A 144179-nucleotide genomic window follows, 5' to 3' on the forward strand; every position below is an offset into this window, starting at 1 on the left:
GGGGTGGTCCAGATGATTGAACAACATGCTGAGCCCGTGCTGTGCAGCCCTTCTGCTTCAACAGTGGTTATTGGAGGAAGTGTCGCATTGGTTAATTAGCTTCCTCAGCGTGGCCAGCAAGTTCTCAGCTGACACCACGCTCCACTTTGACTGGCCTTAATTTCCTACACTTTATAAGGGCACATCTGGGAGAGAAAAATGAACCTACCAACCCAGAAAGACAATTGTGGGAGAGAAGCTCCCATGTGGCAGAGAGAATTTTCTGGCAGAACTTTCTCATTTGGGAATTGCACGCCACCCCCACCCCTGGGTGTGGGCTCCTGGAGGGTGGGTTTCCTCACCATCATTTCCGGTGCCCGTCAGGTGGCAGCATCCGGAATGCGCAGGTGAATCCAGGGCTGTCCCCCGATACCCATGGTGGACGCTCCCAGGGCTGAGATGCCCTCTGTGGTGAGTAAAGCCCCATAGTGATTGCCCCACAATTTGGCACACACTATCCTATTCTGCTGTGTTCTGAGTCTCACTGTATTTCTTACCTTTCTCATTTAACATGGTTTTTGAGATCTATCCATATTCCTAGATGTAAATTATGATTTCTGATGGCTGTATAATATTTCATTGTATATTGATACCAAACTCTCCAGAGATAGATGGATACCTGGATTGCCTCCAACAAACTCCCCTTCCTGGCCATCACCTCGCCCAAAGTACATCCTTGTACTTGTCTTCTTCCGAAATGCAGTCTGTCTTTACTTGTTTGGTGGTTCCTCAAACGGTTTCAAGCATTCATTCTTTGCTTTCTTAGCTAGTTTGTGAGTTCCCCTTGAGCAGATAATCGTAGTATCTCCCTCATAGGGTGGTCGTGGGTGTAGATGAGATCATGTGTGTGAAGGGCTTAGCATATTATCTGGCAGGCAGAAAATTCCCCATAGGTGGTATTAGCCCCCCAGAGCCTGGAACAGATTAGGACTTTAATAAATACCAATTACAATAATGAACGTTTAATTACATCTGGTGATCTGGGGTCTCCTTCCCCATAAAGCTAGGTCCCAGAACACATGAAATGTGAAGTGTTCGAGACATAGAAATTATGAGAGTCACCATTAATCCTCCCAAATTATTCCCCTTTTACAGATGATAAAACTGAACTCCGAGAGGTTATGCATCTTGCTTATGATTATTCAGCATAGTTGGTGCAGAACTGGGGCTTAAAGCCTGGTCTAACTCCAAGGCTTTTATTGTTAAGTACTCTGCTATATTGCCACCTCCAAAGAAGTGTGCTTCGATTATTACTATGTCAGCTTTTGTTTCCTCTGTTTGTGTGTGGGTAACAAAGAATTTAAGATTCAATTAATGTTTACTGAGACCTAACATGTGCCAGGCCCTGCCAGGACAATTGTCAGAGTACATTGGTGCAAACTACTGCAAGATGCTCCCTCTGGGTGGATACAGCTGTGGGCACATGGCTTGGTCAGTGGAAGCTTTGCTGGACTCTGGTCTCTGCTTGTCCTCTAACCTGGGCACCTGTGTGCAGTGCACAGACTGCCCAAGTGTATGCTGTGCCCCTGGGAACTTGCTGTGTGTTTCCTCCATGCCATGCCCTTGATCTTTTCCCTACAACAGTCCTATCGGGCAAATACAATTCCATTTGGCAGATGAAGGGACTGAGGTTCAGAGTTGTGACATTTCCAAGGCTGCATGGTCTCAAGGTGCAGATCCAGTGTTCAAATTGGAGTCCTTTGACTTCAAATCCAGAGACCGATTAAATATAAAGCAGAGTGATCTGGGGGGTCACGCTGTAGGAGAGGAAAAGAAACTCAGGAATCATTGGGCGGAACTTGCCAAGTTTGACAACCACTGCTTGAATGAACCTCATGCTTTGATGTAGCTGCCTCTCTGGTGAGCGACGGATGTGGTCCCCCACTGGAATTCCAGAGGAGATGAAGTTCCAGGCAGGCGGAAGCCCTCTGGTGAGAAATCACCAGTGAGCTTGGGGCTGTGGAATGTGAGTGCTTGAAGGATGCTGTAAGCTCCTGGAATAAGTTTCAGGTTTCAGTGCGCACACTGCTTCTTCTGCACAAGGGATTAGTAAATATAGCTGCATTTACAGAGTGGCACATGCTCAACCAAGGGCCAAGAGAGCTGCCAGTGGCTGAGTGGAGCAGGACAGGCTGTTGGGCAGGGTGGTTAAGATGCTGGCCTCGGGAGAAAGCCAGACCAAGGGTTGCCATCTGCCTTGGCACTTAGGAGCCAACCTCATCTCCTCCCTTATTCTTCTGTGACTTTTCTAGTCCCTTGGAGACTGATTTTTTGATTTCCCTGAAGATACTTCAATGCCCCAAAGTCAAATCAGGACCTCTCATTTTAGAATGTTCTACAAAATCATTATCTCAAAGAGATATCTGCACCCCCACGTTCATAGGAGCAATAGTATTCACAATCGCTAAGGTGTGGAAACAACCTGTATCTGTTGACAGATGAATGGATAAAGAAAATGTGATGTATACATAATGGAATATTTATTGTTCAGCCTTAAAAAAAAAAGAAGGAAATCCTGCCATTTGCCATAGCATGCATGGACCTGGAGGGCATTATGCTGAGTGGAATAAGCCAGCCAGAGAAAGACAAATACTGCATTATATCACTTATATGTGGAATCTTAAAAAAAATTGTTGAATTCATAGAAATAGAGAGTAGAAAGGAGCTGGGGGGGTGGGGAAATGAGGAGAGGTTGGTAAAAGGGTACAAACTTTCAGCTATGAGATGATTAAGGTCTGAGCATCTAATGTATAACGTGGCGACTATAGTTGATAACACTGTATTGTGTAATTGAAATTTACTGAGAGGAATTTAAATGTTCTCACCAAAAAAAAAAAAAGTGAGGTGATGGATGTGTTAATTAACTCTGTGGGGGAATCCTCTCACAATGTATAGTATATGAAATCATCATGGTATACACTTTAAATATCTCACAATTTTATTTATCAATTATACCTCCGTAAAGCTGGAGAAAGAAAAGACTGTTCTAAAGCACGGAGGATTTTGCTGCCAGTGGAGGAGATGTATATTTGGATGGGCTTTTCTCAAGTTGCGCTTTGTAGGTATTCCTTCCCTCCAGTGCTGGGGACTTTTTTCCCCTCAAAAAAACTGTGCCAGGTGCTAGAAATATCATAGTAATATTCCCTGCTTCGAGTGAGTTTACGTCTAAAGGGAAGCAGGCTAATGAACAAGCATTTATAATCCAGTATGATAAGAGCTAAAATAGGCACTTCAACACTTGAGGAATCAGAGAAGGCTTCCTGGGGGAAGTGATATCTAACCTGAGCCCTGAAGGATGAGTAAAAAGTAGAGTGGAGAGAGAGTTTCAGGTGGAAGGCACAGTCTGTGCAAAGGCCCAGAACAAGTCAAAGCCAACCTGTGTGAGGAACAGAAAGAGCGGGAAACAAAAGACCAGGCAGGGTTCTTTTAATTAAGTAATTATTTTTAGCTGCACTCATACATTTGGGCTTTATTCTGGGGGCAATAGGAGGCCTGGAAGGAGTGGGACAAGGATTAACCTGCTCTGAAGTTGAGAAAGACCACTTTGGCTGACGGAGAAGGGAATGGGGGTGGGGCGGAGCCCGCGGGCAGGGAGATCCGTTAGAAGGCTGTCCAGACATGGCGTTTTTCAAGGAAACCTAAAACCCCAGTCTGACTGTGCCTAGGAGGAGAAAAGCCGCTCTTCTTCACCCCAGAGCAGTTACCTCCGGAGTCTCTGAGGCCGGCGAGAGCCCACAGTGCTCCTGGCTCCCAGACAATGCTCGCTCTAGGGCTTCCCTGTCTCTTTCTCTTCCAGGAACCAGTCCCTGCCCCTGCAGCTAAGCTCTCCTTCCCACATCCGCGTGGCCTCCAGATCACGCATATTTCTTCTATGCCCTTTAGTTTCTCTTCTGACTCTCCTCTGACCTTCTCTTGGCCTCCCCGGGGCAGACGCAGAGATAAATCTGTTGGCCTCTTGGCCGAGGAGCCTGGTCTCATTTCCAGCTCTGGCCTGACGCTTGCCCTTGCTCAGCAGGGCAGAGGCAGCGGCTTCGCCCTGGCCTGGAACCCGGCAGAGGGGCAGTGACGGAGCCTGGTCGCTGGAAGGTCTTGCTTTAGATTCGAAGAAGCAAAGAGGAACTGATGCTGGGCTCTGACATCAGTAGCGTGGTGCCCTGTCTCAGTGGTTCTCAACTAAGGCTGCGAGACAGAATCACCTTCCGGGGCCTTTAAGAAAAATTCCTGGGGCCGGGCCCGTGGCGAGTGATTCAAGGTCCGCACACTCGGCCTCGGCGGCCCCGGTTCGCAAGCCCGGGTCCCGGGCGTGGACCTACCCCACTCACCAGCCATGCTATGGCGGTGTCCCACATAGAAAACAGAGGAAGTCTGGCACAGATGTTAGCTCAGGGCCAATCGTCCTCAGCAGAACAGAAAAAAAAAGAGCCAGGTTCCCACCTCAGAGATTCTGACTTCATCGCCATGGGAAGAATCCAGCCCTCCATAGTTTTAGAAGCTGCCCAGGTGATTCTAATGCGTAGGCAGGATGGAGAATCACAGCTCCAGGATGGAGAACCTCAGCTCTCTTAGCATCACCTTTCAGAGAGAAGCTCACTCTAGGCCGAGTGTCAGCTCTGGCAATGTTTTTGCTGGGCTTACCTTGGGCAAATCATAGCCTCTCTGAGCCTCACCTCTTTCCTCCTCTGTACCGGGAGGTTAATAGCACCTACCTCTTAAGATGGTTAGGAACCTGCCAAGTCAAGCATTTGCATTGCCTGGTACAAAGTTAGTGCCAACTATGAGCACTGACTGGTTATTTTTCTTCTTATTATGCCTTCAGGTTAGGCATTGCACTGTCCCTCCGGTTCTTTTTTCATGTCCTGCTACTCTAGTGTGACTTAGACGATCAGATTTCTAACACTCATCTGTGAGAGGAGATGTACTAAATGAGGGAGAAATGTGCAGGGTTAAGATTCTTGCAAAATGATTAAATAGAATAAGTTTGTCTCCAGGGGCCCCACTCCCATTTCCTCCCTTGCCCTTGGATTTTAGACAGGATTTGAGGCCAATGGAGGTCCTTCAGTACCAAGCACGCATCCTCAAGGAGGATGGAGAGAGAATCTTCCAGAAAATTTTCCTTTAATAAGTGGTTTCAATGCCATCATAAAATAAGACTTTCCATAGCTTTCCTGCCAAAGTGTGTTCCGTTGGTTTCTAGATGATTCCATCCCTCCTGGTGGCCTGTGTGGTCTTTTCCTATGTGTGGACTCTCAGAGTCACCTCCTACTTCATCTTCCTTCGGGTGTGATTAAGGGGCTAATGATATCTGGTGTGGTGGGGGTGGATGGAGGAGTGAGTCCTCCCGGACACAGCTGGCCCTGCGAAGAACTCGGTCCTCGTACTCCTGGTAGCACAGACGTGTTTGCTGGTACAGCAGAAATGTCAATGGGAGAGAGAGAGGTCAGTGCAAACCTATCACTACCCCGGGACAAAGAGCTCACAGCACACTCTTCGTAAGGAAAAGAGCGATGTGTCTCTCTGGAAAGACGGGAGACTCGGAGATAGGCAGTGGTGCTCCGGGACGGCTGAAACTCAGTTCCAGAGAGAGGCAGAGTCCAAGCAACAGCTGATAGGAGAAGCCCGTGCCTTCATGGAAGTCACAGTAGATTCTAACCCAAGGATGTCCTGTTGCCTTTCCGTAAAACCCTGCTCTCTATTAAGATGGAAAACAAACAATGGTTTCAAATATGAACTTTAAATGGATTAAGCTAAAGAGCCTAACAGTTCAGTTTCTGAAAGGTAAGCTATTTTAAAAAGCAGTACATTATCCCAAAGAATTTTTAACTGCTGTGACAGCACCTGGGTGTCCTATGTGTTGGATCACTCCCTAATTGAACAAACGTCAGTTGTTCCGATGAGCGTGTTTCTTCTGCTCTACCACAAACGCGTCATAGGGGCAGACCTTCCAGATGGCTGCACGGCTGGGTGATTGAACGGCCTCTCACACGGCAGCTCCACAAGCAGCATCACCCAGGGAGAGCAGCTGCCTGGCTCTAACTGTGTGTCCTGGAGAACTGAGTGACCAATTCACGGTATAAAGAAACTTGAATGCAAAATTAAGAAGTCCATAGCTTCGTATTAATTTTTAACAATTATAAAAAATTATTATGACTTCATTAATTTTTATTGTTTCCATTAAACTTTATTTAATGATGGTTAATCATTTCTACTGAGCCAACCTGATGACACAGTTAGTGAGAGAAAATATGTCAAGTGCATAGTGACAAACAGTTAAATAAGCAGACAAGAAATGATTGTTTTCATTTTATCATGGGAAAATTATAATTTTTCCAAAAGATAAAAGCATTTTGGGAAAACCTAATTTTTTCAAAAGAGAGATAAAAATGGTGCTAGTCTAATGGCTAGTCTGATTATCTAGAAATCACAATATCCATGAAGTTCAGGTCTAGATATCCATGGACACTGTCGTTTTGATTGGTTTTGCCCTTTCTTGAATAACTAATATTATTAGCAGCAACTACTACAACTATTACTATTATAAGTATTAATATTAGTAGTAATAGTGGTTATAATTTTAGTTTGCATCGTTGTTTTTGCTTGCCCAGTATCCCAGCCCCCTGCTTTTGGTAACATCTAGATTTTCATTCGGATAATTACCCCTCCCTATTGGGTTTGGTCTTGGTTGGGTTGCCAAAGTGTACACCCTCCTTTGGAGGGTGACTCAAAGATGGTAGAGCTGATTCCTCCTGGCAGCACCACCTTGGAGATACCATCATTGGTTCCTGTGACTTAGCTGGCGGCTCTCCTGACTCCTGTTTCCTGGTTCCTTCCAGATCTTGGCCATTCAATTTATCCTTTGATTCTGTCAGTTATCTTAGAGCCACCCAATAAATTTTCTTTTCTTTCTTCATAAGTTAACCAGAGGTGATTTGCTTTGCTTAGTAATCAAAGAACCCTAAATAATACTTGGGAGGTAATATTAGTAATCATAGCCATGATTGTCAGTGTCATCATTTTCAAAGTCATAGTAGGAATAACTACCATTTACTGACTGTTTATTATGTTCCGGGCACTATTCTAAGCATTATCTCACTGTACCCTCATAACAACCCTGTGAGGTAGCAGATACACACCATCGTCACCCCTTGTGCAGATGAGAAAACTGTGGCTTGGACAGATCAAGTAACTTGCCCAGAGCTAGTAAGTGATGGAGCCAAGATTCAAATGCAGCATCTCCAACCCTGGCACTTACACCCTAGATCCCTATACCGCTTCTCTACTAAATGGCTCAGAGGGGATGTGCCTGGCAATGTGCTGATCACTTTACATCAATCGCCTCATGTAATTTTCACAAAACATCAAGTTTCAATGTGGGTTCTAGATGCAGCTTTCAGATGAGGAACAGGGGCTCAGGTAGGTTAAATGCTTTGTGCAAGGTGACTCTGCTACTAACATTCCAGAGCAAAGCCCTCGAGCTGAGAAAGGTCTGAACCTGTTGGGAGAGGGATGAAGAAAAGGGTCAGGTCTGCCCAGACTTAACCTCACTCACTGTTAACAGAACAAAAGATCCCTTAAAAGATGCCGAGAATCAGACTGCCTTTGGACGATTCCCAGGTGGTTTCAGCGGAAGGGGAAACTTCCTTGTGCTGAGATAACTTTGAAACCCTCATTTCTAGGCCAGTTTGGTTTTTTTCCCCTTTTCTTCTTTGAGAATTCCAGGCCTGATTAGATCATGCTCTGGACTGGAGTCGGCCAAAGGCCGTGGTTTAAATCACTGTGATCCTGATGACCCTCAGGAACATCTTAAGAGGATAAATCTATTTGTTTTACACTGAGATAATGGAAAATAAAGCAACTCCTGCTCCTCTCCAGGAGACCTTGCTTGCCAAGATGGTTTTCATAACATACTTTCACAGTTGATTTATCTTCTCTGAAAAATGAGATTTAAAAACTAAAAAATAAAGAAGCCCTTACTAGTGCTCACGCCGAAAACGATGCAAGCCAAGAGCGTTGTCATGGACCTTGTTTATAGAATCAGCAGGTTGATGTGTTTCCAGACATGAGAACAAAGACCCCAAATTCTGTTGAGTCTGGGGAAACTTTTAGTGGCTGTATTTTCACGGCTGTGTTGGGAAGTGGATGAGGTGGAAGACACTTATGTGGCTGCTGTTTGGCGTCCACCAACAACGCAAATCCCATCAGCGTTTACGGCCCCCACCCTCAAACTTCTGGGTCAAGTGGGGTTGGAAATTTGAAACTTATGCCCAGGAGGTAGACAGGGCCATTTTGAGAGGATTATCTGGCTGGGATGATTTTCTAGAGGATGCTGATGGGGGTGCTGTGGGGAGTAATCAAGGTGATGGCAGAAGAACAAATGATTTCTGCTTTGCCTTTTTTAGCAGTTATTTCTAGACCAAAACAATTTTTTCATTACTTTCAGAAGCATGCAAGGATGGGATTGCTATTGGCCTAATGTCTCTGTGCCTCATTTTCTCTTCTGTAAAATGGGGGAATCTAGTGCCTAACTCAGGCTAGATGGGGGGATTACACGAGATAATGCATGCACAGTGCCTAGCATAGGGTAAGTGGCCAATAAACGGTAAGCTCTAATTGTCATTACCCCACTCCCAGCTGCGTCCAAGCTCAGTCACTCTGGCTTCTCATCCGTGGCCACTGGTCTGCCTTTAAGGGCTTATGCCTACTTAGATTATCTCTAAATCCCTTCCTGTGCTAATATTCTATTACCCAAGTCCATTCCCCTCATTTTATAGGTGGGGAAAGAAACTGATGCCCAGGGGTGAAGTGACTTGTTCAAAGTCACACAATTAGCAAATCTAACTCTATTGCTATTCTTACGTATTAGTTATCTATTGCTGCATAACAAATTATGCAAAACATAGTATAATTACCCCCAAACATAGCATCTTAAAACAACAAACGTATTATCTCATGCAGTTGCTGAGGGTCAGGGGTCTGGGAGTGGCTTAGGTGTATGGTTCTGGCTCGGGGTCTCTCGTGGGGTGGCCGTCAAGGTGTCGACCAGACTGCAGTCATCCAAAGACGTGAGTGGGTTGGGGAAGGTGCTTGCACGCTCACTTAGCTGGCTGTTGTAAGTTCCTCGCCATGTGAGGCTCTCCAGAGGGCTGCTCATGACGTGACTTCCCCCGTGCGAGAGATGCAAGGGAGCGTGCAGATGGAAGCAGCAGCGTCTTCTGTAACCTAATGCAGAGGTACCATGGCTTCTCTCATGTGCTGCTGGGCACACAGACCGACTCGGGACGCTATGGGAAGGGACTGCACATGGGCATGGCTGCCAGGAGGTGGAGATCACTGGGCACCATCTTGGAAACTGGCTACCACTTAAGACTGGCTATTCCACAAGACTTAAGGACAAAACTCCTTAACGTGGTCCCCAGGGACCTGCTTACCTCCCCAGCCTCTGCTCAGCATTGCTCTCCGGGCTCCCGTCTACACTGAGCGTTTTTCGGTTCCTCACATACACACACCATGTTCCTTCCCGGTCTGCCTTTGCAAGCGCTGCTGCCTCCACCAGGAACACTAATGTATCCCTCTCTGTCTTGCCAATTCCTCTTCATTCTTCGAAGCTCACCTCCCCCACCATGTCCTCCAGGAAGCTTCCCTGATCCCCTAGACTAGGTCTGGTCTCCTGTCACATGCACTGTACTGGTAATAACTGAGTCATCAATTAATTAACCATAATTAATAGTTACAGGAGTATATGGTCTGATTGGCACTCTCTGGGGCACGAGCAGGGAGCACAGATCATAAAGTCAGGCCCAAATTCCGGGTTTCTTCACTCAGAATCCTGGGTCCATACTCTTCATAACCACTTTTTAATCCCTATTCCTAGGAGGAGAAAAATAGCTGTTATTGTACCTTGTCCTTCTACAGGCTCTTTTCATTAGTTCTAAAAATAGGATCATGTTGATTTTCCAGACTGAGCATCCAGCCTATATGTTTGCTTCCAGGCCCCCTACATTAACCACAAGAAAGCACTTTCTTTACAGTACATTTTTTATTCCCGTGTCAATTTGATTCTTATTTGTCAGCAAGTACAGAGTTTTAAAAGTCACCAGCTGCACTGTTTGTCACAGGTTTTCTTTGGAGATAAAATCCTGCTTCTAGAATACATCAGGGGGAAGAGTTGGAGAAGAGAATTCTTTATTTTTACCCAGTTTTGCGGTTTGGCATACTGGACAAGCCACTTGGAGCAGAGCTGTTAGTCCTCTCGTCTTTCACTCAACATACACACACACACACACACACAGAGGCACACACACTCCTCTGATTTATTTGCTAGGATGATGTAAATGGAAATTACAGACTCATACATATACGTGTACGTGTGTGTGGGGGGGGCAGTGGGGATGTCTCAGCTGAGCCTGGAATGGAATTCAAACATGTCTGTGTGAGTGGTGGGGGGACCGCCAGGAGGTGATTTGCAGGAAGACTCTCCCACCCCTCACTGGGAGGAAGAGGGGATGGGAGGACCCCATGAAGTCAGACACAGACTGTCTGAGTCCTGCAGAAACGAGGCTTCTAAGGGGAAGAATGAGCAACTGCTGGTACAACAGATTCTGTGATGCATAGGGGCAAAAGCAGGGCCTTGTGGAGGTCTGGGTGACCTCGTGTGACCCTGAGTCGGGGAGGGGCAATCACCTCACTTCAGAGTGGACCAGAACCTGTTGGCACCTGGGGGCCCAGCAGCTGTGGGAGCAGTGGCAGGTGGCACCTGCACGTGGACGTGGGCATTGAACTAGCAGCAGCAGCAGCTCGGAGACCACATGTGCGCTCTCAGGGGTTTAGAGGCAGGCAGCATAGGTGAGTGGGGTGGGAGAAAAAAACCCAGTGGCTGCAATGGATGCATTATCTGTGGTAACTGATTGGCTTGTAGGCACCTGGGAGACACCTCCAGGGGACACCAGGGTACAAGAGGCTGAGATCTCCTGGGGTGCTGATGGGTCCTCCAGATCCTATGGAAGAAGGAGCCAGTGATGTGTAGGAATGGCTATAATAGGTGACCTGTTTCTAGCCATAGAGCAGAGAGACTTGAGAACCTCGGATTTCTATAGGATAAACCACTGAAGTGAGAGGCTGAGAGGGACCTTAGCCATCATAAAGTCCTTCGCTTTACTAGGAGGAAGTGGAACCCAGGAAGAAAGGTGAGTTTTCCAAGGGCAGATAGCTAAGATGGAGATCTGAGTTCTAGCCTCGCTGTCCCTTGGTACCTAAGGGAGTTTCGGGAACTTACATATATCATGATATTCCCTTAAGACCACTGAGACTTGTGGGTGGACTGAAGAGCGTCAGTGAGTTGCACAACAGGGAGCCTCCCCACCTAGAGGCTGCAGCATCAGAGGCTGCAGAGCAAGCAGGCCTCCAGGTCGGGAGGCTCCTGTCATGCGACTGGAGGGACAGAAGAAAGCCAGCACGCCTGAAATGTCTCCCCTGATGGCACACCCTGCACTGGGGCATGCCCTCTCTCAGGGTCACTCCTTTGGTCTGAAGGTGTGTGCTTAGCAAAGACGCCTTTATTAGAGGAATTGGGCCCCACGAGTGAGCAGGGGCGAGGGGTTGGAGAAGGGAGCGGAAGCTCTGCAGCACCAGCAGAGGTGTTGGCAACTGTCCGAGATGGCAGGCCTGGGAGGGGCGGTCCCTGGAGATGCCAGGCAAGGCGAGCAGGTGCTAAAATGGTGGAGGGGTGGAAGTGGAGGACAGTGACCAATGGGCCACCTCCCGTTTTACCCGGAGGCCCCTGGCCCATTTCCCATGCCTTCTCTAGGCAGGGTTCCCTGGGTTTCAGATGGTCTGATGTGATCAGCCATGTGCTGAAAGACCCCCTTTCCCTAGTTAAGTGGTGTCACAGACAGACCTCCTGCTTAGGTTCTTGAGCCTTGCTTTGCCGTGCATCAAGAGGGGGGAAGAGGGGGAGACAAAAGAAAAGAAAGCGGGGAGGGGAGATGAGAGTGTGTGGGGAGGAGATGTACAGACAGACACAGAGAGAAAGAGCAGGCATGGGCCATAGATCGCTTCCAGGGTGTAAGGAAGCACAGACATCCCCTACCAGACCTTCTGGGGCCACTGTTGAATGGCACCCAGCAGCCTGGCTGCAGGTGGCCTCTCACCCGACTCCCATTAGAGCTCCTTGCCTCTGGAAACCGGCGTGATTTATGGGTCCCTCTGGGCTCACGGCCAGACAGCCACCCCTCACCCATCACATCCCAGCTGACCCCGCATTGCCCTTCGTCTTGCACGTGGTCCAGCAGGTGGATTTGAATTTCTAATGACTGCAGACACCTGTGTTTCCCTGAGGTGCTCGCCGTGGTGATGGAGAAAGACCCAGCCACACCCGGGAGGAAGAGCACAGTGGAAGCAATGCGAGAGACAGACTTGTTGGAGGCATGAAATATCACTGGAAGTGTGGACCCCATTAGGTTTCATTAACTGTTTACATTTTCCTGGCTGCATTCCACTGGTCACCTGCCCAGAAACACAATTGGAAACACAAACCTTAAATGAGATCAGATTTTCCAATGAAATATGATAAGAAAAAAAGGGTCCAGAGCCAATCACAGGTGAGTGGGCTCAGTCCATCAGGGCCCTTCACGGTCCAGCCTGACTGATGGTCGTTCTGAGGCTCTGGGAGGCCCACTGTGAAGGAGAAGGGTAAAGTAGGTTTGCAGAGCCCAAGGGAGGCCTGTGTGGACTTGAATTTAGGGGGGGGCCCCACCAGATCCCTCCCAACCTCCAACTCCTTTGGAGATTAGCATACCTCCCCCGGTTACAATTCTGTTGTAGCTCGTGGAAACCCAAGACTGCAAGTTGAAGGCCCGTGATCAAGCCAGCAGTGCAGAGGGAAGGGAAGACTTTATTATAAGTCCTAAATTCCTTCAGATTCAGCCCATTCATTCTGCTCACCTCCAAGCTGCTTAGCAAAGAGTAACCCCTTCATTCCCAGGGAGCACAGTTTGAAAACCCTCTCAATCAAGTCAGGCTAAATCCGTGGTGCCAGCTCTCAAGAGCCAGCAGTCACCTGTCGCTGCTGCTGCTCCTTAGGGAAAAAGTGGTCACTGCTAAAAACCTTCCTGACTCTCCTTTAGAGCCTGTTGAAAGAACTTTTCCCTCTATCAACTGGCCAGCCTATGACCTGAGAGGAGGTACCCTCTCCTCCTGTAAGTCCTTACTCCTCAAACTGTAGTACATAGACGAGCATCACTGCATCATCGGGATCACTGGCATCGCTTGGGTCCTTGTTAGAAATGCAAAATCTCAGGCTGCTGCCCCAGTCCTCCTGCATCGGAATAGTGCCGTATCCGGGGCTCAGCAATGGGCCTTGCTGCCTGCAGCTTGGGTATTCAGAGGTGGTGGTAGCTAGATTGGCTTTGGTAAGCAGCAGTCCAGGCTGTTGTGTCATGGAACCTCTATTTCTGCTACCATGGCCATTCTGTCCGTGTGCCCCTCAGGCCAGCTGTGGGTGGCTGCTGACAAATACTGGCTAATATCGACTGGCAGAGTCATTTTTGTCTACCTGGATCTTCAATGCCTTTTCCATGGTGGATGCTCTCTTGTCTGCCATGATCACATTTTCCGGTCATCCTTGGTGCCTGCTCCCATATGCCCATCCACATGCCTCTCCTCCAGACCTCCCTGTTTCCAATCATTCAGTCCTTTTTCCTTCAGGCTCATGGTCAGCTGGCGAGGCCATTTGCCACTGTCCATGAGTCTATATATACTCTCACTTCAGGCCACTTCTTCCACACAAAGCAGATGACTAAGTGCACCACTCAAACCTCTACCCATTGCAAAGGTTTTCCCTTAATACACCCACCATCCATTTTCAGCTTGTACTCACATTCCGAGATGTCTAAACCGAGCTTGGGATTTTTCTCCTTCAGCTAGTTGTATTGGGAATCCCCCCTAAACATCTGGTCATAGTGCTAGCTGATGCAGCCGTGGAGGATGGCATGGGATCTGGGGTTCCTGTTCATGATGCTTGATTGTACCCTCTGGTCCTGCTTGGGATCCATTCTGGATGTACCATTTCCATCAAATGTCCCATGTCCACCAGGGCCCAGTAACACTCTAGGATCTATTCCTTAAAAAGCAAATGCTGCAGATGACATGGCCTTGGTCCAGAACCCCAGGGGCCTATATTGTGACTCTCCCACTGGGGCTTGCTATAAGATCCTTACTGCATCTTTTTCCACCACTGACACCTCTAACACCGGAGGGTCTGCTGGATCATATGCTCCAAGTGGCAGAGAGGTACTTGTACCGTGGCCTGGACTGACTGCAGATCCCTTGCTCCAGGCCTCATACAAAGCTGGCTACCTTTCAGATTTCCTGGCATATGGGCTGGAGTAGTATTGCTAGATGTGGAATGTGCTGCCTCCAGAACCCAACCCAAAGAGGCCTGACGGACGTTGTACTTCATTCTCGGTGGTAGGGGATGAAAAATGTGGCAATTTGTCTTTTACTTTGGACAGAACTTTTCAGCATGCCCTTGATCTCTGGGCCCCTAAAAGCTTTACCCATGTGCCATGCCCTTGCATCTTCATAGGCTTTCTCTCCCACCATTTGAAGTGAGTTGTGTTACGAAGGCCCACAGTGTGCTAGCCATCTCATTCTCCCCCAGCTCTGTCATTGATGTAACGGATCAATGCGGTATTCTGCAGGATGTCCAGATGGTCCAGATTTCTTCTGACTGTATTGTGACGTCAGGAGAATTAACATAGACCTAGACAGTACCATAAATGCATATTATTGTCCATTCCACAAGGGAGTAAATTGTTTCTGATTCTCTTCTCTGATTGGGATTGAAAAGAACTTATTGGCCGCATCCTATTTACCCGAGTGCATGTTAATCTGCTCTAGCAAAGATACCATGAATGGCAAGACAACCATTACTGGAAGTACCTTTTGGTTGAGTATGTGATGGTCTACAGTTATTCTAAATTATCCATCTGGTTTCTGCAGGGACCTGACTGGTGAATTAAATTGAGATGAGGAGATATGAAAAAGACCACCACCACTGCATCATTTAAGATCCTTAGGGGTGGCACTAATCTCCACTATCCCTCAGGAATGTGATCTTGTTGTTGAGTCACTATCTTGGGGATGGGAAGGCAGTATCAGAGGCTTTTACTTGGCCTTTCTATTATGATGGGCCAAGGATCCCATGTGGAAGTTCAACAGCTGAGTATGTCAATCCCAATTTTATATTTGGAGACCAGGAAAATGGTCACTGGATGGGTCCATGGATCCACTGGATCTACTGAAAACTGGCCTTTGGCCAGGACTCAATTTATTAACTTGCTTCTATATGCCTCTAACAGGTAGCCGTGATGACATTTCAGGTCTCCAGGTATCGATGTCATCTTAGACTCTGTGTCCAATAAGCCTCAAAATGTACGGGTGTTTCCCTTTCCCCATTCCACAGTCATCTGAATAAATGGTTGGAGGTCTTTTTCGGGAAGGATCAAGGGAGTCATTATAGTATATTTTGGGGACCCATCCGCCTCTGTAGCCAACAGGTTCTGGGTATGAAAACTGGCTCAGGTCCAGGAATTGAGTAACATTTATGACTTCCTGTTGGGGTGACCACCCTCAGCCTCCTGCTCATCCACTCTTGCCTTTTTTGGTTGTATATTAAGCAGCACCCACATTATCTTCCTGTCTATTTTGTCCCTAGGGATACCATGTTCTACTAACCATCTCCACAACTCCTTGTGGGTCAAGCCCTCTTGGCTGCCCCTCCAATCTTGTTGGTTGTGATGGTAATTGCCCCCTGATGTCTGGTGATTAAACACTATCACCTTAACTCTATTCTTCAAGGCCTCGTCATTCCCATTGCTATTAGTAAGCCAAGGTCTGTGACATATTTCCTATGGTTGTCCCTAGCCTGTAGAGGAAAGCCACCACTGAATGTCTTAGTGATGGCTGTACCCATCCCATCAGCACATTCCTGGTGGCCTTGGCGAATAGTGTGTTCTCTGGGTCCTTCCATGGAATGAAATCTCTGATGGATCTTCTGTCCTCATATAATATATCCAATCCAGCATACCTGCTTCCCTGAGCCATTTAATCCCTCCATCTTCTATGGCATCTCAGGCGTTACTACTTTGGTCAGCACGGGCTATTGCTTTCTCCAGGTTTCTAAGAGTTACCTAGCACCAAATTTGCCCTTACCCTGGGGTTCTTGCCAGGGTATTAAATCCCATATTCCCGAAGAGTACTCCCAAATAAATGGGCTCTTGCTTATCCATTCTTATGTTCTGTGCTCCTTGATCAAGCACTCTCAAAATCCAGTCCCGTCGGTACTCCCTTGGCTCTTGCTGGTACATGCTAGCTAATTCTCACAGCTGCATTAGAGTTTGTCTCTTTCTTTCCTTATCAGACCCATCACTTCCTAAACTTGGATTACGCTGGGATTTAAACCTACTTGTTGGCCTGGCAGCTAGGACAGGCCTGGGGGAAAGTCCCGAGGAAGACACCTGTTCTCGTGCAGTGGAGAGGCCCGTGCTGTGTCTTCCCACAGGAGGGAGTTCTAGCAATTAATAGGGATGGGTGAGGCATCTCTGTAGGTTTGGAGGATTCAGGGAAGTCAGTGGAACTTCAGTCTTTGGGGGCATCCATCCAGATGACTCAATTTCACGTTCAGGAGTTCAGGTTTTCCAGCCAGGGCACTGATTTTAGCACGGTGAAACTGCCTTGACTAAGCGTCGACTCTCTCTGAAGCCTGGCGACTATCAATATCAGAACCTGAGTTTGCTCCTCAGCTCTGTCCACTCTCCTACTGCACTCTCCTAGCTGCCAAAGAGGACCACTCACTTTCACACTTAGTTTTTAAGTCTGTTAATTGCCCTTAGTTTCTCATTAACCCTCTGTGGGGCATCAGTTCAACTTTGTAACCAGCTATTTCCATTGTCCTTAAATGTAGCTCTTCCTCCATAGTGCTCAAAGGCCTGAATCACCATACCAGCCAAGAATTCCCCTCCACCACGATGTTCTTCTAAGTAACCACCTGTGAAATTTTTAGCAATTGGGTTGCCCCCTTGTGCCAGGAATTATCTGTGCCCCAAATACCATTTGGGATGGGGCCTTCCTTGCCAGCTGTATGGTGAATGATCCAGAACCCAAACCCCATCTTACCACCTCTTCTATTTGATCATTCCCGGTACCAATTATGTTGGTTGGTTCCTCTAAGCAGCAGACATCAAGCAGAGTTAGAAGTGCAAGACATAATTATTGGTGGTAAAGCCTGTGGAAGGCAATGGGGAGAGAGGGCGGGGGTAGGCAGGGAGAGCATTCAGACTGCTTTGCAGGTATGAAACTGTGAAAAGCAGGGGAAACAATGGAGGACTGGGGGGGAGAGCCTCAGACTGGTACAGCTTTTAGGACTTCTTGGCCCGCACGGTAGGGAGCTCTGGTACAAATGTTACCTATAGAGGAGCCCTGCATGGGGTAGAAATGGCCAGGCCCCTCTACCTTCATGGCCTGGGGGCTGCCTGGGAATAACGTGGCTTCATTAAAATGCGGGAATTACGTCCTTTTTGGGTAGGCTTCAGAGGGTCCACAAATATCCTGAAATTGTATGCAAAAATCAGTATGTGTGTTTATTTTTCTAGGATCTGTAGCTTTTCACTAAATTCTCAAAGGCTTCCCTGATGCCCAAAAGGTAATGTGACATTGATATGAAGCTTCACTTGATTGTCCTGACATTTTCTCCTGGACCCTTTGCTACTCCCTCTTGTTTGGGGGGTTGGTTAGGTACTTGTGTGCCAGCTACACCGGCCTTCTCTGTGCTCCTCAGGCACGCTAAGCTCATTCCCAACTCAGTGCCTCTGCACTAGCTGCCCCCTCTGCCTGAGCGCCCTTTCCTCGGGCTCTCACGGCTAGCTTTCCTTAAAGTCCAGACCTCAGCTTAAGTGTCACCTTCTCAGAGAGGCCTGCCCTGGTTCCACAAACTAAAGTACCTTCCTAGCCACTCTCTGGCCTTCTTCTCTGTTTCTTTTCTAGTGTAGCCCTCACCATCTGCTCTTTCCTTCTTTTTTTGTTCTATGTCCTTGCCTGGTAGTATGTAAGCTCCAGGAGACAGGAATCACTCTGTCTTGTTCACCAGGCTACTCCTACTGCCTGGAATGTGCCCGACATGTAGGAGACACTCAAAATGTTTTCTTAAAGAATAAAAGTTTGTCTTCTCTGTCCATTTGAAAATATCTTCCTGTGTCCCCCTCTTACATTTCCTTGTAGCTACTTCTTTATAGCACCATAAAATGTAGATGTAAGTATAAACAACCAAAGCATACAAACAATTCCATTCAATAACAGATACCTGTGTACTTGCCTGGAAGACAAACAGATGTTAACGTTTTCCGTCAATTGCTTCATATTTCTCCTTTGCTTCTTTTATATTTTAGCTAAAATTTCATACCCTATATTTTGTGACACCGTTTCTTTTCAGTGGTAACTGCTACCCTGAAGGTAGTGTATGTCATTTCTACATATAGTTTAACAATACGTGTTTGTATTCATAAACAATATTACTATTTTTATACGTCCTGAGATTTTATATAAATGCGTGCATGCTGTATATATCTTTAGGTAATTTGGACCTGGGTATTTAACATTGTTGTTGAGCCACAGAAGTAAACAACTCTGACTCCATTCCACCTGTGGACTTATTGCTATGCAAGATAATGAAATTCCTATTGTTGAAGCCACATGAACTGGGTTTGTTGCTATGTTGAGCTGAAAGCATCTTCACCGTGACAGTCTCGTTCTATTAACATTTCCATTGTCAAGTCCTCAAGCTGTGGCTGGCTAGCAATTTTCCACTGGCTGCAGGTTTACCAGGATATAGACAGTTTTACGTTCTCCCCGACCCAGATTGCCCAATTCACAAACCTTTTGTATTAGCAGTTCATTGCTGTGTAACAAATTTAGCACACACAACAACACAATTTATGATGTCACCCAGGGTCAGAGGGTCAGGGATCTGGAGCGGCTTGGCTGGGTGGTTCTGGCTGGAGGGCTCTCAGGAGGTTGTGGACAAGCTGCTGCTGGGGCCGCCGCCATCAGAAGGGCGGGAGGAGCTGCTTCCTGCCTCATTCGTGGGACTGTGGTCAGGAGGCTTCAGTTCCTTTCCACCCGAGACTCCCCAAAGGGCTGCGCACACAACATGGCAGCTGGCTTCTCCCAGAGCGCTGATCTGAGAGAGAGAGAGAATGAGGGGCTCCTCCAGCGCACCACTGTGCACCCGCCAACATCCACATGGGCGTCGACCAGGAGGCATCTGGGGCTGCTCTCTCACTGTTTCCTCCACGTCCACCACAATCACTGATCCCATCCTTTTTACCTCCTTCGTGCCTCTCACAGCAGGCCACTTCTCTATTCCACTGGATCCAGGATGCAGTCAGAGCGAGTCAGGTCTGCGGCGCAAATCTGAGCCAGTCACCGGCCCTCGCAGTGTTTCCCATTACCCTTAGAATACATCCTAGTTTTCAAGGCCTGCCTGCATCTCGGGCCTCCTTATTACATGGTCCTCCTCTTTCCTTGTCTTTCCCTCTCCCTTCCCTCCATTTTTCTTTGGTCTGAAGCTCAATGTCACTTTTTCAGGGAAGCTTTTCTGACTCTCAGACAAGAGTGCCTCCCTTCTAGAACATTCTGTCCTCATTCGTGTTGCTCATCACATTTGCTCAATGTCTCATTGCTGTCTAGTCTGTAAATCCACAAGGGGAGGGACCACACAGGTTTTGTTCACAGCCATACTCCAAGGACCTGAAATGCTGTCTGGCACATAGTAGACATGAAGTCAATTGTGTTGAATAGGTGAATGAATGATTTTTACCTGGTAAAATCAGTTGTGCTTTCTCCTTTACTTCTTTCCATGGAAGGACACAGGTTTCTTTATATACAAATCCTATTTATCCCAGCGAACGATGCAGCAAGATTGAACCAGACATTCACCACTAGGACCTTCCAGGGGTTTTTCTGGGTCCTGTGACAAAGACTCCTTTCTTCATCAAACTTCAGTCAGGCTTCTCTAATCATTTTTTCGACTTGGCCTCATCCTTGGGCCTTGTCCTCCAGAGCAAGAATCCTTCCTGCTAAGTCAATTTAGTGAGAATCCCCCATCACTGATATCTGATCACCCTTGACATCTGATCAAATTCCTCATCCCCCACCATCCCCCAGCTGATATCTGATATCCTGGCCTGCCTTCAGCAAGGACCTTGTCAAATCAGTTCAGCCAGAATCCCCCCTACCTCTGATGTTTCCTCTTAGTAATTGTCCATCCACTGATCCCCACCCTGCTCCTTGGCTATAAATCCCCACTTTTCCTTGCTGCATTCAGAGTTGAGCCCAATCTCTCTCCCCTACTGCAAAACTCCACTGGCGTAGTCCCCTGAATAAAGTCTTCCTGACCGTCTTTAACAAGCGTCAGAAGAATTGTTTCTTTAACACCTGGACAGGGTCCACTCAGGACAGGCCTCTCAATTTGTCTTCAGACAAATGCACATGCTCTCCCTAGACCTCCAATCAGAAGCATAAATGTACAAGGCAATATATTTTTCAGACGTGTATTTGCTTCAAATCAATATAGGAACACAACCTAACTTACATCACCAGACCTGAGGAAAATGGTACCTATTTAGTTTAATTTCAGTTAAATATCTAAAGAGAGGATTTTTTGAAAACTCTTACATGTTCATAGACAGTTAAAAAAATAGTCAACATTGATTGAGCTCCATGATGTATGTCAGCCTCATTTTAATCTTCTCACCAAAATTATAAGGTAGCTGTTACCTCCTTTTTACAGATAAGGAAACTAAGGCTCAGAGGGGCCAATGAACTTGCCCCAGTTCACACAGCTAGGAGGTGGGAGAGCCTTGATGCATACTGGGGTCTGTTGACCACAGTACTTTTTTTTGTGCCATGGTACCCTGTTGCCTTCTCTGGGAGATATTCTGCTTTTTGTTCCCTCCTCACCCGAAATGGCTCAACTGCGTGAATACTTGAGCTAGCCACTTGGATTGTGGATAAAATGTTTGCCAGTGTTCTTTGTAAAGCTCTGCAGTTCAGTTGCATGGCAGATGTTTTGTCTTAAATTGAAGTTTATAAATATACAGATGGCAGTCAAGAGCAGGTTTCCCAAGTGGTTCAGGAGCACATTGACTGTGAAGGAGGAAAGCTCATGGTGCTCTCAGCAATTTGCATGAAGAATGACATAAAGCAAGAAGAATGTGACCAGAGAAAGAACCACAGACGCACCTACCCCCTTGCCTGGCTCCCAGTGGAAAGGGAGTGGAGCTGAGCCAGACCTGGAGGCAGAACATTATTGCTTGCTGTGTAGGTGAACAGCCGGGATTCATTAGGGCTAGAGACTTCCATGGTGGGGCCAGTTAGAGCAGGCTCTGGTGGAAGGGCCCTTTGTCTTCTCCATCTGTGGCCCTGGTTGACTTGAACTGTGTTTCGTACAGCTGATGAAAACCACACTTGATTACAGCAGTCTGGGATGCCTCTCTCAGGTTCGCAGACCAGTTCCACCCCAGCTCTCTTTCCTCTGGCTTTCGCTCCGTATGCTTGCGGCTCAGCTGCTCATCTGCAGAGGTTACAGCTTGGAGACTGGGAAGCTGTTGGCATTCACCAACAGCCTTCTCCGCTGTTTCTTCCTGTGTATTCCCGTGCAACCAGCCTCCCCCGTGGCACTGAAAGGGGTACAGGTTTTGTTAGAGTGCCTCATCCTTTTATCTAAAAATTAGTGGATACTGTGACTTGTAATTAAGTGGGTGGCCTGACTCCATCTACTACAGCCAATTGTTGATTTCTGAGTGCTGATTATACATAGATAATTCTTAATTCCAGGTATCATTCCCTACTTCCCAGCATGACACTTTGCTTTTTTCATCCACAGCCTTTCTAGTGATTTTATTCCTTCCAGAGTGGGTGTAGAAGGTAAGGGCAGGAGGGGAGATAAACAAAACAGAAATGGCTAACGCTTACTGAGTGCTTAGCATATTTTGGGCACTGATCTGAGCTCTTTAGTCCAACCCTATGGGGGTGGGTACCGTTATTGTTCCCACTTAATGGATGAGGATACAAGGCCATCATAGGTGAAATCACCTGCCCAGGTGTACACAGGTAGCAAGTGGTCCAGCTGGATTCAACACTAGGCAGTGTTACCCAGAGAGAGTGCTCTTAAGGCAGAAATAGGAAAAAAAAAAAAGAAAAGATGGAGGGTCCTCCAAATATCCATTGTGCAGTTTATAGCCTAGATCCAACAACTGTATGCACAAAACCACTTTCCCCAAATCCAACAAATATTTGGTCAATTTTTCAATGTCAAGTTATGAAGATGAGTGATTCCAAAAAAGCTAGAGTTTGCAGATCCCCTTGAGACTTTGAAGAAGGTTATGGCTCCCTCTGACTCTGAAAATGCATGCAAAATTCTGCATATAATTTAGAGAGGTTCAAAGGCCCTCTAAAAACCCCCTCCCAATAGACCCATGGAACCCAAGTTAAGAAACTCTGATTTAGAACAATACTAAACTCTATCAATATGAAAAATTGAGTTGCTCATAATGGGAAGAGAGGAGGCTAAATTTCTGTAGAGAAATGGAAATTTGTGTAGGGCTGTACGGCCTCAGGCAAACTACTGACCTTTTCTGTGTCATAGTCCTAGCTTCCCTCCTCCTCCACCAGCCCAGGTTTATTGTGAAGTTCAACAAAGTAATATCTGATCACAGCTTTGAGTTCCCAGAGAAATGTGTTCTGCTCCTTTTTGAGAATTCCTTTCCAGGTTCTGTAGCCCTAGGAAATTTGCAAACCCAAATTAGTGACAACAAATTAGCAGGGACCAATTACTCCTGTGGACATCCCAGGAACAGAAGCGAGGGCCTTGTCCTTGCCCCTAAGCCTGGAGGAGCGAAGACCTGGCGCCAGGAACTTCTTTAGGGGGTAGCAGTCAGGTTTATCACTCCCCCCTACCCTGTCGGGGGTACAGTTGCTGTGGGGATGAGGCTGCTGGGTATCAACTCAGGGAGGCTGTGTGTGTCTCTGCCCTCCACCCCTTACATATGCTGCCCTTTGGTATTTTCTCCCCTTTTAAGGCTACTCTTAGTGCTTGTTCGAAAAAATTTCACCTGGATAGAGAAGTTGAGGGTGGGGAAGAAGGCCCACACCGTGGGATTTCCTTGGGGTTAGTCTCAGACAGATAATACAGATGGTGATTACTATTTACTGAGCATTTAGTATGAGCTAGGGCCTTCTGTACATAATCGCATTAAATTCTTCCAACAGTTTACAAAGTAGGTTTGATTATTATTCCCATTTTACAGATGAGAACATTGAGATTCAGAGTTAGCTTGTTTCAGGGCATATGGTCGGAAAGTGGTGAATCAAGGACTGGAACCCAGGTCTCTGACTGCTGAGTTCTTGCTCCCAGTCTCTGCACTGCAAAGGGCTGAGATGGAGGACTTTCTCCCCGAGAGGAGCATCTGGATCAGGGCTCCTGCCCATCCCGTGTGTGCGCTGAGTCCCGGGGATTCTCCCTTGTCCGGGGGAGAATGATTTCTCCCATTGTTTTCCTTTTCACTTGCATTGCTCACTCCTTGCTCCAGGCCTTCGTCCACAGCCCCAGCTGACCTCTCTGCCGGCCTGGGCTTCCTCCCTCAGCCTGGAGACCAGAGTGACTTTTCTTCCTAGGAGTCTGCTTTGGGCCCAGCACCCCCTGCTCCTCAACTGTCAGAGCCCCCCCTTAACTACAGAATAAAATCCAGACACCCTGAGCACACACTTCCACTTTTCCTGCTCTCTGCTATATCCAAACTATACGTACCGTTTATCCTCTTGAGTTGGCTTTTGTTCTGATATAGATATATTTTTATCAAAACTGTTTAAAAACTGTTTATATTTTTATCAAAACTGTTTAAAATGCATTTTAATGATATACATTGCCATGGATTCTTTGGGGAAAAGGAAAAATATAAAATTATAATATAGACATGTAAATACTCATTATTTCCCAGTGGCACTGGATTCAGACACACCCCCGCTCCCTCCACGGATTGAGACCCTACCTCTCTCTCAGGGCCCAGGTCGAGCTTCCCCAGCTCAGGGAAGCCTCCCCCTGCCCCGGGCCTGGATAATCACTCCTTCTTCCAATTTTGGTTCTTCATCTGATGGTACAAACGGGACCAAACGTGGTCCGAAGGCCCAGCGCTTCCCTGAGTTACACCCAGTATGAGTCCTGCTCTGCCTTTTCCAGTCAAGTGACCTTGAGCAAGTCTCTGAGTTAATCTCCGGCTCTTGGTTTCTGCATCCATGCTATGAGTACAATACCATCTATTGTACACGGTGACCATAATGGTTAAATAAAATGCTGCATACACAGCATCCTAAGAAGCAGTATAGCCTGGTGGCTAGGACCATAGCCTCTGGACCTAAGCTGCCTGGGTTCAAACCCTGGCTCTGCCACCTACTCACTGTGTGACCTTGGATGAGCTATTGAACTACCAATGACTCAGTTTCCCTGTCTGTAAGGTGGAGATGATAGATTTCTTGTGAGTTAATACATGTAAGGTATCTAGACGCCCGGCACAGAGAAATTGAGAATGTCAGCTATTATCTCGTAAAGCATCCTTCCTCCTCAATCAAGATGTCATTTGCTGTCTCTGTACCTAGACTGAACGCCCTCACAGTGGAGGCAGTGTCCTGTGTGTTTTTTATCCTTGACCCTAATACCAGGCTTGGCATGTGGGCAGGAACAGTTTATTCTGCTCAAGTCACCGTGATGGGCATCATGGAAGACGCATTATTCCAGCAGCCTTTAGATGCAGAGGATAAGGTTTCCAAACTGTGATCAGCGGAAGCAAAAGCTGAGAGGGGAGGAGAACTGGGGGATAGAGGTGGGGGGGAGGAAGGTTGGGTGGCTTTTTTATCCCATTCCCAGCGCCCCATCCCCCAAGGCCATGCTTTTAATCAGGCAGAGGCCTTCCCATCACAGGCTCCTGGTGGGAGTAGGGGGTGGAGGTGGGGCTTCAGGCATCACCTGGGCGGCCGCACAGCCCCGCCTACCTCTGCCCGCATTCAGGGTGCTGCCAGCTGCCCGCTCCCCCAACGCGGCTGAGGGCGTCCAGCCTGACCTGGGCCGGCCACCGCGCCCCGCAGCGTCCCTTCCAGCCACAGCCCGCGTCTCCCTGCGCGGTCGTACCTTCCGGCCCCGCAAGGGTTAAGGCGGAGAGGAGAGGTTCGGGCTGACGTCGCTCTGGCAGAGGTGGTTCCCCTCGGATGAGGATGGGAGAGCCTGGCCAGCTGAAACCCGAGCTCCCGCTCAGCTGGGGCCCGGGGAGGGCCCTGTGAGAGCCGCCCGCCCTGCCTCCGCGCTCCTCCCGGCAGTGGCGCGGGCACCGCCGCGGGCACGATGGAGCTGCGCTGGTGGCCGCAGCTGGGGCTCGCCTTCCTGCAGCTGCTGCTCATCTCGTCCTTGCCGAGAGGTACTGTGAGTCGCGTGCAGGGCCCCCAGGAGGAGGCATTCTCGCCTAGGTCTAGAGGGCAGGGGACTGGGCAGTCCCAGGAGGTGGTGCTGGCGGGCGCGGGGGTGGCTTCCTCTAGTCACAGTCTTGGGGGCTTGGCGGGTGGTGCGGGAGCGCCCGCCGCCCTCCCTGAGAATGTGACACTCTTTTGTCATCCCAGCTGTGGGGCTGGACTGCCTCAAGAAGGGGTGCCAGCGCCAGTGCTACTTGCTCCTTTTAGTTTTACCTCGTTAAGGCACACAAGTACCTCCGGGAACCTCTCCCGTCTGAGTTACCCACTCTGACTTGAAGAGCTGTTTCCCCTGCAACAGCCCCTCAGAGGTGAGCGGGAAGGAGAGACACGAATGCATGAGGATCAGGGCTTGGGCCACGGTGTTCCTCCCGGGGGTCTTGCTGCATGAAATGTCACAGTCACATCTTTTCAGCACAGACCCCAGTGTAGGAGATGTACCCATTCAGCATGGATTCACTTCCTTCCTGATAAGAAGGAGAAAGAGGAAACAAAGCCGGGGTTAAAAGTGTAAGTTGTTTCTGGGGACGCAGTGTTTGTTTAGAAAGAGTTCTGGCTTCTGTGTTTTTCACATGTCATTTTCTGAGCCACAAACCCCATGTCAAATGGGCTCCCTGGGCGAGAGAGGTTGAAAGGAGACAAGGAGCTCCTGGGAGTCTCTTGATGCAGCTGAGGGCAGAAGCCAGGGGCTGGCAGGCGGGGAAGTGGGGACTTCTTAGGGGCATCTGTCCTTCTATGGCGAGGGGCGAGGTGTCAGGTGCTCAGGTGAGACCTCATGAGGTAAGGGCAGGCTGACAAGTGCAGATATGACACAACGGGGCAACTTTGTGCAGGAGCAAAGAGTGTGGGAACCTTCGCTGCTCCCCTTGTGGGCTAGATACCTGTCACCTGTCTCTGCCTGAGAGGTGGGTGCTCTGTTGTTGCAAATAGCAGACAAGTGCCAGAGAAGGAAACAGGGTAACTGGGGTGGTGAGGGCTACTGTATAGAAGAGGAACTCCACCATAAGGCACATCCCTTCCGGATAAACAAAGAGCCGAGATACACAAAAAAACCCCATTTTGGTCAATACTTGCCATCTACCTGTCGCCTGCCTGCCCCAGGTGAAATCTTCTTTGGTGATTCCCTCTCAAGCTGGAGAGTGTTTTGTTTGAATTTTGCCTCATCTGGAGCAGCCCAAAGACAATAATGAAGGAAGAAGGGGCCCATGAGGGGCCTGAGGATCCATAACCCCAGACACTTGCCCTGGGGCATGGACACTACTTTGCGTTAAGACTCCGCCCTGCTCCATCTCTGCCTTTTGGAGCAGAACCTCTGGGGTGTGGTGGTCCTAGCCCAACTCCAGAGGAGCCTGGTCCCTTGCCAGAGCATCAGGGCTCAGAGGACCGGCTTCCTCATGGCTGCATTGATGCTCTCCTGTTGCTTTTTTTTTTTTAAATGTAGCAGGTGAGACAGCTCAACCCGGAAAAGCTAAAAACCAAAGCTCAGCTGCCGCCTTTTGTGTTTGCCCAGGATCTGAAAAACCCGTTTATTCCTGACCCGGGAATGTCTTTCACCTTTTGCTATGGAAAAGCTTCAGGGAGGGCGTGTGGTTTCTTGGCAGCCATGCTGCTGACTGAACCAGGGAGCAGCTTCATGCGTCTAATGAGGATATTTCAGTGATTGAGCGTTCTTATTTAGAGGGAAGACGGAGGAATGGAGTGGAGAAGGAAAATATTTCTTCAAGTAGTGAGCGAGTCCACTCCCTGCTGGAATTCTGAATCTGGCCCCGTCAAGAAAAGCTTGGAAGCATATTTCCTCTAATTACTTTTCTAAAAAGAGTATCTGATGCAATGTAAACATCCACTGGGGTGGCATGGGAGATGGTTGTTGTCCGTTGGCGTGGGATCCACGTGAGGATGAGAATCCAGACGCGAAGCCAGTGATAACCCAACACAGACAGCATGTGAGGGGAGAAACCCAGCTCCACCGCCTTTGCCACAGCGCGGGAGCCCTGCCAGGGGGATTCAGCCTAAGAGGAAAAACTCATCGAAATTATGTACCTCTCGAGAATGAAACCTTAATACGGATAACTTCACAAGTGTTGCTTCCAACAGACATTAGCTGGTGGAACGAACATCAAGTCAACTGGGGAAGATAATTTGAAGCACACATACTCCGTGGGCAGGAGCAGTCAGCTGAGAAAGGGAATGTGGAGAGAAAGCGAGGAGGAAGGAGTGCCGAGAAAAATGAGATGTTGGTTTATAATGGGATGTGTTAGCAAATTCCAAGGAGACAGCTATGAAAATTGGGCCTTCTTGGCAGGGGTGGATTTTTGTGGGGACCACGAAGAGGGTGTTCCCCTGATCTATATTCTTGATGGTGGGATCGTGGCTTTGGCGAGCTGGGAGTGACTTGAGAGATCACTGAGTTTGAGGACATTAGTTTCAGAGAAGGATGAGATTAAACATCTATGAGCATTTGTGATGTGGTCGGTCTTTGAGCCGAATGCTTTACGTGCATTAATTCTTAGACCGCCCTAATAAGTAGGAGTTATTATTATCCTCATTTTACAGATGAGGTTTCAGAGGGTCTGTGACCTGTTCAAGGATACACAGGCACAGTTCCTCAAAAAATTAAACATTTGATCTAGCAATTCCGCTTCTGGGTATACACACAGAAGAAGTGAAAACAGGGACTTGAACAAATATTTGCATACCAATGTCCATTGCAGCGTTATTCCCAATAGCCAAAAGGTGGAAACAATCCAAATGTCCATCAATGGATAAACAAAACGTGATGTATACATATAATGGAATATTATTCAGCCTTAAAAAGGAATGAAGTTCTGGCACGTGCTACAACATGGATGAACCTTGAAGACGTGATGCTAAGTGAAAGAAGCCAGACATAAAAGGACAAATACTGTATGATTCTACTTATATGAGGTACCTCATTTCTTGCCACTCCTTCCTCCTCGCTCGAATTCATAGAGACAGAAAGTAGAAAAGAGCTTACCAGGGGTTGGGGGGAGGAGGGATCAGGGAGTTATTGTTTAATGGGTGTGGAGTTTCAATTTGGGATGATGAAAAAGTTCTGGAGATGGATAGTGGTTATGGTTGCACAAGCCACTGAACTGTACACTTAAAAGAGATTAAAATAGTAAATTTTATATATTTTTTTTTTTTGCTGCAATAATGATAAAAAAGACTACATAGGCAGATTAGTGGAGCCTGGGGCGAGCCCAGACTGTCTAATTCCTGAGTTTCAGCTCCCCTGGTACCTGGCTGACTTAAAGCCACATGTCTCATCTATCAGATGCATTGATTATGCTGATACACATCTGATCTTGGCACGGCTTCAGGACGCACATGCTGGGGGAGAGTCCTTGCTGGCTTCAGTTTTGGTGGCACTGTTGCTCTATCTTGGGTGGCAGTGGCAAAGAGGGAGACTATAGAGCGGAAGCTCTGCCAAGTGGCAACCTTTAGATTGCAAGGCCTGCAGAAATATTTAGGACACAGTGCTTAAGAATGTTTGGAACCTGAACGCTTTGAGGCGGGCCAGGTCCTCTCTGTGGCATGACGCCCCACCTTCTCGACCCACGTGTGTGTTCCCTGCTGGTCCCTACTAGCATTTGAGTTTTTGATCTCCATTCCGGAGAGGGTCTGGGCAGAAAGGGAGAGTGAAGGAGAGAAGGTGGAAGCTGGGTGCTGAATGGGGAGAAACACAAGTGAGGATTGAGTAGCTGGCAGGACTTGTAAAAGAAGGAATGTAAATATGTTCTAATGAGTGTATTTTGTGGCACATAATCTCACCTCTGTGACCACCAACTCTTTGGTAAAATGTTTTTCTCTCCTGAATGCCCTTGAGAGCGAGATTTTCGTGAAAACTGAGGGTGAGGCTGGGTGTTACGTGGGGTCAATAAGCTGAGGACAAAGTACCTTTGGATATGGGAGCCCAGAGGCAGAGGTGACCTAGAGCGTGTAAGTCCCTCAGAAATATCCAGAAGTCTTAGGGAGGGCTTTGGAATGCCACTGACATGAAGTGCGGGTTTCACTTAAACTTATCTACAGCTGGGTTACACTGGCTAGACAGAAATGGCTGAGATAATGGTGTCTGGGGGACCTAATGCCTGGCCTTAAGTCAGAAAATTATTTCCATCTGCCCCACTAGGAGCGGCCAATCGCAATGCAAGAGAAAACTTCTCTACCTGCCTCCCCTGAGACCAGCTCTAGAAGCTGCGGTTATTTGGGGTGTGTGCAAACTGGGAAAAGTGCCATTTCAATGATAAGTGAGGGAAGATTGTGCCCTACTCCCCCCATGTGGGAGGATGTGTCACCCTCACTCTGTGGCTATTTGCAAGTCGCAATAGCCCAGTTCCCTCTCCTCTTATTTTATTTTAAAGGGGAGGGAAACACAGTGTTTACATATTCTGGTTCCTGAATTCCAGGGCAGAGGACCCAGGGCCAGCTGGAGCTTTGAAAGCTACCAGACCAGTGGCAGAAAGTCTATCAGGTTCCAAGCCTGGTCTATGTTTAAGAAATTCTGTTTGTCAGTCGTCATAAGGTCTGGGACAGAGCATTAGGTTTATAATAGAGAGAAAGAAGTAAAAGTGTAGAGAAAACCAAACCTCATACCTGTAAAGAACACCACTGAAGGAAGGCAGAGAAGCAGAGTTGGCTGGGGATATCCCACTTTCTTCATCAATGGGACTTTCTGCTACTTTCCACGCAACCCAGTCCTTTCATTTTTCTGGTTGCAATTATCTGTGAGACAGACGGAGAGCCCATGTGGGTTGAAAGTGGAGTAGGTCAGGGTAGGTGAGGTTGAGAGTGGAGTAGGTCAGAGTAGGCAGTAAGTTGAGAGTAGGTAGTAAGTAGGTCGGGGTTGCACATCAAATTCTTCACCCTCGATGATGGAAACACCAATGATGGAAGCCTCTTTGAGGGGCCTCCCATCCTATCATATCTAAAGAACTTGATCCCAAATAGTTTATTGAGTTTGTGGTGAATACCAAGCACTCTCCTATATGTTTTTACATGTATTTATTTAATCCTCACAACACCTGGGAGGTAAGTAGAAGTGTTATGATCCCCAGTTCACGCGTGGAGGAACTTAGGCAGAGAGAGGTTCAGTACTTGCCCAGGTCCCGTAGCTGGACATCTGTGTTTTGAACCCAGACAATCTGACTCCATGATGCGTGCCCTGAAACCCTACACAACTCTACCACAGTAAGCACTGGACCCAACTCTGGTAGATCTGCTGGCTGTATTTTGGCCGAATCAGAAAAGACCGTGGTGTTAGTAAAGAAATCTGATTATCTCTTGGACATTTCAAGTACTCAAAATGGCCTGAGTAAGGTCGTGTGCTCACCGGTGTGGAGGCATAGTGGATGCTGGAGAAAGGAGAGAGACAGCAACCCCCCGAGGTCACAGAGAGGGCCATCAACGTGTGGAACCCAAGAGGAGCCATTCCCTAAAGGAAAGAGGGATGCTAAGCAGACCAGAAAGCCAACCAGTTTCCGGGATAGCTGTCCACAGGCTCATGCATCTCACTCTGATTAGACGCGATAAGTGAGAATTTCTTTGTCCCATGGTCAACTTTTTAAATCAAAATCCTATGTCTGTTTGTCAAGGGACAGAATTAAGGATATGTGCTTCAAATCTGGCCCTGACACGATGTAGTTCTGCTCCTTTATGAATTGATTCTGTCAAGATCATCAATGTGTAAACTCTTAGGCTATGGAACAGGGGGAGCAGGCCTGGAACGAATAAGGGGAACCATTTTTTCTTTTTTGGCATAGCACAGTTGATGGATATAGCAGGGGACAGACACGATCCCCTTCCATTAATACTAAGATGGGTTTTAACCAATTCATTTCAACCTTGAATGAGGATGTACTGTCTACCAGACACTAATGTCCTGGGTCTTAGGTCAAGAGGTTAAGAGCAGTGCCCCCCTCGGCTGAACAGCAAATGAAGACATCTATTTCTGTCATTTGTCTTTCTCTGCAGTGGGGGAAATGCCTTTATTCCTGCAGAGGCTTGTCTTTATCACTGCCCTCTCTGAGGTTCTGGCTGTCTCAGAGGTTGAGTTAGTGGTTTGGCAGCAAGTATCTGTATACGTAGAAGTCTGGTCAGTTGGTTTGGTGATTGGAAAACCAGGGCTGCTGCTGCCAGAATAGAGTGAGGAACACATTCAGGCAACACATTAGCTCATGGGAGATACAGCGATTGTCCTCATAAGCTGAATTCATGATCAGTTAAAAAAATTTCCAGCCAATTTAATGGAAAACCACTAGATGGAGGGGGATATTGGCCTGATCTGCTTCAAATCAAGTGAATCATTTGAGGACTCCGAGGAACTAATGTGTCGAACTTCTCAAAGCCAGTTCCGTGTCCATTTACTTAATAGAGTTCCTTTGAAGGTGATCAATTAATCCCCCGTGTCTTGGGATCCCACCTCAGGAGTCAGCAGTGATGGTGGAGAACCCCTGAGATGTCCAAGGACAAGTTGCCTGAGCTTGGCTTCCAGGTGGTAACATCTTCTCCCATGTTTTCCAGTATACCCTCGGCTCACCTGGATGCAAGCAGAGGAAGGGCTTGGCTGGTGTAAAGAATTTTTGTTGCAGGACTTCTTGGTCTGGCTTTCTGCCTCCCAGTGGGTGGTTGACTGCCTGCTTCTGAATGGTGTTCGGCCTCCCTTCTATGGAAGCCTGGCTTCCCGGGCCAACTCACTGGTAGAACAGAACAAGTGAGCATCCCAAGCCTTTATGGAAATGAGACAGAAACTACGATAAACAAAATATTGAGCAATAATGGGCCCAGTGGATTCCCGGTACTGCGGAATAGAGACTTCAAGAGGTCACAGCAACAGACATTTCTAACATCAGTCTTTGTCACAAACAACCTTACCCTGAGAATCACACATGCTTCACATGTCCACATTTGTGTATTTATTCAGCAAACTTTATCAGGCACCTACCAGGTGCCAGGCATGATCCTAGGTGCTGGGGATACCATGATGGATAAGACAAAGTCCTTTTCTGTAAGCACTTGCAATCTGTCGAGAGAGTTTATGGTCCAGCCTGGCATTTCCCAAAGTAGGTTTCATGGAATACTAATCCTGGGAGATGTTCAGCAAAAATAAACAAAACCTAGGATGTTATGATGAAGTAAGTCTAGGGGATGTGGAGATTAACTACATACAAAGTATACTATAGACTCTGCAAAGCCGTGCAATAAAGAAAGCTGTCATTAGCATTTTACGAAGTTGTTTGGTCACAGAATCCTTTTTCGTGTAATACCTTATACCATCCAGTGGAATTAGTGCTCTGTGGAATATAGTTTGGAAAACTCTGGTCTCTTGCCTATAATGAATAAAACATTGAAGAATATATCATCGTTATATAGAGGATAGGGTAAGAAGGGAATTTGAAAGTCTGCAAAACATGGGCTTCTCTTCAGACTTCTGCTGAGGGATGGGTAGGAAGTCTGACGCCCTGGTCACTTAACGCTTGCTGAGATGTTGAAAGAACCATGGAGATGATCCCATCCATGTCGCTGTGAGCAAAGTCCTCACCAGCATTGACCTGCATGGTTCCTCAAGAAAACTCATTTCAAGTTACTGAAAGTAATGTGATTCGTCTGGGCTCATTGGGCAAACTGAGGCGTGGATCTGATTAATGAGCATGCATGGTGATGTGCCAGTTCTGGGGAGTGGTAAAAGCTGTGACTTGACTTCCCAACTAGATTTTATCCTTGGTGACAGTCATGCTGTCTCCTCTTCAAAAATAAGGAGAATATTTGAGCATCTTTCTAATCCCTGGAGGCTCTGAGTCCAAGTTCCATTCATCACCAGTGACCCTCCCCTCCCTCTTCCCCCAGCATGCACACACACACACACACACACACACAGAGAGGCTTGTCTCCAACCCCTTGTTATTTACCCTTGTGTTCTGGTATAGGCCAGTCACCGTGACCCTGATTTTCACAACCCGGAAGTGGTCTGGGCTGTTTACACTGGTGCTGTATCCATAGAGACAGCACATGACTTTGAGCTGTTCATCAACCCGTTGTTTGCTGCTTCTGGGAACTACTTTATTCCTCCCTTTGCTAAATATTGTTCTTGTTGTCATGCAACACAGCTTCTCCCTTGGCCCCAACATTGCCTGCCTCCTCTCTCTGCCCAGACTTGTTTTATATTGGATGACTACAGTAGCAATGGGTGAGGAATAAAACCAGCTGTTCCTTTAAAGGGCATCCTGCCTAAGGAGACTTGAGTAACCCAAGAGCTTCTCAGCAAAGATTCAGCCCTTGCTTGCCATATTTATGGAATTCATCTTTGATATAGGTGTCTTGGTATGGATGTGTTCAAGTTGAATATACATGTACACAGAAGAATAAAGTGTAGGTGTGGATGTGTATATATTTATGTGTGTGTCTGTATGAATATGTATATATATAGGGTGTAGAATATTATGGTTTAAAATATGGGCCAGGATTTGAGTCCTGGCTCTGTCATTTATGGCTGGTTTTCTTTGCAAGTTACTTAACCTCCTTAATGTGGCCTTACCACCTTCCAACCTGTAGACTGAGGATAATAGTGTCTTGATTATAGGTTTAGTGCAGATGTTAAATGAGATAATCTATTTAAAATGCTTAGTATAATGCCTTGCAAAGAAGGATTACTCAGGAAATGGAAGTCACCTTCTACTCCTCTCCTTTCTGCTATTTTCCCCACTGGCACACATTTCACGAGGAATTGAGGAGCACTGGGTGTCCTATCTAGAGTAGGGTGGAAGTTACATGGTCCTCTTGAGACCCACTTCACCGCAGTCCACAGTCCTATCCTATTCATCTGTGACTGTGTCAGAAAGAAAACTCCCTAAAGATTCACCGTAAGTTTCTCTCTTTGAGACTTGCCTTCTCCCCTTGGTTTTATTAAGCATCCACCTTCCAACCTTAGGGTAAGTGCCTTCCACATGCTGTGCCTTAGTTTCTCCATGTTTGAAATAGGACGAGTGGTAGTTTCTTGCAGGGGCTGAGGGGACGGTCTTGCAGAGGTGGTGATTCTGGTCGATGATGTTGCCTCCCAAACATGAGGTGTTGCTCGTGACCACCTGTTGTGATTCAAGGGCAGAGCCAGCCAGGAATCCTCAGGCAAAAAGAAGTTCCCCTTCATCTTGTCCTGGCTTGCAGAGCTGAGGGAAGCAACTATAAGAAGGGCTTGCCTGCTTGAAGCTGTTGCCAGCTTAGGGCTTAGCGAATCATCAGACATACCACTGTAAATGCATCACCCTCGCTCAGTATCCCTCCACGCTTGACATCTGCTGTTGGCCACCTGCCTCTGGTAGAAGAAAAATCTGGCTTCTGCCTGGCATCAGTGAACCTGGCTGTAAGACACACAACTCTGGAAGCTATCAGCGAGGAGGTTGATGTGGCCAACCAAGACTCCCTTGTAGCCCTGACACACTCTGACTCAGGAGGTTTTGCAAGTATGGAAGATTGGGGGCAGATGGGGTAGTTGATAGACTTCTTGGATCCAGGGAAATCCAGATTGGATTTTTAGGTGTAGCTTAAGTTTTATTGTTTTTAACTTAGCCATTCTAATGCTTTGGTTGATATAATATTTGCTGAGTTCTGTTGCTGAATACTTTTAGCTGCCTTATTAAATTATTTTTCTAGTAGCCAATGCTAATAAAAACTCAGATCTATTCAGCTTGTATCACACATTTGAAATAACCCAGAAGCAGCTGTCCTTCAAGGGTTTTTAGCACCACAGTTGTCGAGGATAATGGCAACTGGCAGCTCTTCCAAGAGGCTGAAGTTTGGGGTTTGTTCCCTTCAGCTATGAAAGTAGAATTTCTATTTCTAGAAGAGAAGCAGCAGGAGGTGAGGTATGTCCTATTTAAATAGGTGTCTGAAGAGGGGGTGTTAAAAAAAGAGACTAGGAAATCTAGAAGCAAGGGGAGGAGCCCAGAATGCCATGATTCAAATGCAAGCAGATGCTTGAACATGCCTTGTATGTGTGGGCCTCTGGAGGAGACATTACTACTCACCCCTTCGCTCCCTTAGCCATCTGTGTCTTAACCAAAGATGTGATGGTTTTTTATCCTGCAGAGAATAATGGTAATGTTTTGACAAATACGCACTTTTTCTTCCAAAGCCCTTTATGCTCATTGCCCTCTTCAACTGCAGGGACATCAGCAACCCCATCAATCCGTGTCCACCCACTTGAGGCTCTGGAGAAACAATGCAGTAAGGTGTTCTCTCTACAACTGTCCAGCAGCATAAAAGAGGGACAGAGTCAGGATTAAAATTTGGGCAGTCAGATTCCCAAGTGTGTCCACTTCACCGCTGCTGCATTCTTAATCTGTGAAGTCAGAGGCGTGAGCTCTCTAGAATCAAGGTAGTGTTTTGGAAGGAACAAGACTTTGGCCCCAGAAAGTGCTGGGTTCTGATCTTTCTTCTTTCATCTGAAAGCTGTGCCACCTGGGGCATTTCATTTACCCTCTCTGTTCCTCAGTTTCCTCATCTGCTAAATGCAGACAATAATACCTACTTGGAAGGGTGGCTGTGAGGATTCAATGAGCTGGACTGTGCCAAAGGCTCAGGTACATTCCCAGGGGGTGCTGGGACCCAGGGAGTAGAGGAGGATGAACGAAGAGCCACCGTGTGGAGGCGTGTGTGGAATAAAGGATGAGGAGGGAAAGGAAGTGACAACCTGATTTTTGCCTCCCTACCCCTCCACAGTGTACAAGTGTCTAAAAACCAGATTTCTAGGGAGTCCAATCCAAGTTTTATTACTCGCATACCCAAAGGGGGTGATGTAGGCCTTGACTCTCCAGCTGTCACTATCTCATTAACAAGAGGACATGTGAGAGGGGAAGACCGAGGTCACTGAGGTTGAGAATCCAGCCAGGCTGGAACTGAGGGTCCCTCAGTGGTGGGTTGGTTCTCAAAGGCTCAGGAGGAGATACAGAGTCACCAAGGGCCCCAGGAACCCTGACTCACAGTCCTTCCTGCCTGGGATTCGCCTGTCTGTCGTCATTGGCCCAGTGGAGTGGGCGGTCAGACCCTCAGGCGGTGGGGAATGTCTTGTGCTGGTTAGATATGATCTGGGGAGTTGGGATAGCACAGGAGGCGGAGTAAGTGCGGATGAGCAAGGAGCCCGGCTGCCTCATTGTATGTCTCTCTGATTCATACGGCTTTTTCCTCCCTCTGGGCTCAGGAGGTTTATAGAATGCAGGGTGGTAAAAACTCAGTAGAAATTTTAGTTAAATGTGGGTGTATGGGGGACTGTGGGGTTTTTGACAGGCAGAAAGGAAGAGTCTAACCTTAAGGAGGAGCGGTCACGTGATAAAAGTGCCCTTCTCTGCCACCTTCTGGGGTGGTCTTGGAACAACTGAACAGTCTTGAAACAACTGATGTTTCAGTCATGTATGGAACAGGCTGATCCTTGTTTTTATAAAGAATCCTCTGAGTTTTTTCAGATTGACCTTAACAGCCATCATGTCAACATATTTCCTTAAAATCTGGTGTTGAAAACGTGGTGCTTGGAGACTGTGCTAAGGGGACACCATTGCTCCCCCTGCCATCCTGTGGAGTTAAGATCCTGCTGTGTGAAGGAGGATGTGTTCTCCATCTCGTCAGCAGTAGAAATAGATCGGGATTGGAGCGCCTTAATGCCAACTGTCAGGCTGACGCGGGGCTGTGTGAAATAACCATGACGACGACAGCCACTTACACCCATCCACTCACTTGTTCACCACGTGTGTGGAAGCTGGACCTGTGCTGGTCGGTCCGCATTGTTGTCATTGCCTTGGATTCCCGTTGATGAAACAGGATGAAGAGGTTAAATGTCTCACATTTTCCAAAGTGAATTCTGGAAGAAGCAGAGCTGGACCAATATAACTGGACTGTCCACTCTGGATAGGAGCTAGGAGGATGGCTGCCCCTAAGCATGGCAGGTGAGAGAGGGGCTTGAGCAAAGCTTCTGATACCAAGGCACTCTGCAACTCACTTAATATTTGTTCACCCTGGTTAGAAAGCAGGGAGGGAGCCCTTGTAGACGTAGCACAACTATGCAGCAATTTAAAATCTCTTTTGAAGACTACTCAATGTCAAGAGAAATGTCTATGATCTAGGTAAAGAAAGAAAGCAGTTTCTAAACCAAAACCTAGAAAGAATGTCACCACTTCTGAGAGGTCAGAAGACAGTGTACACATCTACCCATATCTGCACATGGGTCCGTATGTCCCTGGAAGAGACAACTTGAAGGACGGTCAACAAGATATTAAGGTTACTTCTGAATGCTCTTTATTCCTTTATTTATGATTTTGTTTTTTGAAGCTTTCATAAGGAATCTTGTATATTAAAATGTGTAGTGTTTTATAAAGAAAAAATAATGTTTTATCCAATGGAAGAGTGAGGGATGAAGGAACGTGTGTGGTGCCGGGACTCTGGAAGCTCGATTTTGCTTTGTGGTTACAGGCATGTGCTTGACCGTTGGGTGCCTTGGTTAATCCCAGGGCGTGCTCGTGAGTTCTTCGTGCTTTATTCGTGCTCATTGCCTGGGAAGCACTGACGGGATAAAACTCATCTGCAGCGTTTGTAAGGCCTTGTTCTTTCTGTGCAAGGTGAAGTAAGGTTTGCTCAACTCCAGTAGCTGGGGAGGCTGGAGGTTGTCCTGGCCCCTGTCCCCCTAAGCAGCAGGCTTGCTCCCCTCCTCCCTAGGCCTGGAGTTCTGTGGGCCTCGCTTTCCCCCCAGAATTCATTCCCTAAAGAACTTCTTTGGCATTTCTCTTTGCTTCTTCCCTTCATTTTCCCCACTGGTAAAGTGAAGAGGTTGGACTAGATCACTTTAACCTAAAAGAATACGTGTTACCTGCCTCATTGGGTCATCTTGAAGATTAAACCGCGTAACCCGTGTAAAAGCACTTGAGCTAAACAAATGCCGAGTGCTTTGGCATACGTGTGTGAAAACATGCGGTAACTCCTGTTGCTGTTGGTATTTCTGTAAATCCTAGTGTCTGGAGCAGACCTTCAGCACCATATTGAAATTCCCTGATATTTGTACAGCTAAAGCCAGATGACCAATGTGTCCTTTCTGCAAATGTAATTCTTATAAATGGAGGAAAAACAGTCCAGGAGATTGCTCTTATCTGCTTATTGCATTTTTGAATCTCTTCAGCTGGTCAATTTTAGATATGTCTCATAGAATAGTACACTTATCTATTTATTTCTTATACATATATTTTGAGGGCACTTTTCTGTCTCTCTTCAAGCTGGGGGAGGATTTGCCAGACTAGAGGAGAAAGGGCTGAGTCACGAAACCATTAAAACTATTGCCTCCTCCATGCCTTCTATATTCCTGGGAAGTGGTGTTATCTTGGCAAATAGATAGATTTCTATCTGTGATTTTATTTAAATCCCTCTAATCCTGTGAACTTTGTAGATTTGATGCTGACGTCTCTTCATGACCATTCATTTGTTCTTGTAGCATCCTAAATTTTCCTCATCACAGTTAGTGATTATGTCATTGTGGGGTCATTTATGCAATGTCTAATCCTCTATGAAACTGTGAGTTCCATGAGGCCAGGGATGGCGTCTGCTTTTCTCCTCATTGTATCCCAGCACCGAGCGTCCTACCTGGGACATACTGGACACTCAATAAATACTTGTGGAATAAAAGAATGAATTCCTCAATTCACCCACACTCTTGACACTGTGCTCAGTGGGGAAACTGAGGAACAGAGTGATTAACTGACTTGCTGTGGGTTAACCTTTTTTTTTTTTTTGCTTAGGAAAACTCACTCTGAGCTAACATCTGTTGCCATTCTTCCTCTTTTTTTTTTTTTCCTTGAGGAAGATTGGCCCTGAGCTAACACCTGTGCCAGTCTTCCTCTATTTTGTTTATGGGTCACTGCCACAGCATGGCTTGATGGGTGGGGTAGGAACCTGGGCCGCCGAAGCAGAGCATGTGAACTTAACCACTACACCACTGGCCGGGCCTAACCTTTTTGAGAGGACATAGTGTATTAGTTCCCTACGGATGCTGTGACAATTACCATAAACTTAGTAACTTAACACTGCACGTTTATTGTCTTACAGTTCTGGAGGTCAGTGAAATGAGCCTTATGAGGCTAAAATCAAGGTGTCAGAAGGCCTGCGTTCCTTTGGGATGCTGCAGGGGAGGATCTGTTTCCTTGCTTTGTCCAGCTTCTAGAGGCGGCCTGCCTTCCTTGGGTCATGGTCCCTTCCTCCATCCTCAAGGCACATCCCTCCGGTCTCTGCTTCTGTCGTCACATGTCCTTTTCTGACTCTGACCCTCCTACCTCCCTCTTATAAGGGTCCTGTGATTGCATTGGGCCCACCCGGACAATCCAGCATACTCTTCCCGTCTCAAGATCCTTAAATTAGTCACATCTGCAAAATCCCTTCTGCCATGTTAGGTAACATTTTCACAGGTTCTGTGGATTAGGATGTGGACGTCTTTGGGGGCCCATATTCTGTCTACCACACACAGAGTCCTTGAAAAGGAGCCAGCTGGCTGACCTGGCAGATAGGATGTAAATGGGCTTCCCTGGGATCATTCCCTTTGGCTAAGATGATACAGTACTCTGGACATTACCTATAAAGTTAGTACAGAGAGCTAGGGAGGGCAGAGGTGGGCTTGCTCATTGAAATGAAGAGAAATGCCAGTGAAGGCATTTTAGGGAATTCCGGCGTAAAACGGAGGCCGACAGTATTCCGTGGCTGGGTCGGAGATGGACAAATCTGCTGTTCAGGGAGGAACAGGCTTTGCTCTCTGCTGGAGTGAAGCAGACCCTACTTAGCCTCCCACCTTTAAGAACAAAGTCTTACAAAAGTTGCAGATGACTTGTATCCTGTCAGTGCTGCCCCAACCCAGGAGTTATTACTATTTATAAGTTCTTAGAAAGCCTAGAAGGACGAAGGACGTAGTGCTTGCCCTGGGGTGAACGTAGGGAGGGAGTAAGGCGTGAGCCACACCCCACAGGCATAGTTGCTGATCAGAGCGGAGAAATCATGTGGCTGGACAAGGCGGGGCTGGAGCCAAGGAATTTGGACCCACGTCAGGTCACCTGGACTGACTGTGCTAGACACTTCACCATGGGATAGAAAGTGCCCCAGCTCTGATATCAGCAAACTGGGGGGCGAGGCCCGCTCCTCTGGCTCATAGCTCCGAGCTGGCCCCACTGGATGGAAATATTGGGCTATTGAAGGGAGGGTGGCCCTCGAGTTAGGGCCGATTCATTCAGCAAGTATTTATTAAGCGCCTCTTGCGTGCCAGGCCCTTCCCTAGCAGCTGTGAACAAGTTAGATGTGGTTCCTCCTAGCTTATGGTCATGCAAGGGAGACAGACTACAAGCTAGTAAATGGAAACATAGAAAACGATTATCAGTTGTGTTAAGGGCTGTGAAAGGAAACAAGTGGGACTCTGTGCTAGAGACGACCCTGGAGGGGTGGCGGTGGTGTGGGTTCAGGTGAGAAGGTCAGTGAGGACCGCTGGGAACAGGTAGCATTGACACGAAGGTCTAAAGCTTGAGACAGAGTCAGTGGGAAGGGCAGACGTGAAGGCCCTGGGGTGGGCAAGAGCTCGGCGTTTCGAGAAACTGATAGAAGGTGGGAAGCAGTGGCCAAGAGAACGTTGGAGGGGTCGGGGGTGAGGGGTTCTGTGGGCCATAGCAGAGCACTTGGGGTTCGTTCCAAATGCAGTGGGACACAACAGGAACATTTTAAGTCAGAAGTGGGTATGCCATCCATTTTAAACATAAGATCCTCGAGAAATGTGGCTGTTTTTCTTTTAAAGCTACTAGTTACTGAATGCTCACCACACATCCTGGGCACTGTGTTGAGCTCTATGTACATTATCCAGTCCTTGCAGCAGGCCTCTGAGTCGGATAAAATGTGCTCATTTCGCTGGAGAGTAAACTGAGGCTGAGTGTGTCCAGTAACTTAGTCAAGGTCATACACCCACTCGGTAGCAGGGGTGGCGTTCCAAACCCAGGTCTGTCTGACTCCAATGCTTGAGCCTTTAAGTATTTTGTTTTCTGTCACTATTTTTTTTTTTTTTTTTTTGTGAGGAGATCAGCCCTGAGCTAACATCCGCCAATCCTCCTCTTTTTTTACTGAGGAAGACGGCCCTGGGCTAACATCGGTGCCCATCTTCCTCCACTTTATATGGGACGCCGCCACAGCATGGCTTACCAAGCAGTGCGTCGGTGCGTGCCCGGGATCCGAACCGGCGAACCCCGGGCCGCCGCAGCGGAGCGTGTGCACTTAACCGCTTGCGCCACCGGGCCGGCCCCTCTGTCACTATTTTTTTACATTAAAAATCTGGTAAAATAAAAAATTTATAACATTTTATATGTGTGTAAAATTGGTAACATAAAATTTGTCATATTAACCATTTTAAGTGTACAATTCAGTGGCATTAATTACATTCACAGTGTTGTGCAACCATCACCACTATCTATTTCCAAAATTTTTTCGAGGCAATATTTGTCCTTTTGTGTCTGGCTTCTTTCACTTAGCATAGTGTTTTCAAGATTCATCCCTATTGTAGCATCTATCAGCGCCTCGTTCATTTTCATGGCTAAATAGTATTCCATATTCTGAATTGTATGCATATACCACATTTTATTTATTTACTCATTTCTCGGTGGACACTTGCGTTGTTTCCACCTTTTACCTATTGTAAATAATGCTGCAATAAACATTGGCATACAAATATCCATTTGAATCCCTGTTTTCAATTTTTTTGGGTATATATGTGGGAGTAGAATTGCTGGGTCATGCGATAATTCTACACTTAGCTTTTGAAGGGACTGTCAAACCACTTTCCACAGCAGCTGTGCGATTTTTCACTCCCACCAGCAATAGATGATGATTCTAATTTCTCTACGTCTTTGCCAACTTTTGTTCTTTTCCTCTTGTATATCCATCCTAGTACTGTGAGATGGTTTGGATTTGTATTTCCTCAATGACTTGTGATGTTGAGCATCTTTTCATGAGTTTAGTGGCCATTTCTATATCTTCTTTGGAGAAATGTCTATTTGTGCTATTTGCCCATTTTAAAAATTGGGTTGTCTTTTTGTGATTGAGTTGTAGGAGTTCTTTATATATTCTGGATATTAAACCCTTATCAGATATATAATTTGCAAGTCTTTTCTCCCATTTTGTAGGTTGTCTTTTCATTTTCTTAACAATGCCTTTTGTTGCATAAGTTTTTTTAGTTTTGATAAAGTCCAATTTATCTGTTTTTCTTTTGTTGCTCATGCTTAAGTGTCATATCCAAGAATTCACTCCAAATACAAGATCATGGAGATTTACCCCTGTGTTTTCTTCTGCTTTTCTTCACTTTTAACTGTTGAGTTCTCGTCTAGATTTTAGAAGTCATTTGCTTCATTTGGCCAACTTCAGGATCATGGGAAGCTCAGCTGAGCCAGGCCTGGCGTCCGTTCTGGAGGGGCACGCAGGGTAGTTGGGGAAACAAAACCTCAGTAGTGACAAGACTGCGATGATCTCTACCCCTCGTTCCCAAATGCCAGTGTGAGATCTTTCCTGGTCCACCAGTGTTTCTGGGAAAAAATGAGCACATTTTTCATAAAGCTAAATTTATTCCGTGTAAGGAACTGTCCCTTATTATGCAAGTGGTTCCTTTCTATAATGCTAAAATGTTCTTATGACCTGAGGGTGAGAGTAGGTGGTGACATTTTTTTTAAAGGGCTCTACTTGACAAATTAAGAATGATCAGCTCTGTGTCAGACTTCCAAATTTAGGGGAGGAAAATAGAAAATAAACTATGAAATTCAAGAGGTGAGAAGCCACCACAGTTGCTTGGGCTGGTTTCTGTGGGCCTACAAAGCATGTTGCGGATCCCTGCCTGGGCTTTTGAGGGAAGGCTTCATGGGGAAACCAGAGTCACTTTCTCCCTCCAATATCTGACCTATTTCTGCTTCAGTCATCATCTTTGTGCAGAATTTTTAGAAATGGCCAGTGGGGAAGAAAGAGAAGCAAATCAAAGCTAAGTCTGTTTCTCAGCCTGGATTCCTCTGGGCAGCCTCTGACAGATTCCTCTTATAGATTTTACCAGATGGTTTTCCTTTTTCATTTACTTAAGGTATATTTTAAAAAAGAAGAAAGAAAGAAATTCTTTCAGGAAGGAATTCATTTTTTCTCATGGGAAAGAACACTCAGTTGTATTTGGGGACTGAATGAAGTTCTGCCAATGAGTTCACCCTTGTAAAACATTGCACTCCTCCCAAACATACTAATTAAGATACCTTTTGTCTTTTCTGTTGGTTTTAGCTTTGAAGATACCATAAAAATGGCACACTGTGAAATCGACGAGCCAAGTTTGGAGGAAATGACGTGGTCCCTGCTTGGCAATCAGCCTTGCACTTGAATGGCCCAGTCTAGAGAGTGGTCTCCTTTTTTTTTTTGATGGCCCAAGTGCCTGGGCTGCACTGTACAGTTGTGCAGTTGAATAGTTCCTCCTGGAGTTGTCCAGTGCACGACCTAGGCGGCTGTAAGCAGTGGCCTGATGCACCCCTGCAAAAATAGAAATGAGCCTAGACACTTAACAGGTGTATACTTGTTTATAAATTATTTATGTGTATCAATCTATTTAGAGTATATATTGATAAGACATGATTTCTTTTCTTTCTTTTTGATTAAAGAATAAAAATAAATAACAATTCTAACAAATTTCATCTGTGTGCTGCTAGATGGTCTTAAACGCCTTTGAGGTGGCCACCCCACTCTGGAGATACTGGCCTAGGCAGAATTCATACAGTCTTCTCTGTCATTCGAGCAGGGCAAGGGTGCTTCTCAGCAGTGGGGTACTTATGGGTCTTACCCCTTCCTGCCAGGACCCACGTCCTCACCTGCTGGTTTGTTTCCCTTTCAGAGTACACAGTCATTAACGAAGCCTGCCCCGGAGCCGAGTGGAATATCATGTGTCGGGAGTGTTGCGAGTACGATCAGATTGAATGCGTCTGCCCTGGGAAGAAAGAAGTCGTGGGTTACACCATCCCTTGCTGCAGGAACGAGGAGAATGAGTGTGACTCCTGCCTGATTCACCCGGGTGAGTGTGGAATGGGGGACCTCAGGTTGCCTTCATGGTTCCCAGGGTCATGAACGGAAACAGGCTGGACAATGGGGTTCTGGCAGGCAGGCATCAGGAGGCTGTGATGCCATGATTATTGAAAGTGGCATAATTGACCTGTTCTGACTACAGGCAAAGGAATTGGAAGAGTTAGTACCCTTTTCAGTGTTAAACTTGTAAAGCTGTGAATTCATCACTCATTCATTCATTTAACAAACAGACTGACCATCTATGTACCATGTCAGGTTCTGGGAATGCAATGATTAAAAAAAGACCCATTCACGCCTTCCCAGAGCTTGTAGTGTGGTGGGGAGATGGAGGGGTAACCAGGCAGCTACGATACAGTGTGGTAGGTGCTGTGATAGAGAAGCACAGATACCCTGGGAGCACGGATGGGGCTGGGGTCGTGGGGGGGAGGTCAGTGGAGACTTACTACAGGAGGATGTGTGTGCTGAGATGGAAGCGACAACCTAAAAGGGTGAAGTGGATCTGGTAGACAGGTCAAGCCACAGGGGACAGCATGTGCTAAGGCCCTGTGGCAAGAGAAAGCATGGGATTTAGGGAATTGCATGAAGCTCAGTCTGGCCAGAGAAGTGTGTGTATGTGTATGTATATGTGTGTGTATATATGTGTGTGTATGAGTGTGTAAGTTGTATGAGTGTGTACATATGTGTGTATGAGTATGTATGTATGTGGATGTGTGGATGTGTGTGTGCTGAGAAACATGGAGAGAGAAAACAGATAGACAGACAAAGAAGATTGAGAGAGAGCAATCTGAGAGACAGAACAGGGGCCAGACCCTGAAGGGCTTTGCAAGCTGTGCTCTGAAGTTTCTGCTATATCTGGAGGGTATTTTAGCGACATTGGAGATCTTCGAGTAAAGAGGTGAAAGCCGCTGTTCTCTTGAGCTGCAGTATAGAGAAGGGATTGGCGGAAGGACACGGCTGGAGGCAGCGGAGGATAATGGAGACCTTAATGAACGCAGAAGCCTAGGGATGATGGATTTGAGAGATGAAAGAGAGTGGAATTGACACTTTGGGATTGGTTGGATGGGGAAGGTGGGGAAGGGAAGAGCAGAAGTCAAGGCTGGCGCTCTGGCTCTGAGCTGGACACTTGGGAGGTGGTCCAGTGACGAGGGAACATCTTAGGGTGAGATGGGACCTTCCCGGGCCACGGTGCCCATTCCTTTGCCTGTACCTCAGGCTGAACCTACCTTCTTCCACCTCTCCCCTCCCCCACCAGAGAGGGTCAGGGGTTGTCCTTTTTCGCTGAAGTGCCTGTCCGGGTGGAGGCCAGTGTGGACACTGATCATGTTTCCAATGGGATTAACAACTCATTGAACGTGTTCTTGGTGCTCTCGTGTCTGCTGCCTTGTGCATCCGACTTTTCCCAGGGGACTCGCAACTTTCTAGGCCAGACCAAAGGGAGGACATAGAGAGCTTCAAAAACACTTTCCTTAGGCTGAAGACTGAAGAATGTCACAAGTGTGCTTTGGCAATTTCTCTCATTTCTGCCTTTCCCCTTCTGAACACACATAGAGAATGACACACATTCCTACCCGGAGCTTTCTTTTGTGGGAAGCTATAGAAGAGGAGAAACTAAGGTGGCTCGAGTATACACGAGGTGCTTCTAAACCACCTTCTTTCTTGGAGGAGAGCGATGCCGAGCTTTACAGTAGACGTGACCTCAGAGTCGCCTTTGCACATTTGATCCAGAAAAGAAACCCACCGCCCAATTCCCTGGTGATGAGTGTGGTTTGTAGTGAAATCTCGGAGTAGTGCCTCCAAATTTTCTAAGGAAATTTTGAGAGCTGAGCCAGGGTCTCCTGATGGGGGCTCCTTGGCAGTGGTATTGAAGTCTTTGAATGATGTGCAATATTTTCAAAAGCCTAACGGTTACTGTTGGGGTGAGGGTGGGGCTGTGGTCTTACGGGATGGCAGGGGTCACGTGATAAGCAAGACCTGCACAGGTGGTGCCATGTGGTGCTGGTGGGGGAGGAGAGAGGTGGTCTGGAAGAAGCACCAGCACACAGGAGGCACCCACGTCACCACCGGGAGCCGTGCTGGGGGTAAGCTTTGGATGTCACTAGCGCAGAGCTGGCCCACCTCAGCCACTGCGTTACCTGGAAAGGAAAGGCTAGAGAAATTCCTTTTTTTTTTTTTTTTTAACTTATTTTCAAAATAGTGAGTTGATGCCTTAGCAGTCCCTGTTGGTGATCGGAGAGGTTTCTGTGTGTGTGGGTGTGTGTGTGTGTGTGTGATTATGAACTTAGGCATTTTTATTTATTCCTGTGATTTAATCCATTTCAGTCATTATTCATTTTAATGCATGCCTCATACTGTCTTAGGACACTGGGAGCCTCCTTATGTCCATCTTCTTCTGACATGACCACACTAGTCTGTGAAGACTGCCTTGATTTCTTGCATAACAGGATGTTTCAGACTCTTCTTGTGCATTTTCTGCCCCAGATCTGGAATCAGCCATTTCTCCAAGGAACTCTGTTTGGAGACCACAATCTGGGCACCTGAGGTGTTCCTTGCTGTTGGACTGGCGTTGTTACTAGATTTTGAGTTTTTTTTTAAGTGGATGGAGCTAGGAAATATGTATTTTTTTAAAAAACAAAAAGATGAGTTTATGCTGATACTTAAATTTAAATGCAATATTCCAAGGTTGTTTAATTAACTTCTTTGATTTTATATTTGTGTATCATTTCTCTCATGGTGAAAATCCTATTTTCTAATAATAACCTAATCACTTATTTGCTTTATCTTATATGATAACCTAGTATAATTGTACAAAATAACAATAGCACTATTAGTACTGACAATAAGACCACTGATGATTGGGTTATTATTGACCTTAGAATATGTCCCACTAGGTATGTGCATTCAAAATACTATATTTTAAAGCCAGTTGATGTAGTTCTTTTGTCTGTGGTGTTATACCACCTACCTGATATATAGACAGGTTTATGTTTTCTATATTTGACAATACAAGCAAATATGTATGTGTGTTTATATATCTTTCCCCTTCTCACACAAAAGATAGCATACTATTAACACTACCTACTGCCTTGCTTTTTTCTCTTAATATATGCTGGAGATCACTCACTGACAGTATAAAGCTGTTTTTTTCATTTCTTTTTACAGTTGCATATAACTGCGTTGTATGGATTACCATAGTTGGTGAGAATTTGTGTTGTTTCCAGCCTTTTGCTATTATAAATAATACTGCAGGGAATAGCCTCAGGCATCCATCATTTAGCATTTTTGCAGTGCATCTCCGGGGTAGATTCCTAGAAGACGGATTGCTGAGTCAAAGGAAGGGGCCTATGTCATCTTGCCAGCCTTTGCCGAATTCTCCTCCGTGCACTTGGCATTCACAGTGCCATGTGTGAGGGGACTATTTTCCCAGAGCCTTGCAACAGAATGTGTCACTTTCGCCAATCTCGAAGGTGAGAAATGGCATCCCAGCACGATTTTAGAATTTCTGTCGTTATGCTGGACAACTGTCCTTTTTGGTGCAGTGGTCGCAGGAGGATCAATGTCCAGGAGCGTGGTGGTGGAGTGTCAGTGGTGACTTTCAGTAGTGCCCGGCAGCGCTGGGGCCCTCGCTGGACCAAGTCTGCTATGTGTTTCCATGCGGTTCTAGGCTGTATAGCTCTGAACTCGGTCCTGTGGCCCTCCTGGCAATTCTGTGAGCTGCTTAGTATCTTTTTAACATAGCCTTGTTCCTCTTCATCGCCAGGCTGGTGTTTGTGGCTTGCACCTAGTGGTCCGGATGTTACTGTGCCAAGAAAGAGAGTTGGCAGGGTCGTTGAAGGCAGACTCGGAGCCCATTTGTCTCCTCAGTGGCACAGTGGATGAGGAATCAAAGAGCGGGAAGTGGCCCGTGGGTGAAGAGGGCCTTTAGAGGGCACAGTGACCCCACTGGGACCCAGTTATGAGCCACCTGACCTGCTGAAATTTGCTGACTTGTATTAGCAACTCTTTTTCTCTGGTGGGAGGAGGCGCTGGGAGAGGGAAGCAAAGTCAGGATGATGTGCAAAGAGAGGGCTACAGGTCTCTCTCCTGCAGAAACCACACATACCTACCCTGCGTATATACACGGTGGGCCAACCAAAACCTAATTTCAGCCAAAAGCAAAGTATGCTATCAGCTCAAGGAAATGCTAGTTATCTCAAACAGTTCAGAAACCTGGATTAGCAATCCATCCATCCATCCATCCATCCATCCATCTATCCATTTATTCATTCACTCAAATAATGTTTATTGATCACCTGTTATGTACCAGCTATTGAATTAAATGCTGGGAATATAATGTTGAACAAGATGCAGTCCCTGATTTCAGTCCCTTATATGAAAACAGATAATAGCCAGTTAACATTGAGCATACTATATGCAGTGGTAGTAATAAGCCAAGTGGAGGTATGGGAAAGCATAATAATAATAATATCCCATATTTTGGGGGTACTTACTATGTGCTAGGCCCTTTACATATGTTCATATAATTTTTAAAACAACTCTTTGAGGTAGGTACAATTTTTAACCCCAGTTTTACAGATGAGGACATTGAAGCGCAGAGAGCTTAAGCCGTTTTCTCAGGGACACACAGCTGGACAATAGCAGAGCCAGAACTTAGCTCTCCATTTTAATAAATGGGATTGGATTATCTCTGTCTTTCCTCACTATCCCCCACCCCTCAAGAGACCATGTTTTAAAAATGACCCTTGACTGGAAACTCCTTAACCCTCTCTAGCGTGGCCTGCAGGTGGGGGGCGGTCTGACACCTTCCAGGGTGAGCCCTTTATTAGGCAATACGGTTGTTTCCAATGGCATACTTGGGTTATGGAAGTATATGACATAGAAGAATATTTAATGGAGTGAGAAGATACTTACTATCTATTATTAAATGAAAAGGTAAGTTACAAAACCATAATGTACAGTATATGGTATAAGCCTAATTAAAAAAAAAATGCGTTTGTATATATAGAGAGAGAGTGTTACCAATAGTTTTCTCTCTCGGTGATGGAATTTTAGATGTTTTTAATTGAATTCTTTTTGCTTGTCTGAATTTTCTAAATATGCCACAATAAACATGTAATCCTTTTATCAAAAGGAAGGAATACACCATATTGATAGAGTCTACCTTTTACTACAGGTAATTTCATGTTACTTTAAAACATCAGCCACTAACTAGGAAGAGCGTTCAGACCGCCCTCCTACACCCTCAGTCGGAGGTCTGGTGACTCCAGCATCTTCCTAGGGATGAGCAGTGTTTCCCAGGGGCTTTGGCACCTTTCTAGGGCCAGACGCCCTTGGCTGAGACAAGGCTCTGAGAAGCTGCACGCTTTCTCTCATGCAGCTGGTCAGAGCCTGCAAGTGCTTCCTCTAATGCCCTTCTTCTTGGACGTGTCTCAGGTTGTACCATCTTTGATAACTGCAAGACCTGCCGAAACGGCTCATGGGGGGGCACTCTGGATGACTTCTACGTGAAGGGGATCTACTGTGCAGAATGCCGAGCAGGCTGGTACGGAGGAGACTGCATGCGTGAGTAGACCCTGAATGGCTCCTTCTCCAGTGCATGCTGTTTTAAAGGCTTGTAAGGGACTGAGGTTTGTCTTGTTGGAATCTGAGTTCTGGAAAGCTTGTGGCCAGAGGGCTTTCTAGGTAAGACTATAAAAAACAAAGATGTGTTTCCATCTGCTGGGTGTGAACTGTGGGCATCTGTTTGGAATTGGTCACAGGAGGTGTGTATCTGCTCTTAAATCTTCCCCTTTCTCTAAATGAAGCCAAGGCATTCTGCAAACAGCATGCTCTGTGTCCATTCCAGAAGCAGTTGCTTGGTATTATTGGTTAGCAAACAGTGAATAAAGCTTCAAAAATGCTAAGTCTGTGGTGCATTTTAAATATGAATTTCTATTGGTAAACTTCTGGAATCCTGAGTTAAATTCCTGAAACCCACATCGAATTGTCAGCATGCCACTTGTCCCAGGAAAGGGATTCTTTCTGGGTTCAACTTGATCTCCAAGAATTACTTAATTTTTAGTTTCAATAATCCTTTGAAAATGGAGTGGAAATCTAACCTCCCTCTCAGTTTAAGATTCCCCTCTGCAGTGCCCTGATGCTGAATATCCCTCTGAGAGTCTGGATCTGGAGCAGTGTACAATTGTTATTACTTTGTTAAGCCTATTTTACATGTTCCCTATTTGACTCAGAAGCAGTCAGGATGGTCTTACCATCTGAGCAAGTTTACACTGATGACTGATGTTCCCAGTGTACAGAGAGGGAGGATGGAGTGCTGTAGGTGTTCTTTGCCTGATCCAACCTGTGACAAAATGCCATGAGTTTCGAGAGTCTGGGCAAAGGGTGACAATGTAGTCTTCAGCTGAGGAACTCAACTGGACCTGGAGGAGAAGGGGTGTGTTGGTATTTTAGGATGAGCCTGGGAGTTAAATTATCCAGAACACAGATGATTTTTAAAGTGCTGATCTTGGTTGTAGATTTAAAACTTCAATGCCATTTTAGGTGGTTTCTAGGAAATTTAATTTAGTACATGGTAGATTATCTTCTAGGTAGCTTAGCTGCAGAATTTAACCCTGGTCTTCCTTTGGCAGCTCTTCTCTGGAGACAGTGTAGGATAGTGATCAGAAGCACAGGTTTGGGAATGACGCAGACCTGGGTTTAATAATGACTGTGCCAGTCACAAGCATGTGGCCTTGGCCATGTCATTTAACCTTGCTAATCCCAGTCTCCTCTTCTTTAAAATGGGAATAATGCTACCTACCTCTTAGAGCTGTTCCAAGAATTAAATGAGATAATGCACGTGAAGCACTTAGCTCTCTGCCTGGCACATAATAAAAACTCAACAAATGCAGTAAATATATCATTATGATTCCATATGCTCTTTAATCGCTGAGCTGGTAGGTGGTCTAGAAATACAACCACTTTCAGTAGAAGTTTAAGAGAGACATACTTATAGATATAATGCACAGTTTTAGGGTTCACATTGACATTTGGAGTATATAAGATAACTCCGGGGTTTTCTCCCATTTGGATATGGAAGGTCGCCCTTTCTCTGTGTGAGTGAATGGAGAAGGGGTGTGTGATGGGGTTGGAGCCATGGGCAGGAGCTGGATCATGCATGACCTCATAGGTAAACTAGGTAGAGTTTAGATGTTATTCTAATTGCAGTGGGAAGCCAAGGAAAAGTTGTGAGCTAGGGTATGGCTAAGTGCTCTGAGAACATGGACAAGAGAACAGTTGATCACAGGGAGTCAGGGATAGGGGAGGGTTTAGACAGGAGGTGATGGTTGAGCTCTGAGTTTGCTCAGGTGTGGGCAAAACAGGAGGCTGTCTATGTCTGTGTGCTTCCAGACCCCTTGTTCTTAACCACAGTACCACCCTACCTCTCCTCAAACAGCTCTATTTTCACTGAAAAGTGGGAACTGAAATCTCTACCGAGGGCAGAGTTAAGTGAGGCTGGGGCTTGAGAGTACAAGAGGTTTGGGACAGCCACATGAGGAGTTAAAGCTTGGACACCAAGCAAGACTGAGGACCCAGGTGAAGCTGGATCTCCCAGGGAGGTGATGCAGTCGGGACCGCCGGGCGATGATCGTCAGCAGCTTGGTAGTAGAGGTGAAGAAAACAGTCATTTGGTTGATCCAAGAGTTGACTAAGACATGATTGTCCAGGTTGGGTAGGACTTGAAACCAGAAAGAGCCTGGGAGAGAAAGAATGGGGCCTGGAGGTCTCAGTGAGGTGGAAAGGCAGGCTTATTGGTAATAAAGTAGTGGAACCTATGGGTGGAAGGGGTATTGTGATCAGGGAATAGAATTGCAGGTTGCAGCTTTCAGTAGTAGTGGTGATAATGTGTTCATATATATTCATTTTTGCTGTGTGACAAGCCATCTCTAAAGGACAAATGTTTGTTTTTCTTTATCATGGGTCTGTGAGTTGGCTGGGGTTCAGCTGATTTCAGCCCGGCTGGCATGGGTTGAGCTCCAGGCTTCAGGGCTCAGGCCAAAGGGGCAGCCGCTACATGGGGCATGCTCTTCTCAGGGCAGGTTGCAGAAGCGCAGAGGCCAAGCCAAACACACAGCACATTTAAGTCCTCTGCGCACGTCACATTCACTAACATTCCAGAAGAAGTCATGTGGCCAAGCCCCAGATCAGTCATGTAGGGATGTATACTCCATCCCAAGGGAGAATGGTACAAATACTTCCTAAACAATACTCCAGTCACTCTGTGTGAGTAAGTGGGTTTGTTCAGGAGACAGGGCAGAGAAGGGAAGAGTATTTGCATATAGGTGATCAATAAAGCAAATAGTAACAAGAGAAGGATAGCAGTTGCCCAAAGAAATCCTGTCTTCCCAAATAGCATCTATTGGTTGAGTCTTGGGTTTAGCCTCGGTGTAAGAATTGGCTGTATATGGAGTCTAGTTGGTTGGATAGCGGTGGTGTCAGCAGAACTGGCTCAGGGCACCTAGTCAACACACCTGGGCAAGCAGAGCAGGGAGTACATGCCCTCACTCATTAATCTACCCATCCATCCAAAAAATATTTCTTGAACTGATGCTGCTAGGTGCTGGATATACAATGATAAGCAAGACAGACATGGTCCTTGCCATCGTGGAGTTTGCAATTTAGAGAAGAAAGACAAAAAAAAAAAAGTAAAAAAAACACTGGAGTGTGGTCAACAGAAACAAACAGACTAGTGGTCAGATTCCTGTCTCATTCTGTGTTGGTTCAGTTATGCTTGTTCCTTTCCATTATGCTTGTTCTGAAAGCCTCATTCCACACAGTGTGCGTCCTCTGGTCCCAGCCACAAGCGTTTACGGAGCACTTCGTGTGGAGCACTGGGCTGGTCGCCGGCGAAAACAGTGAGCCCTCCGTGGGCTTACAGCCCGTCCACGGAGACAGGACTTGACCGCAAGAAGACACCAGTATAACGTTACTAGATGCTCATCACCACACCTAGTATTGGCACTAGATAACTGTGAAGGGAATTCAAAGGCGGGTCATTCATGTCACTGTTTGTTGAATGCCTGCCGGGTGTGGGCACTGTGCTGCCTGCCTCTGCGACGGGGGAGCTGAACACTTGGGTGGCCTGTTCATGGCTGGGGCGCGGTGCTGGAGCACCAGCGCAGTGCAAGCGTTTACCCAGTAGATGGCACCCAAGTGATCCTTTTGGACCTGTTAATTCTGTAGGATGCTCCTGCTGAATGCCAACGTGAGCCCTGGCATGTTCTCCTGAGTGCCATATAGAACCTTAGAAAGAAGGGGAAGTGACAGGCAAATGCCAGAGAGGATCAGACTCTTATATTTGAGTTGTAGACCGTTCAGCCCTGAGCACACACTAGGCAGAGCACCTTTATTTGCTCACTGTCCTTGATGATGTTTGTTGTAATTAGTATTAACCTAACTTATGACAGTCTTAAAATCCATGTGTGATCAGTTCATTCATAACCACTGACAGGTTATATTAGCCGAGATAATAGGAGAAGGGCCTGAGGTCACTGAGCCCAGGAGAGGACTTTATTCACATCTTGCTGCCCAGAAAAGATTGGTTTAATGAGCTCAGAATATCCAGGCTATGGAAAGGAGCTGATTCTTTCTTCCTTTCCCTAACTTTTTATTTTGAAAAATGTCTAGTCTATAGAGAGTTAAAAGAATAGTACATTCATATACCCTTCACGTGGATTCACCAATTATTTTCCCACATCTGACTTTCTCTCTCTTTTACTGCACTATAGACTCATGAATTTATATTTTTTCCATGTTTCATAGTGTTGTCATCATTTTTCTTTTTGATGGTCAAATTGTCCCAGAATTGGCCAATGAAGACCCTTCAAGCTGGCTCCAATGCATCATTCTTTAAGCAATTTCTCGCTTTCTGGCCCCCCAGAAACATTTCAAGTTCACTTTGATTATTTATGTCCAGGGCCTTGAACCAGCCATTTCTCCATGACTCCTAATTCCTTCTGTGGGGAATGGTATTTAGGAACTGTGATCTGGGTGCTGGCTATGAGAGGTGCTGTTATCTAAAGTCAAAATCAAGGCTTCCTCTCAAAGCTTCCTAAACTAGAAAGTTGACTTAAGTGGGACCACTCTGCTGACTTCCAGAGTAGAGTTTATTTAACTTGGCTCTCAGACCGAGTTCCTTAGCCACCAAAGGAGATGAGCGATGAGAGGGCCTGAGAGCCGCCCAGGCTGCCGCACTTCTAGCTGGCATCACCCCAATCCAGACTTTCGGGTTTTGAAGGATGTAGCGGGTGTAAGAAGGGTTGGGAAACCGACCCAGATGAGAGAGGATTTATGGGCAGCGATTATAGGCCCTTCATACATTGTATCTTCTCAGTCATGTTTTGGATGGAGGCGGAGGAGCAGGGGGACTGGCCTTAAGCCCTGCACAAAAATGTTTATGGGGCTAGAAGATCAGAGAGGAGGATAATTCGTGTAGGCTGGTCCTTGAGCCATAACCGGGAATGATCAAGAGCAAATCTGAGAGAGAAAAAGAGCGAGAGAGAGAGAGCGAGAGAGAGCGAGAGAGAGAGAGAGAGAGAGAGAGAGAGAGAGAGAGCTCACAAAGCTGTGTGACTGGTTTGTGGAGCTTCCTCCTGGGGAACCGGAGAACCACTTGGGTGGAGACACTGAAAACTGGCTCATCTTGTTCTGGCCTTTTGTGTCTGACACTTCCAGGAAAAACGCCCACTTGGGTCCAAGTTGGGGATGGTATTGTGTGGTGGTTAACAGCTGGCTTGGAACCAGTAGGACCTGGATTTGAATCTCTTCCCCTTCCGGGCCTTTGGGCAAAGTTACTCAATCTTTATAAATCTCAATGTCCTCATTTACAAAATGCGGATAATAATAGTGGCTGCTCAGAGGATTTTTGTGAGGTTGAATGAATGATGTCTATAAATCCCTTACTGTGGAGTCTGGTACACAGTCAGTGCTCAGTAAATGGTGGCTGCTACTCTTATTATTACTAAACCAGAGCCATGAGGTGAGCTCTTCTTTTTCTGTTTCTTTTTTGGGAAGGAAATCAGTGTAGGGCCAGAGAGGAAAAACAATAAAGCAGAATTCCCTAAGGGACAAAAGAATATACCCTGGATGTGAGGACGAGTATGGTAGGGTAAACAGCATTTTGCGTTTTATGTGCTGAAGTTCTTTGATTCCAGGGAATTAACATTTGAACCTTTGCAGAGGATTTTATGTTGTCAAAGAATTCATCAGTCATTGCTCAGTGTCTGGTTAGGGTGTAGAAGGACATGAAAAAGATCTTCCTTCCTGCTCAAACAGCAAGAAATCACTCGATAGACCAAAGAAAATTCACAGTTCTTTAAAAGCATCAAGAATCTGTGAATACAAAATCTAAAAGAATCTAAACTTCAGAGGAATGAGTTCCTCCTGGGTGGACAAGTGATCCGGGATGCTTCCTGCCTGGGGCCGGCTACTGAGGTTGGGGGCGGGGCAAGTGAAAGAGTGGGCCTGCCAGAGAAGGAAGAGGAGCCCACCAGACTTGTGATGAACCTGTGGGTTGGCCTGTTGAACTTAAATCTAAAGGAGACCCCAAAGCAAAAGCAATCCTCTCCACCGAGTATTCTCTTCATGAAATTTTGCTGAGCAAGCAAAGGCTGAGGTGAGAGTGGAAAGCAGAAGATCTTGAGATGTTGTAGTTTTGCAGCTTCAAAAATTTGTAATTTCAAAGTCTTCCAGTTTCATAGGCTCACAGTTTCCCAGTATTGCAATTATGGAGGGGGTGGGGAGAGTGTTGAAAATCAAAGACAGATTTTGTTAGGTTCACAGTTCTTGAATTTCAAGACCCTTCTACAAAGATATATAGCCTCAGTCCTGCCTTAAACCAGCTTAATTACTTATTGGATCAAACTGATCAGTCCCTCATTCTACCTGCCCAATAGGGGAAAAGATATTACCAATCAAAAGAGAAAAATGTATTTCCTGTTGTGAAGAAGCAAGAGAATATGACCTACAATCAAGAGAAAAATCAGTCAAAATAAATAGACCATGCATCAAATATTGGAACTTTCAGAAAAAGACTTCTAAATAACTTTAAAATAAATATATTAAATGATCTATAGGAAAAGGTATATATATTGGAAGAAGAGATGAGAAATTTCAGGATAGATTTGGAAAGTGTTAAAAAGACCACATGGAAATCCCAGAACTGAAAACTACACAATCTGAAGTCTTAAAAAATTCATTGGAGCTGACTGGTCATGAAAGGGAGAAAGACTCTACCCACTCTGGGTCCTTTCTGGCTGGGCTACAAATTAAAGTGACATAAGACCAAATAGCAGTAGAAAATCAAACAAAGCTTTATAACGTGTATAGATGGGAGAGACCAGGGAAACTAAGTTTCTCGACAAGTGGTGGAAGTTTTCACCTTAAATAGCATATTCAGGTAGACGAAGGAGGGTGTTGGGGTATTGGTTTGGGATTTCAAAAGAAGACAATTCACATGGAGATGGAAAGGCAAATGTTTGTCAGATAACTCTTTACAGGGCCACCTATAGAGAATGTGGCTGGAGAAACAATTTTTGATAAGATGGGCTTGTTGGTGCCTTTCTTATCACACCTATTTTACATTATACTACAGCTATCATATGGTATTGGCTCCTTCCTGGAACAGGCCTTCTATATTAAATTATTTAGTCAGTTTGAGAGGGGAAGGTCAAATGTCCTTCAAAGAAAATAATCAAGGTAAAGAGACGTATTTTGAGGTGGCTGATTTTGATCTCCCACAGTCATAGCAGAAGAAGGATCAGGGAACTTAAACACAGATTTAATAGAAATCAACCAAACTGAAGGACGAAGAAAAAAGACTGAAAGTAGTCAGCAATCTAAATTATTTGTGCTCCCCCAGCCTGGACCCTGTCTTTTGAGTTGGATTGGCAGGGTTATCTCAGTGCACGTTTTTTGTGAAGACTTTTTTAGGTGACTTTGGGGAGGAGAGACTTTCTGCTGCAGGGTGGTGGGTGTTGTTATTGCTGGACAACTGTTTCCACTGAATGGGCAGACCATTTGTCACAGGGGGTTTGACTAGACAGGGAGATGTTTGATTTAATTTGGCATAGTCATTCATTCAGTTATCAATTAATTGAGCACCTACTTGATGCATATAAAGGTGGGAACAAGACAGATAAAGTCCCTGCTCTCACAGAACTGTGGCATGGGGGAGGCAAACTATTAAACAATCATTATAAAGTATCAAATTGATTGAGATTATAGAGTAGATCACAGGGTGAGCATGGAGTTGCTTCTGGATGTCTAATTGTTCCTGATGAAGACCTGCGCCCTGGATAAAAGCCATGTCTTAGCACTTATTATGAACCAGGCATCATGTACTAACTCATTGATCCTCATCACAGCCATTTTACAGGTGACGACACTAAGGCACAGAGAGGTTAAGTTACTTTCCTGCTGTCATGCAGCTTGTAAGTGGCAGAGCCAAGATGCCTGGGTCGCAGAGCCCAGTCTCTCATCCTGTCTACTAATGTGAGAGGCACCTCTCTCATGTGAGAGAGGTCTCTCGATGTGAGAGGCACCTGAGGCCCTCGCTCCTGTGCCTGTCTGAGGGTCTGTGCCTGTCGGAGGGCCTAGCAGGTCATGGGAGGAGGAACCGAATCACCGGGAAAGTGTGAGCTTCCTTCCAGCTCCTGGCCTGGTACGTGGGTCATTCCCGTGCCGTCATCCAGGCCTTCACCCTGCCATCGCTGTCTGGGCTCCTGGGCCTAATAGGTCTAGGGCTCTCGCCAATGACATAGTGAGGCTCTTAGGAGCCCTGGAGCGCTCAGCAGGTCGGAACCTGGGCTGTCCGTCGTGATTCTTGTGCCAAAATAGTGTCTCAGATCCAGACACGACTCAAGAGAAACAACATTCATTGACATTTGTTGAGCATTTGTATGTGCCGGGTGCTGTGCCCCACCACCACAGTAGTAGGGACTACTATTATTCTCATCTCCAAATGAGGAGGCCTCGGCTCAGACTTCCAGAGCACTTGTCTGGGGTCACACAGCCCAAGAAGGCTGAGCTGAGATTCGGAGCTGGTCTGGCTTCAGAGGCTGCCGCTGAACCACTGTGAGTCCTGCCTCCTGAGTCATCTTTGAAAGAGGAGAGAAAATGCAAATGCCTCTCTCTGCCTGAATGCTGTCTTTAGTCCTTTTTTTTTTCCTAAGAGGAAAGATTAAAGAAGAAAAAAACCCACTCACTTCTCAGAAATATGTTGTGTCTCTCCTGCCCCTCCCTCCCCATCCCCCACACTGGAGATAACAAGACTTTTGTCTGAATGCTGGGGGTGTTCATTTTTGTTGGGAACTTTCCAGCTCTCTTACCAGTGTAGAAATGGATGAAGATATCCTTTCAGCTCCGTAGAAGAAGGGTCTATCCAACTGTCTCTCCTGTTTTGGCTTGTAGCAATGGAGAAGGGTGGGGGGCTTGGAGATGAGTCCGGGATTTGAGAGCCCAGGGCACAGTCTGGCTTCACTGGCAAATTCCACCCCCCCAACACACACACCCTCTTCCCCTGCAGCAAGACGTTGTCAGGGAATCCGAGCACGTCTCCCGGGCCCGTTGCTGGCTCTGGTCTCTCAGACTCGGGACCGCCTGCCTGCTGGCCAGCAGTACTTCCTTGGCGGGGACACTCAGCTGTGTCCACTGTTCTTCCCTAGACAGAGAGGTGCAGTTAGTCCGCCCTGCCCGCAGGCCCACCGACACCCCCAGCAGAGGCGGGAGCGCAGAGGGAGCTGAAGGAGTCCCTTGGTGTGAGGCGGGAGCGGGGCTCCTTCCTCCTTTCCCTTTGCCTAGTGCCCTCCTCAAGCACATTTCTGAGAAGCGGCCTCTTTGTCTCTGGCTGGTTGGACCTTGTCGCCCATCTCGGGGCCGACTCTGCCTTCCCCTCCAGAGCGAGGAGGACAACATCATCAAGACCCGAGACGTCGTGTGTGTTCTGGAATCCTGGCCACTTCTGAAGGATGGCCCGTGGGCCTGCAGGAGCAAGTGGTCTAGCATCCCACATGGCCAGGGGCCAGCGCCCAGTGGGGCTGGGGGCTCCGAGCCCTCCAGAGGCTGCATGAGATCCTGGGCTGGCCAAGGCCGACTGGTCTTGCCGAGGAGACCTGACTGGGGATGGGCGCTGGCTCTCCTGGACGCGAGGGGCCCAGTGAGGCTGCTGTTTGATTCCAGCATGCAGGGAAGAAACCGGAAGCAGGCTGGCAGCCTTTGCTGCTGCTTCTAACTCGGGGTCCCTGCGGGAGGTGTGCTGTGGGAGCTGGGACTTAACACCTTGTGGGCTGGGAAGCTGCCAGTTCCCGTGGGGCGGAGGCTGTGCAGGAATATTTCTTTTTTTGTCTCTCACACCCAGCGGATCACTTCTGTAGCCCTGCAGCAGATGGGCAGGTGGGGGCAACAAGGAGTGTGAGATGTGCAGCAGAAGGAACGTGCACTTCAGGAAGTCCGGGTGGGGGCAGAAATTCACTGTATCTCTTTGGGGGCAGAAAAATCCTGTTGCCTCAAAATGGAGTGGGAGAGGGCTGGGTCAGGAAGCCCCCAAGACAGTTTAATGCACCAGCTGGGACCCAGCGTTGATACTAGACGGATGCAAGTTCAAGTCCCTGCCCTGCCACCATCTAGAACAGCTAATACTCATTGATTTTTCTCTGAGGGCTTTCCGTGCGTAATCTGATTTAAGCCTCCCAAAACCACGTGAAGTAGGTGCCGGTTTTTTTTCCCATTTGACTCAGGTTTACTGAGGGATGAAGTAACTTGCCCAAGGCCACAAAGCCAGTGAAGATAAAGCTGAATCTCAAACTAGGGCGGTCAGAGTCTGAAGTCTCCATTCTTAACCACTGCTTTGCAGTTAAAAGAGTGGTTGACAGTCCGCTGACTTCCTGGCTGTCTGGCCTTGGGGAAGTCACCTAACTTCTCCCATCCTTAGTGTTCCGCATTCAGGAAATGGGGGAATGAGTGTTGTTCTCCTAGGTGTCTTATGAGGGTTAAGTGAGAGAATGTTTGTAAAGCTTTTAGCCAGTGCCTGGCCTATAATAATGACATCATTCACTTGTTCATTCACTCACTCAACAACTATTTATTGAGTGCCTGTTATATGCCAGGTACCATTCTAGGTGTACAAGCTGGAGAAGGTCCCAGCCCCACCAAAGGGAGTCAGCACACAAGCTAGATAACTTCATGTGGTGATATGTGTTAGGAAGGAAATAAAATAGCATAATGACAGTGACTGTAGAAGCATGAAGGCCGATGTTAGCTGAGTGGTCAAGGAAGGCCTCTTTGAAGAAGTGACCATTGAGCTTCCTTCCTAAAGGAAGGAGATGTGGAGGAAGGCGAGCCTTCTAGGTGAGGGGACAGCAAGTATGGGGCCTGGAGCTGGGAACAGGAAGGTCGGTGTGGCTGGGGCAGCATGAGCAAGCAGATGAGTGGTACTGGAGACTGGGCCAGGGCAGGTCTGGACAGCCAGTGAGGGAGGGCCTGCATGTTGTAGGAAGGTGTTTGCATAGCGGACGGTCTTTGGAGGATTTGAATCAAGAGAGTAATGTGTTTATTTATTTAAAAGGTGGGTTTGGCTGCTGTGTGGAGAATCAAATGTTGGGGGACAAGGGTGGATGCAGGGAGGCCAGGGAGGAGGCTGGGATTGCAGAGAGACATGATGGAGGCGGGGGGAGAGGCTGGGATTGCAGAGAGATGATGGAGGCTGGGCCTAGACAAGAGTCCCAAATGGAAAACGGTGCATGATGCTTCCCATTGGTGGAGCAAGGCAGCATCAGTAAAACTGCTAGTAAAGAGATAAATTGTGCAATCTAGCATTAGTAACAAGCTGTGGACCTCACAGCTTGCCAAACTAGCGTTTGGGCTCTTTTCGTAACACTGTAGAAATATTACTACCATTATCTTGCCATGGAGTGCTATCCACTGATATTAATATTTTTCTTTTTAGCAATGGAATTTTATACTTTTTGGAGGGTTGTTGAATATAACTGCATATCCAGACTTTTTGATGTCAAACTGGATCTCTATATAGAACAGGGGTAGATCAACTTTTCTGTAAAGGGGCAGATAGTAAATATTTTCATTTTTCTAGGCCCTACTGTCCCTTGTCATAACTACTCAACTTTGCTATTATAGCTCGAAAGCAACCATAGACAATGCATAAAACAACAGGCACGACTCTGTTGCAATAAAATTTTATTTAGAAAAACAGACAGTGGGCCAGATTTGGCCCAGGATCGTAGTTTGTCAATTCTGGTAGAAAACATCATTTATTTACATGACCCAGAAAATTTTTTCTCTGTAAAACCTCTTCAAGACATTTCCCCCAAACTTTTTTGTAAAACCAGGGTGCATCTTACACACCTGTGCTCATCTTAACACTAGAAGATACAATTTAACGACTGCTTGTCCAGTGGCTTTCAACTCTTAGGGACTCCTTGGGGGTCATTCAGGGGACCAAGATGAGGGTGAGGGTGGAGGACTTTGGCCCCTGCTTCTGCTTCAACCAGGAGCCCCTCTTGGACCCATGTTTATTTAATCGGTGGTCTTCGTAAGAGTTGATTTGAAAAAAGGAGTTGGCACCTATAAGAAAATTGAAAACCACTAATCCAGTCCGACTAGTTGGAAATCGTGTCCCTCTTCCCATGCCATGCATGAGAGAGGTATTTATCACGTAATTGCCCATAGAACTAATTAACACATAGATTTCCTAACTGGCTGGAGAGGGGTCAGCAAAGAGTTGCTTTGGGATTATATTTGTGGGGTAGAGAAAGTGCAGGGAACACAGACCAAAGGGTCTTATGCAGATTTAGACTCCAGACGAAGGCCAGTGTCCCGTAGAGTAGAGCTGTGGGGAGGGTCTACTTTCTGAGCCTTTTAAGTGGAGACAGCAAGCTGGCACTGGGCAGTCTTGGGGGGCAGGATGATGGAGTGGCTTCAACTTTATATTTAGACATAGTGAGGTTTGAATCTCTGCTCTGTCGCTTGGTAGCTAGATAAGTTATTTATCCAACTCTCTGGTTTTCCATTTTCCCAGCTGGAAAACTGGAATGATACCGCCTCCCTCCCTAAAGTATTGGATGGATTAAATGAATTCACCTACACAGATTGCCTCACACATTGCCAGGTGCTTGAGAAATATTGATTTCCTTCTCTGTTCTGTTCTCAGGGGTGTGGGATGAGCTCAAAGTCTCTTTGAGGCCTTCTACCATCTCTTTCCTGTTGACTCCAGTTTCCACACCCCAGTCTTCTCTTCTCCTCTCAGGATGTGGCCAGGTTCTGCGAGCCCCGAAGGGTCAGATTTTGTTGGAGAGCTACCCCCTGAATGCTCACTGCGAATGGACCATTCACGCCAAACCTGGGTTTATCATCCAGCTAAGGTAAGGGACTGGGGTCAGAATTAGGGAATCTGAGGTTACGAGGAAACACAGTAATGGAAATGAGAGCCCTGGATCCTGGTGACCAAGGGCTACCCATCAGCACTTTATTCATAAAAACCGAAAAGATATATTGGAGCCTTTTTCTTTACCTCTGATTCCGCGGGATAAGGCCTGGTCAGAACTATAGCCAATTAAGTGCTTGTCATTCACCATCCTAGAGCAGTGGGGCTCAGGTGGTTTTGACCCAAGGATAGCACCAGCAAAGAAAAATCCTGAGAGCAGTTGACCACCCGCAAATCTTTACCAAGTCTTCCTATCCACGCAGTGTTGGGCTGGGTTCCATGGGAGGGGCGTGAGGAAATAAAAGGCACAGGTCTAACCTTCGAGGAATTTATGCTCTAGACTGGGGTGTATGCTCGTCAGCTCCTTTCACTGCCATTCTCGGAACCCCCCCCCCACAACAAGTAAACCAGTTCTCTTGCTGTGTGGAAGACAAGCCGTTTCTTCTTAGGGACTTTGTTTAATTTAACAAATGCTAACAAATGTTTAATTTATGCCACAGTCCAAAATATAGACCTGGTTTTATTGTAACTAGATACATAATGCGCGAGCCCTGGTTTGTGAGCACTGTTCGTTGCTGCACCTAGTGCTGGAACAGTGCGGTGTGCACCCTGGATCCTGGATGGCTACTTGCTGCATGAATAGATGTTGGAAGAACTGCTCCCCGACACCAATGTGTCTCCTCTTTCCTGGAAGACACCTCTCCCTTTCCTCTCCAGGGAAGCTGAGTGGCCCATGCACCCCTGGGATTTCTAGGGACATTGTCCACTTAGCTCTTCCCTTTTCTAGCCAGAGGGGAGGCTGGTGGTGATGGAAATCTCTAGTCTTCTAGGGCACAAGCTTTCAATAAGTATTTTCTGGATGAGTCAGTACATCTAGAGCTTGCCACGTGCTGGCTGGCTCCTCTAATGGCTCTCTGTCCTCCAGGAGGGGCAACAGGGTACCCCCCGTTGGAAAGATCCAGCAAAACAGGTCCCCTTCTCAATCCTCCTCTTCAAAACTGGTCATTGGTAGCAGGTCTCCCCATTCCCTGAGGACCTGGGGTTAGGAGTGAAGCTCATTTATTGGGCTTTCCTAGAGGAAGGTTAGCTCAGGGAGCAAGTGAGGGGCCACACTGTTCTTCTTAGTGGGGTCCAGGCTGGATTTGCCAAGGATGGAAAGGGCAGGTGTTAAATGCTGCGTGTTAATATTTCAGCAACTCAAGGACCAGGCCAAATGGTCCCCTCAGGGGCCTCTGAAGAGATTCTCTAAGATCCACGATGCAGAAGAAATCCTCCCAAAACAAAAGTCCAAAATGGTGGAGGGATTGAGAAGCATAACACCTGCCTGGGAAAGGGCCCTAGGGAGGCTCGGAAAGAAACAGATTTCTTTGCCTCTAGTCAAACCTGGACCTGCTGCCCAGGGGTGATGGTAACAACCGAAACACTGTGAAGCAGGTGTAGGTTCAGCCCGAAAGCTGAGCAGTCATCCCTGCTGCCCCCCTTGCCATCGCCTACCATAGCCAGGTGACCACAAAATCTATTTTATTACCTGTGAAATAATCTCAGGTCCATCCACATCTCTCTCCACTGCCACCATCTCTCACCTGGATTCTCTCCTGGGCTCCTGCTTCCACTCTTGCCAGCTCTGCTATCTCCTCCCTCAGAGTGGCTAGAGTGATCCTGTAAAATCCTAAATCAAATCATTACTCTGTTATTGAAATCTCCCACTGCCTTCCTGTCAGGCTTGGAATAAAGTCTGAACTCCTCCTCCTGCTCTCCTCGCTGACGTCAGTTCATACCATTCTCCCCTTTGTCCACCACCTTGCAGCATCCCTGGCCTTCCTTCAGTTCCTCAGGTATGCCAAGCTCATTACAGCCTCAGGACCTTTGCACTTACAGATTCCCCTGCCTGGACCGCTCTTTCCCATGACCTTCACTTGGCTGGCTCTGTTTTATCATTGAAGCGTCTGTCCAGATGTCATGTCTGTAGAAAGGTCCTCCTTGACCACGCTGTGTAAAAGCTTATCCTCCCCATCGCTCTTTATGCTGACTTGGTTTATTTTCCTCGCAGCACTGAACATTCTCTGAAATTACCCTTTTTTCTGGTTTCCCTGCTGATTGTCTGTTGCTCAAATCAGAACTCATCTCCACGAGGGCAGGCGTTGTGTCTAGCTGGGCCACTCCAGGCTTTCAGCACCTAGAACAGCGCCTGACACAGAGCCGCCGGATGCTAACGTGTGTGGAGTAAGTGAACGAATGCAGGAATGTATGAACGTAAATAGGAGTTGCACTGTCTCATATTTCAGTGTCAGCAAAAGCTGTGATCTCTGTTGGGTGGTGGCCTTGCCTCTCTCCTCCCTTTTCAGACACAGGTACTAAAGCCCAGAGAAGGAACTGACTTCTCCAGGCCCAGTGAGTCAGTGGCGGCTCCTGGATAAGTCAGTCCTTGGATGTTAGAGCGTGTTTCACAACGGTGATCAGCAGGACTTCCACCCGCTTACAGAAGGCTTTGTGATACAAATTTTTGTAAAAGAAAACGGTTGTACTCAGTTATTAGGTTTCCTTTTTAGTAAGACCTTTAAGAGTGTTTGAAATGTACTGATTGTCACTATGTCCAGTGTTCTCTGATTCTGGCCATTGAGGTTTTTATCCAAGTGGCAGAAACGGCCTTAGGCCCAACTTTGCACGTGGCAGTTCTAGCTTTTCTGTCTATTTCTGCTTCTCCAAAACGTGAGGGAGAAGATACAGATGTACATTTTGTGAACTTGACACTCAGCCATTCCCTTGGGAATCTTCTGGAAAATGTCTCTTTCTCTCTGCTCTGGGATGTGGCTGTCTCTTTTCCTGTCTCATGGAATTGGGAGCTTGGGGTCGTTGTCTGCTTTTTTGGTCTGAAGTATCCCAATATTTCCAAACCCAGGACCCCTTTCAGGTAATCACAGACTGATCAGATCTCCCTCAGTTCTGAAATTCTGATACGGTGCTACTTTTTCTACTCTGCAGGGCAAGAATTATTGTTACCAAGAAGATAATTACCTTCTGAGCCTTCCATCAAATAGAAGAGTGTACAGAGAGTTTTTCCTTTACTTAGTATTGTAAGACAACCTGTGCTTTTTCATTCTCCAATTGTAAAGTTACAATATAGTATCCATTCAGTCATCTATTCAACAACATTTTCTTAGTGTCTCTTTATGCCAGGCACTATGTTAGGTACTATGCAAACAGTGGTGGAATAAGACAGATGTTCTGCCCTACCCTCAAGTAATTTGCAATCTAGTGGAGGAGACAGACATGCACACACACATGCACACATACACACACTCACAAAGTCAGGGAAATAATATGAGAAATTAAAATTTGTATACACATCATGAAGAAAACAAGGGATCTCCTTTAGAAAGAGTTGTCAGGGAAGCCTCTTTGAGGAGAGAATTTTAAGCTGAGGCCTGAGGATAGGAAGGAACCAGCCATGCAGACTGGGGGGGAAAGTGCCCCTGGAAGAGGAGCCAGCAAGTGCAAAGATTCTCTGCATGGAATATGGCAGCCCCTCACCTGGGCGTTAATGTACGTGCACACACACGTGCATGCGGTGTACATACACACCCCTCCATGAAAAGAAATGGATCTGACCTCAAGTCCTGCAGGACTGTTTTCCTGTAGACCAGGCCAATGGCACCGCTCTTCCCGAGACCTGTTCATCCTCTGGCCTTGAACTTGCCCAGGGGTCTCAGGACTATCCAGGGCTCACCTGTTTCCTGCTGTCACCCTCTCCCCACACAGGTTTGTCATGTTGAGTCTGGAGTTTGACTACATGTGCCAGTATGACTACGTTGAGGTCCGTGACGGGGAAGACAGCGATGGCCAGATCATCAAGCGTTTCTGTGGCAACGAGCGCCCAGCTCCCATCCGAAGCATGGGCTCCTCCCTCCATGTCCTCTTCCATTCAGATGGCTCCAAGAATTTCGATGGCTTCCATGCCATTTTTGAGGAGATCACAGGTAAAGGGCATGGGGACAAATGTAGCACTTTATGGCTGTGCTCTGGACAAGCATCTCCTTTCTGTGTACTCCGCCTTCTCCTGCTCAGCTTTATTAAACCCAGCATGCTGGCTTCTCAGAAGCAACCTACACATTGAGAAGGAAGGGGGAAATGGCACAGTATATTTCAGAAATGCTCACCAGAACCAGAACTAGGGATTATCTCCCTTGTACAGGTGCTAGAGCACAGAGAGGTTGGGTAATTTGTCCAAGCTCACAAAGCTATAGGGGTGGAACCAGGAATTTGTACAGTTTGGCTGTAGAGCTCACACTAGGGACCTCTCGTCGTTGAGGGTGTTAACTTTAGATCTCTGGCAGATTAAACCGTGTGACCTTGGGCAGTTCTACTTCTCTGAGCCTCAGTTTCCTTATCAGTGAATGAGGGAATAGCCATAGACCCTGCTCCCTTCAGGAGGCTCTGGGTGACAGAACAGATGGAGAGCTCAGCATGGTGTCTGGTACACAGGAAGCACTCAATAGCTGCCCTGCCGAGGCGTGCCCTGAGCCTCCCTTTGTCATCAGTAAGATAGGTATTAAAAGTCTTAAACTACAATGGTAAATGCCACTTGCTTTATGAGTAACTCGAAGCCTGACATTAACTCCTGCCCTGCATATTAGGATGTAGGGTTTGACCAAAATGGACAAAACACTCAATCCTAAGGAATCACCCCAGCTCTCACTGTTCTGAGATTGGATTGCATCAGGTTTTACAGAATAAGCTCAGGCTTGAAGATCTAGGTTTTTTTAATGCTAACTTAAAAAGATTGTAATGCTTCCTTATAGAGGGTCTAGTATGGAAGTCTCAGGAGAGAAGGCGGGTGGTGTGGGAATCAGCCTTTCTTCAGCCCTGTCCTTTCACAAGACCAGCAGACCCCACCCCCCACCCTGCCCCTGCCTCCGAATGTTCCCACATGAGCTTCAGCAGTTGCTCCTTATGATCCGTGGGCCTGCCTCCTTCCGAGGACTCCCCTAGGAGCTGTGCAGGGCCTGGGCATGGCCTGGGAGTTCTAGATGCTTTGCTGCTGTGGTGTGGTCGGCCTGTGGTCAAATCCTTGCCCTTTGATGATACCGCGCCAGCTGAGGCTGAGCAGGCGACACTGGAGATGCGTCTGTGGGTGCCTGTGGCACAGTGGGCAAGGCCTGGCTGTTAGGGAAGGCAGTTGGGGCGGCGGCAGCTCTCCAGCTTTTGACCGTGTGACTGAGGAGAGGGTCAGCGGGGCCTCCTCCTCCTCTGAAATGCTCCTCAACCTCCCCTGGAGAACTCTGGGAAACTCTGTTCTGCGTGGTCTAATAGTCAGACATAGCACTTCCCGTTCCTCAAACACCCATGTGTCCCCTTGTACTCAAGTTATTCCCTCTGGCTAAAGTCACCCCCCACACCTGCACCTCAGATCCCCTCCTTCAGGGCCCTGTCAGATTTCTCTTCCTCTGCTAAACCTTGTCTCTGTTCCATGGGCTGTGGCTTTGCCCTTTTTTGAATGTCTAATACCATTTCCTCCTCTTTTCTGACACCAACTGTGTTATGCTTCAGGTTATAGTCTCTGTACACTCTTCTTTAAAAAGCTTTGATCTGGTAAGCAGGGTCTCCTGTTCATCTTTATGTCTCTCCAGTACCTCACACAGAGAAAGCACTTGGCACAGGCTTGTTGAACTGGGCTGAGCGCTATAGCTCTACGCCACAGTAAATGAGGGTAGGATTGGTGGATAACAAGCCAACCAGTACTTCCCAAAGTGTTTCTGTAGAAAGATGGTCCCCAAGATGCTCTCTAATGCAGATTCTGAGGTCAAGTAAGCTTGTGGAAGGTGAAACATTATGTGCTGTCTTAGATATTCACAGTGCTCATTAGGGAATGGAAAGCTCTGGGAAGGAAGGTCTGCAGTAAAGAAATCTGGCTAATTATCATTTAACACCAGTAGCATTTCCCCAATGTATCTGAGCCTAGAACCCTGTCTTAGTTTAAAACATCAACATCTTGAGGGATTAATGTTTACAGAATGTGTGTTTGGAAATTCTTGAGTACACTTTCAACAGTGGCATGAAGATCATCTACCACTTCCTGTCCCCCAGTATGTGGGATGCTGAGCTTCCTTGAAAAAGTGACCTAAACCTACCCAGGGCTGCTTCTCTCCCTGGAGTCCCTGTGGGCGGGTGGAAGCGTGCTTCTGCTTCAGTCACATGGGTGCCTCTTTGTGTTGGCCTCAGGCTCTTCAGATTAGAGGTGTCTGGAAAATACTTCTGGGGCCTTTGAAAACGTTGAATAAAATCACCAACATTTGACATTTAATGAGTATCTGTTTTAGGCATTGTCAAACAATGGTAACATGAATTCAATAAAAGGAGTAAAAAAATCATAGGAAGACTTTAAAAGACAAGTGAAAGACTCGGGTCAAGACTCCAGGCTTGAGGAAATTGACTCAGCACACAGTGGCCCTGAGAGCAGCTGCCTTTTCTCTTACAGCATGTTCCTCGTCCCCTTGTTTCCATGACGGCACTTGCCTGCTTGACAGAACCGGATCTTACAAGTGTGCCTGCCTGGCAGGCTACACTGGGCAGCACTGTGAAAATCGTGAGTACGCCTCTGGGCTGGGAGTTAAGGTGTCACGTGGGGCTGGCATGAAGAGGGCTTTGGGAACTTGCTGGGTGTGTTGTTTCTTGGTGTCTAGGGTGGTCTGTCCAAGATGGTGTGTAATGTGGACACTCCCCTTGAGTAGATCCCAGGAAGGCTGGGCTGCCTGAATCAGGATGTCTGGAACCACCCAGGTTTGCCCAATGACATTTCCAGCCCTTACCTGCTACAAATACCTCTCAAAAAGATATGTCTTCATTGGCCCAAACAATAATCAGAGCTCACAAACATTGAGAAAGGGTCAACAGGAGAAAGTCGCCATCATAAAGTCTCCTGTGGCTCAGGGTCTGAACTCCCTGTCCATCCCAAGATCTGAATTTGGAGTTATGCTCCAGGGCACCATTCATAGACTCCACTGTGTTGTTGCACAGTCCGAGGCCCCTGCATTGAGGATGGTAAATATGTAGGGTGACCGTGAGTCCCAGTTCCCAGGGATAGTCCCAGTTTATGCATTTTGTCTGAGCAAAATTGTCAATAGCACCCTCTTTCCTGCTTGAAAGTGTCCTGAATCGGACCACAAATTACATGATCATCCTGTAAATATGGGACCAGGTTAGGTGAGTCACAGACAAACCAACCAACGTTTACTGAGGGACTACTGTGTATTGGGTTCTATGGAAATGCAGAAAAAACACACACTTTGTCTTTCTCTGAGGGAGCTTATCCTGAATTAGTGAGATAAGCTCCATGCTCTGTGATAGTCCTTGAGCAGGCCCGGAATGAGATGGGGTTGCAGGAGGTGTTATAGAACAGAAGAGTCATAGAGGAAAGAAATCCTTCCGACTACGGAACTCCACAGCCATCACTCTCTAGGACAGCTCTGCTTCTGCGGTCACCACTGAAGTCCCCCACCAGCTCCTGCCTGAGCCATATCCTGGCTGTCCCAGTGAATCACCCAAGTTCTCCAGTTCCTGCAGACAGAAGTCAAAAGCAGAACAATAGTAGCCCTCAGGAACCTGAGGTCAACCAAACAGCAGAAATAAGAGGAAACCAATCAAAGAAGTGACTCACTCCAATAAGGCAGGAGTTTCTAATTCATGTTCTCGAAGGGAGGACAAGACTCTTCTCTGATATTAGATTCACGCTGTTGCCAGAGAAGGAGAGAAACTAGAACCTGGAGAGAAACTAGAACCTGCTGAGTCTAAACGTGTGTCTGATGGGGCAAATCCTTTGCCCTTAGGAAGAGTCCATGCTGACCGCCACATATGGCAGTACCAGGACTGTCAAGCCCAGCTGTGCAGTGCCCAGGACTGTGCCATTGGCAAAGAGGAACTCCACCACCAAGACCAGAAATCATGTATCAAGGGTCTCTGGTAACCAAGACCCTGTGTATGGCATGTGTCCTAACAGAAGTTTGAGACCTGAAACAGGTGTGGACTGCAGCTGTCAGGATGGAATGAGATGTGCAGAAGAATAAGAAGAATCAGAATGGGGGGAGAGCAGAAGAGGAGAGAGAATGGCCTAGGCAGGGTTCCACCCAGCGGCTCCTGAGATGCGAACGTGTGGGGACGATGTAGTAGGACACGCTCCCAGGAGAGGCAGGGAAGGGAGTGGGGAAGCTGGGCTGGGAAGGGAAGGAAGCCAAACAAAGGCATGATTTCAGACAAAATCCCAGCTTCCGTGTGACCCAGCCGTGAGATCTGGCGTGTAGATTACAGCTCGGAGTGTGTCCTGGCTTTAAAGAATGGCGGCTGGGCTTTCATGTCCCACTGCAGTCAACGATTGGCTAAGGGCTGCCCTGGGTGAGAAGGAGAACACGTCTGACTTGCTATGCATGTGGGCCCAGTGGTTCCAGTGGCCCTTGAGCAGTCAGATGGCAGGTGCAGGCCATTGGAAGGAAAACAATGCAGACTGGGTGGGGGGTGGGGGGAGGAAAGGGGCCCATAGGAACAGTGAGGAGACATCCGAGGCAGAGCACCAACATGTCTGCTACAATCACTTCTAACTAGCATGCACAGGGACTTTGGGGTCATCCTATCAGGGGCTTGGTCTAATAGCGTTGTATGAAGTTCATACATTTTTCAGTTAATTTCACGAATTTCCTCTTGCACACAATGCCCGCGGAAGCCGTGGTTTCACTAGTGTGTCCTGAGTGTGCCATGGCCTTGCACTAACAGCATCCCTTGCTTTGGCCTGGCACAGCTTACCTGACTGTAATTATGTGGGATTCTTAGGAAAAGATGTTCTGCTTCATGGTTCCTGTCTCGTTTGAGCCTGCCGTGCTGTGTGCAAGGCAGAGAAGAGAAATGGCGCTTTCGCTTTGTTTGAAGAATTTTTGTACAGAGTCCTGACAATGGCAAGTCCTGAGCTTCACCCTTTGATTTAGGGGGGAAACAAAAAAAAGGAAAGTTTCTTGGGGAACTGATTGCATAATATTAGGGCTTTGATAAACAGAGGTAATATTAGAGAGAAGTAAAACATCAGCAAATAAGCCAAAATGCCTTTAAGAAGCTGGGTCAAATCAGGGGGGAAAAAAGAAATTGGTCCAAAAGTTGTGACTAAAATATGTATGGGTAGCTCATGAGCCCAAAATTGACTTCTCGGCGTTGTTCTTCTATCCAGAAACAAAACAAAACAAACATAATGAAAAAGAATGTAAAATGTGTCGTTATGAACTGATTCATAACTCGATTCACAGACTGTGTCCAGTCACTTTTGGTCTCAAAACAGCAGCATAGGTGGACAAGAGAATCGTTCCCCGCCGCTTTTCAAAAAGTCATTCAAAAACCATAATTCCCTCAGTACTGTGTAATTGTAACTGGGTGAAGATATTGGTGTTGGATTTCTGATACGTCATTTGCCAGCATCAATGTGGGGGACCCAATTTTTTATTCTATAAGATTTAGGTTTATTTTTCATTCTAGGAAATTCAGCATGAATTCCAAATAACTCAGTGAGGGAAGCATCACGAAAATGGGCTGTGGCAGTTTACCTCATAATTTCTGAACAAACCTTAAGCATTTTTCCAGAGCAATCTATCACCTAGAAAAACAAAAAAAGGAAAAAAAAAAAAAAAGCTTATTGTTTTTCTCATGAGTATATCAATGAACTGGAAAAAATCTCCCTGGAGGAAATTCTTACAAAATTAACAAGAAACTCAAGCATTCTGGGATTCTCCGAACTCTAGAATGCCCAAATTGGGCTAGGCACTTGTTTAAAAAAATAGCTTTAAAAGAACCAAGGCAAAGATTAATGAGAATTCCATCTTTTATTTACGTAGTACCAAATCTGATAGGGGGAGACCACTTCGTAGATACTGCTCTCATGCCCTGTCCTCCGAAAATCTGTGTGGAAAGGCAAGTGCTCCTTTCAGCAGATGAAAGCTTTGAAGCAGAGGCTGGAAGACACTGGTCCCCCAAAAATTTAGAGCTAGAGCTAGAATTCCACATTTCCGACATTGTTCACCGTCTCTCGGACACGGTTCTTGCCACATGGCTCGGTGAGACTCCAGGTGATTGATTGGTAAGCTCTGGTTACACCATCATGTCTCCTTATCGAGTCCTCTCGAAGGACTTCCTCTCCCAGGTAAGCCCGCCTGTCACTCTTTCCCAAAGAGAATCCTGACCGACTGTTTCTTGATATGAGCTATTCTCTTTATTTTCTTCGTGGATGTGTACGTCTGTGAGTGGGAGTGCAATAGACATAGATTTTCTACTTACAGAGGAAATATATACTTGTAAAAATAATCACACAGAACAGAGATGTATAAAAAAGAGACCACTGTTTCTCCTGACCCATCCTGGTTCCCAGCGGGACCACTGTTAACAACTTAGTATCCTTCCAGACCTTTCTTAGGGTGTGCAAACCTAAAAGTTGTCTGTATACCATTATTAAACCAGTAATTCTCAAGTGGGGACTATTTTGTCCCCTACTCCTACTCTCAGGGGACTTTTGGCAATGTTGGAAATGTTGGTTGTCACAATTGCAGGGGAGGGTGCTCCTGGCGTCTAGCGGGTGGAGGCCGGGGTGCTGCTCAGCATCCTGCAGCGCACGGGGCAGCCCTACAACCCAGACTTATCCGGTCCAGATGTCGGTCATGCCAAGGTTGAGAAGCCCTATTTTAAACAAAGTGGATTAAAGTATACATACGATTTCTCCACTTGTTTTCAGCACTCATATCATGGATGTTTTTCCGGGTCAGTCCATGTTGGTCTACCTAATTTGAAACAGTGATTGCTGAGTATTCCATTGCAGGGAAGTATATATGATCATGTGCTCATCCAGTCCCTTCAGAAAGACTTGATGTTGTGTTTAAATTTTTACTATTATGAGGAAAGCTGCAATGAGTGTCCTAACATATATTTCTTTGTTCACATGTAGAAGTATTTTTGTAAGATAAATTCCTAGATGTTGAAGTGTTAGTTCAAAGGGCACACGTATTTAAACTTTTGAGAGCTATTGCCAAAATGGTCACTAAGATGTTTACCAGTTTACAAGATAAGCCCTTGTAAATACTGGTCCTCAAAATAAAATCAGAACTGCATTTCAGAAACTAGAGTCTATTCTTGTCAAGTTGGAAATGGATTTATTTTCAAATGAAAATAAATGGGTCTGAGGGGAGATGTCTCATTCAGACTTTGTAGGGTGGTAAATAAAGAGTAAGAAACAGAGGCTGTTGCGAGCCTCCAGTGCTGCCAGCCCCAGGCCTCTCCTTAAGATGTTTCTCGAGGAGGCACAACTTTCCCCTGGTCTCAGGTGACCTCCTTTGAGAGCAAAAGAAGGGGAGTGGCCCCTTCTCAGCTTTGGGGCCAAGCTAGCCTCCTGCCAGCTCCCTCAGCGTCCCCCAACGCCTCCCTGGGCCACCATGTAAGAAACTGGGGCCCCTTTTTACCTCTGAAGTTTCCTGTTTTTTGTATGGAACAGAAGGACAAAGTGAGTTCTCGCGTAAATGGACGGAATCTTGTTTTGAAAAAGTGGGGAGCGAGGGATTCATTGCCCCGCTCCAATTTCCATGTGGCCTTTGTTCCTCTGGCCCAGTTGACGAAGCCGGCGCTTCCCCCCTGCATCCTAATGAAGAACGATGAAACGGGCTAAATCTTGGGGCACAATGCTCGCACTGCGGGCTCTGACGCGCCTTTGAACAAAACAAATTGGCTTCCACCAATTAAAGAAAAACGGTGAGTCTGGATTCTTTTGGGTCTTGGAGCATCAGATGGTTTCCCGGTAGCCTGTCCCAAGAACTGGGAAGAAAAGAGCCCAAGATGAGAGGCACACTTTATACTTCAGCTTCAGAGGGGCAGCCAGCATTTCTCATCAGAACAAGTGTTTAGGAGCTTTGGGTTTTCATGGAGACATTAACACTGATGCAGTGAGAGTGTGCCGAGACCTCAGTGGGTCACAACCACCTCTTCCATCACAGACACATAATATGCTGTGGGCGTGGGCCTGGTGGGATCAATGCAAATTGTTCTAAAATCTCTCAGATGAGGCGCTGTAAAATGGAACTGTTTCCTGGCTTTTTCCTAGTTCTAAAGGCCTATCTCATCATTAACGTGTGGAAGACAGTTGCACCTTTGTCTGTAATGAGATGGTACTCCCTGCGGTGAAGAGCTTGGTGTCTGTGGTCAGAAAGACCTTGGCTTGACTCTGAGCCTGCAACTTTCTGGCCAGGTGATCTTGAGCAAGTCATTTAACTCCTAAGAGCCTCAATCTCTTCACATATGAAGTTAAAAAAATAATACCAGATCCTTCTCGGGGGTGTTTTTGGGGACTGAATGAGATGATCCACAAGGTGCTGAGTTGAGTGGTAGGAGCCATTATTCTTACTGCTACTTCTGGCCCCCTCTGATGGCCATTTAAAAGTTTGACAGAAAGCAGGGAATTCTCCAGATAAGGGGTTAGGGTAATAGAACTAGTTTTTACAAACCAGACAATCATGAAAAACCTCTCTCAGGGTCCCAGAGTTTAAGAAAATTCTTCCAAGACTTTCTAAGTTTCCTTTGTGAACTGTTTTTCCTTTGTGAACTATGGCGAGACACTAAGTATTGCTGCCACTACACCTGCATACACACAAGAAAGATCTGGTTTTAAACAAGTGGACACTACCAATGTCATTGTCATAAAGGGATCCCAGATCCCAGGAGAAGACACGCACATTGGGCCTGATGGATGGGGAGTCTTGGTACCCAGGACAGCCAGGAGAAGGGGCTGCTAGAGGTGAAAGATGGAGTAATGTCGGGAGGAACTGGGCTTGGAAACTCCCGAGCAGGCTGCCCAAAGCATCATGTTTTCTGATCAGGGGGATCCAGTGTTGTTACCCTCACCACTTGATAACCTAGACCCTGCAGAGGTTGGAGGAGCCCCCGGAAGATCGTTAGCTAGTGGACTTGCACACCTCCTTGTCCCTGATCCTCCCTAACATGGAAATGAGGCTCTGACATCCTTCTTGGACTCAGAAATACCGTCTCATTTGGATGTAGACCAGAAAAGCAAAAGCTGTCACTGTACACAGCAGAAGCTGCCTTTGTATAGTTACCAAGGTATTTGTTTGTTTGTTTCTATAATTCAGGGGAAAGGTTTCATTTCATTTGGGTCACTCTTTGACCCAAATGGTCAAGAGCCTGGGGCCTCTTAACCAAAGCATTGCTACGTCTCATCAGGGTAAGATGCTTGGGGGTTGGCATATAAGGGTGCTTTTTGCTAGTCAGCAATTATTTTAGTTATGGACAGCATTCCAGCTGCATAACAGGAGAGCAGGTGAGGCCCCGTAAACAACACTCCGGCCTGACTGTCTCCAAGAGCTCAGGGTGGAGCACCCCTCAGTGTGGAAAGGGCCAGACCCACCAACGGTTTACTAAGAATTTGCTTCCGCTTGCCTGCTCTTTGTCAGGACCCTCTTGGCTTTTGCTTTGGCAGATGAGGTCACTGAGGCAGGATTTAGTGCAGGAGGCAGATTTTATTTTGGTTCTGGGTTAAGAGGTAATCCATCGGAGCTGGGATGGGCTGTTTGCCCACAGAGGGAGGAGGGGGGAAGATGCAAAGAGTAGAAGAACTTGAGAGCAAAGCAGAATTACTCTCTGATGGAAACAAACATCCCTGCCATCAGGGACCTGAGACTGACGGCAGCCCCTTGATGAAGGCTATAGAGCCCCTACTCTTCCTTGAAGGCTTCTGCCTTGTGGGGCATTCGCTACTTGTCCCTCACCCTGCTTCAGAAGATGAAAGCTTCCTCTTTGCAAAACTCAAGGCATTCTTCTTGGTGTCTAAATATTAAAAACAATAGTAGTTATTATTCTCTCTATTCTAAATGTAGGCCAGGCTCTGTGCTTTATGTGGCATTGTCTCATTTAATTGTCACAATATTGCCATGGGGTAGGTACTATTGTCCTCCCCATGTTACAGACTCATCCGGCCAAACGTTTTTGAGTGTCTGTTAGGTACCAGGCACTGGGAGAATAAGACAGGGTGTCCAGTACATTTTTTTCCCCTTCCATTTGGCAGAACCATCAAACATTTCCAATCTAAGCCTTTCTCAAGTGCAGAGGAGAATGTCCCATGTCATACATTTCCTGGCTACAACTTCCTCTAGTGAGGCCTTTGTAATGGTGATGGTGGTGATGAGAATTACGAAGCAGGCCGAATCTCTTAGGACTCAAATGTGCTCAGAAGCTCGAGACTCTTCTGTGAGGTCATTTTCTTCAGCCCCAAGGCTAAACAGACCAGAATTGCCCAGTTCGGGCCAATTTCATGGTGAGAATTTCTTATATTTTGAAAAACTGACTATGAATACCACTGGGGGACATTTTCCCCAGTAGTTTAGCATTATTACCCACCTCCCACCTCCGCCCCCAGGAGCTGACTCAGAAACCTTCTGAGATTTGGGGAACCCCCAAGAAGGTGGTTACAAGCAGATCCACTAGATAGAGGACAGCTAAGTTTCCACCAGTTGCGTAGGTTACTCATCTGCTCTACCGAATGACGATGTGTCAGGTTGATTTTGAACAAAGTAAAATGACCAGGACTTTCTGGACATTTTTCCGAGTTGACCTGTCTCTTAGGCACAGGGAGTTTCAGTTGTCGAATTCAATAGGCCATCCAAACACCGGAAGAGTGGGTTCTGAAGGACACAATGTGCCAGGGCCAAGGACAATACAGATCAAGATCAAATAGCTAACCATAAGCTCAGTTTCCACATCGCTGCTGGATGAATCAGTCGCAGTGTGTGCAGTCCAAGCACCCCTCACATGGCCCTGGCCCCTTCATACCCACAGAGGGCTGGGAGTCAACGGGGCCGGGATGCTATTGGCTGGAGAGGGATAAAAAGGGTTTTGAGTGGGATTCCACACCAGTTGGTATCATCATTCCTGGTTGGGGAAGACCTTTGTGGGAGTAAGGTATTTGGTTTGGTCCAGAGGCACAAACTCAGGTATAAGCTGACCAGGAAAAAGTGGGGAGGAGATGGGAACCCACCCAACGGTTGTCTCTGGGGGTTGGTCTTGTGCGAAGTCAAGTTTCCAGAATGGACAAAGCACCCGTGGGAAAGTTAGTGCCATTTCCAAACAGAACTGAAATTCTGTCACAAATTGTTTCCTTGATGTTGGTGACAAGTGATAATGGGTGGATACCAAGAGTATGCTAAGAATTGAAGCTGACAGGCCTCTCCCTCCCAGCCCCCACACCAGCTAGAAATGGGATAATGAGTTTTGTTGACTTTGGATCTGTTTTCCTTGATGAAATTCTCAGATAATCTTACAGCTCTGAAACCCAGCTCCTATTAAATGGAATAGTACCCTGACGTAGTTTTTTTCTCAGGCTATGTGGCTACCATAAATATTTCATTAATATAAAATTTGAGAAAGGAAATGTATGCTTTTTTATGTGCAGTTTTGTAATTGACATCAAACCATTTCTGAAATCAAGCAGGGTATAAGTAATAGTAATTAAAAGAAAAAATAATTTAAAAGCAAGGCAAGAATGAGTGCCTTCAGGGGCTGAGGGAGTTAAATTCAGCTTCAACATTTGCAGCAGATGAAATGATCAGCCTCAAGTGTCTCTGATTCTGAGTTTCCTGGCAGCAAAGGCAAAAAGAGAAATGCCTTAGATGTTATGGCTTTAATTGTGTATTAAATGAAAGTGAACACAAGTTCATTTGGAGATGCAAATATTATCCATTTTATAATAACTCCTACTCCTTTCCTCTCCTTTTCTAAAGATGGGTGCTGGGGAAATGTTGTCCACTTCAGTTTTGTAAATAACAGAAATTTAATCTTTTTTATACCAAATATTTCCAGAAACCAGATCCTTCTACCTCTGCAAAAAAAATTGGTAGCTGGGTTTTATTATGCTTACACCATTACTGTGCAGGCCAACCCACTGGCTCCCAACCCTGTGCTCCTGCAGCTCTGCTTGAGGGCTTGCTCTAGTTCTCAGAGCCCACTGGCTCATCTCTGTGGGCAAACCGGGGGTGCTGAGGAGTTAATGTTTATTCCTTCATCTTTCAACAAATGATTGATGGCAGCTGATATGTAATAACTCATATTCCTTGCTCCTTGGGGAGGATAATTCCAAGGCTGGTTCTACACTGTCTCCCAGAGTTTTCCAGTGGCACTGAGCCTCAGTTGCCCCCAGTGGTAACTTTCTTGATCATGTGAACTTCCCTGTCTTCTTCCCCCACACTCCTGTTGATCCTTCCTGGATCGCCACCTAAATAAATTACTTGTGCTCAAATCTCTGTCTCACAGCCTGCTTTTGAGGGAACCCAACCTAAGACACTTCATGAAGATATTTCTTTGAGGGGCTGACTTAATAGAGGGCTAGAGCTCAGGTCAGCCAGATCACCATTTGGTTCTTTAAAGTATTAGGTAATCCTTTGATCAATGCTGAATAACATATATTTCAGGATTGTGTTGTCTGAAGGATCCTCAAAATATGATCATCTGTATTGTTGATTTAAAAAGATCCAATGTTTGACCAAACAATTAATATTACTCAGTCACTCACTCACTCTTCTCTGTGCATAAGAGCAAACCCAGTTCTTTATGAGGTGAGGTGGTGGACGTGAGTGGAGACTCCAGTGATGACGGGGAGAGAGCCTATAATAGCTCCCAAAGGACCTAGAATCTTCTGAAGAAAGCTCAAACTCTGCTATCTAGCATTTTTCAGATAGGGGTTAGAAAGTGGCTGCTCCCATCATAGGGAAGCATTGCCGGGCCTTTGCTAATTGTCTCATCTTTCTTAACTGTGCCCTTGATCCACTGGTCACACTGCATTAACTTCAGCATGTGCCCTGGTTAAATAGTGATCTCTGTGTCCACAGCTCTGTCCAGTACACAGGGAACACAAATGTGATAAGACCGGGAGCTCGAATTCCAACAATTCCCCATGGTTATTCTTAGCAGAAGCATCTAAATTAGAACCCGGTTCCATTTCTTCCAGGTTGCTCCTACCTGAAGATGAAGAGATTTTCTTTCAGACAACCCCGCAGGCTAAGCGCATCAAGCCAGTTCAATCAATTGTACCTGATGAAATCTTGGTTACAGCTCAGACTACAGTCAGCTGCTAGGGTCGGCTAGTCTTTGCTGAGACCCCACATCCCATTCAAATTCATGATTACCTTTACTTTATGCCTTGGTTAGGCTCCTGTGTTCTGATGTAATTTTAGAAGCAAAGTTAAGAAAGGAAGAAAAGAAAGAGAAGTAAAGTTAAGAAACTTTACAGGCAAAGTTAAATAATTGGAAGGAAGTCCCCAAGCCATTTTTTAAAAAAAATAAGTGCTTAAGTGAGGCTGGGCAGAGCCTGAAGATGTCTCGAGTACTTTAGTACAATAAGCCTTAACTGACGTCACTTCTATTTCTGGGTTTAAATAAGAAATTTCCATGTTAAAGATACAGAATAACATCTGCCAGTGCCTTATTCTGCTGGGCACAGAGGAGGCCCTCATTAAATGTATGGTGCAAGAAAATCAATTGATGATATCAGTGGCACTCACCAGTCTTTGTCTACAGAGAGACACGCTGGGCTTCCAAAAGGCAAAGCAGTGATAGGATTTGTTGGTTCCCAGGGACTTTTTATAGATCTTGTCTGCAAATTTGAACTTATAGCTTTGAGACCAAAGCAAAAAGAAAAGACAGATATTCATGAGTGTTTGGTGCATCATATTGAAATTCTAGATTCATTCATAAAAAGATATTTTTGTGGACAAGGATATACTGGTAGATAGTGGAAGAAGAGTTCTGTTTTCTTGCCACAGCTGGGATCTGCTCCCAGAGTTTTGTGATTATTAGGGGGATGGGGAGGTGTGTCCCCTCCCTAAATAGGGATGAAGAATATGGACTTCCTTTTGTCATATTCAGTATAATTGGTCTGACCAGAGGGCACAGAAAAAGTGGTATTTGTGTGCACTGAAGAGCCACTCTACCTAGAAACGTCTCCACATTATCGTGACATACTCCCTTATGTCTCCATCATCATGTCCAATTCTTGTAGACCTGGACCTGGTCATCTCAGCTACCTTATTTCAAGTGTGAATCTTAGTGTCCCAGTCAGGGGAGAAAAAGATGTAACTTTATTTGCTTTAAGTCAACTTAAATCCAACTCTAAGACCCGTAGGCTCATGAGAAATTTGGTCTCAGTCATTATTGGGGCTTCTCCTGTACCCTGGGGTTGTAAATAGGCCCCTGGCTTTACACAGACAACACCTAATCATCAGGGAGAATCCTCAGATGGTGGGTTTAGCTTGGGGAAGCCCATTGTCTCAGAGCACTTGATCCCTTCAGGTGAAACAGCTGGCGTGGCCTGGCCTGGAGCCTGAGAGTATATGTGGAGGCTGGAGGTACTCTGATGAGGTCCGGCCTCTCTAGTTGCCCTGCCAATTATCCTGCCCAAGATCTCCCAGAAGTGCTGAAAGGCATGCAGAGCTCGATGCCCAGGGCTGAGACAATCGCCCCACTGGGGTCTTGTCACCTCCCAGGAGTGCCACCATGAGGAGGCGTGAGGGGCCCTGATGCCCAGGGCTAGGAAAACAGCAGAGCTGTCTTGGGTTAGTTTTTCCCCAAACCAGACCCTGAGCCAAGCATTTTGGTCCAAAAGATTTATTCAAGGAAGTATTCCCAGGATCAACCAGTAAGGGAGTTGGGGAAGCAAGATAGGAAAGAGGAAGAAGCCAAGCAGGAGTGATTTCAACTGAACTCCCAGACTCCCCTTGGGGTGCTGGGGAGTGTAAATGACACCTTGAGGAACAGGAATTGGGCTTTTGTACTTCCACACCCATCAGTCATTGGCTACAGGCAACCCTGGGGTGGATATCGGGGGGACGAAAATCTAGGCATTTTTCAGCTCTTCATATGAGCAAGATGGCGCCCATGCCCAAGGGTAGCCCTGTGAAAGTGGCAGGTGCCAGCTCTCAGCAGCAAGTCACACATATAGAAGTTGAACAGGTAACAGGATGTGAGGGGCCCTGGGTGGGGCACCAATAGTGTTCACTACAAGAGCCATCACATATCCTTCTGTAAAGTGGTATCAGAACCACTTCATACTGTTGTCCTGAGGAAAAGGAAGACAAGGGGAGAGAAGGCCTTTCGTTAAGTGTTTATCTGAAACAATATCCCAGAGCAATGAACCCTGTACTGTTTTTGTTCGTGAGATAGCATGTAAGGGCATGCTAAACATAGCGTGCTTATGTCCCCAGGCTGAGTCCCAAAAGTAACAGGGCAATGTGCTATTTGTTATTAATCATGGAATACTTTACTTAGCAAAGCAGGAGTTTGATGCTCCTGCAGGCCAGAGATGCAGATGTTTTAAATTCTCATTTGGCTTTGTGTGAAAACATCCATCCTGCTGAGGAGAAATGAAACCCAAAGCCCTTGGAAAATCAAATAGAAAAGAATCATCAGTCTGTTCAATGGGGAGATACGAAGCTTTCTAAAACAAGAACACCTAGGGGAACAAAAAGAGAGAGTTTTGAAATCTAACCCTGGGGAGATGCTCTGATGAGATGTAAATGGACTATGAGCCCAACACATAGATGTCTAACCCGAGAGAGAAATCACGGATGGAGGAGTCTTAGGATTCTCTTCAAAAGCATCATAGGAGAGTGTACAGCTTTGGAAAGTACAGGAAGTAAATGAAAGGGAAGAGAGAACAATGCCCGGTGGATGTTTGATGTAGGAAGACAATTTTAAGGCTTCATTGTGCAGGATTGAAAGGTGAATGTACAGAGATGATGGTTGGTATCCAGAATTCTGAATCAACACCCTGGACCCAGCTCTGGAAGCCCATCATGCGTAGACATTACCAAGAGGCCAGAAAATAGAGTGGAATATTGCCTTATACTCAAATAGGCCCAATAATGAGACTTTAGATTTCTTTGCGGATTTTTCTTTAAGGTGTATGAATTTGGAGAATTGATTTTTAAAGACAGTTGGGTGCTTTATAAATAAAGGCAAACAAGGGAAAAAGAAATTGTTATTTAAATGACTCCTCAAACCAGCTCACCCTGAAAAGTGTTGTTATGCCATTTTACAGATGAGAAAAGCAAAGCTTGGAGAGATTACATGATTTTCCCAGGCCTTAGTTCATTAAGTGGCAGAATGAGTAAATTTCACCTGTTATCCCTTCCACCCACCAAGTATTTGTTGAATGCCTACTGTATGCTTATTCTGGACGCTGGGGAACTAAATGATTATTTGAACCTATGTCTGTGTAATCCTGGAGGCCATTCTTTCTTCACCAGAGTCTAGTGATTAAACTCATTTAAATCTGAGTTCATGGAAAGTTGGATTACTCATGACTATGCAAGAAGATAAAGAGATTTGCATGGGATGGGGAGAGTATGGGAACACAAAAAAAGGCATGGAAAACTTAATATTAGTTTATAGGCTTAGCAGGGAGGACCCAGACCATTTTGCCTGATGTTTTAAAAAATAATAATAACTGGGCCAGCCCTGGTGGTCTAGTGGTTAAGATTCGGCGCTCTCACCGCCGTGGCCCAGGTTCTTCTCCCAGTCATGCAACCACACCACCTTTCTGTCAGTTGTCATACTGTGGTGGCGGCTCACGTAGAGAACTAAAAGCTAACAACTACGATACACAACCGTGTGCTGAAGCTGTAAACAAAAAACAAAAAAAAAACAAACAACAAAAATAACAAACTTTTATGGTTATATTTCCTGATTATAAAACTTGAAAAAAAAGTATAAAGAAGCAAAAATCATTCTTAGTGTTACAAGCCAGAGATAATGACTATAATTATTTTAAAGTATGTTTTTCCAGTCCTTTTTTTCCCCCTTGGGCTGCTTAAAATGTTTTTCTTTGGTTTTGGTTTTTAACAGTTTTATATATTATATTAATGCCTATGTGTGGTTTTCTTTATATTTCTCTGGCTTGGGACTCTGCGAATCTCTAGGTTGATGTCTTCATCAGTTTTGGAAATTTTCAGCTGTTATCTCTCTACATATTGTTTTTGCTCCATTCTCTCTCTTCTCCTCCTGGGATGTCAATTACATGTATCCTCAGAATCCTTTACATTTTTCTGTACATTTTCACCTTCTTGTTTCTTGGGCTTCATTCTGAATTTTTTCTTTTATCTTTCAGTTTATTAATACTCTTAAACTGTATCTGATTTGCTATTAAACTCATCCACTGAGTTTTAAATTTCTGTCATTATAACTTTTCAATTTTAGATTTCTCCTTTGGTTATTTTTTAAGATTTCCAGTTTTCTACTGAAGTTCTCAATTTTGTCTTTTATTTCCTTGAACATATTCAGTATAGTTATTTTTAAGTAGTGTCAGACAACTACATTATCTGGATCCTTCATAAATCTGTTTCTCTTGTCTGCATTTCTCTTGTATTTTAGCCAAATAGTCTTTCCTTCCATTGGACTCTAACTTGGAAGCATTCCTCAGCTCTATCCTGGTGACATTTCCTGGGCAATAACTTAAAACCAAATAATGGTTCTTCACTCTAAGGTCTCATCAAGTTGAAGGTGCACTAATTATTGCTTTTCTGGGGCTTGGGAGTAAAGAAATACTAGCTGAAAAGTAAGTGTGACCTGATTTCAGACATACCACGTTATAAAAGAGTGTGCATCTAAGAATTATAGAAATATGGCAGAACTCCTCAGTCTTGGGCAGACTTTTTGGATCTCCTCAGTCAGTTTCTCCTAAGTCTTCTTTTAAAGCCTCCTCAGTGAGAGAAACAAAGGACCTGAGTTGTCCTAAGGTTTGTAACTTATCAGGGCTGGAGAACTCTCCAGAGTTCCTGCTAGCTAAACCCACATTAACTGTAACAGAAATAGGGTGCATGAGATCCTGCACAAAGGAAATCATGGGGAGGAACCCAGTGGACCGTGGAAGTACTTGCTTCCGAGGGGAGAAAAACCCAGCTTGATATCAGGCTTATAGTAGAAATGATCTCTTCTGCTGAGGCTGATGTGGATAGACTAGAGTTGATTTTCGTTCAATATCCCAGGACTGGTCTTAAGTAACAGCCCATCTTTCTTGACCATGTGCTCTAGCAGGCAAAGCTCAAAATGGATGAGAAGCTGCACTTGCATTACACAAATCTTAGCCCTTCGTTAGGCTAACAGGCCACAGATTCAAGTGCCTGCTGGGGCCGGGCAGCTGGCGGGGCTGTGGCCATGTGAAGAATGCAGCCCCTGTCTAAGCAGAGCCACTCTCAACACAGTTGATTGTTGCTATGTGGGAATACAGGCCCAGGGTTTCCAGATCTGAATTTTGTCAGGTGCCAGTAATACAGACTTTTCTGAGAAAACTCCTGATTTTTATGTTGGCAACTACTTTCATTTTCTAAAACTTACAGGTACAACACAGCATGCTTTTGAGATGATTGCAGTGTGGGCTCCCGTCAGTTGCTTCTGCATGTTCAGAATTGAATGAATCTGCACTATAAGAGGGTAGCCATCACTGAAGCAATACGGAATGCCTTCTCTGCCTCTTCCTCCCACATCGTAGAGGCGTTCCTGGAAACATAAGCACTGAGGCTTCAAAAAGTACATTGCCCTCCCTATACCATCTCAGTGTTTTTAAATAGCTCACTCAGTGAGATCCCTTTTTGACACTTAAAGTGGCGTTTTGGAGTCACTCACTGGGGAATTTGCTCATATTACATAGCCCAGAGGCACACAGAGTATCATTGAGATCATCTGCCACATGGTCTGTGGGCAATCTTAGACTAGACAAACCAGTAACTAGGCTAATATTAGCAGCCTTGCCAAATTGCACACAGGAAAATTATTAATTTTTAGTTCTCAAATATTTTAGAAGTGTAATCCGAATGGAGATTCTTTTCTTGCCTGGAGGCAAGGAAGTTGCTTAAAAGATAATTGGGACAGTTATGGGAAGAAAAGCATGTCAAATGCAAAATTGCATTTCATGGGGACTGTTTTATGGGGATGAGGCTGTGTCTTAGAAGAAATGATTAAAAAGAGAATAGGAAGGCTGGTAAAGTGATTGGTACCCAAACTCAGTAACTAAAGGTTGAATTCTTCAGAGGACTTACTCTGTGTCCTTAGGCAAGTAATATTCAGTATTGTGCCATAATCCATTTGAGAAAAATATGTTATCAGTCTGATAGAATATTTCCAGGATATATCTAACACCCTGCTCAGCGCTCAGAACAGCTGGTGATGCTCTGTCTGCTTTAGGTAGCTGTCCAACGTGAGTTAGAGAATAGAAGTACCTTTGTAATGAATATTGTTAAGTGTTTAGATGGAAAGTTAGATTTGGAGCTCAAGGGAAATCTGTTGTATCTCTGAATTATATTGTCCTCTAGTATTTTTAAACTGTAACTTGCCACATATTGATGTTTCTGAAGATGAAATATAAAATTCAAATTCATTTCATATATGCACTCTTGTTTTTAATCAGTTCTACTTTCTGGGTACAACACAAATAGGAAATAGTCTAGTTTAATTGCCCAAGCTTTAGGGAACAAAGGAGATAATGCAGCAACACTGAAAAGCAATAACCCTTGTGTACTGGTCAAAAATCTAGGTGAAATGTTTATTTTGTCCAGGCCTGCCCAGCCCCCACAGATTGAAAAAGAAATGAACACGATCGTATGAGAGCCAGTGGTGGTGTCACATTTATTTATATATGGAATGAAATGCTTCTCAATTTAAGAATAAATTACTAAAGCAAGGGGAAGACACGTCTAATACATGCATTTTCTAGTATAAGTTTTCTCTTGGGAATTCCTCGGAGCCTCACTGTTAGCAGGCTCCACATCACTGCATTTTTAATTCAATGAAACACGAAAAGATTCAATTCTAAAATGGAATGCTTCAGACTTTTACTAGCTCTCCTTTTCTTTTATTTTCTCTTTTAGTCCTTGAAGAAGGAAACTGCTCAGACCCTGGAGGCCCAGTCAATGGGTACAAGAAAATAACAGGAGGCCCTGGGCTTATCAATGGGCGCTATGCAAAAATTGGCACTGTAGTGTCTTTCTTTTGTAACAACTCATATGTTCTCAGTGGCAATGAGAAGAGAACTTGCCAGCAGAATGGAGAGTGGTCTGGAAAACAGCCCATCTGCATAAAAGGTAACTTGCAAATGTTTCTGAAGTCTATAGAAATGGATGGAGTTGCTGGACTTTTTGGTGGATCTCATATATGTTTTTGAGCCTCTGGAAAAATGTCTTTCTCTCTTAAGTTCTCACTGGAACCATATATTCCTCTTAGGTTGGAAACCATTCCATAAAAACATTTGCTTCTTTTTTGGACTTCCAAAGGACCTGCTTATCCTAATCACAACATCCTGATTTGATTAAGAGGAGTTTTGGTATAGTTATCGGAGCAGTTTAGGAGAGATGACAGGGCAGAGTTTTATATAGGCAAACCCAAGGACAGAGTTGAAGCAATTAACATGCATTTATATCATTTCATTTATCTACTCTCTATGCAATATTAAGTTAGGGCAAGAGAGAAAAGAACAAAATAGACACATCATCACTGCCAGCCTATGTGGGGGGAAGTTTGAGTTGTTAAGATGTTTAAAAACATCTTTAAAAGACAGTAAACTGTTGAACATTGAAGGCAGAGTATAGGAACAGATGAGTGATATATGTTCAGAGAAAAGAGTGATCAGTATTGCCTGAAATAGGGACCATTGCATGAAGCAAGTAGGATTGGAGCCAGTCTGGGAGGCTGGGAAGGATGTGTAGAGATGAAGAGGAGTTGGGAGGATATTCCAGTCGGAAGACAAAGGAAAAGAAAAGAGGTATAGGCAGAAGTCAAAGAATCACATAAACTCAAAGTGAGGCAATCTGGGAATCTGGGAGGTAAACTTAAAAAGGTGGTTTGGGACCAGATGAAATGGCATATTGTATGACAAGTTTGGACCTTACCCCTTGGCAGTGGGGATGTGTAGTTTTTCACTAGTTGCTCCAGGTCAGCAGGCCCTCTATTTGGGGGGCAGGTCACAACTATCTGGCTGTTTCCTGGGAAGAAAAGCAGTCCTTGGCCTAGATTATCCAGATAATTGCCTCAATCCTCCACTTCTCTTGTGGGTGTTTGTCAACAACCCAAATCATGGGAAAAGGAATGAAAGAGAATGGTTTGTGAAAGGAATAAATCACTTGAGACTTTAGCCAGCAGCGACCTTCGTCTCCACCAGGACAGACTCTGATTCTTGGTTTCATTAAGTATGGAAATGGTGTTACGCATGTCCTTGGAGATTTTTGTCAACTCTTCTCTTACAAATTAATACAACCAATGTTCCCTAGTTGCTAATTAGATGAATGTTGGCTGCTTGATTGGGAAAATGAGTTGGGGAGGACTCCTTTTCACTTGTGAAGAAAGAAAGACTTCAACAAGATCAAGCTGGGCTTTGAGTTGCCTTCAAATGATTATTAGGAGCCTTCATTGCAGAGAAAGGACATGGTGGAATCCGTTACCCAAGACTTATCGATGGTTGACACTGCTGTCTGGTTTCAAATGAGAACCTTGTAACTCCCTATGTTGGGCTATATTTTAGAACCTTCTCTTCGACTCATTTTGATCAAGTTCATTAATATTTATGTGAATAGATAACCCTAGTCTGTTAGCTGCCCTTCTTCCAAATCACCCAGGTGGAGCAGCTTTTCTGAGGTGTTTATTCTACTTGGGTTCTTCAGAGGGGGCTGTCAATTTAGGTGAAAGGCAGCATGCGTTTTTGCTAAGGGAGCTGTCCAAGCTTGGCTGACATGTCTTGCCTCAGAGGGAGGCATGTGTACTTGGTGTCCAGAAAGGGTGGTCAGGTGTGAATCTGAACTGAATGATGTGAACGGTTAACATGGAGAAAGATTATGCAGCATCATCTCTTTGTTTCTAGCCTGCCGAGAACCAAAGATCTCGGACCTGGTGAGACGGAGAGTTCTTCCAATGCAGGTTCAGTCGAGGTGAGGTTGAAACACCTGGATTCTGCTATAAAGGCGAATGAATGGTCCCCTCCCACCCCCTTTCCCTACTCGCATTTGGCCAAAGACAATCTGGGGTTTCTTAGGGACACTCTGTGCTGACTGGCCATGAAAGAACGGGCTTGTTAGATGGAGGCTTGTTAGCCAGCTGCCTTTAGCCAAGAGGTAGCAACTGTTGGAAGACGTACAGATGTCATTGGATTGTGGGAAAGTAGGTGGTTGGCAGAAAACAAGACTTTAATATGATCTCTGAGGAACTGGATTTTACTACTTGAATCTTCCTGAAATTACTTTGTATGTATTATGGCAGCTTCTAGGGAGATGGCATTCCTACCAAAAGCAGCCAGATATGGCTGGGGAAGATGTTCTTGGTAGTAACCAACCAGATCAGGCAGGCTGGTGGGGCCCAGGAACTACAGACAAATGACCAGCCCTGATGAAGGGTGTGACCCCTCAGGGACACCCAGCCTTTCTCCTAGAAAGACAGAGGTGGGACCACCCAGTGGGGAGAGAAGAGGCCCATTTCTCCTTCTCCTCCTCTTCCTTCGTAGCGATACTGTTCTTGTGTCACCTCCCACCATTCTCCTCCTCACTTTCTGCTCCAGCTGCAGGTACCACACTTCCCCTCTCTCCCTCCAAGCACGATTCTGCTTTGCTGTCTGGAACCTGCTTCCACTGGAGTTCAATGAGGCTTAATGCCTCGCTTCCTTCAGTTCTCTGCTCAGTTTTTACCTGGCAGAGAGAGCTTCCCTGACTCTCCTTTTAAAAATAGCACCCGCGCCTCCACCCCGACGCCCAGCTGACTTCTTTCCCCGGCGCTCCCTGGCCTTTACAGAGATCTTGTTTTCACCTTAGCATCCATCTCCACCTCTTGTCTTACATACATTCATTTTTTGTTTATTTGTTCGATTCCTGTCTCCTCCCTGCACACCAAAAAAAAAAAAGTTACAAGTGCGGGAGCATTTTCTGTTTTGTTCATGCTGAAGTTCTACTGCCTGGAACAGTGCCTGCCACATAGTGGGCACCTGAAAAATATGGAAGGAATGAGTGGATTGGATTGACAAACAAGGGCTCAAGACCTGGCTTTGTCTCTCTCTCTTTAGTGCTGGGTCTTCTTGGGTGAGTTCCTAAACTTGCTGAGCCTTTCGTTTCCTCTTTTGAAAAGTAAGGATAATCATAGTAACATCTGTCTCTGGGGATTGTTGTGAGGACTAAATGGGACACTGACAGCTACCATTTATTAAGTGCTATGGGCCAGTTTCACTTATGAGTGCTTCCCACGTATTAGCTCATTTAATCCGCACTACAATATCTGAGGTAGGTATTATTATTGTTTTGTTGTTAGTGCCGTCATGTGGATTCTGCCTCCTGTTGCCCCAGTGTAGAGCAGAGCGGAGCCCTGCCCGGTCTTTTTGCACCGTCCTCTCACCTTCCGGCACTGTATCAGACAGTGCTCCACTGCAATTCACAGGGTTTTCATGGCCGATTTTTTCGGAAATGAGTGGCCAGATCCTTCTTCCTAGTCTGTCTTAGTGTGGAAGCTCTGCTGAAACCTGTCCACCATGGGTGACCCTGCTGGTATTTGAAATCCCAGTGGCATAGCTTTCAGCCTCACAGCTACACGCAGCTGCCACAGTGTGACAAGACAGACCTGTGGTGTGGGTCGCTGACCAGGAAACGGACCCCAGCTGCTGCAGCGAGAGCACCAAATCTTAACCACTTACATCATCAATTATTATTATTATTACCATTTTGTTATAGATTTTATTACTGTTTTTATTACAGATGGGTAAACTGAGGCTCAGAGAAGTCAAGTAACTTGCCCAAGGTCACACTGCTAGAAGAAGTGGCAAAGCCAGGATGCAAATCCAGGGTCTTCGGGCTCTGAAATTTCCAGGATCTGCTCCCTTATGCACTAAGCTTTAGCTAAGCCTGATGTGAAGACCTTAGCAAAACGCCTTGCACATGCAACACCTGTCCGTGGTAGCTATTGTTTTTAGAAATAGTAACAGTGAATCCCAATGACTAGGATTGACCCCAATCAAGTGACCTGAAATGTTCTTAAATCTGGATATTCAACAATCTCTCACTCACTCTGGCTGTCGCATTCCATCCCTTTCCAGGCTGTCTTTCCCTTTCCAGGCAGGGCATTTCCTGGGGAGCAGGGCGGTGGAGTCCACATTCTGCCCCCTCTTCTGGTCTTTATGCTTTACCTGGGCTGCACTCCCCACTAAGCGGGACAGACCTGTTCTTCCCAAGGAGGCGTCTGGTAGAGGAGGCCCTGAGCTGCTGAAAAAGACCACTGGGCTTCGCAATTTTTTTTTTTAATAATTTTATTTATTTATTTTTTCCCCCAAAGCCCCAGTAGATAGTTGTATGTCATAGCTGCACATCCTTCTAGTTGCTGTATGCGGGACGCGGCCTCAGCATGGCCGGAGAAGCGGTGCGGCAGTGCAGCAGGGGAGCGCGCACACTTAACTACTAAGCCACAGGGCAGGCCCGGGGCTTCGCATTTTTAAAGCAATTATCATGGGAGGTTAGGTGCCAGGTGTCCCACGTGGATGAGAAAGCAAGCCTAAAACTTGATTTTAAGGATCTTTCTGGAAGACGGGCTGCTGGAGTGGGGCTATGCCTGTCTCCAGCAGCCAGGCTCACCCGGGAACCCTGAAAGGCAGTGTAGACCTTCAGGGGACAAAAGGTGAACTTGTTTTCAAGCTCAGAAGCTCCCCGAACTGCAGACCTGGTTCTAAACACGAGCTAACGATTTGTTGAACGAAAACATCAATGCGAATGGAATATATGCTCTGAGCAAAGCACTGTACAGACACGTGAAATAGATTTCTTGAGGTGATGTTAAATTGGCGCGGTAGAGACCTCAGGTGGGAATCGTGACTGGTGAGCCCTGCCTTGGGTACCGTCAGCTTCCCCTGTGCCCTCTGGCACTCCCACTTTCCTCGCTGGGCTTCCTTTCTCCACAATAAACAGAGATGAAAACATCCTTCCTAGAGGAATTCTAACTTTTCAGGTAATGGTCAGTATGCACTGATGTAAAATGAACACAAGCTACGCAGTGTGCGTGTATCTCCTCGAAGAATCCCCGAGGGCTCTCTGGCGGCTTCAACTTCAGGGCTCAGTTGAAAGGCCTTTTCCCGTTTACACACAACGCTCCATATTTCTCCCAGTCAATGTTCTCTGAGAGAAAGTTCTATTCTCTGAGGTGTACTAATTACATCTGCTAATTGCTGAATCAAGCTACTGTATCAACACAGTTCAGTTCGAGTCAATTCCTAATATTGCCCCATTATGATAATGGTTAGAGAAAAAAATATGCCTGGATTTCTCTCATTCAAATTAACTTCCTTTCCTGTTTAATTTCACAATTAGTTTTGTGTGTGTGCACGTGTATAGCATATCTTTGGAGGGCAGCTATTATGCCAGATATTATCCTCTTTGGTTAAAATCCTAGGCAGCTGGAGGCATGCCAGAAATGGAAATGGAGGAATACAGTGAACACTGGCGTGTGCAGCGGATTTGCTCAGTGTTAGAGGGGAAGTGTGTGTGTGTGTGTGTGTGTGTGTGTGTGTGTGAGAGAGAGAGAAACAGAGAATGAGAGAGCCATCTTTTTTCTTCTGTAACCAGATATCTACATGGGGATTGGCATGGATACTGAAGGGACCGCAGTGACTGTCTCTCCCCCCTCCCCCTCTCTCTCTCTGGGCCCGTGTGCCCCGGTGCAGGGAGACACCATTACACCAGCTGTACTCATCAGCCTTCAGCAAGCAGAAACTGCAGGGCGCCCCCACCAAGAAGCCAGCCCTTCCCTTTGGAGACCTGCCCAGCGGGTACCAACATCTGCACACCCAGCTCCAGTACGAGTGCATCTCGCCCTTCTACCGTCGCCTGGGCAGCAGCCGGAGGACGTGTCTGAGGACCGGGAAGTGGAGTGGGCGTGCCCCGTCCTGCATCCCTAGTGAGTCAAACCTTGTCCTTAGGCTGGAGCACTTTACATCTTCCATGGCTGCTTAGGACAAGCCGTTAACCTTGTTGAAGACTTTGGGAAAAGCTCCTTGTCCAAAGGAATGGTCTTCCAGTACTTTCCCTTGCTTGGTGATATCTGAAATTCCACAGTTACATCTTCCTTCCTTTGGCTTAAAATTATTACCCAGGAGAAATTAACTTGTTAAATCTTAGATGAATTTTTTGGGAAGCAGGGCATACTTTTTTGTGGATAATTCTATCATATTTACTTGGATAAACCATAGAGCAGTCATTAAACACCGAGTGGGGAAGGAGTTAAATGGGTCTTCTTGGTTTCCCTGTCCTCACCCTTGTTTTCATGCTCACCATCCGATGGTATTAAACAGGTAATTATTACTAATTAGGTAATGAGGTATTAACTACCCGTAAGATTATGATGATGATTACTGAGGTAATATGTGGAAATGTCTGGAATAGGGTCTTGTACATACTAAGCTACCTTGCCCATCCTCTTTGTCAAATGATAGCAGTTATGGCTTAATTCACTGTGGTCATGTTTATAATGATAGTCATGACATTTTGAGTTTAATTGTTTATATACATCATCTCATCCAGTCTCCTCAAGACCCCTATGAGACAAGTGATTACTGCATCCATTTTGCAGGCAAGAAGGCTGAGTCTCTAAGAGAGTAGGCAGCTTGCCCAAAGTCCTATTGATAGTAAGTGCCTGGGATTGGAAGCCTCCAATCTTAACCCTAGACTTTATAGCCAACCGTGGCAAGGTTGTTGATTAATGTTTAAGGGAAAAGAAAAACAGGCTAGATGCTTATTGGTCATTACACACATGGGGCCCAGCTTTCCAGATTCCTGCTCTTTTGCTTGAGTCACATATATTCCCCTTTGGATGGGAAGGTCTGGGTTGATCTTACTGAGCTGGTGCTTTCTCCATAGTCTGTGGGAAAACTGAGAACATCACTGCTCCAAAGACCCAGGGGACACGCTGGCCATGGCAGGCGGCCATCTACAGGAGGGCCAGCGGGGTGCACAGTGGCAGCCTGCACAAGGACGCGTGGTTCCTGGTCTGCAGCGGCGCCCTGGTGAATGAACGCACCGTGGTGGTGGCTGCCCACTGTGTAACTGACCTGGGGAAGGTCACCGTGATCAAGACGGCCGACCTCAAAGTCGTCCTGGGAAAATTCTACCGGGATGATGACCGAGATGAGAAGACCATCCAGAGCTTGCGGGTGAGAGAGGCTGCAGCTTGGAAAGTGGGTGCCTGGCTCAGCAGAATCCCAGCACCAGGAGGGTGGTGGCTGTGTCTGTCTTGTCGCCTTGGCACTTTAGCACCCAGCTCAGAGCCTGGCATGTAGCAGGTGTATTTCATTTCATATTGACAGATACTAGAAAGACTATGGAGTCTTTTTTCCCTTTAATATTTTAAAAAACAAGATAGTAACAAATATCATCATTGTGGTCATCAAAAGTTAGTTACCTATTATGTTTAGGGCAGTACTAGGTGGACTCTGAGGACATAGAGAGGTTTTTTCGGAGATACTCTTAATCAATTTATCATATTCTCTCTTTCCCTGCCTGTCTCCCTCCCTCTCTTCCATCTACTCGTCCACCTATCCTTCTGTCCATCTGTCCATTCTTTGATCCATCGATTGATCCATCCACCCATCCATCCATCCATCCACCCATCCACCCATCCACCCATCCATCCATCCATCCATCCATCCATCCATCCACCCACCCATCCATCCATCCATCCATCCATCCATCCATCCATCCATCCATCCATCCATCCATCCATCTGTTGTTGAGCTCCCACAGTATGCCATTCACTGGGAATAGATACACAACTGAATTAGGCATGGTTTTTGCCCTGAAGAGTCCACAGGCTAGTGGAAGACACAGACCAGTATATTGTGATTAATTTGAAACAAGAGAAGCCCTGAGGAAATGGGCCCAAATGTAGTTGAAATAATAGAACCTGTACATAAAGATGTTACAGAGTATCACAGATGTAAGCTCCTAGAGGCCCCCATCGAAGAGAATGATCAGCAAGGATAGGGGACAATCAGGGAAGACTTTGTGGAATAGTCTTGTGGAACATTCTGGGTATAGTTCTATCTTACTGGCTTGAGGGTAAACGAAATGTTTACAGTGGGCAGAGGTCACAAACTGGTAGCCTGTAGAGGTTTGCGTTTTGATAGTGCTAACAGATATTTTTTAATCAGTTATTTGCCAACATTGAAAAATCAGGAGGTTTCCGATAAAGATCTGGAGTACGTTCTCCAGCAAAGTTGGAATGCTGGCCCCATTTCTGCGTGGCAGTGGTCAGCTGCAGCAGAGCTGCCACTGCCCACTTTAGGTGGGGTGTGCACACTCATTCTCTGCAGCCTCACCTGTCCACTTCACTTATTTCACACCACCTGCCAGGCCAAATAAGCATTTCAGTTTGCTGCCCTGGAAATAGAGCAATCGCTTTGTATGATCCCTCGAGCAAAGTATCTTCCAATAATTGCAGCTGTCTCCTAGCATCTTCTGATGCTTTAGCCCCAGGGCTTGCCTGTTCTTGCTCACCGTGGAGGTGGCTGCTCACCATCGCTGTCCGTTCCTTGCATTTGTAGATTTCTGCAATCATTCTGCATCCCAACTACGACCCCATCCTGCTGGATGCTGACGTCGCCGTCCTGAAGCTCCTGGACAAGGCTCGCATCAGCACTCGCGTCCAGCCCATCTGCCTCGCGGCCCCTCGGGACCTCAGCACCTCCTTCCAGGAGGCCCGCATCACCGTGGCCGGCTGGAACGTCCTGGCAGATGTGAGGAGCCCCGGCTTCAAGAACGACACGCTGCGCTCGGGGGTGGTCAGGGTGGTGGACTCGCTGCTGTGTGAGGAGCAGCATGAAGACCACGGCATCCCGGTGAGCGTCACGGACAACATGTTCTGTGCCGGCCGGGACCCCACCGCTCCTTCCAACATCTGCACGGCGGAGACAGGGGGCATCTCGGCCGTGTCCTTCCCAGGACGGGCGTCTCCTGAGCCGCGCTGGCACCTGGTGGGGCTGGTCAGCTGGAGCTACGACAAAACCTGCAGCCACAGCCTCTACACGGCCTTTACCAAAGTGCTGCCTTTTAAAGACTGGATCGAGAGAAACATGAAATGAGCCTCATGCCCGTTGAGAAGCGTCCATCCGAACATGTGTTGCACGAGGCAATGTGGACCTGAAGTGTGACTCTGCCCGTGAATTTGGCTGGGCCAGGGCTTGTGATTGCAGGGACAAAGCTCTGTGGAGGATGAATGGAGCTCAGGCTCTGGTAGGCCACTGCCTCCTTGACTGCTCGGACCATTTGGAAGACACCAGAGCTGCTTGCAAGAACTGAGTTTCTTCAAAAAAGACTATAATGAGTAGCAAAGAAAATGTCCCCATTCAACCAACCTGGTGGCCTTCCTCACCCACCCTTCAGTGGTGCGAATGTCATGGTCAGCTCTGATCCAGAGAGGGTTGACCAGGAGATCTGGGCTTCGTGAGCTCTCTTCCAGGTCCAGCCTGACCAAGTTCCGAAGAGCTGCCTGTGGGACAGCCCAGGACAGTGGAGCTTGGATGTGGCGTTGGCTTTTGTGTACATTGTCACACTGTGTGGTCCTTTTCCTTCCCAATTCCCTGTACACGTTTTAATAAAACGAGGGTTGCCTTCTGACCTACAGAACAAATATGCTACAGCTCTGATTCCTGAGTGCTGCTTCTCTGGATTATGTGTGTTGGGGCCAATGGCTTGGTGACAGCCGCTTAAAATAGATCCTAAAGTTATAATTCCCAAATAATGCATATGGCAAAGTGATGCCATCTTTGCGGTACTTGGAGTTTGCTGGATCATGGGCTGGAGGAGGAAGGACATGGGTGCCATCAGATAAGGCACAAACAGAGGAAAATACCAGAGATTAAGTGATTTCTGGGGTCCCCTCTGGTTCTCATGTTCTAGATCTAGCAGCAAACCCTACTTGGAACCTCCCTCAGTCTTTTGACATAGTTTCATAGTGTCTGAATTAGAATCACCTGTTGCTCATACTAGATTGAGATATGCCAAGAAACGGTAACTTCACTGTTTTCTATAATTTATGTGATTTTCCTTTCAAGCACCAACCCTGGCTCCCACTGGATGCTGGAGGAAAAAAATGAATTCAATCCAATCCAATCTCTGAAGACATCTTTTCAGTAACATTCTCTCTTTAGGGGACTCACTCACTCCTTTCTTCCCTGCTCTCCTTACCAGTTTCCTCCTCTCCAAGATGGTGCTATGGAGGATTAAGTGACTTCAAGCACTGGGACCCAGTAGGACTGGTTCCTGCTGGTTTTTGGTTCTCCCTGCTTGCCTGGGGCCCAGAGGTCCTCCCTGCTCACGTGGCTCCTCCTCAGCTCTGGCTGGCACTGGTACTCCTGAGATGTGGGGGTGACTCCTCTTTGACCCTGGTTTGGGTCACTCAGTCTCACTGCACAGTGACAACCTTCTCTGGCTGCTACCCAGCCAGACTCTCAGTGACCTCCCCTTCGTCCCTTGGGGGCTTATGGGAACTTCTTTGTCTTTTCTGTACTTCATGAGGGCTGAGAGCCCAGAGTTCGTACAGGGCACCCTGGGAGACATTCGTCCCCTACAGACCGAAACAGGAGCCTTAGCCTTCCTCAAGCTATCAGAGAGAACTTCGACCTGAAAGACTTTAGCCCCAAGATGGGAGATCAGGACACATTTGTCTCCCAACCTGCCTCCCCATCTCTGTGTCTTTACATAATTCCCTGAGCCAGAGGAGAATTTCTGGTACTTCCTCTTTTCGTCAGGCTGTCTTGGAGCTTTCTGTAAGGCACATCCTCCTCCTTTCGCCCCTCCCTCCCGCCCCCGCATCCTCATGGTTTAATCTAAGAGCAATGCATCAGTTATCAACTTCTGAGTAACAAGTATCCAACGCTTTGTGGGTTAAAACAAGAAACGTATTCTCTCCCAGTTTCAGTGGGTCGGGAACTGGGGAGCTGAGGTTGACATGAGGTTGTTGTCATCTGAGGTCTTCACTGGGGCTGGAGCATTGGACTTGACAAAGATTATCAGGTGGTGCAAAAGTTTTTCTTCTTTTAAGCTTAGAGAGCTTGGATCTTGAAAGATGTAACAGAAGTGTGATCAAAAAGATCTAAATTCAAATTCTTGTCTTTCAACTTCTTTTCTAAGTGACCTTAGGCCTCAGTTTTATCGACTGTAATAAAATCTGTCTTTTGTGGGAGCTGTGCGAGTTCAGTGAGATATTGTGTAAAGCAGTGGTCATAGTACATGGGATATAGTTTGGTGCCTCTAGTACCTGGCGGGGCAGGGCTGCCCAGGTGGGCATGGCTCCGCACAGCCTCCACACCTGCCTCTGTGGGCATGTCTTACATGGGTGCCCACGCTCATGTTCTCCAGTCTCTAATTCTGGCCTGATCCCTCACCTGGACCATCATGTTCCCTGCTTTCTTGACATCCTCTTTACCACTTAGTGTCATTTTCCCATCCTTGCCTCACCACTGAGATTTGGTTCACATTTATGTCATCTCACCTATGACGTTGATCCCCTCAGAAGCTGAATCTGGCCCCAAATCCTGGTGACACCACTTCAGGGTGCTTGGTTAATAGTTGCATGGTCATCCGCCCGCAACCCCCCAGATCTTCCTACCCCAGCACTGCCCTCGTGGGCTGCAAGCTCTCAGCCACACTCACCTAAGACTCCAGGTCAGGACAAGAGAGTCAGACACGAGCCTGTCCCTTGGCCATATCTGGCGCTGTAGGAATGTCATCCTTCTCCTTTCATAACATGGGCCTTGCATCCTAGAATAGAACTCTAAGGATGAGAGATCTCCTCTCAGCTGGAAATCGAGAGTGTATTTCAGTCAGAGGTTTTTCAGAGAATCAGAACTTCTAAGAGTCACATAGAATAAGGGATTGTAGTGACCATATACAATTGTGGGCACTGGTGGAGAAGTCTGTGCAAGGCTGTTGCCTTTGCATCTGCTGTTGGACCTGAAATCAACTGGGCCAGCAGTTGGGAAGAAAAGCTGGATGTGAAGTTGGCAGAGCAAGGACAAACTGCAATGCACGAGGACAAACAGAAGCCCATGTTTGTTTAAGTAAGGTCTATATGATTTAGGCAAGACTCTTACTTCCTCTGGGAGTGGCCAGGTTTGCACATCAAGTGGACTTTCAAGAATAACTGAGTGGGCAACTCACACTGTATTCTCTTCCATAAACTCCAACAGGAAGTGAGAGGAAGGGGCAGTCCCAGTAGGTCAGGATTTTCAGTTAACTTGTCATTCACAGGATGGTTAGAACTTCAACGGAGTCTTTGGAGAGGTGGATGGGAAGGAAGTAGGATACTGTAAGTACAGAAAGAGCTTGGAAAGTACATAAGATTAAGCATGAAGTGGGCTGGCTTGGAGAAGGGCCGATTATTTCCCAGCATGAACTCTTGGGTACAATGACAGGTCAGGTTGGCCAGCCCAGGCAAGGCCAGTCAAGTTGAGGCCAATTGGTGTTGGATCTCAAATACTGAAATTAGTGATTTGGCTTCTTATTGCCCATTTGCAAATATCAAACTCATTTTGATGTTTCCAGGAGAATGAAAGGATAGAAGTGGAATTCTAGAAGGGCCTCTCAGGCTGGCTGTGCTAGAAGAGGCAGTGTTGAGAAGACCCAGCCTGAGCTCATATTCACACGACCGTAAGCATGACGCTCTATTTCTACCCCGCAGGTGCCTCATCTGTAAATGGAAGTGAAATGACATGAAGATTCAGTGAGATAATGCATGCATGAGTTAAGTATGTAGAAGAGTGGCTGACCCATTGCACTCTACAAATACTGGCTGCTGTTGTGGTGGTGGTGGTTTTGTTGTTGTTCTTCAGGAGGAGGAAACTGGAGATCAAGAAACCAGTTTTGAGAAAGCTTATGAGGGGTGGAGGGAGGAAGGGAAGTTTTAGAATGCTGTTGAGGTCCGAGCATGTGGAAGTAAGTTTGGCAATCTGTGCAGTGAGGGCAATAACTGGAAAGGATGGGCAGAAATAAATGCGGGCCATGAGTGAGAAGAACCAAGAAGGCTGAGAGCAAGGAGCAATGGGACTGTGTAAGTGGGAGCTGTCTGGGTGAGTTCTGAGACAAAGTGCCAGGGCTGACAGTGATTTTTTCCCTATCTGCATGTGTGTGTGTGTGTTTGGGGGGAGAGGGAGTACAGAACAGGCAGGACTTATTAAAAGGGACACACTCAGCTGGACAAGCAGGAAATTTACAGCCATCTTTTTTTCCCAGCATAATACCCATTGCCCTCTGGAGTTATGGGTATGGGATCTGCATATGAATCTTGACAGTTCTTTAGGATTTAAGAATTTTCATGCTGTCAGAATTCATCTCCTACTCAAAACATAATGGGCCTTTCACATTTACCTCTTATATCACAATATTAGTCAATAAAATCTCTTCCATCCTGAATTCCATCAAGAATTGTGAGTTTACTGATTTTTCTACCTGTCATTCATTCATCAACAAAATTTATTGAGTGCCAAGGACTGAAATACGAAAGAGGGACAAAATAGGCTTGGTGCTTGCTCTTCGTCATATAATCGAGAAATACGTGCATCGTTAGAATCATAATAAGCACTAGGAAGGAAAGTATAGCATGCTATAAAACTGTATCGCCAACTGGTTTATTCTGTTACTGGTTTATTCTGGAGGGGATGGAGTCAAAGGCTGCCTCCCTGAGGAATTGACAGCTGAGTTGACAAGGAGCTGAGTTCTAGATAGAGCGTGGGGAGTGGGTAAGAGCATTGTAGACAGAGAGGAGCATGCACAAAGACACTGAGAAGGAGGGCTCTTGGCATATTTGAGGAACTTCTAGAAACCCAGTAAGGCTGCAGGGGAAAGCCTGAGGAGGAGAGTGGTGTAATGTGAGGCTGGAAATGGAGTCCCGTAGCGTGTGGCCACCTGGCGGGCCGGGAGAATTAGGTGAGAGGGCACTGCCAGCACCACACTGCATATAGCAACCCCATGAATTCCTAGAATGTGCACTAGGGATGATTAGTGAGGTCAACTCATCATTTCTGTTGTCCTAACCTGGACATGAGTGGAGACCTTGAGTCTCATTGCACTGACCCAATGGCATGTTGTTCTAACAGAGAATTGTCCTAAATGAAGATGAGGGGAGTTAAAAGAAGGAAGCTGACAGCTAATGCAAGATGCAAAGAAGCGAGACACTTATATCTTCACTCCTGTCTTAATTTTTGTCCTTCTTTAGTATCCTGTGAAAATTTTGAGTGAAATACTTTGGATCCCTAGGGCTTGGGGAAGTTTATCTTTTTGGGGCTGTTGGAAAGACGAGAACATTTTGGAGTGGTTTGGTAGCAATTTGTGGTCTCTCTCTGCTTTTCTTGGCAGCAGGACCCGCTTTCCCCGGCAGGGCTCTGCCCGGATGTGCTGTTGCGGCCCAGCATTTTAAGACCGTCTCAATGGCTGAGTTTTTCAGGGCTCGCTTCACGTTTGTATTCCAGTTCACTGAGTGTTGATGCAGAGGCTGTGGACTAGGATTGATGGAGAGCTTTGTCAACAAAGAAAAAAAAGTCAGTAGGATAAAATTAGGGACTAGCGTTCTCAGGTGAAGAATAATATTAGAAATTGAATTCTCAGAGGAAAAAACCAGTTAGGTTCCTGAACTTATAGTTTCTAGGCAAAGGTAATTGCAAAAAAAGGAGAAAGAAAGAACATTATTAATCTTTATTTGGGAAGGGGAACAGGGTGTTACAGATAAAATTGGATCCAGGTGCTGATAAATGAACTCTCCAAGTGAATTGGGATCCTTCTAATTTACTGTTGTTTCGCAAAGGCATAATTCAGCCTTTGATTGAAAAAAAAAAACTCTGAATCTGTAATCTCGATTTAGAACTAAATTACCTGGTTGTTCTCTCTCTTTCTCTTCATAAAGAAAATAACTTTATAAGAAAAATACTTTTGGGATTTGATACAAAGCCTCTCTCAGAATTACCAAGTAATTTCATAAAGAGGTGAATAGAGAAAATAGAACAAGAATCACATCACTGGATTTCCTGAGGTCACAGGAGCCTGGCTAGGGTCCTTGATTTAGTCTTTTAGCCAAATCTTTTAGCATTTAACCTCAGTGAGCTGGTGTCAAGCAAAGAAATTCCCTCAAAGATAAAAAATTTTCTCTCCATCCTTCTGCACATCATGAGGGTGTCACTACTGAATATTGCAATGTCCCAGCAGAACGAAAGGAAGAGAAAGATGCATAACTGGCATTCTTTGCCATGATTAGAGGAAACTGAGAGTAGCAATTAAAATACCAGCAGTCACTCTCAGAAAGTATTTTCACTTTATACAGGATCAAGCTACTAAAAAAGAGACAGTCACTCTAATTCACATTTTTATGTTTTTTATGGTGGGCATGAAGAATTTGTGCCAACCCTGACATTTAGCCTCAAGTCATCTTGTAGAAGAAGATACTGATGAATAGGAATGGTATACCAAGAATGCACAATTCATCTTTTTCCATTGTCTCCTTTCCTCTTTCATCCATACTAAGTAAATTGAATGAATTCACACTCTTTCTATTAGAATTCACCAGGCAATAAGTGTAGCTAACAAATGTCTCAGTCTTCCTGAGCTCTCTACTTAATGAGATGGTTTCTGCCTGAAGAATGGATTATATTTAGACCAAGTTCTCAGTCTGAATTGAGATTTCTGTGAAGTAACATCTCTTTTCTCATCAGTGTAGAGAGTGGTAAAAATAGAACTCCCTTACTTCTCTTTTGCTAATGTGTTAACAGGAAAAGAGTGAATGAAGTCAGCTGGTGTCTTACTGCTCCAAACACCATGAGATGGATGATTTCCTTTATTCCCTCTTCAGGGACCGCAATGGACAAACAGAGCTACAGGCGGGCTCCTCTGGATCCAAAGTATTACTGCTATTATCATGTTTACGTGATGAGAACAGTAGCAACCAGGAGGCTGACATACTAAAGACGACAGCTACCACTGTGTGCCAGGAACCGGGCTAAGTGCCCTATGGGACATGGCCTCATGTAGTTCTTATACGAGCCCAGTGGATGGGGTCATTACTGTCCCCATTGATGCCCAGAGCATTAAGTGACTTACTCAAGGTCATTCAAAATGGAAAGAGGGAATGATAACTCAATTTGAAACTTATAGCTCCAAATATGGTTGAGATCATATTTGGTTGAGACCATATATAGATGGTTCCCAGGCTGCACTAATTCTGAAGACCATGTTATAACTTATACTGTGACCACCTTAGCATTCTGAATATAATGATCTGGCGCAGCCACCGTGCAAATTCTCCTCTTGCCAGTTACCACTCAACACCCCCTTCTCTTTCTAAAACCTTTTCATTGTCAATTTAGTTTCCAGCTTCTCCAGTGTCTGTCGCAGATTCTCTTGGCTTCAGGGCCAACACTGTTGAGAAAGTATCTTTTCTCTAAAATAGGAACATTATACAATAATTTTCATGCATATTTTTCATTCATCCTCAAAATAACACATTTTTGCAAAATTAGCATACTCATATTAATTATCTGGAAGAAAGGGCACCCAATATCTCCTCTGTTTTATCTTTAAAAACTTTAAAGTGTCTAGTCTTGGAATATTAATGATTGGGACAAAGTTTTATAAGACAGATCCAGACACGCAGCTTATGATTCCCTGGTTATTTAGGAAGGTATAGGTCAGAGAGTCAGTATGCTCACACTCTGTGCCAGGCCCTGTGATGTCTGCTTTACAGATATAACGCAGAATGGTTTCCATGTCACAGATGAGGGAGTTGGGTCTCAAAGGGATTAGGTGGCTCGTTCAATGCCCTGTGCAGAGGAGCTGGGATTTGAACACGGGCCAGCTCAACTCCAAAGCACAGACGTGCATAACCCGAATAGCAGCATGGAGACTGAAAGGACAAATTTGTTCATTGGGTAGTTCCGACTTTGCAAAGAACCACCAGTGTGAATGTCCGCCCTAATGAGCTGATGGCGGGTGGTTTTCTCATTCCTAAGTTCTGGAAAGCATCACTAATCTTTAAGAGCAAGGCAGATGAAGTGGTTATTGCATTCAGGCGGAAAAAGTCAAATTCATATTTCTCACACATTACTAAATGACAGTCCCTTTTGGAGGGGGTAACCCTTGGGTACTTAGCTGCTTTTTCTCTCTCTAGGTCACTTTCCGCTGATAAACTTTGAACTTTGAAACATTTCTCCTCTGTTGTCATCATGAAGGGGAATGGGCTTTTTTAACAGCCTTTTATGGGAAAACAGTATAGGACTTTTTTTTTTCTTTTCTATATTAGGAGTTTTCCCCCCTCCCCTACATGAAGATGCAATAACCAATCTCAAGCAATCTGAAGGAGAACCAAGACAGGGAATGCATTCCTGAGAAGAACACAATGGGAGAAGGGAGAGTCTTGAGCTCCTCTTGGTCCAACTGAGCTCCTGTAGTGATTGGAGAAGAACATTGAAAATTATAGAATTTAGGACTGGAAGCTTTGAGGCCATCTGGTGACTTCTTCCATGTATAAATATACCATCTTTTCTTCTCTAGCAAATGGTCTGGCTTAGTCTTCTTCTCTGCTGGAAGATCCTCCAGGTGGAGAGGTCCCTGCATGTCACGGGGGCAGCCTGTTGCAGGAATGATGGTAATGATGATATTGTTATTACTATAGGTTGTACGGCAGAGAGGGTAGAAGCAAGTTTCTGCAGGAAGACTGCCTGCACCCAAACCCCAGCTTCACCCAGCCTTGTCCATTGGCCCTGTAGATCCCTTCTCCACCTTTCTCCATCCTGTGTGTACCCCAGGGAGGTTGAATTGCAACGACTGAATTGTATCAATGTGCTTTCTTGCTCTCTAGCTTCTAGATGGCTTTGGCCAATAGGAAGCCCCAGAAAGGAAAGAAGGATAAGAGAGAAGTGGAATCCAGCTATTTATTCCCAGGACCCCTTCTGGAAGGTTGCTGTGGCAACAAAGGTCTCCGTTCCCATCAGGTGGTCTCCATACAGCACTCCACTCTAGGTTGCAGTAAGCTCCCTTCAGGCTTAGGGTGGGTAATGGTGCCCCACTGTTACCAGACCAGGGGGTCTCTCCTTTGGAGTTCTCCTACACCCTTCCCATACCCTTCTAAATAGTCCCTTTATTATACTGTGCACAATTTACTTAATTTGAGTTTTTTTTTCTAGCTGGGATCTTGACTGATACAACCACTTACTATCTGTGTAACGTTGGGCAAATTCCTTAATCTCTCTTGGCCTCAGTTTTATCCTCTGTAACATGGGGGTAATAATAGTAATATTTTCTCTACAAGGTCATCTTAAGGATCAAACCAGGTCGTACATGTTAAGGTACTCTGAACACACAGTAAGGACTCAGTCAATGTTGGGGTAATAGTAAAACTACCAGAAAATTCCAGCCTAAACACTACTTTAATTCCATGGTGGGAAGTCACTTCTCATAGTTGGGTTAGGCCTTAAGTCAACATTAAGGCAAAAGAAAAAAATCCCTTATGGTAAAAATTAACTTTGAAAGTCCCTTAAGTCTCTTGTCAGAAGCCGGTACCGTGAATGTTTTTGTATTCAGTCCTGGAGAGTCGTTCTTATTCACACTGTTTGAGACCCCGTGAGCTAGACGTAAGAAAGGTAAATCCACACGCAAGTGTCAGAGCATCCCACCCCTTCTGCTTTTGCCGTAACCATGGAATCGCCAGAGGAGACTGAGAGATGCTAGAAGATTCAAAGTGTTCCTGCCGGCTTGAGGGTTCACCTTGTTCTGTTTTCCTATCAAGGCTCTAGCAACTTAGTGCTGGCCAGGAGACTTGTAGCTCGTCGCGAGGATAAAAAGCAGTTAATGGGGTCACACTTGAGGTGGCTCTAGGGGAGGCTAGGTTTTCAAGTGAGCTCTGTGGTCAGTTAAATTGTGAGCTCGCTGCTGCTCCCATGTGTCTAGGATGACCTTTTGTTGAGCGCTCATGTCGGGCCTGGCTCAGAGCCAAGCCTTTCCTGTATATTATCCCATTTAATCGCAGGACAACCCTGAGGGGGGTAATAGTATGTTCTCTGTTTTTTAGATGAAGAAGCTGAGAACCTAAAGTGCCCAGCCAAGGGTGACACAGAGTCTAATCCATGTCAGGGCAGCGTGTGACGCAGGGCCGCCTGACCCAGCGCCGAATCCTCACGCAGCACCGAGGCAGTGCAGGGTAGCTGCTCACACTCGACGTTCCGCGTGTGCACAACCTAAGGAGAGGGCTCCGTGCTTTTACAGCTTCTCACGGCTGTTGTGCAGAATAACACGCAAGAGTTCGCCTGGATAGACTTTTTAAATTCTGTGTATTTAAATAGAGGAGGGTCAGCCTTGTAGCATATCTTCCTTAGTTTTGTCTTTCCAAAGGCTCAACACATCAATTTACTCCGACTACTCTGGGGGCCCTGTTCCGGATCCTTCTCCGTCTTTTTGAACCATCTCTAGTCCAGTGGTTCCTGACGCTGGCCAGAAGGTAGGATCAATCACCTGGGGAATTTTTAAAAAATACTGAACTCAGGGCCCCACCCCAGACTGATGGAAGCAAAATCACTGGCAGGTGGCCTGAGCATTGCTGTTTTCTGAAGAGCTCTCTCAGTGTGTTCTGATGGGCAGCCAGTGCTGGAAAGCACTGCTCCCGTTTGCTTAAAAAATGAAGACTTGGTGGGAATGCTGGCAGGGCCCTCTGGTGCAAGGAAAGAGAATCAGTTCCTTCTTGCTATTGATTATTATCCAGAATTATCTGTGGCATATTCCGCATGATTTAATAGGCCTCATCTCCAAGGGCAGCTGAATGCAAATGTCTCTCAAGTGTAGGATGGCATGTCAGGTTCCCCAACAGGTCACTTACAGAGAAGATGGAACGTGGAACACTTACTCCTGTCTAATCTGGCTGTGCTTGGTGATATGCCCAGATTCTCTCAGGTCCTGAACGCTGAAAACATAACTGAGTGGCTTTTTAAAAATTTGTTTTTATTGGACAATGATTGACATATAACATTGTGCAAGTTTAAGGTGTAAAGTGTTGATTTGATACATATTTATATGGCAAAATTAATACCACCATTGCATTAGTTAACACCTCTATCATGTCACCTAATTATCATTGCTTTTTTTGTGGTGGGAACAATTACTATCTAGCCTCTTAGCAACACTGAAGTTGATAATACAGCATTGTTGTTTATAATCACTATGCTGTGCATTATATCTCCAGGACTAATTTATCTACTGGTTGCAAGTTTGTACACTTAAATAGCATCTCCCCAATTCCCCCATGCCCCAGCCCCTAGTAACCACTATTCTACTCTGTTTTTCCAATTTTGGCTCTTTTAGACTCCACATATAAATCATATCATACAGTATTTTTCTTTCTCTGTCTGACTTATCTCATTAGCATAATGCCCTGAGAGTCTTTTTTTAATTGGTTTAAAAAGTGAACACAACTCCATCCTGTCTTCTCTTTCCTTGCCCTGACTCTGTTTCTGGACCAGCAGGTGCCTTCATTCGTGCTTATCAGAAAGGGGGCTGCGGCAGTGCTGCCTGGATCACTAACATCTCCGCTTGTTCTCCAGCTGCTGCCTCAGCAGAAAGGGAAGTCAAGTCCTTAAATTGTAAAGAGAAAATGAGACTGTAGAGGTTCTACACCAGACGACTTCAGATACAAACTCACACATCTCCCCTTGGTCGGGGGCTAAGGAGAAGGCAGTGTCGACATAACACCAAGGTGCAAGAAGGTAGCTTTTAATTTACAAATTATTATTTTTAAATACATGTACCAGATTGTGTTAATTTAATACAGATTAACACATTAATTTAATAACTAAATTTGAAAAAAGAAAATGCAAAATTAGAGGGGTTGTGAAGGGTCCCGGGATGATTAAATATAGATGAGGTTAATCTAATGGGGCAGACAGGACAGAGAAGAGGAGGAGAGGGAAGAGGAGAGATGGAGGGAGGCACCAATGGAGGAGGATATTTGGAATCATATTTTGGGAAGGGAGGTGAAGAGAGGAGATGAGCAGAGATTTATTTATTTATTTCAAACTTCTATTTAGTTCTTTTCTCTTTTTCTTGTTATTTCTCTCATCTGCCTATTCATCCTTGGATATTGTGCACAAGAAACTATCCTCCGAGGACCCTTAGATTTAACTGAACAGTTTGTGAGGGTTTACTGGGTGCCAGACTCTAGTTTAAGAGCTTTGCATTTCTTTTACATGTCATTCAGTTTTCTCAGCATTGTGAGGTTGGGAATGTTACTCCCATTTTGCAGATGGGATGAAGACAAGTTGAGGAATTTGCCCCACATTATTCCACGGGAAGGTGGTGAAGAACTCAGGCTCTCGGATCCCAGCGCTTGGCATTGAACCACTAAGCCGTCTTGGCTGGGACTCCGGCTCGCCTGGCAGGGTCCCCGTGATGCGCTCTGCGTGTTTCCACGTGGCCGGCCGCATTCCGTCCTCGAACAAGGGTCAGCACCGCAGCGGGACTGAAGAGCGCCTCCCCCAGGGAAGAAGACTGGGGAGGCAATGACGAGCGGACACTACCAGAGCGGTGGGGTTCCGAGACCCCGCCGGGAGGAGCCTGGCAGGTTCCAAGAGACAGGCTAGCGCCGCTGACACCTCTAAGGCGCGTTTACACTTGCAAATCCCTCTCTCAAGAGAGCCTGTTTAAATCTTACCGCGGCCATGCAAAGGGGGTTTATTTTTGGTCCCATTTTCCAGAAGAGGAAAGTGAGGCTTTCCCTCCCCGGCAGTCACAACGTCCAGCAGGTAGTGGAGCTGTAGGTGTCAGCTGTGTCCCAAAGATAAAATCTGCACGGAGCTCGTCATTATTATGCAAAGCCGGCGGAGAGGCTCGGACCCCCCCCCCCAGCCCCAGCCCCTCTGTCTCCGCGCCCCACCCCCGGGGCTCAGAAGCCAACAGGGAGCGGATCCCAGTGAGTGGAGACGCGTCCCCCGCCACTAGCCTCGGCCGTCTCTCCGCGCCTTGCCAGCCTGCGCCCCCGAAGCCAACCTCCCTCGGCTTAAAAAAACCACGGCCTCCCCGGCACCCCGCCCGCCGCCCCCAGGGAGCTGCATTAATATTAATCCCGATGAATAATTGAAGGCCAGAGATTTATTCTGGCGGCGGCGGGGGAGAGCGCGCAGCTGGGCCGCTTTTCAGCCGCGCCCCCCGCGTGTTTCCGCCGCTTGGGTTCCGCGGAGCCGGGTACCCGAGACGTGGGAGGATGGGGTGGGTGTGCCGCCTGTGAGGGTGAGCTTGCGGGCGAGTGTGAGCCGGAGTAAGTGTGCCAAGGAGTGAGGCGGAGCGCCGGGGGCTGCTCGAGGGAGGCGGGGACAGAGGGGCATCCCAGATCTCCGTGCCATGGCCTGCTCCTCGCCCCGTGCGAGGTGACCCGGGGCCACGCGGGCTTGAAAGGAAACAATAGCGTCTCCTTAGATCCTGGACTTCTGCCACGGGCTGCCCAGGCCTTCCCGAGCGACCAGCGGGGCCTCTTTCTTATTTGGCTAATTTATGGCGAGAGGCTGGGGGGAGGGATGGCAGAGGAGAGACGGCGTCTCGAGATGGGGGGTGAGGGGGCGGCAGTTAAAGGAGTCTTCCGAGGCGGCGGCGCGGTGATGTCACCTCTGGACGAAAATAGAGAGGGATCGCCTGCAAATCCCTAGCTCCGGCGGGGCTAAACCTTGCAATCCCTCCCCGGCCGGCGCGAAGCCAGGGCGCAGTGGCCTCCACCGCCTCCCCCGGCGCGCACACACTCGCACACGCGCGCACGCACGCACACACTCCCCTGCACACTCACCACTCACACACTCACCGTCCTCCTCTGCCGCCCCCCTCCCTGCCCGCGCTCCGCCACTCGCCGCGCCTGCGAGCCCCGCGGCAAACACAGGTGGCAGCGGCGGCAGCAGGGACGCACGGTTCCAGCGCGCCCTCCCGCAGCCCCGGGGGCGGTGCTCTTTCGGGGAAGCCACCCTCCGAGCCCGCCGAGCGCCCCGCCGAGCGCCACCGAGGCCAGGGGAGGGGAGCGCGGGGCGCGCGCGGTGGAGAGCAGAGACGCGGATTAGCGCTCGCTGGAGCTTCCTGCGCCCGTGGAGGCGCTGAAGGGCTTACCCCGGAGGAGGGGTGGAAGGGCGGGGAGAGGCTCCCCCTTAAATACCGCGCCCCGCCACACTCTCGCGCTCACCCCGGCGCGCGCTCACTCCCTCGCCGCTGCCGGATTGTTCCGAAGAGGAGGGGGCGTTCCCCAGACCATGGCATCCACCGAAGGGTGAGGGGGCTTTTCTCGTGCCCGCAGGGAAGCGGGGGGCGCGCGCGGCATGGTGGCCCCCTGTCCGGGATGGGGAGAGAGAGACGTGGGCGCCGGGCCTCAGAGACCGTGGCGGAGCGCTAGCTTGGCGGGGGCTGGGATAGTGGGGAGGGGATTGATTTTCTTTCGCCAAGCTTGCTGCTTAACCCCCGAAGATGCATGAGACGGAGGATTGTTTTATGTTAATCAAAAGGGTTCGAAGGAGGTGTGAAAAAGAGTGTGGGGGAAAAATCCTCTTGTGGTTACTTTTGAGATTTAAAAGCAATACAGGATTGGGCACGGTGTGAGCGGCAGACATTGCCCCGGGAAGCAGCGCTTGGAGCGCGGCGCCGGCTGGATGGTGGGACCGGCCCGGAATGAATGAGCCAGGACCAGGGCCTGGGCGGGGCGAGGACCAGCGCGCGCGGCCTTGAATGTCAGGTTTGCAGAACCGCAGAGTAGATGGCCGTCCTGCTCCGATCGCCTCTTGTCCTTGGATGGTGGAATCTCCCTGGCCAGCTCTAAGGAAGAGTGGAAGAGATTTGGGTGCTTCCCGGGAAGAGGCGGGAAAATAAGTGGTTTTGGGCAGGGACAGGAGTCCCTAGACTCCAGCGGGGGGGGAAGCGTTGGCTTCCCAGTTCTGCTCGCAGCCCTGGAGTGGCCTCCTGCCTCCTGCCTCCTGCGGCTGCAGTTGGATGGAGAATGTTGCCAGTGATACATAAGGACAGCTGTCTTTAGCAAGAGAGAGATGGGGCTGCAAGGATCCCTTGAATACTCACACCTCAAAGGAAAGTTCTAGAACAACGTCCCTGGACTAGTATCTCTCAGGAAACTTTTCCAACTTGGTAGAGCCTGAGCAGGAATAAAGGGACTGGTTGGGGAGCTCACCCCCTTGGTTAATTCACACAATTGCACTGGCCACTTGGCCAGTCTTGCAAGAGATCACTGGATCCATATAAGGTGGAAGGCAAATATCAGCGGTTTCTCTGGGCACAGGTGGAGAGTCCTTGGGGCTGGCACTTCCCAGAGTTTCTCTCTAATAAATTTTACCAACTCCACAGGTTTGTTTTGGGGGAATGGGTCTCTAAGTAGGAGTAAAGAGCTGGTTCCAAAGTCAGATCTCTAGACTTCCACCCCAACAAAGGGAAAATATTTCTAAAACTGTCTCTCTGTGTCCAGGAGAAGGAACTCATCCCTCTTCTGTGCCCTGGAGTCCTTCCAAAGGGGTCTGGCATCTTGTGGTAGCATGAGATTTCTTCTCTCTTTTCGTCCTAACAGTTAAGTAGTGTGGACCTTTTGGCTTATTATTTCTTCAAAGAGATGCTCCAGAGAGACACTTGTGTACAAGGAGGGTGGTACCTTGTGCTAACACAGATCTTTAGAATTCAATATTAAGAGCCCATATGGCTCAACTGCAGTGCGTTCCCCTGTTGAATCACACAGTCTTTCGTATTAGACAAGATGTAGAGGCAGTTCTGGCTGCCCGTGGGGGCCTTCTAGATTTAGACCTGCTTGTAAAGGCCAGGCTGGAAAGCATCTGTGAAAGAGATGGATGATGGTATTCTTTCAAATCCTGCATCCAACTCACTCCTTATTTTGACGGCCAGAAAGTGCAGGGTGTGAGGTTAAGACAACAGCAAAACCCTCCAAATTAAGTGTGTTTATTTCACCTTTGTCCTAAATGAGAGCTGCCAAATGATTTGATGTTAACTGTAGAGCAGAAGTGATTTTCAGTATTTTGAAAAGACTCACATTCAATTAATGCTGTATTTGTGCACTGTGCATAGTTAAGAAAAGATTAGCCAAAGAAACTTGTTCAGATGAAAGAACTGAAAAAATTTTGAAGGCTGGGAAACACATATAGAAAGATCTGTGACCCATTATCATTTAGGACCAGTAATTGATGAGCAGGTGAAATTCTCAGAAGCCCTGGTCTTTCTTTCCTTCTTCTCTTCCTTTCTTCTACCTTTTCTTCCAGGAGCATTGACTGAGTACTTGTTGGGTAGACTCCACATGCCAGGCACTCTAGGGGGTACAAAGTCATGAACCGTCCGGGAGCTGGCGATCAGAAGGCTGGCTGCAGCTGAGGACTTTGATGAGTCAGTTGTTCATATGGTTTGGTGATGTCTTCGGTTAATGTGCTTTAAGAAAGGGAAGTTCACAAAGAATCCTCACGCTGGTCTCCTTTGTTAGCTTTTGCCTTCTAAGTGTTGAAACTGTTTCTTTGAAACATACGTTGCTGAGAGGGAAGCAAAAATAGCAATATAGTTATATGCTTTCAATGTATGTATTTTCAGTTCAACTCTGATCCAGAATGTTTGGGGAATGGGTCAGCATGGTAAACTGGCCATATTGGTTACGAATTATTTGGTGATGTAGTTAGTCACCAACATATGCGGATTACCAATTTTTAAAGAATTATTAGAAGCAGTAGTGACATATTATGTTTGTTTAGCTCTCCACTTTCAAAGCTCATTTTTGTACATCATTACATTTGATTCTTCCAATAACTGTGAAGTAGGCAGTCCAATGAACATGGACTTTAAGAATAAAATGATGTAGAATGTAATGTCGTCTTTCCAGGAGGATTCCAGGACTTGGCAGAACGTTGCGGTTATCATCTGGAAATGACAGTTGTCGATGAAGAGTGTACTAGGCATGTCTGGTGCAGAAAATTACCAGCTTTCTCTCAAACCTTTGGCATATGCACCCTGCAAATTGCCTTTTAGAATATTCTTATTACCAGCCTGTGCACTTGGTCTTTGCTTTTGCAAAGCATACTCAAACATGATCTGATTATTTGAGGTTTCTGATTATTTGGAATTGGGATCATTAGCATCCGGTTTCTATAAACGTCAACAGTGGACTCTGGTAGTTCCCAGGCCCTGAGAGGTATTTTCTTGCAAAGCAAGGTCTAATTTGAAGTTGAGCATTCTTTTTTTCTGAGTCCCCTGACATGGCTAGAATTATGATTTTAGGTCCCAGACCCAAACTGGAAAGAGATGATGAGAAGTTGGTGGCAGACAGGTTAGTGTCCATAATGGACTGAGTTTATTGGATGCCCAGATGCTGCAGAGGTGGGCATTTTAGAAATACATTATGGGGCTGAGGGGCGGCTAGGTCACCATGTATGTCAGGGACCCAAGGCGATCTGTCTTCTGATCAGTTCCCCGGAGCCAAGGGGTCAGGGCGAAAGCCAACCACAAGGGCTTGGGTTTCAGTTTAACTTAGAAAGCAAATGAAACAGAAAACTGCTGACAGCAAAAAAACCCTGGCAAGGGAGACTCTGGATTTATTATTTCAAGCAAACAAAAGCAAAACATAGCGATTGCCTTCTCCCTCTTCCCCTCGGGAATGAAGTTGAGGTCAGTCAGAGGAAGAACCCATGGAGGGGACTTATTGGGAAGTGAGTGGAGGGCATGGGCTCTGGGGTCCGGAGGGGTTTGCATATTTGCACGCCTCAGGCTTCGCTTCAGTTTTCATTTCTCGTTTTCTCATTTTCAAGAATATAAAAATCAGCCACCTTGGGTAAAATAGATAATAGTGGAACTATGAGAGAGCCATTTCACGTTATTAAGACAGCGTCTTGTGAGTGATCGAAAGCTTAATTCTCAAGAAACAGTTTCTAAATCCAAATGAAACTTGTGAAGTGGAAAAGCTAGGATGTTAAAAACCAAAAGGCAGGTCTGTCCATTGTAGCAATGGCCACTTCTCCTCTTCCGTGCAGCGCGATTATGAGCAGTCTCCTTTGGCTTCAGCTTTAAGGGAACTGTCAGACGAGGAAAAGTCCTTAAGAGATGGTGCTTCGGCTGCAAAAACAAGGAATAATTTGACAGCTAAGTGTGAGATTTCTGGGTCAGTGTGCCATAAATCCTACAGATCCAGGATTGCAAAGCTTTTTCACAATGTGTAGCTCAACACAGGTTGATTTCAATGAAAATCTCCCCTCCCCACCCTCCTCCACGGCTGTATCACACAATGCCCAGATGTCTGGTTTTCCCCCTTTAAAGACAAACTAAATTGTTCTCCATACTGATTACTCCCCCTTGGGACTGGCTTGCCTCTCGGAACAGCCTGAATTGACACTTCATTTCAATCACTTGCTATAATTATTTTACTCAAATAAGATATCAATAATTAAAAATCTTCTAGCAATAGCGGGCGGAAGAATCGTTCTCAAGATAAAATTTTAGTTTTGTTTGCATTTAAGAACTTGTCCTCGAAGTCTGTAAAATCTACCAATGCCGTATGCTGCCTCACTGGCAGTCTTCTCTTCCATGCCCTCAGCAGCTGGTTGGGGGCAAGCAGGATGTTTGTAGCAAGGGCTTTAGGATCCAGAATACGGCAGATCTCTTTATTTACCATGATTGCGCTGGCTTTCTCCTCTCTCTGCCCACCCCTCATCCCCCAACGCTCTACAAGCCAAGTCTTTGGAATGGATGAATGAAAGGAGTGTTTAAAATATCTCATTGCTCTATCTCCACGTGCTCCATCATTGATGGGAGGCAGATGGGCCGCATATTTGTCAGTAGAATCAAAAAGGACTAGCATCTCGTTATAAATCTGTCTGGTTGGCTTCAAACGATGGCAGAAAAGACAATGGGCCAGCAATATTAAAGGAGAATTAAGAAAAGGCTAGATCCTTCAACTTTTAAAAAGAATACTTCATTTTCTTAGTGCTTTGTTTTTTTAAAAAATGGTTGTTTTTCAACGGTGTCGATAGTTATTTACTTACCTCTCGTTCCTGTATTTATTTAATTTCGCACTTAGACCAGCAGATCTGACCGCTGTCTGCTGGACCGCCGTCTGTGTTTCTGGCAATCTCAGCAGCTGCTGTGGGTTACAGACTTGTTGAGCAAGGACTGTCCTTTAGCAATGGAATGAAGGGGATGAACTCTGGGCGGCTGGACTTGGTCTTTGCCAATCCCGGATCCCTCTAGGACAGAGGACGGTACATGTTATGGATCCTGAACCAAGTCTCTAGGGGTGAGGAAGGAGACATTTTCTCCCCACACCCACAGCCCCCGTATAGTAGAGGCTTCCTTTCAGGCTCAGAGAGTACTTTCTTCGTCACATTTGGGCAGGAGTGCCATCTGTCACTCGCTGTTCGTAGTCTGGCACAGGACTCTGTCCTGGGCTCCTGCCATCCCGGGTTCCGGCCGCTGTGGTCTCAGGATCACGGAGCTGGGGCAAAGTTGGAAGTGGTAGTGGGTCTGAGGCCTGCCTGCCTCTCAAGCTTTGCTCTTCCCACAGCGGGAGAGGTGAGGTTTTAGATGCCTCTGGACTGCATGTGGCCCACAGGGGTATACATTTTGGCTCACATAGGATTTTGAAAATGTTTGAATTATTTTCTTATACTTAATAATATTTCACCTAAAAAATAAATCCCGATTCTGGCTTCTCTCAAACATTGGGAAACCTGATGACAAAGGACCTGCCCTTTTGTCTCTGTACCATTTGTTGAGTGATTACAGCCCTCCATTGTTTTAAGCACTTTACAAGTGTGAATTTATTTAATCCCCACAACAACATGATGCACAGGGACTATTGTTATACCCATTTTACAGGTATGGAAACCGAGGCACAGAAAGATTAAGTAACTTGCCCAAGATTTCACAGCTCGTGAGTCGCAATGCCAGGCCTTAAACCCAGGCAGCCTGCCTCAGGACCCCATGGCCCTAATCATTAGGCTACGCTGCCTAGTCCTGCAGGGCTGTGGTCAGCTGGGGCTGAGGAGTGGCTGTCCCCCGCGACAGGGCATGTGCCTTCTAGGTTGGACACAGTCTTTTCTACATGGTCGCTCGCTCGTGTACCCTGCTTGGCCCCTGACCTCTCTAAGGCAGCCATTGAGAGAATGAGAGCTTGGGTTGCATCCTCTTAGGATATGGACTGCCTAGTGGTTATGGATTGGAAGAATTCTTCAAAGTCCCATTTCTGTGACATGAAAGGTAATTCCAGCTACTTTTTCTTTGTAACCCCATAACCACTACCTTCTTGTTATTTCCTGTAATTTTGCTCTGGGTTGTTCTTAATGAAGAGTTCTTTTGTCATTATTGGTTGTCAGGATGCCAATAGCATTGTCTTAACCAGATGCAGAGCTTTGAAACAGCACAGGGCACAGCCACGTGGGTCCCCTCCTTTGGAATATTGAGCCTTGGGCATGCACTTCTTAGTGGCCACTCTAGCTGAGCATTTAACAGGCCCTGGAATTTATTCTTTCTTACGTGATTTTCAAGTGTGGCTGTTTAGGATTGTGACTTAACTTACCCATTTTCCTCAAACAGCTACTAGCCCTGCCCCTTTAGAAGTGGGGCTGATGTTGCTGTTGTTGGTGTTGGTTTTTTGGCAACATACGCAAACAGTGATGACCTAGGGATGCCTTTCCAATTGAGGAAGAAATCTTCCAGAGGCCATATTTCTGTGTGTGGCACAGTTTGCCCATCACCCAACAGGTGGCAGTAAATGTCAACACTTTGTCCAGACTAGTGGTTTGACTTCCTTTGGAAGCCCCAGGTCCTTTGGGAATCCCAGTTCCCACAGCATTCCATTATCTTTTGATTAAAAACCTGTCTCCACCAAATACATCATCTGATATTCATGAAATGATGTCATATATCAACAGTGTTCATAGATATCACCACAAACAAATATAAATAAGACCATTCACTTAAACTTATTCCAAGTCTGTGTGACTATACATATGTGACTTTATTAAATCCTTGGAAAACTCCTATGGAATATTCTGCTCATTTTATAGATGGAAAAACTGAAGCTTCGAGAAATTTCGATTTTATGCTGTTAATAGGTGCCTTTTGTTTTGTCATCTAATTCTACTGTGTTTCATATTATTGACATTTTGCAATTAATTCACATTTCCTTAAAATTTCACGAGTCCTCCATTTGTTGGTTTGTTTTTGCTCCAGTGAGTGTCTCTAACCATTTTGGTCAAAGGAAGCAAGATAGCCAGGTGTCCCTGCAAAGAGAGATGATAAAGAATTTCAGAGGCAATGCACAAGAAGGACAGCAATGATTACAGAAAGAAGTTAACTTATCTTTGAGTGGTGATGTGACAATCAAAAGAAAATGCCACCGGAAAAAAAGTGGGAATAAGTTTGGGCAACTGAGAACCACGGTCGGACCACAGCTTGTAGGCTTTACACCAGAGAATTTCAAATGGAAGAAGCAATAGCAGTGCATGAAGGGAGATAAAGGAAAAGAAAACAGATAAAAGGAGGAACGCATTCTTCTCTATTAGGTATCAGGCAGACCCAACTGCTGCAGACCAAATTGTATTTTTGTTTTTATCTCAGTCTTTACTTAAAAGGACGGTTGTGATCTGATTACCAGCTCTGTTAGGAAAGTGGATGGAAGTCAGCATGAACAAAGCACAATTAGACAAACTTGTCTAGGGGTGAAATGTATGGATATCGGCTGACAACACTCATCTCGGACTCTCTAAAGGGACTGATGGTCCCCGGGGGATCGGTTCAGCTATTAATTTTTATATTTAGATACAACATATGGTCTAGAAAAAGTGTCAAAAATAAATATCGGACTAATTTCTAAGACTGGAGTAATGGAATTATAGACTGAATCTATTCCCCTAGTGTTTTTCTGGGATTCCAAGTCATCAATGAGCAGACATTAGTAAAATCATCATAGAATAGAAGCAGTGAAGGGATCATTGGTTTTTTGATCATGATTAATTGCTAACATTTCAAATGCAGGACTAATCATTTGTAAGAGTTTATCGATTAGTTTGAGAATATTCAAATTTGGATTCTTTTCAAGACGTTGAAACATTGGGTTTGAGGGATTGTTGCTGGTTGTTCCTGGGAAACCCTCTGAGGTGGAGAATTGTGTGTGAAGTTTGTTGAGGGGAGCTCTCAACACATCCCTGTGGAAGAGAGAGGGAAGCAGGGGTGCATAGAGGGAGGAGGCGAAACAGTCGCCACCGAGGGCTCGGCGTATCCCACAGGAATCTCTGGAGCAGGCACGGCCCTTCAGAATGGAGGAAAGACGCCTGGCCCTTCTACCACCCCATCCCCCGGCCACTGGACCGGGCTGTGCTCGGGCAGCGGGAACGGCCCTGGGTGAGTCCAGGACATGGCTTTAGAGGGGGATATAGTTGATAAGTGTTGTCAGCAGCTGGGGGAACAAATCCCTCGGTCCTGAAGGTGCGGGCATGGAGGTCTGCGCGGCACATCACAGATTCCGTTATTGACTCCAAATTCAAGTGTTTGAGAGATAACAAAACAATGGGTACAGTTGCTTTCAATTTGAATATCAGGCCTCCACAAAGCTATCACCTGTAATAAAATACTAGACCTTAAGAGGAGTGTGTGGTTGGGGGAAAGAGTGGGGGAGAGTGGACTCTGGTGGGCAAGGATGGGGAGAGTTAGCAGGTTTCATCTTCCTCAGTTTTACCTGTGACCACACAGCCCCAAGGGCAGATGACAGAAGCCTTTCTCTTTGCTCCAGACCTTCCACGGGTATCTGGTCCAACGGGAGGAAGGTTATCTGAAATTGCTGCCTAAGAAAGGGAAACTAACTCTAGTTAATGGAAGGGGACAGAAAAGCAATAGATAAATATATCGGGAAGCAGAGTACAGCTATAATTGATATTTCCAGTGTGGACAGCAGCTGTTTCTATATTCCTACTGGTGTTCTCTCCCAAGGAGTCCTTACCTTGGGAAAAGGTGGACACTGGACAGGATAACCCCTTCCTGGAATATCCACTGCATTGTTCCATTGATTCAAGGAGTCATGCGTTCTGTCAACCTCCTGCCAAAGGCGCTCGTATGTTGACATTTCTCTGCTCTATTCCCTTGGTAAATATTAAGATACGTTCAGAGATGAAAGAACACTTTTGTACGTAATCCAAGGCCTTGTAGATTACACCTCTGTGGATATTTCCCCTTCTTTTCTCATCGCAGTTGACTCTGCTTTCTGAGACCAAGACATGGATCATCAGTGTGTTTGTTTCATTAGCACAACAGCTTAATTTGAACGGCTCAGTTGTGGACTAATGGAAGCTAAAGCAAGCCAACATTGAAGATTACCTTTCCTTCCTTTCATTCCCTGTTTTTAAGAGTTGCAAGTCTATTATTTACTATGGCAGATAGACACTGTGCATGTTTCCAGTATTTGGGTAAAGACGACACTGACTGTATTCAATCTACATTTAGAAAATACATTTTGCACGTAGAATATAACTATCAGCCAAATAAAGGGGTGTGAAGAATTCAGTAACCACTGTCAAAAATATTATTAAAATTTTTAAAAAAATTTTCTGTCCTCTGGGTCAGTGGCTCTTTTCCCATAACAAAAAAAGTGACATGATAAAAAACAAACAAAAAATCAAGCTTCAGATATTCCAGAATGGCATAAAGTAAAGAAGTAAAAGACTGCCTCCCACCCTACTTCTGTTCTCTAGAAATGCTCAGTTTTTAATGTATTCTTTGAGATATTTTTCTATATCCATGTAAACATCCTGCTCTTAATGTGCAAATTGTTTCACCCTGTGCAGACTAGTCTACGACTTGCTTTCACTCGACACCTCTAGGTGTAGATGCACATGATATTATATACCATATGCATATAGACATATATTTGATAACAATCCACTGCATGTTATCTAGTAATTGGTTTAAACATTATCCCTGATTGATAGACATTTATGTTATCTCCAAGTCTTTATTGTTATAATTATTATAATAATGTTGGGTGAAATACAAATTGGAGAGAGGGATGAGGCAGTGGAACTGAGACCAGTTAGAAGATGACAGCAATGATTCAGGGGGGAGATAATGGCCAAAATTAGGGCACAGAGAGGCATATGTGTTACCAGACTCCAAGGATGTTTAGAAGGACTCAGTGACCAAATGCATGTAGTGGATGAGTGGGAAGGAGGCATAAAGCAATCTCTTGAGCAAATGGAGGTGGGGGAGAGTTCAGAAAAGGAATCCAGGAGAGAGATGGCACGTTTGAAGGAGAAGAGGATCAATTTGGTTCAGTATACTGGGTTAGAATTTTTTTGTGGGACATCAGGTGGAGATGCTCGCTGAGCAGCTGGATACATGAGAGGCTGGGGCCTTTATGGAGTGACATTTATGCTCATAGAACTAAATGAGCTCACCCAGACAGATCATGAAGCTAGAAAAAAATGGGGCTGAAGGAAGAATCATGGGGAGCTGTCGTGTCTATAGATGGGCAGAGGGAGGCGATTCTGGGTGCACAGGGTGCTGAGAAGTAAGGAGAGGAGTCAGGAGAGGGCAGGTGTCTTGGAGTGGGCGACAGTGCCACATGCTGTAGAGAGGTCAAACAATGTGAGTACTGAAAAGTGGTCATCAGATTAAAAGATTTCAGGGCCACCACTGACCTGTGCCAGAGCAGGTCAGCAAAGTGGCTACCGTCACCATGTTGGTGTGGGTTGAACATGGGTGGAGAGAAATGAATGTCAATTTTTTTCCCTAGATTGGCAATCAAGGGAAGATGAGAATAAGAAAGTGGCTGCAGGGGAGAGCAGGATTCCATTTTGGCTTATTTGTTTTAGTTTTAGGGTAGGAGTGATGTAAGCATGTTCATATGGTAAGGGAAAGGTTTGATTAGTGATGCGAGGTGTTGGGTACCCTTTGTGGAAGAAGCTGATGAAGGAAAGGATTAGAACCAGAGGGTAATTCACTGCTGGTGTTGGAAGTTCCTGCAGGAGAGGGCAGGGCGGCTCTGTGCGTACTTGGTCAAAGCTCTCTGCAGTCTCCCTGTTTGATGCTACAGCGTAGAAAAAGACAACTCAGAATGGAGGGGAGGAAAAGGTCAAGGGCCTAGACTGCCGATGCCTGCAGTCCACTCTGGTGATCCGTCGAGTGACAGATGGGGCAGCCAGCTAGGGTTGCACAGATTTTAGTAGTGGTTGGTATTATGTTTTTAGATTCACCTTCCACAAGCCTTTCTACGTCTCCCTAGCTGGAATTCTTCTCTTTCTCCCCCGACCCTTCCTTTGTGCTCTTGCGTAGCTCATGAAACTTCCTTGGTCTCATTCTCGATCCCCAGTCTCTCGGCTCTGCATTCCCTTTGGGTCACTTTTTGGGCATTTTCATCCACATCTATACTCATAACTCCCAAATGTGTGTTTCCATCTCAGACCTTTTCTTCAAGCTCCGGACTCCACTCCCTCTGTGCAGTGCACAGACGTCCCCACATTACCATGGGTATGATGGGACTCTTGATACTTTTTCTTGCAGACTCATCCCTACTGCCTCCTAAGTTTCCCGCATCTCAGCAAATGGCACTACCATCCAACTAGATATTCAAAGCCAGACATGGAGGTCTTATCCTTGGTTTTTTCCTCTTCCATCAGCCCCAACCAACAAGCTTTCTCAGTCCTGTCTCCAGAATGTACCTTAAGTCTGGCCTTTTCTCTCCATTGCCATGGTCATCACATCAGCCCAGACAACTGTCATTGCTCTACTGGGAGCTGCACAGCCTCCTCACTTTCAGTTCCTTAAATACTCCACGGTCCCACCCACTTTGGGGCCCATTTCCTTTGTCCAGAGCCCTTCCTCCACCTACCGCCATTCTTCAGTTGGCTGGCACCCTCTTATTCTGGAGCATCCTTTAGTTCTTAGCTTAAACACCATTTCCCAGAGAGGTCTTCTCTCATCACTCCACTGAAATTAGGTCTCCCTGTCTTAATCCTCCCTTGTTCCTTTTGTTTGCTTCCTTCTCAGCATCAGTTACAATTTTTAAATATTTTATTTATTTATTCTCCTGTTTGTATCTACCTCCCTCATGGGAATGTAAGCAGTCTGAGGGCTGGCTTGTCATGATCCCCTAGATCCTAACTCCGTGCACTCAAGAAGCATTTCTTGACTGCGTACTCATCCATCTCAGCCTGGGGACAGAGGAAGGCTTCTCAGAAGAGGTAACATTTGATCTGGGTCTCTTCCAGGGAGTTTGTCCCTACTACACTTTGTTCAGACCCCTCCCAGACCTTCATTATCACAGAGCGTGCTAAGCGTTTTTTGTCTGTCTGCTCACGACTCTGGCATCTCCCTGAGGATCAGGACTGCATTAATGTCTTTGTGCCCCAACTTGTTATCATTATCACAATGCATGTTAGTATAATTGACTTGTCTGCATTGGGAAAGAGACAAGCAAGGGCATAGGGAGGGCAGAAGGGGACGGTTTTAAGGGGAAACAGGGCCAAAGCTGAGAAAACATGTCCTTTTGCTTGTTGGGACACGTCCTCTTTTGAAGGTTCTGGTGGTCAGTTGAATGTATCTGCCCACCAGTCAGTAGCCTGCCTTTTGACGGCTAAGGGTTCAGGTGGGTGACAAGAATAAGTGGTTGGACAGCAGTTCATCTTGTGAAGCCAAAAATGTATTTGTCATAGTCAATCACGTTCTCATGCTGCTGTCTGGGCGAGACGACAGACTCCTATAGCTGCTGTTATTTTAAAATGCAATCAAATTTAATCAGATGAGATTCTTTTGAGCCCCCCACCTTCTTTCCCAAGACCGTCTGCCTTCTCTCAGAATGATGTCTTTCTATTTCTTTTCCTTGTTTCTTGTGAGGCAAAACAAGGAGAAGCTAGCTTGCTTTTGATATTCACATACAAAGGACTTCTTAAGTCAAAGACGGTGTTTAAATTGCATCAGTTGGGCCGGCCCTGTGGCTTAGCGGTTAAGTGCGCGCGCTCCGCTGCTGGCAGCCTGGGTTAGGATCCCGGGCGCGCACCGACGCACCGCTTCTCCGGCCATGCTGAGGCCACGTCCCACATACAGCAACTAGAAGGATGTGCAGCTATGACATACAACTATCTACTGGGGCTTTGGGAAAAAAATAAATAAATAAAATTAAAAAAAAATTGCATCAGTGACTAAAATGCAAGGCTCAACAGTTCAACTGCTTGTAAAACTGATTTAGAAAAAGAGAAGTTATCAGAAGCTGACAACCTTCTTGTTAAATTGATGCTTTTAACTTTTAAAGAGATTCTGAATGTATTCATCATTCCCAATAGAATTCTCTTCTCTGACTTCTTACTGTGGTGGGAAAAAAAGAGCCAGGGGTCTAGAAATAACAAGTCCTGTAGTTAGTATGTATGTTTTCTGGTCACCTACATAAAAATGTCCAGTATTTCTGTATTTCCTGAGGTGGGTTCTTTTCTGGAGTATTTGGCGGCGGGATGTGTTGAGAGGTATTTGTCGTGTCCTGGCGGGATCAGAGAACAAGACTCCTCCCAGCGTCGTCTCTGTTGACTCGCAGTGAGATTCTGTGAGTGGGTGAAGGGCCTGTGTATGGAACCCCTTCCTGAGCCCTGTGGGGGTCTTCAGCAGAAACCATCCCCATCAGCCTTATGGCAAATGCTAGATTCCTGTGCAGTTCGGAGCTAGGGTGTGCAACCTGCTGTTTCTGAGGGGAAAGCAGAGTCCAAGTAGAGAGTGTGTTTTCTAGTTTCCGCTGACATCGAAGGCATTGTTAGTTGGGAGAACCAAGCATATACGGATTGGGTTTTTACTTATTTGCTTTTTCTCTCCCTCTGAAGACTCTCAGTGGTTTCCAAGCCAGTCAACTCCCATCTGCACGCACAGCCCACACGTAATTGTTCAGCAATCAGAAGGACTAAACCCGTCTGTCCAGGAGGGGGAGCTGCAGGGCATCGGTGGTTTTCCTGCTGCTCCGAAGCAAGAGCCAGAGGAAGTGCCTCCTTCCCAGGCCGGCACCAGCTGTTGCCTTGGTTTTTGAGTAGGGAAGCCCCACCGCGTTGGTTGTTTGCTTTCCCAGTGACCTGGAGTTGTTCAATCAACCAGGGGACCAGAGCTGTCTGGAGCCCAAGGCTACACCTGGGACAGCGGGCTGAGGTTGAGACTGAGTTGACAGCAGTCGCCGTTCACCCCCTGGCCCTGGGTCCTCATCCTCATCCTTGTCCTCCTGGCTTCTCCTTGGGAGTCATCAGCGGGTTTCCAACAAGGCTTGCTGGTTCCAGAGCTCGGGTATGTCCCACCTGGCTTTGTCTGGGTTATTGACAGACTTTTTAAGGTGAAGGGGCAACATGGGGAAGAAGAGAGGCCTTTAAAGAGGAAGAAAAAGACATTTGAGCGATTGAAAGGGACTTTTTGAAAGGGTTGGAAAGGCCCCAGAATAAACACGGCGAGAATGGAGGCCTGAAATCAGGTATTCCTCTTTTCACAGTGAGCAAGCAGCCACCCTAGCAGTCAGCCTGCATGCCACCCCACCTCGAAGCTGGCCACACGGGTAAAACCGGCGGAAAATGCTGCGCTTTTGCTACGGGACACACTCCCTCAGGAGGCGGCCGTGGGGGAGTCAGGCTTATCCCTGTGTCCATATGTTTGTCGACAGAGGACTTGCCTCCTCACCTGTGAGCTAAGCTGCTGAGGCCAGTCAGCGAGATGAAGATCTCCCCATGTTTTCAAGGAGCAGGAGTCACAATGCCATCCAGCCGTGACTGTAGTGTCTAGTCAGGGGCATTTTAAATTAACCTTTGAGTTTCTCGTGTCATAGAATCACAGGGTATTAGTTGGATAAATAAATGAAAGCAGTCGAAAAACTCACTGGATGAGTTCTTTACCACAGAATTTCCGATTCCTTCTTTAAGAGAATCTTACATTATTTGAGTATAAGCATAGGAACACAGGGCAGCTGGGGGCTTCATGGGCGTGCGATGGGCAGTCACACAGGGCCCCGGGCTCACAAGGCCCCTGTCCTTGGTTAAACGCTCTGTAGTCACTATCTTGAAATTCTTAGTAACAAGGGGCCCTGTGTTTTCGTTTTGCACTGGGCCCCATAAATTACACGGCCAGTCCTGCAGGGAAGCCACACATATGCAGGCCTGTATGAAATACTGTTAATGGTGATAGTGAGCATGATGAAGATGATAACTTTGAGACTGTCTGATCTCTTGCAGTGCACTAGAATATTTCAATAATGAGATACTCTGCATAAAACAGCTTCTGGGAGCCAGTGTTGCACAGCAGTTGAAAGGATGTGTTTTATCTCAGAAAGACCCAAGCAAAATTTCCTGTTCCACCACTTACTAGCAGTATGGCTTCAGGGAAGTTAATTAGCCTCTCTGAGACTCAGTTTATTTATCTGTTGAACAGGGACAATATCAGCCACCTGATAGGGTTCTGGAAAAGATTAAGGCAGGAGGTGTGAAGTGCTCAGCACAGTGCCTGGGACGTGGAGGACACTATGTCATGGTGACTGTCATTCTTCTTGGAGTAGCATGGCTGTATACTTTTAGTCTGCTGAACTTAGGTAGGTTATCCATCAGTCTCCCGACTTTGCAAATTAGGTTACTAACACTCGGTGCGTACCCACAGGTATGTTTGCTAATCCTTTCTCATAGAGCCACAGGTGATAAGATTAGAAGGTAGGTCCTGGACTTCTTTGATCATATAACTGGTGTATTTGCACTATCGAAAGTTTGTTTGAAGATTTTTCTCTTATGTGCTTTTAATTCTTGAACTATTTTTACTCAGAGCACTTCTGACTCGAAATGCATGGTGTCTTTTCTACCACATCCCCAACTCTGACACCAGCTGGGTGTCCTACAACTCAATTCGTTTCTGACACTGTCTACCTGGAGTTAGTGTTGGATCCCATAAGTTAAGGGCTCAGTCCCATGAGACTGCACACCCAGCCTCACCACCTCCCAGCACCTTGATGTGTTCACCAACCCAGAAGCTCCCAAACCCCGTCATTTAGGGGTTTCTATGGGGGTTTCATGATGTTGGCGTGATTGATTAAATCACCGGCCACTGGTTGTTAACTCAGTCACCAGCTCCTTCCCCTCCCCAGAGGTTGAGAGGCAGTGCTGCAAGTTCCCCCTCTAATCCCGCCTTGGTCTTTCTGGCGACAGCTCCCATCCTGAAGCTGTTGAGGGGTCCCCAGCTACCAGTCATTCATTGGCCTACAAAAGCTCCTCATCACTCTGAGGGTTTTGGGAGCTGTGTGCCTGCCAGGAACCAGGGCAAAGAACAAATATTAATTTTTTTATTATATCACAACTTTATAATATTAGAGTCTCCCCAAGAGAGAAGTGTTCTGCTCCCGGCTCATCCATCCGTTCTGACGCTGTCTAAAGATAAGATGGATTGTTTCCAGAGGTGTTGGGCAGAGGGACAGGGGGTGGAAGGGTCTTCAGACCTAGGTCAGATGGCCACCCGGCAGGGGCACTGTGGAGGGCAGCCCAGCCTTGGGAGAAGGGGTGGGCTAGATGGCTGTTGTTTCCTCTAACACCGAGGGTCTGTGACCTCCTCTCTGTTAAGTTACCCCCGTCAACTCCAACAATTGGCGGTTCAAGATTTCCAACACCTTAAACCACCTTAAAGCATCTCAGTGGGTGTTTGCTATGTGATCTCATTGTTGATGGCCAAACACACAGGACAGGATGTTACAGTTTCACCAGGTGAGCTGGTATATGTTGGTAAAAGGAGCCCATGTGTCTGCTGCAGAAAAGAATGCTTGTATTGTCCAAATAAAACATGAAAAACAATATGCAGCTGGGCGCTAAAAGATTTCTATATGGTTATTTTTAAAGGAAATCAGGTAGTTAGGGAGACTTCCGTATTTTTTCTTTTTATTTTTAATGTCTCTGTTAAATTTTCATGGGACTCTGATTTTTCAGGGATGCATCTGTACGATTTGTGGCAGGAATAAGCTGTATTAAGGCACCACTCTGCAGGGGTGGAGAGTTTATCCATAAGGAATTTATTCATTATACATGAACCCATAGTGATTAGACACACGCAAGATTAAAAAAACCCTGTAACACCTATTATCTCACTAACCAGCGGTAAGTATCTTTAACATTCGTATATTTCATTTCAGATTATGCATATTTATATGTCAATACATTTTTAATAAAAATGGAAGTATAACCTATAGATTATCCTATAAACTAATTTTTTCACTTGGCCACCTGTTATGAACATCTGTTGTAAGTAAATTTATAAAAAGTTGTTTAATGTCTATATGTAGTTTCTATTTTGTAGATGTATCATAACTTTTAAAGCCAATCTCCTACTGTTAGATATTAGTGTGTTTCTAATTTTTCACTCTTATAAACACCTATGCAGACCTATCTCATTATTTCCTTCGGGTAGATTGCTAGAAGTGAAACCACTGGGTCCAATGGTGCACATATTCATCATTTGGGCACATATTTCCCAGTTGTGCAGTGTGTGGGGGGCAGGAGACTGAAACGAATGCACGCAGGTGTGTTTTGCATCCACCTCTCTGCAGGTCTGTGACTTGTAGTTGTCATGTAGAATGGTTCTGGGGTTAACCTGAATCCTGGCAAAAACCTGAGCCAGGTTTAGACTAAGAAATGTCTTTCTCCTGCACTTGGTTAAAAATATTTTTTTTCCTATGTTGGCTCTTCATATTTTCCCTATCCTCTTTTACATCCCACATCAGTCTGTACTGAAATGGTCACATCCTTTTGTTTCGAGGCTTTTACACAAATTGTAGAAATTCTCGTGATTTCTCTGTCTGTAATTGTGCAGAATTCACACTGCGTTTCTAAGGGGTTCGATCTCCTCTAATGGGTGCTTTCTGTAACAAGGTGGCCCCTGACTTCATGGGGCTGGCTGCCTCCTTTTCGCACTGTGTCTCTGCTGCAGATGAGCGAGCTGACTGTCTCCCTACTTTGAGTGGCAGTGGGTTATCTGACAAGCTGGGACAACTGGGAGAGGCGTCCCCTACGGTGCAGGCGTCGTGGTCCCAGATTTGCTTCTCACATTCTTAACCTTCTTGTCTCAAAACCCAGCCCGGCCCCTACCCCAGCAGGCTCCCCACCTCCAGTGGCGGCTGTCTGGTTTTGTACCCAGGTTTTATGGAGGTGACGTGTCCATCACAATCAAACAGGGAGAATCATCCAGTTTGGCTTCATTATCCGGATCGCTCAAACTCAAGATGTTGGGACCAAGTAATTCAGAATGCTTGCTTCCCCATGCACCTTAGGAGATGTCTGTAGGGGCTAAGTGTCTGCCAGAGGCCAGCTCTTGTCTTCCTCCATGCGGAGGATGGCGATTTGGGGAGCAGGGGAAGCGGAATGGGAGTCACAAGGACACGCTAAGGGTCAGCGTGGATGGGATTGCTCTTTCCAGGCTGGTAGGAGCAGATTGCGCCTAAAAATTTTTGTTTTGTAAGTAACTTGCAGGCCGATGCCAATCACTTCTCACAAAGTCTCTCCTTGAACTGGGTAGTGAGCCAGCCGCGAGCAGGCTCTGCAGGGCTGGGGCAGTGTCCTTCCTGCCCATTCCGGAGGCTCCCAATGGGCTGTCTAAGATGCAAGACGCTCTCCTCTCATCTCACGTGTTTCAAGCCCCGTGGAGCTGGGCAGGAGGCTAAGCCTTCTGCTGCTTAGGGTAAGACTTGGCCTTTATTTAGCTCTCTTAAGATTAGGTAACTCGCATCACTTCTCGGAGACAGACAGGCGGGGCCGGTGCTTTCTATTACCTGACAAACTGTGGAGCCCGAATGTCTATTTGAGCAGTCTTTACTTAACACGACGTGGAGCTGCTGCAGCTGAATATCCTTTGGCTCTCGCCATGGGTAGCACTTCTAGTCTGGGCTGTGTTTCCTTGGCCGAACTCAGACCATATTTTTGTTCCAGCCCCTTCAGAAGTGAGGATGGTCGGTGCCTGTGAAACTGCACTGGAAGTGAATGCTGGACAGCCTTCTGTGTCATGCGAAGATAACAAGGTGTTTCTGTTTGTTGTCATCATGAACTCAGAATGTCCCAGAACATTTGTTCCAGCCCCCTCATTGTCCTGAGGCCCGCAGTCAAAGCGAGTTGAGAGACCTAAATTTTAGTCCTTGCTCTGCCACTGGCTTCCATCCATTATATTATCCATTATATCTCATAATATGCTCTGTGAGTTTTAAAGATTGAGAGAAAGAAGAAAATGAGGTTTCTCTGCCTGAAGTCGAAGACTGTGGCTCACGGGGGTTCTGAGCTTTTCTTCTCCCGCCCAGGATGTGAGCTTTAGAAGACATGTCCCCTGCTTAACCTGTGTCCTTCCCTTTCCCTTGGGCCTCCGCTTCCCAGAGGCTGGCTCTTCTGGGGTCCCTGAACTGTTCCTGTCCCCTGGCCTGAGCTTGGTGGAGGGGTCGGGTGGGGAAGCCCAGCCTCCCTTAGCTTCCTGTCCCTTCATCCCCAGAGCCTCTCACACACAAGGGGTTTGTGAATCAAAAGTATGGGAATAACTAGGGGGAATCATGATTAAAAAAAGATAGCTATAAAAATTACTATTCTCAGTGCTTAAGAGAAAAAAATGTCCTCAACTTCTGGCAGGAGGTCCCCTGAGAGAGGAACTCATTCCTGCTACCGCCTGGAGGACTGGGCGCAGAGAAAGAGCTCCTCTTTCAGGCCTCTGCAGGGCAAACGCCACACCCTTCTGGAAAGCCCCATCCTGCCCCGGGGACTGGGTGTTGTCCTCGGATCTCCTTCGCCCTCCCTTCTCCAGGACAGCTCATCATTGCTCACCTGGGGTGTTCCTGAAGTCAGGGTTAGTCACTGTGGACGGCACAGCCTCAGCATCAGCGGGAGGGCGCTCTGGCCCCTGGGAGAGCTCACCTCCTCCTGGGTCTCTGAGATCCTTGGAGTAACTGTAGGTCACACTCCACATTTACCACACGGGGCATGTGGGCTCCTGAGGCCAATGGTGTCCTGGGGGACAGCACGCCTTCCATACCCACCAAGGAGAGAAATGTTTGTCTCAAAGGCAGCGTACCCTGCAGCTGTATCCTCCATCCAGCACAGAGGGCACATTCTGTCTTCCATATCATGCCAGCAGCTTAACTGGGCAACAGAAATGGACTCAGTCCTGTGCCTCTCCAGGCCCCGGGGCCACTTGGCCCTCGTCACTCCCACTACCTAGATTAGAATCTCCAGGTTTGAATTTTCCTGGAATTCCATCCCATTCTTGGCTGGTGGGACAGTGGCTCAGCGGATAAAGAGGAATTGCAGGTGAGGCAGTGGAGTGAGCTCTCCAGGGAAAAGAAGAAGGAATTAGCCACCTGGCCTGTTCTGGCTTTTCTGCTGAGTCACTCAGTCATTTTCTACAGGCCAAAATGTTCATGCTCCTTTGACTGAAGTTAAGGAGTTTTTATTTTTAATCGGGAGAGTTAAATTAGCTATTTGTACTTGCATATACTTGAAAAGTGGCCTCTGGCTCCAGCGGGCTCTCGCCGCCAGATCTGCATGTCCACCGTCCAAGGGCACGGCCGTCACGGAGGTCAGGGCAATGCGGCAGGTCGGCAGGTCTCCGTGGGGCCTGAGCCAGCAGGCTGAGGCTTTGGAGACCCAACTGACGTGTCTCTGATGCCTCCACACCTGGCTGAGGGCACGTTCCGGAACAAAGCGTGGATCTCAGGCCTTCGCTGCAGCGTCGTGAGTGAACCAGGGCGCCACCGCTGCCTGTGGCTGGTGGAAGGACCACGTACGGGGGCCATAGACAAGGCAGGGAGTCTAGCTTTCGAAACAAGTTAGACCCTGGGGTTAAGGATGGGATTTGATCACGGGCTGGGGCAGGAGTTGGTGATAGAAAAGGAGTAAGCTTGCAAATTGCTGAGGGTGGAAGGGCTCCATCAAAGAAGTCTGCCTCTCTTGCTGGGCGCCTGGAGAAGTCTCGGTCGCGGTTACTCAAGAGTCTCGAGGGCGTGGGAGCTCTACCAGCCGTTCCCATGAGAGGAAGGCCGCGGGGGGAGAGGAGCTGTGTGAAGGCCACGCACAGGATGATAACAGGGAGTCTCCATTCTCTCCCATCTTTTAAAACTGGAACATTTTAGGCAAACAAGCCTTTCTAATGTCTTTTTACTGTCCACATACCATTTTAAGATGCATGTTTTATTCATATCTATAGTGATTTTCATTTGGTAATTTTTTTGTGGGGTGACAGAAATCACTAAAGGGAGTATTCAACACTCAGGGAAAAGTGGTTGGTGACTTTTTTCAGATTTGTGAAAAGTCCTCCACATTTTGTCTGAATGCCTCTTTCTGGTCACCAAATCCCAATTTGATGACAGGCTTAGCAGTGAGCACCAGTTTTGGATTTATTTTTGCCATCTCTGCTCAGGACAGTGAGGCAGTAGAAAGAATAGAAGCGTGGGCTGTGGATGCTGTGGGTCACCTGCAGTTGTCTGGCTTTGAAGTGACCAGGGAAGGGACTCCTGTATTAGCTGTGGGGCGGAGCCAAGACGAGGGGCTGGGCTGACCTCTGTCTTCAACGTGGCAGCATTAGAAATCAGGGGAGTGAGTCTCCCGGAAGAGCACGCAGACCGGACCACCAGCTCAAGGTGCAGTAAAATGTGGTGCCCTTCACTGATTTAACAGATGCTTACGGACTGGCTAGCCCTCTGCTAGCTGTTAAGGATGGCCTTCTGCGAGTCAGATGCAGCCACCATCTGGTAGGCACGTGGAGCCCGGCAGGCCAGAGCCCTGGAGGAAATGCATCTCGGACTTCTGCTACCTGCTATCCTCTGCCCTGACCCAAACCTTAGTACAGGACACCTGGCATCAAGAAAGAGCCAGAGATGCTTGAATCTATGACCAGCTACTTACTGGATGAGTGACTGCCTCAGAGCTTCATGTTCCCGCTCTGTCCTTACTATAAAGTAGAGATAATGGCATCTACTCTGCAGGGCTGTAACGATGGTCATCTGTCATTTGACCTGTGCTGGGACAAATCGGTGCTCAAAAAAAGGTGGCTGTTTTTAGACATATTATCATTCAAGCACAGTTGTGCTTATATCCCTCTGGAACACCTTCAAGATGTATAAAACCTTCACAATGTGTTAATGCTACATTTATGCACCTTCCCCCTCCAAGCACACACGCAGCTCCCTGCTGCCGAATCTTCCAGAAAGGAAGATTTGCGGATCCTAAGGATGCCGAGCCTGGGCGGACGCTGTGAAGGATGGCACCCCCTCCAGGTGGCTTTCCCAAACCCCTGCACTGCCACTGGGTGGAGTCTAGGACCCTGGAAGCCTTTCTTTAGGCAGCCGAAGGTGGCCCTCGGGAGCTTGAGCTCTCTCACATGTGTGCCGTGGCAAGCAGAAGAAGTAGGAACAGGGCCGCCCAGTGGCTTAGCGGTTAAGTGCGGGCCCTTCGCTGCTAGCGGCCGGGGTTCGGATCCCGGGCGCGCACCCATGCACCGCTTCTCCAGCCATGCTGAGGCCACGTCCCACATACATCAACTAGAAGGATGTGCAGCTATGACATACAACTAACTACTGGGGCTTTGGGGGAAAAAATAAATAAAATTATAAGAAGTAGGAACAACAAACTCACTAAGCGTAAATACTATTTGGCCATGAGAATTCCTCGCAGTGGGTCTGGGATTGTGGAGCAGGACCCCTGCCTCCCTGCCCTGGAGCAGCAGGCGCAGGCTTCCTCCGCCCACTCCTGGTGACTTCCACTGCCTGGACGCGGCGGGGCACTGCAGCTCCACTTTTCCTCAAAGACGCTGGAGGCCCTCCCTGGGTTTCCTGACTGAGCCTTCAAAGATCCGGGGTTTGTACTTACCTGATTTCACATTTTCCGAGCCTTCGTAGGTGGTAATCAGTGGAGGATCGACAGCTCCTTAAAAAAACAAGATGGAATATGTGCATGGCTTCTTCAGCCAGGAAACTTAAAACATTTGCAAGCAATACATTTTCATTGTAACAAAAATTTTAAAGTACTTAGCAGCGAAAAGAACTCCACACAGTCAAGAATAGTCTTCAGCACACACACGCACGCACGCGCGCGCGCAGAGAAGGATAGTTATGAGTGAATTTTACTTATTTACCAAAATAGGGTGTGACTCTGCAAACTGTTTTATTTGCCTTTTGACTTAACAGTCGCCCCAGTGAACCTTTTCAGTCTGCTCCACTGATTTTTTTTCAAAGTTACTTTGTTTGGCTATCTTGGAGTATCAAATCTGGGGTTTGAAGCCCTAAGGTATTGAGGTTGAAAATGAAAAACAAGGCATCTTAATGAAAATTCTTAATAGAAGTGAGGAGAGGCTTAAAATGATGACATTTTGGTCCCTGCAAGAGCAGCATCTGAGCTGTGTTTATCTGCATGTGTGTGGAAGGCAGGCCACTTTGCCTAAAACTGAAAGAGCGGTTACAGCTTTTAAATTCCCTGAGCAGGGTCCTTCTTCCCTAAACCTGTCCCCCTTTCCTTCTGGATTGCTGGGTAGTCAGCGGGACCAGCTGGTCCTCCCAGCTACAAAGGTGGCATTTGGTGCTACATCCAGCTAGGAGGGGGTTGTTTTGGGTAGGGGCAGGTGCACGGAAGGTAGAAATGATAGCACAGGTTCTGTCGTCAGACTGCCACAGGTTCAAATCCCAGCTCTGCTACTTGCTGCCCAGCTGGGTGACCTTGGGCTAGTTGCTTAATCGCTCAGGGCCTCGTTTGTAAAATGCAGTAATCAAACTCCTCTTGTGGGATTGTCATCAGTATCAAGTCAAGTAACACATGGAGATGACCTGGCACGCTGACGAGCGGTTAATAAGACTGGGTGCTCTATTAGGCGTCAGCACACTTTTTCTGCAAAGGGCTGGAGAGGAAACATTTCAGGCTCTGTGGGCCATGCAGGCGCTGCCACGACTGCTCAGCTCCGCCACCGCAGACAAAACGTAAATGAAGGAGCGCGGGTGTGTCCCGATTAGAGCTCATTTGCAAAAACAGATGGCAGGGTGGATCTGACCCACGGCAGGAGTTTGCTGACCTGCTCTAGGCCAGTGCTGTCCAATAGAAATATAATGTGAGTCGCATATGTAATATGAAATTTTCTCTGAGCCACAGGAAAAAAGCAAAAAGAAACAGGTGAAATTAGTTTTAGTAATATATTTTGTTTACTTCAAATTATCCAAACTATTATTGCTTCAACGTGTGATCAATATAAAAAATTATTAGTGAGCTATTTTAATTTTTGGTATTGTTTTGAAAAATCTGTGTACTTTAAACTTAACGGCACCTCTAGTTTCATACTGCTCTCATTTCAAGTGCTCAGTAACTGCATTGGAGAGCACAGCTTTGGAGAGTGCTTCTCAAACTGTAAGTCATAACCATTTCGTGGGTCAAGAAGTCGATTTATTAGGAAAAAAATCCAATTTTAAAAATGAAATAGAGGAGAACAGAAACTCTCAGAGTACATTGCGTGTAGAAAGCATATGAGTTGTTTCCTGCAGTTTGTGTGTGCATTCGTGTGTGTGTGCACGCATGTGTGCATGTTTGCATGTGTGTGCCTGCGTGTGTGTGCTGCATCAGGATGAGAAACATAAGACGTATTTCCTCCTGTGGGTTGTTGTCAAACGTTTGAATTTCACTGCTTTACAGACTGAAGTCAAGTTTTTTTTTAACTCAGGCGAGCCGCGGTGTTCAGCTTGTTACTCAGGCCATGCCCGTGCTGTGCTAAAGCCTTCTGTTGATCCAGTGAATGAATGTCTAAAACCAGCCAATCCCGTTACTAAATGTCATGCTGACCATTTAAAAAGTACAAATCAAAGTTCCTGACTTTAAACTTTACTACCTCTGTACTTAGTGTCAAAGAATCCTTTTACAGATAGCAAACTGAAACCCAGGGAAGTGAAGTGCTTAAATCAGGACCCCAAACCGCAGCCGTGGCGTGGGCTGAGAATGAGGAACTTGCAGAGTCAGCTGGAGAACGGCTCCTTCTCACCTGTTGGGCTCCACCTACGCGTGAATGGGACCCAGGTCAATTCACCCAGCGTCACCAGGCATTTTTGCTTGGAATTTTTGAATATTTGAAACAAAAGTTAAAGAGATATTGCTTTAAAGTATTTCATTCTCTTCTTGATTCTTCCACAAATTTCTCTGAGCATCCAACAACAAAAGTGAAGAAGGTTCAGGCTCTAGGCTCAAACAGCTGACAGCCCAGAGGGGAAGATATCTTTCTATAAAAATATGTCCGAGATTATTCAGAGTGAAGTGAAGAAGAGCTTGTTGTTGTGTCTGGCTTGTAATTCCATAAAAGATGATAATAGGAATTTGATAAAACTCACTTTTTTTCTCCTGCTCTTTAGCTATGTGATGAAAGACATTTTAAATAATTTTTACAGTAAAAATTATTTAAGGTCTATTTTTCTGAAATGAATTCTGGGTAAATCCTACCCCCTAACTGAGCTCAGTTTTCTTCCTTTCCCACAGGTTGGTGTGCAGAAAGAACACCGACTATGGATTCAGGCTGAGCTGGGTGAAGACCCTGCCCACACCCCTTCTATACTGTGAGACTCAGGCTGTGGTCGCTAAGACTAGGCTTGCTCACCTGTAAAATGGGGATATAATTTGGCCTATCAGGTTGCAGTAAAGATTAGTTGGGGGAAATATATGTTAAGAAAAAAAAGTTTGTGCGGAAAAATGCTTGTATGTATGAATTTTTGATATGAATAAGTTTTCATCATAATATAGCAAATTGAGTATAGAAATGATGTTTTTTCCACTTCCTCCTCCTTCCAGAAGAGTGCAGTGTGAAGCCAAGAAATGCATTTCATTTCCCTTATTTTAATGTCCTGATATTTACTGACTTACAGACTGCATTTTTAGGATATCTTTTCTCCATCCATTCACATCTCAGTCTCCACAGATATAGTTTCTGTCAGGAATTCAACATTCACAAAAAAATGGCCACATTTTTTGGACACTTTTATTTTTTAAGGAAATATGGACTTTCAGTTGTTGCCCTGACAGCAAACAGTCTCCGGTCAGTTATCCAGAAGTGAATTATTAATGAGCTTCGTGCGGGCCGTCGTCGGTGAACACACCTGTGTCCTCAAGGGGAAGGCAGTATGGCTCTAAGTGTAAGAGCAGCCACAGTGCTGGGAAGTGGGGGACGCCCTTGCCTCCTCATCCCGTCCATGGGGAAAGACCTCAGTGAGCCAGCCATTTGCATGGGATCCTCTTCAGGGGCCAAGACCCTGTTTTCCTGGCATTTCAGGTTGTGTAAAAGGTTGGGTGCCTGTCTGAGTCATTTTTCCAGAAGAAGGATGCTTAAACTGGTACTTTCTTTCATTCCCAGAAATTTGACTCATTTCTGCTCAGATAATCCTTCTCACAAATTAAGGCAGCCATCTACGGCTATTGGTTGACCAGGAACAGATTCATATACCAATGCCACGAGAGAATGGGGAGGCCACTGGAAGACGAGAAAGTCAGAAGTGTATTTTTGCAACTTATTGAGATATAAATGGCTGCCCTCATTTTTATTTAAAAATAAGAGGCACTGTATGTTAGCAATGCATAAGCTTCTCAGGCAAGGTAATTTTAAGGCAACTTACTTAACCTTTCTGAGCCTCAGTTTCCACATAGGTAAAATGGGTTTCATAATGGAACCAAATATTTTAGCAGTGGTTGTGAGGATAAATGCACAGGAAGTGTGACAGAGTTCCTGGCACAGAGTGAGCCCTTAAGATGTTTAGCTGTTGTCATTAAAATGGCTGACCCCTAGGCCATGTAACAGTGTGTCTCTAGCGTTGTTGAATCTCCTGAAATCTGTTAGCATATTCAAAACACAATGTTTTAAAGCTGAATTTTTTTTTCAAAAATAAACATTAATTTTCTTTTGCTTTCTTTCAAAAGAAAATGCTTCAAATTGCCACCCAAGTAATTGCCATCGATGTCTTCTCCTCAGTGTTGAGTTTTGGTTGACACTAACATCCCTGAATTTCACTGCAATGGTGTCTGAGGGTGTCCACTCTCAGAAAGGTGTCTGAAAGTATCTAGAAAATATATACATATCTACATTTTAAAGGGCATGTTCTTTTTGTGACACAATAAAAGAGAGAGAGAAGAGAAAAGGCAAGGTGGGCCTAAGAATTTAGGTATTCCATTGAAGAGAAAAATCTGGCAGTGTGAGAGAAACATAGCGAGGAACATGGTGAAGGGCCAGGGAAAATAAAATTTTTAAAGGCTGGTTTTGCTCCTTGCTTTCTGCCTCCTCTGGCTAAATTCTTCTAATTCTGATGAGACAAATTCCTGTAGCATTAAGATTTTTTATTTTATTTATTTATTTTTGTGAGGAGGTCAGCCCTGAGCTAACATCTGCCAGTCCTCCTCTTTGTGCTGAGGAAGACTGGCCCTGGGCTGACATCTGTGCCCATCTTCCTCTACTTTATATGGGACACCGCCACAGTATGGCTTGCCAAGCAGTGCGTCGGTGCACACCCAGGATCCGAACCCACGAACCCTGGGCCGCCGCAGTGGAGCACATGCACTTAACCGCTTGCACCACCGGGCCGGCCCCAAGATTTTTAAAAAAGTCATTATATAAGTTGATTAGAAGTTGCTAAGGAGAATCCAGGGAACCAGAGAAATGAAACTAAGCTCTGTGTCTTTGTGGGAACACATCTCAGGGAAAGATCAAGTCAGGAGGGCCAGTGGGCTGGCCCGGCGCACTGCGGAATTGGTGTTCTGAAATAATTTACAGGTCCCAAAGAGTGCATCATTAAGGTATTCTGAAAAGACCATTTTACTGCCAACCATGCCCCCCTGCAGGATCTTCCGCCTGGGAAGAATGGGAGGCAAAGCACTGCAAAACCTGTAGGCTTTAGGATCCAAACAGGCTAGCTGTGTGACCCTGGAGAAATTGCCTAACCTTTCTGAGCCTCAGTTTGCTCATCTGAAAAAAGGGAGATAGTATTTTCCTTGCAAGGTTGTGATGAGGATGTAATGAGAAACCATTTGTGATGTGCTTACCATGTCACAGGCATCTGTTATCCCCCTTCTGTGTACTGAAAAAGCTGTCCATTTCCCTAATTCATGAAGAGGAGGGCAAGGATGGTTTGAGCTGGGAGAGTTACTGGCCTCAACCTAGAGGTGAGGGAGGAGATTTTACTTTTGGATATATCTATTCCACTCTCTCAGTACTTCACTCTGAGGCCCACATATAGTATGATCTTGTCAGTCATTCAACATGTGGGTAAATTTTTATCACACTTCTTTAGTTTGTCCTCCTATAAACCATGTATTTCTGGGAAATTTAATCAAGTGCCTCTCTATGAATTGTGCCATGTTTAGGCAGATGGTCACCTATTGGGTACACGGTAGTGTAGGGAAAACCGTACTTACCACGCCGAGGCTCTCCAACGGTGGGCTTCCTGGCCCTGGCACATCAACTTGACCTCTCTGCTCTATGAAGGTGATGACTGGGTTTCTAAAATCCCTTTACATACCCCAAATTCTGCTGCTCAAGTTTTCAGTTCTTTGTGTAGTTGTCCAATAGCACAAGCAGATAAGTGGCCAAACTTCTGTGATGGTATTTTTCTCCCCCAAAGCTGGTGAATCTTCTGAAGATTCAGAAGTTCTGTCACTGATGAATATGCCAAGTGGCAAGTGGATAAATAACTCAGCAATGAGTAAGCATCTCTAATCCTCAGAGCCTCAATCTGAAACTCTCAGAAGACTCATTTAGGATTCTTGGATCTTATATGTACTTAGCATTTTGAATTACGGCCATGTGCTGTGTCTTCCCTATTCGAGAAGGAGGGAGGTCATATTCATTAATCTGTACATGACTTTTCTGAGACTCATGGGATTCTAAGGATGAGGTCAGAGCTCAGATAAACCAGGAGCAAGCCACATGGATGAGAATGTCATTTTCCATATTACATGTGGAATCTGAAGTCATCCAGAGTTTGGCAAATGAATGTTTTATACATTTTTAGTTAAAATATTTATAGTTTTACAGTATCATTTAAAAAAATCATTCCCAGCTCTAACCAACTTTGTTGATTAATCCTCCAACTGCCGGTCCAAATTGCATTCACCAAGAGAGCTTCTATTCTTATTTTGTTTCCTATTCTTGGATTCCATGAGATAGCTACACCTAACAATACCACACTCTCCTCTTTTGTTTACACTCCTGTGAGTGCATTTTTCTTTCAAGCAACCCAAAAAGTGCTGACTCGGACAGTGGAGGACAATGGCAGGTCATTCTAAGCTTTACTGTGTTGTGGCAATAATTGCTCAGCTGTCCCCTTTATCCTGGTAATCGTCAGTGCTCCAAACTTGCCATCAGAAGAACTGTGGGCCCTTCAGCACTAAGCAGCCCCAGGGATAGCGTCTGCAGGGAGATGCCGTGCACATCCTGGGTGAGATGGGATCGTGGTGGCCGCCCCTGGAAGCATTAACACTGCCCTCTGGAATCCAGCTGGGCGCCATTCAACAGACATTGACCGAGCACCCACTGTGCGTCAGGCCCTATGATGGGTGCTGGAACTTTAGAGATGAAGGAGATAGGGCGCTTGCTCTGGAGTGGTTTATGCTATAAGGATAGTGACAACTTATGTAGAACATGCTGTCTGCCAGGCATTGTTTAAATGGTTCATGTGTGTTAGCTCATGTGGCCTTCAGAACAACCCCGTGAGGTAGGTACTGTTATTATCATCTCTGTTCTCTAGACAGGGAAACTGAGACTCAGGGAAGTTGGGTAACGTGCTCCGTTACATGGCGAGTGAATAACAGAACCAGAATCCAAACCCAGACAGTTGTCCAGGGTCTGGGCTCCCATCACAGCATATTCTGTCATACTTTCCTTTCCTTTGATAACCCCAGTAACATCCTCATCTCCCTAATCCTTGTAGCCTTTTCCTTAGGCTTATCTCTTTTATAACAACTGTGAGAAAGATAATGTTCCTGCAAGAAAAATAAACAACAAAAAACCTTTCAACTCAAGAAGGCACAAGACACAAAAACAAAACAAAAATAAAATCACCCATAATCCCATTACTGTTATCATTTTAGTTTGTGTCCTTTAAATCTGTGTTTGTTATTTTTGTGAAAATATACATTTTTAAAGTCTGCATTTTTTTTATTGAGGATTATGTCAGTTTTTTTCCCTCACTATATTCTTCCTTAACTTAACTTTAAGGAATTAAAATTTTAATTGGTTTGCATGTTTTAAAATCATAGTTACACTGTATAGTGACTTAGCTAATCCCTTCCTGTTGGACATCTAGGTTACTTCTAACATTTCACTGTCATAAACCACACTGTCGTGCACGTCTTTGTGTACACACTTTTTCATTTATGTTTGATAATTTCCTTAGGTGGTGGAGGCGTTTAACCTTTGTGATGTTTAGGTGGGGAAAGTGGAATCGGACTGCAGAATCAGGTTCAAAGGAAGCGTTTAAGTTCCTTTCACTCCTGGAGAGCTGGAAATAGTAATTCCATTAGTGTCTGCAGCATGAGCTAAATCATTCATCTTCTACTTTTTAGGAGAAATGTTAAAACTGATGATTTGTTGTTTGGAAATCTAGGGTGTCTTCTTCCCGAGCGATGTGTATGTTCTGCCGAGGGTTAGCTACGCCATGATGTAGCAGGTCAGGCTGTCCCTCTGGAAGACTCACCTGGTAGAATGGTGGAGAATCAAACACAAGAGGATCAAGAAGACACAAAACGGGTGTCACAGGAACTCTGTGACAGTGTGGAGGCTGACAAGGCCAGGAGGGAAAGCATAGTGTGGGATAAATGGCCAGTCGAGGTCCATCAAGCAGTGGGTGACCAGTGGCGAGAGCCACACACGGGGTGAACACGGCCTTTGCGGGTGTGTGCAGTTGAGTTTGAAGCCTGACTCCACTTCTTGCTTGCTGCATGATCTTGCACAAGTGTTCAATCTTTCTGAGCCTGAGTATCTTCATCTGTAAATGGGCATGTTCTAGTCCCTGCTTCAAAAAGTTGTGAGGATTTAACCAGACCGTGTAAGTAAAGGAATGACTCCTGTTCGATGGCTGCTTTGTGCAGGGCACTCGGCTGTTGCAGGTTTGTCCCTGTTGCCTGCATCAGCAGCAGCAGCACGAGAGGTCAGTACTCACACCGTTGTGGAACACGAACACCGCCGGGGGAGTTTCGCTTTTCTGGGAAGGACGACAAATTAAAGGGTGCAATGTGACTTCTATGAGAAATAAATGTTACACTTATTTTCCTGAAGTACAAAGTAGGATGGGCTTGGAATTTCCCATCTGCTTTCTGAAGCAAATGAGGGCAGTTCGGGGGCCTTTGTTGAGGGGACTGGTACCCTCTTCCACAGCAGGGTGGGCGTGAGTGGACAGGCTTATGGCTTGTACTTCAACATTCCTCTGGTGTTCTTAAAAATTTACGTTTAGAGATTGCTCTGTATTAAGATTCTTCTGGATGCTTTTGGTAGAACTCCAGCTCAAAGGGAAAGCAGGGGGGAACTTGACTGGCTCAGGTCACTGGGACGTCTAGGGATCCAGTGGGCTGCAGACAGAGCAGGAACAAGGGTGCACACTTTGTCAGGGAGATCCTGTTCCCCTCCCCATCTCTTGGCTGGGCTTTCCTGGGGTGTCTTCATTTCAGGCAACGATGGCTTCTGGCAGCTCAGGACTCCCAGCATCCTCACAGTCATTGATCCCAGCAATAACAAGTTCCTCTTTCCTGATGCTTCTGGGAGAGGGCCCAGGGAACAGTCTCATTAGCTGGACTTGAGTTATACCCATTCCTGGTCTGACCACTGTAGGAAAGGGTTGTCTGATTGGCCGAGTCTGGATTGTTGTGTTCACTTCTGTGGAGCAGATGGAAAGGGGTGGTTCCCCAAAGAGATCCTGGGAAGACGAAAGAAAGGAAAAGAAGGGAAAAGAAGGAAGGCAGGCAGGAAAGAAGGAAGAAAGGAAGGAAGGAAGGAGAGAAGGGAGAGAGGGAGGAAAGGAAGGAGAGGGAAGAAGGAAGGAAGAAAAAGCAATAGTTATGGCTGCTACAAACCCGTAAAAATCTTGTAATTATCAGGTGACTTACACCTGAGCTCTGCCAGCCTTAATAACAGCTTAGTTTATCAAGGAGTAGTTTCTCCCCTTTCCACCTCCACTCCCAGGGATGTGTGATTTTTAAAGTCAAGTGTTGCTTTCTGTCACCTGAAGCTCTAGCAGTTGTTGCGAATCCTGCTTCTCTCAGCTCCGGGTGTCATTAGGAGCCTAACAGCCACCCTGTGCAGCTTAACTTCTCCCTGCAGATCTAAAAATACCCAGAGGCACGCCCAACAAAGGGAGGCATGGCGTGCGCAGGCGCAGACGGCCGGCTCTCTCAATGCCCCAGCGCCGCTGTCAAGAGAGCCGTTGGCTCACTCAGCTCTATTCTTTATTCTTTATTTTTAGTTTTGGCTCACCTATACTGCTCTTTATGCAGAGCAGAAAAAAGGGATTATTGACGGAACAGAATTGACTGGAAGAAAGGGCAAGAGAGAAACACCAAACTTGTTCACGCTGTCTTTTGCAGCTCCCTGTAGCCCTGAACTAAGATGTGTCAGGAGATCAGACCAGTCCAGGGAGCAGCAAAGATTAGCTGGTATTTAAAATAAAACTCTTTAACAAGAGGTCACCTAGAATAACTCTCACGCAAGTGTCCATGAAGAGGCCCGAGGACCAGGTTCGGAGAAGGTCAGTGCGCACAAATGATCAGGGCCACAGCCTGGGTGGTTTTCCAAAGGCAAAGCAAAAACCACTCCCCTTTCTGTGGAATTCTTAGGTGGAGGTGAATCATCCAGGGAACTGGGGCTTTCTTGTTTCAAGGAGGTGTCCCATTTTATGGGACTGAGGAGCTAAGGGTGTTGACATCACACACCCTGTGTCTACGGTTTGGGAACCTGCCTAGTGTTGGTGTCATATCATCCAGTGAGCACTTGGGGTTTTGAAACCTGGTCCAGGGATTAAATGATAACATCAGATGCCTTATGAAAATAAGTGAGTCATTACAGATCTGACGTTTCGTAGGTTGCCTGTCAGAATCAGATGCCGCCTTAAGGAGATGATGAGCCTGACCAGATGTAAGCGTGCAAGTAGCCTTTTGCTGTTGTTGCTTAAATGGAATCTGTTAGATGTCACTAGTGATGATCTAGAAAGGAGAAAAAAACCCCACAGCTTTTTACTAACTCCATGGACGTCTGGACCACGTGGGACATTTGTTTTAGCTGTTGGGAACTGCCACGCGATTAATAGATTGCCCAGAAGTTGTTCTCGGAGCAACCTTTCAGTTGGCCAGTTTATGGCAGGACGCTGGGATTTAAATTAAAGAGTGAAGCCTTGTAGGGTAAGCATGAGTTCTTGGGACAGGATGTACTTAGCATTGTTTCCATCCATATGTGAGGGGAGGAAGCGTATGTACCCTGGACATATGCTTCTCATTGGAAAATGTGATCAAATATCTCTCTCTCGACTGGTTCTCATGGAAAGTCCTTGGCGTCTTCTCAAGCTTCGAGCAAAGCCTTCCAAGCTCCTAAATTGCTAGGTGGTCCCTCCCAAGGAGCGTGTCAGAGGCAAGGGGCGCTTTGCTCTCTGTGGGTGGGAGTTTGCTCATCCAGGATTTCATGTCTGCCTTCCTTAAAAAATCTGCATTGCTTATTTAAATTGAATTGCCTAAACGTGGCGCAGTATTTGAATAGTTTTGTGAATCTGGGCAGCCTAATAACAATAGTAGTAAGAACAAGAGCAGGAGCAGCAACAGAGCTAGTATTTCTATAGCACTTCCTGTGTGCCAGACACTGTTCTGCGGGTCAACATTTTAAGGCGTTTAGTCCACAGACAGTGGAGTCTCAGGTTTATCCCTCCATCTTCTCCTTCTCCTTCCAGAGCTAAAATTAGCCAGATTGGCTCTTCACACTTTCCAAGTTGG

At 46.3% G+C, this 144179-nt stretch overlaps 1 protein-coding gene across 1 annotated transcript; it reads left to right on the forward strand.

Annotated features, from left to right (window-relative positions):
• Window positions 1-25382: 25382 nt before the first annotated feature.
• Window positions 25383-96853, forward strand: PAMR1 (peptidase domain containing associated with muscle regeneration 1). Its single transcript, XM_058527660.1, has 11 exons — window positions 25383-25553; window positions 44516-44692; window positions 50134-50262; window positions 62999-63113; window positions 66935-67152; window positions 69651-69758; window positions 87103-87315; window positions 89085-89151; window positions 92907-93139; window positions 94099-94391; window positions 95781-96853. The coding sequence occupies exons 1-11, from the start codon at window positions 25481-25483 to the stop codon at window positions 96315-96317; spliced, it is 2163 nt and encodes a 720-aa protein (XP_058383643.1). The 5' UTR covers window positions 25383-25480; the 3' UTR covers window positions 96318-96853.
• Window positions 96854-144179: the final 47326 nt, after the last annotated feature.

This window comes from Diceros bicornis, chromosome 31 (assembly GCF_020826845.1).
Source record: "Diceros bicornis minor isolate mBicDic1 chromosome 31, mDicBic1.mat.cur, whole genome shotgun sequence".
In the NCBI taxonomy this organism is placed as follows: Eukaryota; Metazoa; Chordata; class Mammalia; order Perissodactyla; family Rhinocerotidae; genus Diceros; species Diceros bicornis.

Bases quoted from the DNA above. Each gene is read 5' to 3' on its own strand.
- PAMR1 (XM_058527660.1), top strand. From the start codon at position 25,481: ATGGAGCTGCGCTGGTGGCCGCAGCTGGGGCTCGCCTTCCTGCAGCTG. The intron at 44,693-50,133 runs GTGAGTGTGGAA...GACGTGTCTCAG, and splicing joins CTCCTGCCTGATTCACCCGG to GTTGTACCATCTTTGATAAC. The intron at 94,392-95,780 runs GTGAGAGAGGCT...TTGCATTTGTAG, and splicing joins AGACCATCCAGAGCTTGCGG to ATTTCTGCAATCATTCTGCA.